At 52.5% G+C, this 136,991-nt stretch overlaps 31 protein-coding genes across 31 annotated transcripts in view; 12 read left to right on the top strand and 19 right to left on the bottom strand.

Moving 5' to 3' along the window:
- Positions 1–1,059, top strand: part of UCRPA7_4588 (putative mfs multidrug resistance protein) — a gene marked incomplete at both ends in the record, with an annotated part of 1,270 nt that extends 211 nt beyond the window's left edge. The window contains one exon of the mRNA XM_007917139.1: positions 36–1,059. Within this exon, the coding sequence (XP_007915330.1) occupies positions 36–1,059 (1,024 nt within the window). The remainder of the gene's footprint in view (positions 1–35) is intronic.
- A 429-nt stretch (positions 1,060–1,488) lies between these two features.
- Positions 1,489–3,678, bottom strand: UCRPA7_4587 (hypothetical protein; the record flags this gene model as incomplete). Its single annotated transcript, XM_007917138.1, has 1 exon — positions 1,489–3,678. One exon carries the CDS (start codon positions 3,676–3,678, stop codon positions 1,489–1,491), a length of 2,190 nt encoding a protein of 729 aa, XP_007915329.1.
- A 1,549-nt stretch (positions 3,679–5,227) lies between these two features.
- Positions 5,228–7,010, bottom strand: UCRPA7_4586 (putative cell pattern formation-associated protein stua protein; the record flags this gene model as incomplete). Its single annotated transcript, XM_007917137.1, has 4 exons — positions 5,228–5,857; positions 6,437–6,563; positions 6,622–6,754; positions 6,812–7,010. 4 exons carry the CDS (start codon positions 7,008–7,010, stop codon positions 5,228–5,230), a joined length of 1,089 nt encoding a protein of 362 aa, XP_007915328.1.
- Positions 7,011–25,402: 18,392 nt separating this feature from the next.
- On the bottom strand, positions 25,403–27,695 carry UCRPA7_4585 (putative amp-binding enzyme protein; the record flags this gene model as incomplete). The annotated part of the gene is made up of 5 exons (XM_007917136.1): positions 25,403–25,827; positions 25,878–25,916; positions 25,974–26,703; positions 26,759–27,261; positions 27,320–27,695. The coding sequence occupies 5 exons, from the start codon at positions 27,693–27,695 to the stop codon at positions 25,403–25,405; spliced, it is 2,073 nt and encodes a 690-aa protein (XP_007915327.1).
- A 4,278-nt stretch (positions 27,696–31,973) lies between these two features.
- Positions 31,974–32,641, bottom strand: UCRPA7_4584 (putative clock-controlled protein 6 protein; the record flags this gene model as incomplete). Its single annotated transcript, XM_007917135.1, has 3 exons — positions 31,974–32,166; positions 32,219–32,301; positions 32,486–32,641. The coding sequence occupies 3 exons, from the start codon at positions 32,639–32,641 to the stop codon at positions 31,974–31,976; spliced, it is 432 nt and encodes a 143-aa protein (XP_007915326.1).
- A 4,865-nt stretch (positions 32,642–37,506) lies between these two features.
- Positions 37,507–38,621, top strand: UCRPA7_4583 (putative zinc-binding alcohol dehydrogenase domain-containing protein 2 protein; the record flags this gene model as incomplete). The annotated part of the gene is made up of 2 exons (XM_007917134.1): positions 37,507–37,531; positions 37,639–38,621. The coding sequence occupies 2 exons, from the start codon at positions 37,507–37,509 to the stop codon at positions 38,619–38,621; spliced, it is 1,008 nt and encodes a 335-aa protein (XP_007915325.1).
- A 119-nt stretch (positions 38,622–38,740) lies between these two features.
- On the bottom strand, positions 38,741–39,894 carry UCRPA7_4582 (putative dienelactone hydrolase family protein; the record flags this gene model as incomplete). Its single annotated transcript, XM_007917133.1, has 4 exons — positions 38,741–38,835; positions 38,893–39,604; positions 39,663–39,712; positions 39,765–39,894. The coding sequence occupies 4 exons, from the start codon at positions 39,892–39,894 to the stop codon at positions 38,741–38,743; spliced, it is 987 nt and encodes a 328-aa protein (XP_007915324.1).
- A 484-nt stretch (positions 39,895–40,378) lies between these two features.
- Positions 40,379–42,368, top strand: UCRPA7_4581 (putative replication factor-a protein 1 protein; the record flags this gene model as incomplete). The annotated part of the gene is made up of 4 exons (XM_007917132.1): positions 40,379–40,419; positions 40,480–40,743; positions 40,794–42,221; positions 42,275–42,368. 4 exons carry the CDS (start codon positions 40,379–40,381, stop codon positions 42,366–42,368), a joined length of 1,827 nt encoding a protein of 608 aa, XP_007915323.1.
- A 568-nt stretch (positions 42,369–42,936) lies between these two features.
- UCRPA7_4580 (putative cop9 signalosome complex subunit 3 protein) lies at positions 42,937–44,509 on the bottom strand (the record flags this gene model as incomplete). Its single annotated transcript, XM_007917131.1, has 3 exons — positions 42,937–44,034; positions 44,091–44,297; positions 44,348–44,509. 3 exons carry the CDS (start codon positions 44,507–44,509, stop codon positions 42,937–42,939), a joined length of 1,467 nt encoding a protein of 488 aa, XP_007915322.1.
- An 887-nt stretch (positions 44,510–45,396) lies between these two features.
- Positions 45,397–46,863, top strand: UCRPA7_4579 (putative dihydroorotase protein; the record flags this gene model as incomplete). Its single annotated transcript, XM_007917130.1, has 6 exons — positions 45,397–45,836; positions 45,943–45,976; positions 46,035–46,061; positions 46,117–46,486; positions 46,548–46,597; positions 46,765–46,863. 6 exons carry the CDS (start codon positions 45,397–45,399, stop codon positions 46,861–46,863), a joined length of 1,020 nt encoding a protein of 339 aa, XP_007915321.1.
- A 2,517-nt stretch (positions 46,864–49,380) lies between these two features.
- UCRPA7_4578 (putative chromatin remodeling complex subunit protein) lies at positions 49,381–54,132 on the bottom strand (the record flags this gene model as incomplete). Its single annotated transcript, XM_007917129.1, has 6 exons — positions 49,381–49,409; positions 49,858–50,086; positions 50,144–51,760; positions 51,816–52,664; positions 53,130–53,852; positions 54,130–54,132. 6 exons carry the CDS (start codon positions 54,130–54,132, stop codon positions 49,381–49,383), a joined length of 3,450 nt encoding a protein of 1,149 aa, XP_007915320.1.
- Positions 54,133–59,928: 5,796 nt separating this feature from the next.
- On the bottom strand, positions 59,929–60,998 carry UCRPA7_4577 (putative beta-ig-h3 fasciclin protein; the record flags this gene model as incomplete). Its single annotated transcript, XM_007917128.1, has 3 exons — positions 59,929–60,079; positions 60,141–60,269; positions 60,409–60,998. 3 exons carry the CDS (start codon positions 60,996–60,998, stop codon positions 59,929–59,931), a joined length of 870 nt encoding a protein of 289 aa, XP_007915319.1.
- Positions 60,999–62,151: 1,153 nt separating this feature from the next.
- On the top strand, positions 62,152–62,964 carry UCRPA7_4576 (putative collagen-like protein mcl1 protein; the record flags this gene model as incomplete). Its single annotated transcript, XM_007917127.1, has 1 exon — positions 62,152–62,964. The coding sequence occupies one exon, from the start codon at positions 62,152–62,154 to the stop codon at positions 62,962–62,964; it is 813 nt and encodes a 270-aa protein (XP_007915318.1).
- Positions 62,965–63,401: 437 nt separating this feature from the next.
- UCRPA7_4575 (putative duf636 domain protein) lies at positions 63,402–64,144 on the bottom strand (the record flags this gene model as incomplete). The annotated part of the gene is made up of 3 exons (XM_007917126.1): positions 63,402–63,482; positions 63,564–63,772; positions 64,024–64,144. 3 exons carry the CDS (start codon positions 64,142–64,144, stop codon positions 63,402–63,404), a joined length of 411 nt encoding a protein of 136 aa, XP_007915317.1.
- Positions 64,145–68,613: 4,469 nt separating this feature from the next.
- Positions 68,614–69,147, top strand: UCRPA7_4574 (putative multiprotein-bridging factor 1 protein; the record flags this gene model as incomplete). Its single annotated transcript, XM_007917125.1, has 2 exons — positions 68,614–68,778; positions 68,839–69,147. The coding sequence occupies 2 exons, from the start codon at positions 68,614–68,616 to the stop codon at positions 69,145–69,147; spliced, it is 474 nt and encodes a 157-aa protein (XP_007915316.1).
- Positions 69,148–69,493: 346 nt separating this feature from the next.
- Positions 69,494–70,051, bottom strand: UCRPA7_4573 (putative dna mismatch repair protein msh-2 protein; the record flags this gene model as incomplete). The annotated part of the gene is made up of 1 exon (XM_007917124.1): positions 69,494–70,051. The coding sequence occupies one exon, from the start codon at positions 70,049–70,051 to the stop codon at positions 69,494–69,496; it is 558 nt and encodes a 185-aa protein (XP_007915315.1).
- A 1,738-nt stretch (positions 70,052–71,789) lies between these two features.
- On the bottom strand, positions 71,790–73,496 carry UCRPA7_4572 (putative nucleoside protein; the record flags this gene model as incomplete). The annotated part of the gene is made up of 3 exons (XM_007917123.1): positions 71,790–72,466; positions 72,519–73,029; positions 73,098–73,496. 3 exons carry the CDS (start codon positions 73,494–73,496, stop codon positions 71,790–71,792), a joined length of 1,587 nt encoding a protein of 528 aa, XP_007915314.1.
- Positions 73,497–77,248: 3,752 nt separating this feature from the next.
- UCRPA7_4571 (putative glutathione s-transferase protein) lies at positions 77,249–78,154 on the top strand (the record flags this gene model as incomplete). Its single annotated transcript, XM_007917122.1, has 1 exon — positions 77,249–78,154. The coding sequence occupies one exon, from the start codon at positions 77,249–77,251 to the stop codon at positions 78,152–78,154; it is 906 nt and encodes a 301-aa protein (XP_007915313.1).
- A 4,833-nt stretch (positions 78,155–82,987) lies between these two features.
- Positions 82,988–83,702, top strand: UCRPA7_4570 (putative bzip transcription factor protein; the record flags this gene model as incomplete). Its single annotated transcript, XM_007917121.1, has 2 exons — positions 82,988–83,331; positions 83,387–83,702. 2 exons carry the CDS (start codon positions 82,988–82,990, stop codon positions 83,700–83,702), a joined length of 660 nt encoding a protein of 219 aa, XP_007915312.1.
- Positions 83,703–86,924: 3,222 nt separating this feature from the next.
- Positions 86,925–87,671, bottom strand: UCRPA7_4569 (putative tpr repeat protein; the record flags this gene model as incomplete). Its single annotated transcript, XM_007917120.1, has 2 exons — positions 86,925–87,361; positions 87,434–87,671. 2 exons carry the CDS (start codon positions 87,669–87,671, stop codon positions 86,925–86,927), a joined length of 675 nt encoding a protein of 224 aa, XP_007915311.1.
- Positions 87,672–88,240: 569 nt separating this feature from the next.
- Positions 88,241–89,098, bottom strand: UCRPA7_4568 (putative endoplasmic reticulum vesicle protein 25 protein; the record flags this gene model as incomplete). The annotated part of the gene is made up of 4 exons (XM_007917119.1): positions 88,241–88,259; positions 88,326–88,629; positions 88,693–88,816; positions 88,886–89,098. 4 exons carry the CDS (start codon positions 89,096–89,098, stop codon positions 88,241–88,243), a joined length of 660 nt encoding a protein of 219 aa, XP_007915310.1.
- Positions 89,099–89,467: 369 nt separating this feature from the next.
- UCRPA7_4567 (putative u1 small nuclear ribonucleo protein) lies at positions 89,468–90,307 on the top strand (the record flags this gene model as incomplete). Its single annotated transcript, XM_007917118.1, has 4 exons — positions 89,468–89,477; positions 89,540–89,647; positions 89,708–89,932; positions 90,027–90,307. 4 exons carry the CDS (start codon positions 89,468–89,470, stop codon positions 90,305–90,307), a joined length of 624 nt encoding a protein of 207 aa, XP_007915309.1.
- Positions 90,308–104,077: 13,770 nt separating this feature from the next.
- UCRPA7_4565 (hypothetical protein) lies at positions 104,078–104,824 on the top strand (the record flags this gene model as incomplete). The annotated part of the gene is made up of 1 exon (XM_007917117.1): positions 104,078–104,824. The coding sequence occupies one exon, from the start codon at positions 104,078–104,080 to the stop codon at positions 104,822–104,824; it is 747 nt and encodes a 248-aa protein (XP_007915308.1).
- A 706-nt stretch (positions 104,825–105,530) lies between these two features.
- On the bottom strand, positions 105,531–106,194 carry UCRPA7_4564 (putative cyclin-like f-box protein; the record flags this gene model as incomplete). Its single annotated transcript, XM_007917116.1, has 2 exons — positions 105,531–105,670; positions 105,726–106,194. The coding sequence occupies 2 exons, from the start codon at positions 106,192–106,194 to the stop codon at positions 105,531–105,533; spliced, it is 609 nt and encodes a 202-aa protein (XP_007915307.1).
- A 682-nt stretch (positions 106,195–106,876) lies between these two features.
- Positions 106,877–107,536, bottom strand: UCRPA7_4563 (putative hd domain-containing protein; the record flags this gene model as incomplete). Its single annotated transcript, XM_007917115.1, has 1 exon — positions 106,877–107,536. One exon carries the CDS (start codon positions 107,534–107,536, stop codon positions 106,877–106,879), a length of 660 nt encoding a protein of 219 aa, XP_007915306.1.
- Positions 107,537–110,551: 3,015 nt separating this feature from the next.
- UCRPA7_4562 (putative gtp-binding protein) lies at positions 110,552–111,430 on the top strand (the record flags this gene model as incomplete). The annotated part of the gene is made up of 1 exon (XM_007917114.1): positions 110,552–111,430. One exon carries the CDS (start codon positions 110,552–110,554, stop codon positions 111,428–111,430), a length of 879 nt encoding a protein of 292 aa, XP_007915305.1.
- A 1,576-nt stretch (positions 111,431–113,006) lies between these two features.
- UCRPA7_4561 (putative calcium-related spray protein) lies at positions 113,007–115,325 on the bottom strand (the record flags this gene model as incomplete). The annotated part of the gene is made up of 1 exon (XM_007917113.1): positions 113,007–115,325. The coding sequence occupies one exon, from the start codon at positions 115,323–115,325 to the stop codon at positions 113,007–113,009; it is 2,319 nt and encodes a 772-aa protein (XP_007915304.1).
- Positions 115,326–118,551: 3,226 nt separating this feature from the next.
- On the bottom strand, positions 118,552–120,423 carry UCRPA7_4560 (hypothetical protein; the record flags this gene model as incomplete). Its single annotated transcript, XM_007917112.1, has 1 exon — positions 118,552–120,423. One exon carries the CDS (start codon positions 120,421–120,423, stop codon positions 118,552–118,554), a length of 1,872 nt encoding a protein of 623 aa, XP_007915303.1.
- A 4,568-nt stretch (positions 120,424–124,991) lies between these two features.
- Positions 124,992–125,930, bottom strand: UCRPA7_4559 (putative tat pathway signal sequence protein; the record flags this gene model as incomplete). Its single annotated transcript, XM_007917111.1, has 1 exon — positions 124,992–125,930. One exon carries the CDS (start codon positions 125,928–125,930, stop codon positions 124,992–124,994), a length of 939 nt encoding a protein of 312 aa, XP_007915302.1.
- A 2,467-nt stretch (positions 125,931–128,397) lies between these two features.
- Positions 128,398–129,155, top strand: UCRPA7_4558 (putative sur7 protein; the record flags this gene model as incomplete). The annotated part of the gene is made up of 3 exons (XM_007917110.1): positions 128,398–128,453; positions 128,547–128,998; positions 129,058–129,155. 3 exons carry the CDS (start codon positions 128,398–128,400, stop codon positions 129,153–129,155), a joined length of 606 nt encoding a protein of 201 aa, XP_007915301.1.
- Positions 129,156–129,623: 468 nt separating this feature from the next.
- UCRPA7_4557 (putative amidohydrolase family protein) lies at positions 129,624–130,763 on the bottom strand (the record flags this gene model as incomplete). Its single annotated transcript, XM_007917109.1, has 2 exons — positions 129,624–130,018; positions 130,118–130,763. The coding sequence occupies 2 exons, from the start codon at positions 130,761–130,763 to the stop codon at positions 129,624–129,626; spliced, it is 1,041 nt and encodes a 346-aa protein (XP_007915300.1).
- Between the last annotated feature and the right edge of the window lie 6,228 nt (positions 130,764–136,991).

Here is a 136,991-nt window from a genome sequence, read left to right as displayed (position 1 = left end):
TCTTCGAGGAACTTTAACTGACTGGTGGTCTGTAGTATGTTCTACCTTGGACCTCTGACTGGGCCCCTATTCGCCCCTATCATTGGAGGAGCCTTGTCCCAAGGCTTTGGATGGGAGAGCACAATGTGGTTCTTAACCATTTACGGTGGTGTCACTCTGGTCATGGTCTTCTTTTGTCTTCCCGAGACATTAGCCAAGCGCAAACCGCTTGTAACACACGCTGCTCTCCAGTCCTCCAGGCCGGGAAGTTCTGCCAACAACGAGATAACACCGCATCTTTCACGAATGTCGACAAGGCAATCCGTCAAGCAACACACCAAAGCTGGCGCAGAATTTCTCAAGCGGGCTTTCATCGACCCGCTCGAGTGTATAACATACCTGCGCTTTCCCCCAGTGGCCATAGTTGTCTACTTCGCAGCAATCACATTCGGATCGCTTTTCGTGCTCAATATCAGCACACAGTCATCCTTTTCAAAATCACCCTACAACTTCTCCGAGCTGATCGTCGGCCTGCTGTACCTTCCCTCCTCCCTGGGCTACATCGGCGCGTCCTTCGTCGGCGGCCGCTGGATCGACAACATCATGGCTCGCGAGGCTCGCAAGGCCGGCCGATACGATGCCCGCGGCAAGCTTATCTACCTACCTGAGGACCGCATGCGCGAGAACGCCTGGCTGGCAGCGACGATGTACCCCGCGGCGCTGGTGTGGTTTGGGTGGACGACAGACCGCGGTGTGCACTGGATTGTACCAGCCATTGCCAATTTCTTCTTCGGCTTTGGCAGTATGTTGGTGTTTGGGGCTGCCACTACAATGCTGACTGAGTTCATGCCACGAAAGTCCTCGAGCGGCGTTGCCTTGAACAACTTTGTGCGCAACATCTTCTCGTGCGTCGGTGCCATCGTTACCCAGCCGCTTATTAACGTCATGGGTGTTGGCTGGCTGTGCACAATGATTGCCATCGTCTGCTGGACGACTGGCAACCTCTCCATCTGGGCCCTGAAAAGATATGGTCCTGGATGGCGAAAGAGTATGGATGCCAAATTGAGTGTGCCTAGTTGATGGAGGATGCTAGCCAGGCGCTTGATAGACCTCATAAATCAAATGAAAATGATTCTATTTGAAGTACAAATAACTATTTGCCTTTAGCTCTACAGCGATGAACGTGCTTCTTTTTAGCCTGGGAACAGGAAATGTATTCATGTATCAAGTGCTATCAATGTCACATTCACTATCAGCAATTCGAATGCTATTCGTAGTCTTCATTGGATTGTCTGTTGCTTGCGAGGCTAGGCCTCAGAAAACTCCTACCCCTATACGCCACCCATTTAAAGTCAGCCCTAGACGGGCGCAATGCTTCTGCATATGCTTAGACATTACATATACAAGAAATAGTAAGAACCGCAAGGACCCTTTGTCGCCATGAACTCACGTCATCAATCATCACGTTCACACCTTACAAAGAGCGTCACCGCACGATGGTTGAGTCGATCAATCTCCGCGACCCCTGTAGCTCCCCATCTTCTCGATTGAGCTCATGATGCCGTTCCGCACGGCCTGTCCACTACCGGGACGTGCAATCCCGCTCATCCCGATACTCTGCTTCCGTTCGTGCGGCTGCTGCATCCTGCCGATCCGGCTCTCGCCAGTTCGTGAGATAGAGCCTGGCGTCTTTAGCATAGAAGTCCGCGGTCCGCTCGCCCGGGCGTTCTCGTTACCAGGCTGGGCCTTGGTCGAGGGGATGCCAGCGCTGGCGGGGCGCTTGTCCTCGGTAGCGACGAAGCTCTGCTGCATTGACATCATCTCCTCGGCGAGGATGACGAGCTCGCCTTTCTCTACACGCTCGAGCTCTAGCAGACGTCTCAGTTCCGAGTTGTCGTTCTGCACAGACTTGACGGTTGCTTCTAGTTTCTGCACTTCGGCACCGAGCTCCTTGATCTGAGCGGAGTCCTTCGCGGCCTGCTCCCTGCGCTCCTCTTCAGCAGCCACGGCATTGGGATCGACCTTTGTCATGGTAGCATCGCGGCCAATACGCAGGTCCTCGTTCTCCTTGGCAAGATCCTCAAGACGGACCTCCAGCTCCCGCACCTTCTTCTCCCAGCGGCCCTTGTAGCTCTCTTTCAGCGCCGCAACCTTCGTCTCGTGCTTGCCCTTGTACAGAGCGTGCAGCTCACGCGCCACGCGCTCCACGGCAATCTCGACCTCCTTCTGCGTCTTCGAGGCGGGGCTCCTCACGCCGCTCGGGGACTCGACGCGCTCGCCCTCGGCGGTGAGCTTGCCGGCGCGCATGCCCGCCATCTTGCTCTCGGCGTCCTGGGCCATCATCTCGGCCGCCTCGCGGCGCTTCTCGGCCTCGTCCAGCTTGAACTCGAGGTCCTCGCGCTCCCGCTGGCTGAGCACAATCTCCTCCTTGACCTTGCGCAGGATGCTCTCCATCTCGCGGCCCCGCTTCTCCCACGTGTCCTTGTCGACCGCCAGCTGCTCCCTGAGCGTCCGCTCCTCGCGCAGCTGCTCGCCGTACTCCCCCGCACGCTTCTCCGCGTCCCCCAGCGCCGCCTTCAGCGACGTCACCTCGGCCTCCTTGCCGCTCAGCGTGGCCTTCAGGCTGCTGATTTCAGACAGGAAATTTGACTTGAGACTTTCGAGCTCTCGGGGTGTGACTGTGGGGATGCTTCGCGGCGTGGGCAGGGGAGGGATATCAAAGTCAAGAAGGTTCGCTAGGCTCTGGCGCTGGGGCGTCTTAGCAACCGCCGGTTCTCTCGCGGAAGCTCCGTTCTTCGATGGTGATTCTGCCCGGCCGTGTGGGAAGCGCAATTGCTCCGTAAAATCTAGTAGGTTTGTGGTGTTTCCTGAATCTCGCTGAGGGGGCCCTCTGTTCGGCAAGGGGCCGGCTCGGGGCGTTGCCATTGGGGTGGCGTTGCTCATCGCGGCTGGCTGGCCACGAACGGGCGTCTGGCCGAGGCGAGCAAACATGGTCATGTTCGGGACCGCGGAGAAGCTACTCAGTGTGCTGACCATTGTGTCGTCCGCGCCAGCCATCTCGTCGTAGCCATGCTCCTCCTCTTCCTCTACTACAGGGATGGATATCGTGGCCGTGTTGTTATCGCCGTCACCATCCACTCCGTTCTCCAGCACGCTTTCGTCGTCTTCAAAGATCTCAATGGCGTGTTTTAGCCCTGTGTTCTCACTTATCGCCTCCTCTAGGCTCATCTGTCGCTCGTGTGTAAGTCTAGCACGAGGCGTCTCGGCTGGCGGCTGGACTGGTGTCTGTACAGCTGTCTCGGCGGGTGCCTGAAAGGAAGTCTGAAGCGGCGTGCCGACCTTAATGGGAAACCGCCTCTCGAGGGGTGATATCTTCCGTGGGCTCCGCGGAGGCGGCATCTGCATCGACATCGACTGCCTCTTGGACGAGGGGGGCGCCTCAGTCCCCGAGGAGCTGGAAGTCGATGCTTGGAGAATCTTGAGGGGCGATAGCTCATTACCGGACATGATGCGCGAGTGGCGGGCCTTCGCCGGCGAGAGGACGTCCTGCTCAGCCTCCCTGACATTGGTCAGGAACGGGGAGCTGTCCTCGTCCCCCTCGTTCTCGCCGCCATCGCTCGGGGATACGTGGGACGTGTAGGTCTTGACCTCGACCTTGTCGGTGCGCCGGCTCGTCGGGGGCGTGGATAGATTGAGCATCGTGCTTTTTGTAGGCGATAACGGCGAAGCCATGGGAGGAGGGCCAGACCTGAATCGCTGCTGCTTTTTCTTCAACGGACCGACCAGAAGCAGAGGAGATTCCAAAGTTACCACCGGCTGGGCTGGACTGACAGTGGGAATTATTATGAGCGGTGTGGGCTATGGGGGGAGATCGATGCCCTGGGTGCATTAACTAGTCTAATTACAGTTTATTTCCTTGGGCGCGTTTTGTTTCCCCCCAGCAACCGGGGCCATGCACGGGCCAACTGTGTAGTCCTTAAGTATGGAGTTAAGATGGCAAGGAGTTGGCTGTCCCACCAATCCATGGTTAACCCCACTTCGACTGAACCGTGCTGCTTGCTTTGACTTCAGTCAGGGGAGGCAATAGGGGAATTTGCAGTTTCAATGCTCAGCCTCTTAAACCGCCTTTCCCTGGACTGTGGCTTACCTCAAAGAAATATCTTATCAGCCTCCTTGGCTTCGAAACAAGGTAGCTTTCAAATTTGATCCAACAAAGCCTGTCAGTGGCAACGGCTGATTTGTAACATCATGCAAGGGGTCGTGGTGGCTCTCCTTACTGCAGCTCCGGGACGGATAACGGCGTTGTCTCCGACATCTTTGTAAATGATTCAGGCAGGCGAACATTTTGCATGGATGATTGGTGGTTCAGTAAAGGCACAACTTGATGGATGAATGTACAAATGTAGCACGCCAGTCATGAGAGACATTTTGTAAGGTCTAGGTCTTTGTATTGTAGACAGCTTTTAATTCCGTCGTAACTCGTTACCTAAAGTGACATTTCCAACACACCATCTCAGCGCTTTTGTGAAAAAAGAAAAGGTCGTTAAGTCGTTCGTTAAGAGTTTAATATCAACTAGCGAAGATCCTGCCATCCATCCATTGGGTCTTGAGGTATCGCCGGTCATGTTGTCCCCTAGCTGTATCGATATGGCAGCCAAGTAGAGCCGAAGAGAATTTGTTTGTTGATAAAAAAAAAGGGCGAAAAAAAAATTGGTCGCAGTTTGTGCGTCATGCCCAGTCCTGATATCATCACAGGCGGGTGGGTTAACCGGGTTGCAAATGCGGAAAACGGTAGACGGGGGCTCTTTGGAGATTAAGTCCTTCCATGCAAAAACCGTAATTCATCAGCCATTTACAGCCATCCACATCAGGGCATTTGTTTAAAAGCAGAAGAGTTCGTAATCTCGTCAGCGCGTACAATGCCGATGAGTCATGGTCGAATACAAGAACGGTGAGGTTGGTAGTAAGGAAATTCAAGGGAGTGTGATGAGCACTTATGTCCGGAAGAGCGACTATCATGATCCTGCTGCCCGCAACAGGAAGATGTTACGGGGAGGCAGGCCAGGTGATAAGTAGTATAGCTCCGGTGATTACTTCACACACGTGGGGCTCAAGTCCACGAAGTGATTGCACCATTATCGCACCCATGACTTCTTCTCCACAGTGCCGCAACGCCTCTAAAGAGCAGATGAGACAGAAAGTGAGAAGTAACAGAGTTGGCGTGGGTGACAGGGAGTTCCACAGACTATTACCTCCGTCGAGGAGCGGCGATTGCGGTGGGTTGCCTCATCGAGTTGTCGTAACCAGGTGAAGGCATAGATCCGTCGAGGCCGATAGTCTTTCGGCGCTTAAGATCGAATCCACCCATGCCTGCTCCACCGCTGGATGGCCGGTCGTCATCATCGTCACGGCCACGCTTGAGCCCTGTAGGGGCGCCATTCATGGTAGGATAGCCATTTTGCATTGAGCTTCCCATGTCGGGCTGCGGTGCGTAAACATCGCCTCCAGGACCACCATTTGTAGGGCCGCGGTCGTTGCTCATTACATTATAGAGGCTACTCGACTGTTGCGGCGCACGAGGTGGGGTATTGTAGCCTGGTTGTGCGTAGTAAGATGGCGGTGCAGCAGCACTTCGAGGAGTTGATCGACCAGACGCCCCCTGATGGTTCCCAGCGCCGGTCATGTCGCCAGATAAATGCGAATGATCATTGGGCATCGATGCAACAGGAGGGGCATTGTAGTTATACTGCGCTCGGCTGGCATCATATGCACCGCTGTCGTGTGTATACTCGGTATCATGATCATGCTCGGCCTCCTCTTCCGGGTGCGGAACAGAGTCGCCTGGCTGGCCGGGATAACCGTTGGTAGCCTTGGGGTCCTGTTGTTCGCCAGTCGGTCCACCTACGGAAGGTCGGCTTGATGGCGGGCCCATGTCATTCTTGACATAGCTAGCTTGACCGTAGAGACCTCGATCCTGAGGGCTAGTATTAGAAGGAGGGTAAGGACTTTGCTGCGGTGGTGGTGCGTTATATAATTGCCGAGAATTATCATATGGTTGCGATGCAGGAGGGTATGCCTGCATGCTCTGGAGAGTGGGACCTGGGGGCGTTGTTGCCGGAGTGGCAGGCATTGAACGAGCATTGCTCAACCCAGTGTCGATAGACATTGGGTTCGCACCCTGTGCACCGCTCATACCCTGTTGCGACCACTGAAAGTTGTCTGACGCACCCATGCCGCCCATGACGCTAGAAGCGCTGGTTGGGGGCGTCGGGAAGGTGTGCGCACGATCTAACGATGGGCGTCCCATGTTGCCGTGCGAGGGAAGAGACGGTTGCGGTCCTGGTAGCCCCATGGAATGGTGATGGTGCTGCTGTAGGGATGGCAGCCCTGCAGGAGAAGGCTGAGCATTGCGCATCTGATTCTGTTCCTGCTTGCGGCGTTCTGCAGCCGCCATTACCTGCGTAGTGCGGTTCTGATTTGTTGGGTGATAGAGCAGAGCACCAATGTTGTGCACAAACAGTGGGTACAAGAGCTCAGTAATCTTCTCCTTGTTCGCGAAGTCCAAGGCTCTTTCAAACGGAATCCTATACAAAGTTAGCTCAGGGCTCAAAACACTTAAATGTAGCCGGCGGCTAAGCTTACCAAACACCCTTGAGGTGCATTGGGCCGATCTTCACAACATGTCGAACCTTTTCGCTCTTGAGGATGCCGTCTCTGCGCCCACGGGTCATGCCAGCTACATTAAGCAGCTTGGTACCGTTGATCATGTGATTATCTGTTCACCATGATTAGCATTTTGAATCTCAAATCCCAACCTAAGCTCATCGCATACCTTCTCGACGCGCAACACAGATTCCTCTTGCCTCAACTTGGAAGCAAAGGCTACCTTCATCTTCCCACAATGTTGCTGTGACACGCGGCTTCATGCCGGGGGGGGCAACCTGCCCGGTGGTATCAAAACCCTGATATTGGTTTTGCATGCCGGGCTGATTAGTGACACCGGGCAAGGGCAACACATTTGGGCCACCCATGGTGCTGGACACCGGGGGCCCAGTAGGAGGAGAAGTCAAGCCATTGGCATATCCGTACTGCTGATATGGCGGCGCAGAATACTGAGCTGGACCGGGTTGCAGTAACGGCGGCTGCTGGTGAGAGTAGTGTGTCATTGCTCCGGAAGTAACGGTCTGAGGCGGCGGTGCCTGGCCCGCGGACATGTGCGGCGGTGGGTAATACATCTCGCCCTGATTCATTGCTGGATATTGCTCGTATCCGGCAATGGACTGGGTCGAGGGCCCGGTGAGCGAGGGGTGTACGTGAGCCGTTGGAGTTGGGGGGGTCTTCGGACCAAGTGAAGACGCGGCAGAAGTGAAGGATGACTGAGAGCCCGTATGCGAACTGGCCACGGAACTTATGGAGCTAACCCGGGGTGAACCCGTACCCGAGGAGTATGCCTGTTGCGGCGGAGGTGGAGGCAAAGAAGGCAGTCTCTCACTCACATACAGCGGACGCTGGGCGGCGTGGGCGTTGTAATATGGCACGTCGGACGGACCCCGGGTTTGCACCTGCGAAATCGACGGGAGATCCAGCTTTTCGGTATTGTCCTCAGACTTCACGAAATGGACCTAATTGGCAGACCGGATAGAGCCCCAAGTCGTTGGCTTGGACTCTGGCAGGTCTGTCACGGAAGGCAATGGTATGAGACCAATTGACTTCCAGTGCACCCAGCTCGAGTAGGCAAGACAGTTGCCTCCGATACAACACAAGACTGGAACAGGAAGAAGCACTCGACGCTTGTGAAAAACTTTTATGAGAGGTTCGTAAAGTATTTGACGGAGACACTGATCAGTGTGTCCAGGAGAAGGCGTTATACTGGCGTTATAGGCGTGAACGGGCGTACTCAAAATAGTTCCATCAAAAGACCAGCCGAACAAATCTGCGTGGTGAGGACTCGAAAGGGTGGGAGAAAGCTGGTGAACGAGAAAAGGTTCGCAGAGGAAGATCGGTCTATCCGTGTGACGGGCAAGTACCACAGATTGGGTGCAGCAACACTCGTACAGGACCGGAGGCGGAAAATGGGAGCCGTGGGAAGAGGTGGTGATATCGAAATCCCCGCCAGCAGCTGAATGCTCCGTTTGGGGCCGCTCTTTTGCTCCTCTTATCTATCTTCCTGGCCGCGAAATCACAGGACGTTTTAAACTCGTGAGCTCGGCTGCTGCAGGTACATTGGTTAGTCCTGGGACAAGGCAAGGCAAGGCAAGGCAGGGTAAGCGCAACGCAACGCAAGGCGGAGCAACAACGATCGTCTGCTTATAGGAGAGAGATGCAGTAGGAAGGTGGATGGGATGCAGGAAAAAGTTTGTGCGCAGGACGCAGGTTTGGGATTGGGATGAGAGGAGAACAACAGGACGAAGGATAATTCAGGTCAGCAGCTAGTCATACCTTCCGTCGCCTCACAGGGTTTTCCTCACTCAAAGAGAAATTGAGGAGGTCGGCCAATTCGTTCGTGATGGGGGAGGAAGAAGAGAATCGAGGAGGATGGGAGAAGGCTTGTTTTTGGTGGTCAGTGAGGAGGCCGGATGGGAAGGTCAAGGGTAGATCAGAGAAAACAGAGAGGACCAGGGCCTGGTTCTGCCGTACTGTGCTGTACCGCAAAGGTCTTAGATTAGAAGACTAAAGTCCACCACCGCCGACGAGCCAGGGTAGGTAGTTTGGATCCTCCTTCTCCTCCTCCTCTTTTTTCTCTCGCTGGTTCTCCTCTCACTCCACTACTCTACTTGTCTACTTGCCTGTGCTCGATGCTTGTCCGCTGTTGGGTGGACGGGCGGCCAGGGGAGCAGGGTTGGTTGCCCGGCCGTGTACTCTTAGGTAGTAGGGTAGTGCGTAGTGCAGCGTAGCGCGAAGGGTAGTGTGGGTGTAGGTAGGGCAGGGGGGTTAGGTAGGGCAGGGGGGTGGGAGGAAGATGGGAGGTGGTAGGGGTAGGGTAGGGGTAGTGGTGGGCCGGCTGGAGGTGGGAGGGGGGTGGGAGAGGGGAGGAGAGGAAGAGAGGAGTCTTGTCTTTTTGTCCGTGTGGATGTGGATATGGATTAGGGAGGAGGTAATTCATAAGTGGCTTCCGGGAGAGGAGCCAACAGGCGGCCAGTGCCAATTCCTATCATCCACTCTGGTCTGCTCGACCTCTTCTCTAGTACGGAATAAGACAGTGTATAAGAAAGAAGAAGAAGAAGACGACGACGAAGAATCAAGCCTGTAAAGCAAGCTGGCGCCAGTCTGCCTGTCCTGTCCACTCCCGTCCAGTCCACGAGACAAGCTTGTGCCAGTGCCAACGCACACGCGCACACACACATACACATCCACATACATAAGAGGAGGCAGGCAAGGCAGCTAACTATGTTGAGCCAGGACAGGCAGGAAAAGAACAAGCAGGGTCTTCAGAAACCAACATGTACACACACCAGGCCGGACAAGGTAACTCAGTGGATGATGGTGTTCACTTTAGCTGGTCCACTATCCGCCGTCCGCTTTTCTTGTCTCTCCCTCTCGCCCACTGATTTCGGGCCTGCTGGCTCGCTGGCTGGGCTGGGCAGACCAGGGTCAATAGAGCGCCATGCCATGCCATGCCATGCCATCCATGGAGAGCTTTCTCAGTCAATGGCGAGGAGAAAAGTGAAAGTGAGAGCCCAGTGTGCAACAGTGAGACTGACGAGGTTGGGGCACCAGGCCGATAATGAGCGGGCCATGAATCTGGCCTGGTCTGGTCTGGTGCCCTTATGCCAGTGCTGTCTTGTGTCTGTTAGTTCGATTGAGGATGAGAATCGCTACGACACCTAGTTACCCATAAGGTGAAATGAGGTAAGATGAATTGAAGTAGACATTGTGTATGTATGTGTGTAGGTAGTTCCTAGCTGACTGGCAGTTGCCAGATGCTCCAGCAAATCCAAGTAGGCCAACAGTACACAGCACAAGTCAACAGATAGAGAACTCCCTACCTGTCTACTATGCAGTAATGTTGTTGTGTGCAGTAAAACAGCGGGCAGCGAGCAGCGAGCTCGGGGGTGTCGCGACCGGGACCGGGGCTGGGCGGGAGGGGGGTGCACTTATGAGGTTGCACCACCAGACCGGGGAGGACAGCCATTATCGACCAGGGTGGGGGATGATACTGCATGCATGGGTTCTTAGGTATGGTAGGTGTAGGTGTGGCCGGTACGTACAAAAGTACTCCACTCGGTAAGGTGCGAAGGGTCGGATAGGCCGTGCGAGACGCCTGCGCACGCCAAAACGAGACACGGTGGGAATCGTCGCACCGTGCAAAGTAAAGTGCAGCCAAGTGTCAGTTCCAGTCCAGCCAAGTCAGGTCAAGCCAAGTCAGTCAGCTCTCACGCCCTCGATAAACCAGGAGCGGCAAGTCCAACAAGTCAAGTCACCATTGTTGCTGTCTGTTGTCGTCCAGGTGCAAGTCTCACAAAAGCATGCAGGTATCACAACGACGGCGATGACTAACCAAACGAAAGAGCAAATTTCCCAGCGACAGAAACAGATCTCCCCGCGCATCTTACGGCCACCGCGAGGTCGACTTACTTAAGCTTCTAAGCTGCCTGGGCGGAGTGGGCCAAAGTATGCTCCGCGCATACACCGTCCATGATGGTCCAAACCGACCGACATGGAAGCTCAAGGTGTCTGTAGGTTCTGCCTTATGCGCATGCGAATGAAAGCTTTGGATGAGAGGTTCATATAACGTTAAACCTCCAACGCTTCCGACGTTTCGTTGAAGCCAGTTCAACGTTCACTCTACTGGGCATTTCACCCGTCCTCCCATAAAACTCAATTGCAAGCAGTGCGGTCAGTAAGACGGCCCCGGCGAATAGGCCGAGGATGTCAGTCAGTCAGTCAGTCATACTTGCACAGGCCACTGGCAATTGGATCTACGGGAGAAGGGCAAGGACTAGCGAGAGACAAGAAGAAACGTCGCTGGGGTTAGCCGCTCGCAAAGGGCAAAAATGGCCGACCAGCAAGGATTTCGGTTGGTGGACAGTTTTCTTATCTCTGCTGACTGACTGGAATACTAGGCAGGTACCTCTCCCGCTGGTTGGCTCACATTTGTGTTCCGCTAGGCTCAAGAATAAAATGCAGCCTTCGGAGGTCAGGACTGCGGTGGTGATTGAACTTGGCAGATTTCTGTGCAAATACCAAAATAAATGAGAGGCTCCATCAATGGTTATCATGGGAAAGAAAAAGGCCTGACAGACAAGTATGGTACTGGTAGGAGGTAATGCACAATTCAAACTTCTGTGTACGGCGGTGCGTGCTGTGGGCGAAGTAGCACGTTTTTCCTTAGCTTCAGTTCGCCTGGAGCACTCAACAGGGTTTACCCACGACAGCGTGGAGGAGGCACGCCCATTATCTACTCTAAGTAAGGATCGCTGGTGGAAGCCGCCTCTTTGTCAGCGTATCATAAAACAAAGGCCAAAAAGGAATCGTCGGGACAGTGGGAGCTTTGCCTAGAGCCACGGTCTTACTCGGCGGCTAGCGAGAGGGTGGACAGATGGGCGTCGCACAATTGCGGCCACTTAATATACCATGTAATGAGTTGTCACGGCCATTGTGGCTTGTAGCGAGTGTGTGCTGATGACGGGAGGAAGAGCTGCCGCGATATCAGCAGCACAATTCACGGCATCGATGAGGGATATCTGGTCCAGGAACCTTTTCAGAGCCTTATAGTGACAATCATAGCTGATTGTCCATCACGAGCTCCATTGTCGTGACAGCAAGCTTGACTAGGTAAGCCACAGTCGATGCAAATGCCCTTGTAATGGCGAGTGCCGGTATAGACGACTGCGACCTCTCTTCTGATTAGTTTTCGCTGTCTTACACTTCCAATGGCTTGACTGGCTTGTTTGAGTACCGCCGGTACTTGGATGGATATCGCATAGTCAGTCAGCTAACCAAGACGACCGCCCGGTGACGAGTTCCACAATTGTCGATACTTTATACGAAAGGAGGGGCCGGGACCTCCTCACACACTCATGATAGGAAAGATGGGAAGCTTATCACGTCGGCTTGTCCTCCCTCAGAAGGCCATGCACGAAAGGCGCATCCGCGCGCCAGCCATCTCACCAGTCGCCATCGCCGAGTCCCCACCATCATCGACCTGCCTAGCGTTACTCCAGGCCCGCTCCAACCTCCCTCCTCCTCGGTCAACAGCGTGCTATCCACCGCCGTCCTGGCTTCCTAACCCTTCCATTCGGCTTCCATATCAGTTACACTAATAGCCCATCGACGATCGTTCCTAACTTCCCAGATTAATTGCCTATCAGTCAGAAATAATCACCCACACGCCGCAAGAGCCCTGTCTGGCCTGGGCCAGCAATTGAGCCGGATTATCTTCACAAGAAAGAGAACCCCTCCATCGCGCGCCGTTCTCGCTCAGCTCGGCCAGCCGGCCGGACATTTAAAAGAGAAGCGAGAATGAAACCAGGCCATCTGTAAAATCATTGCCACTGCCGGGCCATTAACAACAGCCTCTTGTTGTGTTGGATTGCTCAGACGCCCAATAGAGTGTTAATATGGAAAATACACGTTTCCGCTCGGTTGAGGCGTGGTCCCAGTAAAAGCACCTGCCGCAGAGACGGCGCACTATACCCCCGTGGATGAATGGGATTGGCACAGGCCCATGGCAACAACCTGACCTACCTACCCAGACTGTGCACCGTGCAAGCGAAGAAGGCCTTAGCCACGTAGATGCTGGTACCAATAAACCCAGTCGAACGTGTGTCAGAGGACTTCGAGACCGTTCCTGTGCGAAAACTCGCGGACCGGATGGCAGACAACATGGCCACCCCGCATCCGAGAAATGGAGGGCTATCGACTCGTAACAACACAACAGACTAGGAGTGAGAACATTGCTTGAGCAAACACCAAATCGCTCCGGAACCCTTTTGGGTCCCTTGGATGGCTCGTGCATTTTTTGGTCCTGGTGTTGTTTTCTGGTTCTTGTCTATGCTTCTCACGCTGCTCCATTTCCTATTGTGGAGAGGCGGGAAGCTCTGAGGCACCTCCGTGTCTCCTACAAGGTACCAATCGCCGCCCAGACCGTCCAAGTCGGTGCTTCTTTCGAACGAACACAGACGGGACCTCCGGTGCCGCCGTTGCGGTGTGGGTAGCTTACAGTGTCTGAGCCGTTCGTCGGCCCTGCGAGATCAGACCTGCCGTAAGTAATCAACAGCAGGGCCCGGCAGCCAATGCATGCGCTCACGCCGCTCAGTCAGGGTCGATGCTTGAAGGTGCAGTAGTCTCTGCAGGTAAAGGCATGGCGGATGGGTCGTCCCTCGCATGTCCGTGAGCTTAAAAGCAGTCTTACTCTTTGATGCTTTACTGCCCCATGTGAGTCCCGGACAACACTCGTTTGTCGAGGTCAAACCCCCTCGGACGCCTTCAAAGTCCGTATAAGGCATTGTTTTGATGTCGAATCAAAATGCACGGATCGCATTGCACACGGCCATGGAACGACGACATCGTCTGCACCTTGTTGCTATTCGGGAAGTATGCGGAAATGCATGCAGAAGCCGGAGTGTGGTCCGTGATCTTCAGCCAGGCCTCGAACCATGCACATTTGTTCCGATTGACATGACCTGCAAATGCACGATTAATGCACACGATGTACGCCCAAGTGTCACAATACAGTTGGTGCCATACCACAGCGTACTCATAATTGGCACAGGTGGCTCCGCGTTTCAACTTCCCGTGTCCAGAACAGACGGTTTCTCAGCTCAGGGGCGACACCGTTCTGGTGAACAGGAGGGAACTTGACAAAAAGCTTGGAGGAGTTCGTCTGGGGGTTATGGCTCTGGTATTCACCACATTAGTCATTCGGTGACGAGATGGCAGAGTCTCAAAGTTGTTGAATGCTTTGAAACGCCACCAGCAGATATACATGCCTCCTATCTCATTGTGACTCGGAACCAGTGGGCACTGTTTCGCCTCCCGGGTCCGACCAAGTACGTTCAACGGCACAAGAGAGAAGTGGGCACCCTTTGGGGCATCCTAAAGCTAGAATCGCGTCGTTCGTTCTTGATTCCGTATGCTCCTTCCCTTCGATTCACCCCAACTCTTTCCGGTGTCTCCTATTCGGGAAGGGAAAATCCTCGGCAGAAGAAAGTGAGGTTCCTGCCAAAGCAAGGTACCATACCATCCATAGTAGACCGCAACCGCTTACCTCGACTCGTCTCACCTCACCGTCATTGCGCGCGGACCGAGTTTCTTGTTTCACAGCGCTGATGCCACGAGAGAAACTAGACAAAATAGTTTGGCAAAAAGGCACCAGCGACGAAGTGGCTCATTCAATGTCTCAAGTTAGGGACATGCAGAGCTCGGGACAAACGGTTACAGCTCCAGCGCCTTCCGCGCGCCATGACTGTGATGCACCGCCCTCGACGCCTATTATTCTCGGACTTGGGGCTGCCTCGCTGCGTAGCGCAGTGTGCATCTATCATACCTACACTAACCAGCCTCTCTTTCCTCCCCATCGACTTAGCGATGGACTAGACCGATGAATAAGAAAATCCCACTCATCACCAAAGAGCTCCAGCCCCCGAGCGAACGGAGGCACTATCGTCATCTTGTCGCAGAACCGACCTTGTTCTCTGAGCCATGGGCTGATCCATTAGGGTGGCATACCTGGAAAGTGAAGTTACCTAGTGTTGTACTTTACACGAGGAGATCGCCGCCCTTGACACAGTACGAATACGATAGGGGCAGCGAACGAGGCGGGGTAAGCCCTGGACAGCACAGTATGCATCTACAAGCCTTCACCAAACCTCGCAGCAGTTCCTCGTGGGAAAGCTCGTGTGGGGGCCGTCTATGCACAATCCAATGCAAGATTCCGGCAGACAGCTCCCACACTTCAATGGAACTAGAACCTGCAGTCTGCTGCGGGATGCGTTGAGGCGGCAGTCAAAGCTGGCGGAGATCAGACAGAAACTTTACTGATGGAACCCTCTCTTCCAAGTCGACAGTATTCAGTTTCGCATTGATTGACAATGTGTTCGCATGAATAGTCTGTCGTGCAATGAGGGTCACGTCAATCTTATTTACTTAGACAAGTGACTCAAATAATGGGCATCCAGCAGTTGTTCTGAAAATGACTTTCTGACCAACTATTCTCGCCTCCATAGATTTTCAACCAAGGGCAACCGGCTTTTTGTTTCTCAACAAACTACAGATGCCGCCCAGATCGAGGCACATACGCGAAGAAACAGTCGTAGTCTCTTTGACTTCTCCTTCCTTAGTTGACACCCCTGTGTATCGAGACAGCTGCTTAGCACTGACGGGGATCTTCAAGATGGGCTGGCCGTGCACTTGGAGGGTTGTTCGGCAATCAGGATTTCGCCTCTCCACACAGCGACGGCAAGAACACTCGTCTGCCATCTAGAGCGCCGTGACTGACACGAAGCGGGATAGGATCCTAAGCCTCATCCCCTGACATTCCCTCTCAGCCAACGATTCGACAGGAAATCAATGGCACAAATGAGAGGCTTGACAACGTGGCCATTTCTCTCGGAGAAGTCTCCCCAAAGAGAGGTTTGTGGGCGTCGTGGCCAGCGTAGAGTGGCCCAGAGGACCAAATCACTTGACAGGCTGACAGTCCACAGGACCACGGCACACATCCTACCCAGCCAAGGGCATCTTAGCCACCCTCCTGCCATCCCGCCTCTTGTTTCATCCACAACATGTCTAGCCACGCCTTGCCAGGTTTAGCTTAGGAGGCCTTCCTCCTCCCCTCTCATCTAGATGCGCTCGCAATGCTGAGGAGCTCATGTCTCAACGATGGTGATCACAAGGGTGCTGAGTCCAATGTTTGTGGAGAAGTAGGTGCGTATTTTGCATTTGACATCTGGCATTTCACTTGCTGAACTCCTTCTTCTTTTAGCACAGGCATTTTCCTTTCTTACGATGATCAGCATATCAATGGGCCAATTAGTGTTCGATTTCCGAGTTCCTGGGTCCCATCCACTTTAGGCTACTACAGATAAGATTGAGAAGGAACCGATGCAAGGATAACGCCGCGACGCATAATCTACGAGCCATTTGGTCCTTTCAAGTTGTTCTCGACTGATCCACTGAGATTTGATGTATTCAAATCGGACTTCAAGGTGGTAGTGCGAAGCTGGTCTGCTAGCCAACAATCCCTGCTTCGACGTACATTATAGGAAGCACGTAGCCGAGCGTCCTGGATTGTCTCCTCTCCGGAGTCGATGACATCTGGCTTGGCTGAGCCTCATGCCTTCATGCATGACATCTGTGAGGCATATCATCTATTAAAAATAAAATAAGCTGGAGATGACTGTGAATGGCAGTTTTCTGGTTCTTATTTTGCTGTTCCCTCTTCTCGGGTAACTGCACAGTCGCTTTTGGACTCCTACTAGTTCGTCGAAGTAGCGATTATTTGCATCTGCTCTACCCGTCGTCGCGTAAGTGACCCCTTGAAAACCTGTCAGACTCGAAGCGACTCAGTTCCCTGCGCCACTGGTAGAATCCTTGAGGGTGTTGAGCTTCATTAGCACACCATAGAGGAGGCACCACATCCATGCCCGCGCAATAGCTTGAAAATCGGTGCTCTCTACACGAACATCCATAGAATAATTTTCACCCAGAGTAATCAAGTGCTATGCTTGAATAGCAGCGTATGTCGCAGATCCGATCCTAGGCGAGATTTTCTTCTGATTCGAAGATAATGTCCAGACACAGCCAAATCTCGATTGTTTGAATAGTCGCGGCGAAATATATCGTCTTGCGGGCATTCTCCGGCCCGAGCATGCATTTCGGCCAGATTAAACTGCAACACCAAGATCCAAGAGACCATCCCATTCCTGGACTTCGGACTAAGAAAGCTTCCCTCCCCAATTCAGTTCAGACTTGAAACATCGCCATGAAGAATTCCGTCATTCATGTTGGATTTCATTGAGGCTCGCCTGCAGGCCATAGGCCCATGCTGACCTTCCAAAGACAAGGAGCCCCTGCAGGTATCGGCAAAATCTGAATAATGGTGTAGATTGACAGGGATCTGGACTGGAGGGGCTTAACACTCGCATGAGGTCGAATGCAAAGCGGCTATGTACGTCTAAGACCTGACCAATCGCTCTCCCCTGTCAGCATGGGGTCGACGTTACCCTGTTGGGACGTTTCAGCTCTGTCTTTTTGCTAGCTCCTAGCTATCAATTGGTGACCTTCAAAGCCTGAGGCAGCATGAGGCATTTGTTCCGTCGTGTTCGACCACTTCGTTGACTTCCGACAACAGGCATACCTGAGCTTGCGGGGGCCACCTCAGAAGTCTTGACTAGCCTCCACGCACAAACATCTAGCCAAGGGTGGGGAGGCTGGTATCCCTGGTGTACATACATTAGCTTACCCGCTTCCACCAGTCTATTCGACCCTGGTCCGGTTTAGCACACGTTGGCGGGAACTGTGCTTTCTTTTCTTCTCACCCTACGCCTTATGATTCTGGAAGGCTTCTGAGGTTAAGGTATTTGCTGCGCTCGATACGCTCGATAGAACCAATTCCTTCCGCAGGAGAAGAAACTCGTTATGAGAGACCCATAAATCAGCTCAACAAAAATCCATCAGAGCCTCTATCTACGAGCCTGGCATGTCACTGTATAAACAAAGTACTGTCCTGCACAGTACGGACGTAATCGAAACCACACGCAGTAAGCACAGCACAGAGATGGCTCGAGGCTAGACCAGGGTTGCTGTTAGTGGAAGCTTCAAGGTTGCTGCTGCGAGCACGCCCCGGCCGTCCATCGGTGCGGATTTTGGCTTTATCAGACCCGCGCCAGCCTTTCAATGAGGGTGGTGGTAACGAACTTCCCTGTCCAGTCCAATCAGCGTAAACCACGTCTCGACCACACCACAATTTTGAGCAATTGGTGGGCTGGCGCCTACCGTGCTCATCCATTCGGCCTCTGATAGTCGAGAAGACAGAGATAGGGTTGCTAATAGCTGAGGGATAACTTCATTTGCACCATCGGCGGCCGGGCTACCCAATGAATCTGTTCGGTTCGACTGTTGCAAGAGGGATCACCTCGTGGGAGATGAAATGCCGTGCTGGCCTAGTCATTTTGATAGCTGTCTCGCGGGTCTTCCCAGTCCAGCCTTTCGGCGTTTCGAAAACTTTCCAATGTCTTAGTTTCTCTAATCCCGCCAGACGCCTCCCGCCGTGCACACACCGATTATGCAAATCATAGGGTTGAGGATTCCCATAGTCCTCATTCGCTGCATGCTATCTGCAGGACGGACCGTTTTCCGCCCTACATGGACGCCCAGGATGTACACGGCTCCTCGAGACCTCCAAGGTGTGGTGGAGCGCAAGTGTCCGTGGCGTCAGCGCCTTTCGGTGTCATTGGCCCTCTACTTGGGTTTCCTTCCTCTCAACAACGCTCGCGATTTCCCCCATTCTCGACAGGTCTTTTTGTGTTACCCAATCAGCGGGCATGGCGTTGCTTACGCTGTTATGTCGCGCTGCACGACATAACTGTCTGGGCCAGGTGGGCTTTACTCGATCCAGCTTCGCTACGCAGCATAGCTGTAGGTCCTAAGAGCTGACGGGTTTCCCTCGATTTTTTTTAATTATTTTTATTTTTTTATTTTTCAATATGCTAATCCTGCCACTATCTAGCACAAATTGGCACTGGGTCTTGTTCCCGGAACTTGACTTATTCTGCTGACTGGTAATCCGTCTTCTAGTCTCACCTTGCGACTAGGCTACAGAGAGTGTTCTTCTCCTCCTCCGCTGCTATCGCCTGGATACGTTTGCATGCCGCCGTTCAACTGGACGGCCGGGCTTATGGTTCGCGTCCCATTGCCATGTCTTTCGTCTCGCGAAAGATCGATCCCGCACTGTGGTCTTGAGGCGTCACTTAGTGAGGTGATATCGACAACCGAAGTGGTCTAGTGCTCTCCTCACCGCTACTCTCAACCGACCAGGGGAGGGGTTGCTCTATGTAGAACATGCTTGATAATTACACCTCCTCCCCTCGCCCAGTGAGAAAAAGACAGTCGCTTGAATTTTCGCTGGGAGCCAATGAGCGCTGCCAGAAACATCACTTATCCGTTGCTGTATACTCTCTACAACACAACGATTCCTCAAGCGGTGTCTCCTCCCACAGTGGAATATCCTTGCCCTATCCACAAGCCAGGATAGCGCCTCTGGTCATCCGCCAAGGTGTCCCCCTTCACGTGTAATCGAATGGCTGGTCGATTCGGGATCGCTCAGCCCGCGTGATTGGCGGCCAGACTTTCCCGACTTGTTGACCCGGTGTGCCCTTCGCTTCGTGGCAGCTTTTTCTTCTTTATGAATGCCTTGCTGTGCCGTAGTTCCTCCGCCGTATATCACGCTCCTCCAAAAGCCCCGGGCTTGGGGGCCAGGCCCGGGAGGCCTGCTACGATGGGAAGGTCAACAGGGACCAGGTGAGACATTTGACGAAAAGCGAACGGCTTCTGGTGCAACTCATGACAGCCCCTCGACATACTATACTGCCTTCTTCATATTACATAGCATACACCTCCAAAGCCTTCTTTTTGGGGGTTGGATTAACCGGACACTAGGACCTGTGGAGCCGGTACAGTTCTCCTTGACGGAGATGGGCTGATCAAGGGACATCTAATGCCACCGCCCGTGGTGCGGGCTCGGGATAGCTGCAGTCTGTGGCAGTAGCCTTCATGTATGGAAGATCTGTCTCTCCCGATGCAAAATCGTCGTCACACATTAGTCTGTGCATGTGGTGCGCTGCTGCTCGTCGCCGCCTGTGGCAACTTGCTTGGCTGCACTGCGCGCGCTGCCTTGCCTTGCCTTGCCTTGCCTTGCCTTGCACTTACAGTCCTGCCCTACGGTGCCCACCGCGCCAGAACGTCATGTCATTCTAGGTGCAGTGGTTTGCTTCGCAGGCTCCATCTGTCTACATACAGGCGCGCCTGCGTACCTGCACGGCGGGCATGTGGGACGCTGGACTACTGTGGTGCTAGTTTACAGACAAGGTAGGGTCACTCACTGTAAAGGTTTCCCTCCTTATGCACCTCCCGCATCTGTAGACAGCTTCCTCAACCCAAGTAGCTTCACTCATGGCCCTGCTTCATAAAAGTCTCTCTGGACTGAACAAGCAAAATTGCGCTTCGGTCGTGGAGTTCCAGGACGGGACCGACATTCTGCATAGAAGCGCGGCTGCATGCAGCACCAATTTCAGGGGGCTCTCAGTACGGTTGCATCAAGCTACCACCACGATCCTCCCCTGGCAGGCAACAGACAAAAGACATTCATCCTCTATCAAATAGGGGTAATTAACATCCACTACCAATGAATGTTTTCTCACCTGTGGTGATGCTTTGTTGAGGATCTTTAGCCAGTCATTTCCCTTGACAACTCTATAGATAGCTGGCAGTAAGTATATCAAGAAGAACTCGTAAATACCCGTTGCTAGCTAAACTTGCAAGTCAAGTTCTTTATACATAGAAAAGAGTGAAGCAGCATTAGAGCAGGGTAACTTGATGAGTGTTGTATGCAGCGGGACAGCACAGCCACCTCGGTTTCTGGGGTCTGTCCTGTAACGCATCATGCCTCTCTTCAGTCCTGCCGGTGGCCACACCTCTCACCACGCCGCGCCCGCTGGCCGGTTGCTCGCGGACGCAAGTATGATTCGCATATGTAATGCTTAAAGATGCCTGTCGTGTATGATGACATTCTGCCCGCCTTGCCTACTGATCACTTTCCTGGGGACAAGCTGTACTTATCCGCCGCCGATGCAGATCGACTTCTTCTCGATGCCGCAAGTCATCGGGTCGTATGTCACATTTATTTCAAGCCCGCCTCTACTACCATCAAAGCCCCTCGACTCGGACTCGTAAAACAAATGGCACGGACAGGCGGCACATAGCGTTCCACCGTTGCAACCCCGAGGGGGACACTCGCGAGCCACTGGGGTTCGCGTAATTGCGGGCGCAAGATTTAGCCAGAGTTGGCCGCCTGTACAGTGAGCCGGGGGTCCCAGCCTCGTAGGAGTCGGCCGGCGTCCAGAAGTCAAGCCAGGGGGGAGGGGGCTTGTAGTTTGTAGTGTGGTGTGGTGTAAGACACTGGTCGACGTTGCAACACTCGAGTGTGTTGGTTCGTTTCTCTTTCTCAACCGGGTCCGTCCCACTGGTGTTTCTATCTGGCTCCGCCTGCGTTACTTTACAGTGAAGACAAAAGGCAAAAAAAAACAGCAACAACAAAAATAAAATACCACGACATTGACTCGACATTCGATGTCCCGGTCCAAGGAGACCCTGATGTACATGTGATACAGTACAGTACAGCACAGCACAGTGGCCAAGTTGCAGAAGCTGTGCCGTCCTTGACATGTAACGGCGCACACGCAGCGCAAGGGAAGAGAGATTAGCTACGGAGATCGTCCGCATAGGAAAGAAAGGCTCTGTAACCCCACTGAAGCACGGTCAAGGCGATCATTTACAGTGCCACTAGCTACACTACATTACCGGCCCCTCCCAACCACCCCCGCCCGAGCTCAGCACGAACCAGGGCTGCCTGGAGCCACTTGTCTATGCCAGTTCAGGATGGCCTCAAGCAGACACCGTGTACGCAGCGGCAAGACCGGTCGATTGTGGGTATCGTGATGGGGGGAGGAGGTTGGGAACTGGCAGGTGGACAATTCAGTTTCAGCAAGGCCGGGACCCCGGGGCACTGCCCATCAAAGTCAAGGACAAGCAGGCGAGAGAAGTGCAATGCAAAGCAGGGCCCGGCGCCTCGAGCATGTGGTCAAGGTGCATGAACCATGAACGCACGTCTACATTAGGACAGACAGACAGACAGACAGCATGATTATAGCAGGGTCCATTATGCATTCTTGCTGCGAGATGCCCGTAGCTTTGCTTAAGCTTGTTTTCCTGCTCATCAATGGACAGAGGCAAGGCAAGGTACGGTACGGTACGGTGATGTAGAGGCAATGTAGGCCAGTGTATGTATATATGTATATTACCCTTGAAACCCTACAGGTTCATCATGGGGGGACGTAGTGTACTGTACCGGGGAAAATCGCTTTAGATGCCATGCTATGCGATGCGAATGCACGTCACTGTTTTAGTGCATGAGATGCCATGACCACCAAGGCATGCTGCACTGCACCGGGGCAGAAAAGAGTGAGTGCGTGAGTGCGAGGGAGACAACGCTGGTCGTGCATGAATGATGAACAGTCACTCCTAGATCGCGGGGGATCTGCCCTGGCTAAAGCGTCGTCGCGTCTTGCAGCAGCTTCATCTGTCCGACAGCAGACCAGGCATCGTCACCCAGTCGCAGCATACCCGATTGGATGCTGTTCTTTTCCCGGCTGTCTGTGGCCATCTCCCATCCACGTCCCGGTTGATGGCTCCGACGGCATGAATCAGCATTTGGTTGCTGATGATGCTATAGCCTGACTTTGTTTTAACTCTGAAGCAAAGCCGGTCGTCCTAGGGCTCACTTCAGTCATCCCTACGGTCGATTGTAACCGCTAAAGAGTGGATTTTAGGCAAATCACTCACAAGCTCGGCACATGACTTCGCGCCGAGTCAGTGAGACAGCCTCGGAAGGTCGCCGTAGGCGACGCGATGGGTCGTGTCGCCACTTAGCAGCTAAGCTACTCCTTTGTCCCATTTTGCGCATAGAAACCGCTCTTTTCACGGTTAATGGAAACCATCGAGAGACTTATCCCGCCATGATCGCAAGCAGCGCATAAGAAGGAAGGCGGTAGAAGAATGAGCGTCGACTCTTACGTGGTGAGATTTCGCGGATTGGACCTGTTGTAAGGAGAAATGCCTTCGGATTCGAGCCGTGGCGAGGCGCCTCTTCCCAAGGTGGCCGATGCCAGATACAGTCGGACTTTCGATCCTTGGAATTCTGTTGGAGCTGGCCATCAGCGCGCAGAGACAAAGGGGCCACAAGGATGGCGAGACAGTCGGAACTTCAAGTTGCGCAGCCAGTTCGAGGCAGGCAATAGTGGAGGCGATCGGTTATCAGATACAGTCGGCAAGAACTCAGAGGACTTTGATGAGCGTTTACAGATGCTTGTACCCAAGGAGATGCGAGCTCGAGCGGCAAACAGTGTTATGGATATGTTGAAGAACCCCGGGACTATGCGCAACAAGGGCTCTGGGGGAGCGTCATTCGGACAAGGGTCCCGCTCACCGGAGAAAGAGCAGATCGACAAAGTAATGACGGCCGAGGCGAGTTTGATTTCCCAGCGGAAGGCTGAGGACGAGGCACGAGAAGAAAGGAAGAACCAGCCCAAAAAGCTCTTCGAGGGGCTCGTCATTTACGTCAATGGCAGCACTCATCCCATTATCTCGGATCACAAGTTGAAGCACATCCTCGCAGAGAACGGGGCGAAGATGTCGATGCATCTGGGCAGACGGCAGGTTACTCATGTGATTATCGGGAAGACGGCTGGGGTAAGTGGTGGAGCAGGAGGCGGCCTTGCTGGCGGCAAACTGGAAAAGGAGATCCGCCGACTTGGTGGTTGTGCTGTGAAATATGTCAACGTTGAATGGTATGTCTATATTTCACTCTGCCCGCTACCAATCAATGTTGTGTCTTTACTAAATGTTACAAGGGTCATCGAGAGTGTCAAGGCGGGCAGGAGGCTCCACGAGGCGAGATTTGCGAGCCTCAAAGTCGCCTCCGGGGGTCAACAGAGTGTCTTCGGGGCTTTCTCCAAGGCTCCGCAATAAGGCGCTATGTCTTCGGCCATGGAAGGTAACAGTTTTTCGTATTGATCTCAAGTGAGGTCTGACGATGAGCTATGAGAGATGTTTGCTATGTCTGCATGGTATATTGGATTGCATTGGGTTGTGAACCATGGAGAAAAGGCTTGCATTTAGGCCCAAGCTTCCGGGGTCTCCGCAACAAGATTAGAGCGTGAAGAGGGATAGAGGCATTGGTCTGGCGCTAGGTAACGGCTTGCATCTGCATTGGTAGACAAACAAACTCGCCCCGTGGCGTTCTTGGCTAGATTCTTCTTCATCCGGTGAAAGCTTCTAACAATCATACAGAGTTGTCCTGTGCTCCTATTTGTCGTTGATGACTATGGAGACCTCGAATATGATGTTGGCACGATCCGTTCCGAGTTTTATGACCGATCATAATATCGGAATGAACATGAGAACTGGTTGAGTATGGCCACTTCCAAGCCAACCGGGTCCTTGGGTCACCGAAGTTCGTATTAGAAAATTAAGTGTTCATATGGGGTTGGCCATTGCCTCTTCGTCTTATGGTAACCATGAGGTCATGGTCCCAGTCGCTTGTGTTACGTTCATCTCTGATGAATAAATATTCGAGCGGAGGTTGCCTTGATGTGTGGACAAGACTAAACCCTCTTGGATGTTAGATCTAGTATCTGGTGACGATGCCTTACAAGGTCCTCCACTGCTCTACCACAAAGGATGTGCTTCGCCCGTCAGCTGGGTCGGACAATTGATTAACGGGTCCTACCGAGAAAGTTGCCCAACCCAGTGCCTCCTTCGATGCCTCAAGCACTTGTGCGAGTTGGCTTGTCTTAGATACTAAAGCCACTGATGCAGACCCTCTGATATGGGCCACGGTGAAGTGTGCGGAAACTTTACAGAGAAGAGAGAAAGTTGCCCCTTTTGACGAATTCGCTGTCTCGGTCGGGAGAGCAGCCTAGACATGTGTGGTCATGCCTTGCTCAACGGGCCGCTGTTTCGAGTACAACTAAGAGGCAGAGCGTATCACTTGACGTATACGCCAGCCACAAGGCCACTGCAGAGGCCCGACGGCGTGTAACGATGATACTTGGTGCACTGTTCATACTACCATTAAGAATGCTCCAACTCAGTTTGTACTTTAGATTAATGTAGTTCCGCCATGTGCGCATTTCCATCTGTGGACAACTCCAATCTACTAACGCTCACGGGAGTAACATGGATATCGAGATACCAATGCAAATGATATCCCAAAGAAAAGCGTCCTTGCGTTGGATGCTCCTTGGCTAACGTGGTACACTGGCTTCCGGCCGAGTCATGGGAGAGGGCGTGCGTGAAGAAAACTTCTTGATAGTATTACTCCTCTCACCCTTAGGCCCCTGTTGTGCAACGATCTTAACCCAAAATGGGCTCAGAAGAGTCTCCGTTGGTTGTTTCTGGGTCCTATATACGTATTTAGACATGTTGATTTCTGTGCTCTGAAGCTAGGCACACCGTGGTGCACGCAACAGAAGTGAAGTATTCAATATCGACCAGATCTCACGTACAGTTATGAAGAGTCTTGCAACATATGGACTCGCTTGAATTTGTATCCATCGGAAAGATAAGATACTATTCCGACCACAGAACTGGATTGGCATACCTCCATAACACATTGAATTGCTATGGAAGCTCTGCATTCTGATCGTACTCAGAGCTTTGCTCTGGTCTCAATGGACTTATGGAGTTGTCCCTTTTCTGCCCAATAATCTCGTATCTTCTCTCTAGCCAAATCCACGACCGCGGCATCCTCGACCGTCTGCGGGACATTGACCTCCTTGTCAAATTCACCATGAACAGCGTTCTCTAGGAGCTCCCTGAGAACACGCCTTAACGTCTTACCAGAGCGAGTCTTTGGAATGATGCCCTTTCCTTGAATCATGCCACCCAAACTGGCAATGGCCCCTACCTGTGTCCTCACAAGCTTCTGCACCTCTTTGAATAGCTGATCATCTGATATATCCGAACTCGTGCCGACAAATGCAAAAGGCATTTGGCCTTTCAAAGCATCGGGAATCCCTACCACACACGCTTCAGTGACGAGTGGGTGGCTTGTGATAGCTTGCTCTAGTGTTCCTAGTTTACAATGTTAGATTTGTGACCTTCGTCTGAGAATGGACGCTTACCTGTACTAAGGCGGTGTGCAGCAACGTTGATAATATCATCTACGAAGACTCATGTTAGTATTTCTGCTGACGACGCTGTTGGTAGGTCAAACAAACCCGAGCGAGCCATAATATGTATGTATCCATGTTCATCGATCCAGCCAGCGTCTCCCGTATCAACCCACTTCCCATCGAACCGTTTCAAGTAACCCTTGTAGAATCTCTCCTCGTCTTCCCAGAGAGTGCGGAAGGCAGTCGGCGCAAGAGGTGTGTTCAGGACTATGTTTCCCATGCTGCCTTTTGGCACCTCCTTGCCGTTGTCATCAACAACACGGACGTCAAAGCCTGGCATGGCCTTGCCCGCGCTGCCAGGCTTTATCTCCAAAGGAGGGTGATCTCGAACATCAGTCTTCCTATCCTTCCCGGCGTGAGGCACCAGGGCTATTCCCGAGATTGGTGAGCCTGATTCTGATGACCACCAGTTGTCGATGACATGAGCATCATTGGCACCGTATTTCTTTAGCAGGTCCTGATACATAGTGATTATAGCGGGCTCGGAGCGTTCGCCGGCCAGGAACATAGCTTTTAAGGATCTCAAGCCACCTCGCTTCCCTATCTTGGTGATATACGTGTTTTCCGGGTCATCTTTTCGAATGGCACGGAGAGCCGTTGGGGCTGTAAACATCGTGTTGACCTTATATTCCTCGATGATTCGCCAGAACGCCGAAGCGTCGGGCGTGCCTACTGGCTTGCCCTCATATAACACCGTTGCGGCTCCGGTTAGAAGCGGCCCATATAGCGTATAGCTGTGAGAGACAACCCAGCCAATGTCACTGAAACATCCCATCTAGTAAATCGCGATGTTAGCCTTCTTTCATATTGCTTGTCGGTGAAGCACCTACCACATCGCCAGGTCCGTGGATGTTGAATAGATAGCTTATAGAAAGATGAAGGCCAACAGCATGACCGGCCGCATCTCTGAGCACACCTTTCGGTAGACCTGTTGTGCCGCTTGTGTAGATGATGTATATACCATCGGTCGACTTGACCGGCACGCATTCAGCCTTTACGCCCCGTGCCTTTGCGCTCCTGACAAGCTTCTGCCAGTTACGCTCCCCTTCAGTTGATCTCATGCGGCCCCATCGAAGTTGGTCGCGTTGCCATACAATGGTCTTTGGGGTCTTCCACTCTGCGAGATCCTCTGCCTCTTCGATAAACACTTGATAGGGGATAGGGGGTTTGTTGCCGTCGATGCCACAAGATGCTGTGAGGATAGCAACCGGTCGAGATGCGTCGATCCGCTGAGCGAGAGCTTGGGCGGCAAACCCTCCGAAGACGACGGCATGGATAGCTCCTATCCTGTTGACCGCTAATATACCAATCAAAGCGGCCGGAATCATAGGCACTGTGATGTGTTAACAAGTCTAAGTCCTCTTGATAGGAAGAGGTCGAATGGTACATACTATACACAAGAACCACATCCCCTTTTTTGACGCCTTCATCTCTCAGGACCCCAGCAAAGGTCTCAACCTCCTCGAGTAGTTGCTTATATGTGATCCTCTGCTTTGTGTTCGTGACAGGACTGTCGTACAGGATAGCCGGTTGATCGCCATTGCCTTCTAAGACATGACGATCAACACAATTATAGCATGTCGATATCTCGCCATCGGGAAACCACTCCCAATGATCGTGAACCGTGCCATTATCTAGTTTCTTTGTATACTCCTTCAGTACGGCAGATGGCTTCTTGTGCCAGTACAGATGCTCTGCTTGTTGGCCCCAGAAGGTTTCCGGGTCATTGATAGAGTGATGATGGACCTCGTCTTGAGGATGAGCCATTGTGATAGCGAGCTCGATGGTGGCAGCGGATAACAAATTCCGGAAGGGATTCTGTGTTCAAATAGCCAGACCCCGAATGAGATGCTCAATTACTCGGCCTTCTATATTGGCGAAGACGAGTTAAATAGACGAAGGGTTCATGAAGTTCATATCCTCGGCTGTCAACTAGTGAGGACCAAATCATCTATGCAGGTAGACCACTCGCTCGCGGTTTGATGGGCGGCAGGAGCTGCAGCTTTCCCCGCATATTCCGTTGCCCCGGACTTGGGGTAAGACTGCCGAGCCTCCCATGTTAGGCCGAATGCGTTTGGAAGTGCTTGCAAGCCTTCTAGGCTCTCTCAAGTTGTAACAACTCCTAGCAATGCTCAATATAGTTACAAAACACCAATTGACGCGGATGGGTTTTCAAACCTGTTCATGTGTGAGATTAATGCTTGAGCGACTTCGATGCCATATTGCGGGGGTCCGGGGTGAAAGTCGGTTGACTTACTACTTCCCCGCCTGGACACTTGTCGCTGGTTCAAATGACTCTCGAAGTGATTTGACGACTGGAATGTAGAATATGAAAGTAATTGATCTCTTCACTTTATCCCAGACAATGAAAAGGCCATACTTAGGGCCACTTGAGCCGTTCCTTTCAAAATTTCTGGTTCATCATTGAAAACCTTATCCGCCATATATGTCTTTAGCAGATTCTAGGAGCTGTAACTCAGACACGCGGACCCGGTCCTACCGTCAGTTGTTTGTAGTGAAATGAGTGCCTCTTTACAATAGAGAAGTCTCAGTTGGATATTATCATACTGATTCTCTACTTGCAATTGCCTAAAGAGTTCGCCAAAGACGATCAGACTTGTTATTATTTGCAAGTATCAGCAACGACCATCGAGCAACCCGACTGGTATCTGCCAAATATTTCATTGAGTGTGAGACCAGACTAACTTGCGAGTGCCCTAGAGAAAGAATGATATGACAGTACTTTGATAAAAAGAATGTGGGGGGCCTAAAATTGCAGTGAAAGATGTCCTCTGGGAAGATGACTGTCCTTCAACCTGCTTGTTTAATATAGAAATTTGCATATGCTCATGTTTGCAGCTCAAATAAGAACATAGCCCTGCTGGTAACACAATATTACTGCAGCAGGTCGTGTAAGTGTGACTATCCCGAAACGCGATGATATGGCCAAACTTATGACTTCGACCGGGTGCAGGTGAACGGCGTCTACGGCGTAGAGGAAGTTGCCTTGCAACGGACTCAACCGCACTCCGGCAAAGAGCTGTGATCTGGCAGAAGGGACCTCAATGCTTAATGATAGACTGCTTCTTAGGCAATCCGATTAGATCCTGGTAACCTGTAATTGTTGCTTATGACCTCGAACGTGGCCACGGCCCATTTACATTAGCCGCAAACATAGGTGGTGGGTCTGGTATTGGCAAGGTGAGAAGGGCGAGACAAGATGGATACCAATGTCTTTCTATTTTCAGAGACCACTCAGACTAATTCCTGGCGTTATCACTTTTACTCTTTACAGTCGAAGTGGCTCGACGACAAGGCAGACGGTCGAGCCTACGTGAGAACTAAACAGATCCATCGAGCAGTGGGAATATGACGTCAAGCGCCATCCGCCCGACGCTCTCGAAGAGAAGCTAGGCGTGAGGATTCCAAGTCGGTAGAGCTGAGCTGCTAAACTGCCTAAGGGTGGAGAACGGCTCCTCGACGTGAGGACTAGAAGGCCTCTAAGTCGTCATTCCGATTCTTCCGACGCGAAACCGTTTCGCAGTGAAAGCAGGAATGGGAGAAAACGTGTGAACGTGGTGTATCCCCTCGTGCTCCTCGCAACGGCGGTGGCGTCCCTTGCAACGATGGCCGCCGTTTGTCTTAGACAGTCTCACTCTAACTCCACTCACCCTGTTCCGTATTCCGGATTGTGAACGGCTATGGTGTTCAGAGTCGTCGCATTCTCTCTGGGAGCCGGTTCTCCTCTTTTGTGAACGCTACCTAGCATAATGTAGAATCACACATTGACGCTCTTAGGGAAGAACTTAATGTCAGCAATCGCAAGCAGCCGCTTGTGTTGCCGACCACTCAACCATTGGAACGGCAATCCGGGCAGTGACGACACACGAACACACACCCCTCGTGCGTCCCCTGGTGTCTGGCCAATCTCTCTTATCAAGAGGTGTGTGCCACTAAGGTTCTGTGCCTGCAGTAACGTTTGGCGCCAATGTACTGTTCCTACATGAGACCCCTGCGACGTTCGCATAATTAGTCGTGCGTGGCAACGTTATCTCTCTACAGAGAATCACAGGAGAAGGGCAGCTTCAATCGGAGTGGGAGACCCTGGGTGCATGATGGGCTGTGCAAGGCGTAGGGTGTAGGGTGGTGTTTGCGCGTCCCTTACGACTGCCACCGTCTAATGTCTCTGTCTCTGCGTGTCTCGACTGCCACACTCAGCTGGGAAAGCGAGTGTCTTGGAGCTGTGTGGGAACCGTAGTCCACTTTTCTCCTTCGCACCCGGCCGTCGCAGTCTGGGACCCAAACGGCGTCCTCCCGCCCCGAGGACGGACAAGTACAGTCGAGGATTGTCACTGATCATCGATCGCTGCGCGAAACGCTGATCATCCCATCGCTCATCACTCCTGGCACCCATGCTGGCCAGGCCTCGTTGTTTTAGTGCCCCGACGCCCGGCCGCGAACGATCTGCAATGGCGATAACCGTCTCAACCGACGAAAGCAGCCAGTCCTGGGATGTAATGTGTGAGCTAGATATCCATTGTTGTAGCCGACCAGCAGGCAGGCTGTAGAGGTCGAGTACAGAGAATAAACGGCGCTCGAGGGTTGATCAGGCTAATGCAAAAACTGAACGGGCTGGCTTGTGAATTCTTCTTAGCAATTGGTAGTCTTGAGCGCTACAACCACTTGCCGCCCGCTGCTGTGGCTCAAATCTACGAAAACGAGGTGATCAGCGCTCAGCGGCGCGCCAATCCGGAATTAGCCTATTTTGACATAGTGACGACCGTCGACCTTCCTTGGATCAGATCATTGTAGCAATGAATGAACGAGAGAACTGCGAGGCCATAGGTGCGTCCACAGTGAAGAGGAATTCTGTATCGTAGAAGGGCGTCTAGACAGGCCGAGAAGAAACGAAACAAACCGGGCTTGCCGCCCCGGCGATTCAATATGTGAATCCTATTGCAGACGGGCGCCAGTGTCTTACCAGGTACGAGGTGATACGGCGGCGTGGTAATAAGGTTGGGAAACATGGGAGCGCAGATTGACAAGTTCATGCCGTGTCATGTCATGCTATTACACATCATTCTGATATTGGGAACTTCTATCGCATCCTAAAAAAGGTATCTGGTGTTTCTCCAAGCGCAGCCGCCCCTTCTCTATCAAAATCATCATGATAAGAATAGTAGACATAATCTCAAACAGAAATAAGAACGATCCTTCATTAGAGGGAAAAAAACATGTTCATCACACACACATTGACACTGAGCTCTTGAAGTAAGAGAGAGAAGTTGAAAAAGGGTGCCGGACCAAAACTGGCCTCCCAGCAAATGCTTGTTTTGCCTTGACTATCATACAAGAAGGCTCAACAAACACCTGAGATTTCCTTTGACAGGAGACCATAAACACGCCCAGCCTTTTATAGGTAGAAATAGAGAATCCTCAAAGCTCCGTCGACACTTGATCGACAACAATTATACAGGATAAGTGTATACACGATTAAGGCTCTTGATACAACAGGCGGAGCACACGAGAAAACCGAGAAAGAGTAACTTGGTTTCGAGAGAACAAGAAATTTGAAGAAGATTGTTGGTATTTGTCAAAAAAGGGTCGTTTCGATTCGTTTGAGCCTTCCTTTGGGAACAACTCCTCCAAAAAACTCCTCTCTATCCCCGAGGTATAGACCGCACACATCGGTTACTTGAGCAATCCTCCAGTCAGCGCGATGATGGTTGTTTGGTACCACACACCCGAAAAAACAAATTACAAGAATCCAAGATATGTGAACACCTGCATGGCGTGGCCGTTATGTGCAATTATAGTAGAACAAAACTCCATGGTGCGATGCAGTTGGCCGAATTCTCCATTCCCATCTATAACCGTCGTTGACGTCTCAAAACCACACGCCTCCGCGGCGTGCCTCCTCTCTATCCCTTCCACCACGCAACCAACGCTCTCCAGTCATCAAGGTAGCCATGTCCCCACGAATTACGGTATTATCGAACAAAGGAAATCGTGAGTTAGACGTGGATGCGAGCATTAATTGGTGATTTACAGGAAGAAAGCAGCAAGGCCGAGAACACCAGCCAGACCGGCGCCGGACATGACAGCGGCCTTGCCAGCGCCAGCGGTGGGCAGAGCGGTGGCAGAGGTGGTGGCAGCCGGGGGAGTGACGGTGCCGACTGTGGTGGGGACAGCAGTCGTGGGGTAGGCGGTGGTGCTGTTGACGTAGACCGGGGGAGCGCTGTGATTCTCATGTTAGCGTACTCGATCCCAGACAGGAGCATGGAGCTCACCAGGTGTGGCATGCAACTGACGAGGTGGTGGTCAACGGCTTGGTGACGGTGCAAGGGCAGTCAGTGATGGTCAGGGTGGTGGCCTGGATTGGATTGTTAGCATTGCTGTCTCTACTCTTCAGATATCTGGGGGTTTGCGCTGCTCATCCGTCCCGAGACTTGGGATATGATGCTAGGAACCACGAGCCGTGCGGCCGAGATGAGTCCCCAACAACCGCCCAAAGTCCCGGTTCGAGACCAACGCCTTCCCCGAGGAGTCCCTCATACCTCAGTGATGGTGTAGGTGGTGCCACCGTGGGTGATCTCGGTGGGGCCCGGGCAGTAGGTGGTCACGGCAGTGACGACCTCAGTGGTGTAGGTAACGTTCTCCCAAGCGGAGGCGCCAGCGGCGACGGCAAGGACAGCAGCAACGGAGGCCTTCATCTTGACTGATTTGTTCGGGTATTAGGTATATACGTTTGGAGGTTGGTTTGGCGGGTTGGTTAACGAGTGAAATTGACTGAATAGTCAGGGTGGCCTAGTGAGCGAGTGTGTGTGGGTGAAGAGGAAAGAGAGGGAAGAGCAGGACAGGCCTGAGAGGGGCGCAGTTATATACAGACCGGACGGCCCATGATGGGTCTGCATGGTGCCATGGCCCATGGGATGAGATGGGGGTGACGGTGGTCTCTCTCTGTCTGCTTGAACGGACGGACCGGGGGCAAGGCAGCGCGAGATTGGGAGGAGGTGGAGCGTCCAAGTCTCCTTGACTTGGCGAGATGGGAACGGGAGTTGGCAAGGATGGCTTGCTTGCTAGGCACTGCTAGGGCTTGATGGGCGCTACTGGGGGCCTCATCCGTGAAAAGTCCACTTTTTGTTGCTTTTAACGAACAGGTTATTTTAAAATTGGCCAAATCATAAGGGGACTTTCCGGAGATGGGTTAGGACGAGCTGCTGCAAGGTACAGTACGGGATGTGAGGTATCTTCCAGGTCGAGAAAAGGGGGGGTGTGGATGCGCTGCAGCACACCAGCAGGGGTCGCCCAGGGCTACATCCAGCACTGGCTGGAAGCCACCGAGGCATCCCCGATCAGTAACAACAACAATAACAACCGCACCAGCACCAGCACCAGCGCCGTCCTAGTAACCTTGGAAAGGAGGAGATTGAGTACCGTATGCCCTCAGTGCCCAGAGACAGCGAGCCCCAGAGAGAGTGGAGGAGTGGAGGAGTGGATGCTTGCTCCATCGCTTGGCGCTGGCTGCAGTCGCTTGGCTGACTGCGCTGCCGTCAGTTCTAGCGAAGGTAAAGTACTATGCAGTACTCCGTAGAATACGGGAGATGGTACAGAACCCAAGTGGAAGCCCAGGCAAGATGGAATGCCCAGTTACCCGCCCCAAGCACACTCAGATGGACGAGTGACTACTACTGCGTATGGTGGTGGCCGGTGCAAAGAATACGGTAGGTACCAAGGAGACCACCGAGTGTACCTACACGAGCCAGAGATCCCTAGGCTCTTCGAGCCGGTACGCCAGCGTTGAGCTGGTGGGGACCCTTGTGGCGGACAATGTTGCGGCGGGCCAGTCAGAGTGCAGGGAATTGCTAATCCCCCGATCTATCGGTTCCTGGGCTCGCTCCTGGGCCTTCAGCCTTCTTGATCTGGGCCGACGCAGGATCAGGAAAAACAGGTACTTTGTGACATGCAGTCATGCCGATGTTGATGATGATGATGATGGCTTGCTGTTACTAGAGCTAGCCTACTGAGAAGCTGTCGTCGATTCAATAGTACATTGCCTAGGTACATGTATGTAGCTGGCAAGGCACGCCATTGCAAGAGCTTATTTTCTGAGGCGTTGAGACATGGCAGACCTTCATTGTCTGCAATACCCGGTTGGTGTCTGTAGCCCTACCTCATTCGCTGCTGGCAAATTGACAAGCATACTGCGTAAAGCGTGCATGCTCTATTATCAGTCATACGGCATATTCCTCGTCGGACAACCAACAGCGACAGAGATAGAGAGGTCTTCTGAAGTGCAGCTACAGTAACATTGGAGGTTTCGCTGCACCCATGTTGGAGGAAGAACCGCCACGCAGGGGGACTTGCCTATGTTACCGCGGGTACCTGGCTGATTTGCTGATTTGCTGATTTGCTGCAGGTACCAGCGGCCAGCAGCACGCGCGAACCAGGATGCGCAGCGTTGGACAGCACCAAGCACCTCGAGCGGAAATGAGCTTTTTCGCTATCGCAGGCCCCGTTTTTCGCCCTTCCCCCTCGACCTGGCCACCATCCATCATCAGCATGATTCAGTTCTCAGCGCCCGCCGATTCGCTGGCGCTGCGAAGCTTGGAGCTTCTCATTCAGCGAAGCGTTAGGCTCCTCCAGCTTCATACACCTCCGGTTTTGGCTAATGCGCCAGCTGAGGTGACTGATCAGGTTTGCCACCGCTGCAGTCTTGTCATCAGCCACCGTTGTCATCGCCGATTTGCAGAGCAGCTTCCACTCTACTCTATCGTGCAGTGGCAGCATCTGTTGTCCTGAGTGACATGGCCCTCGTCCCTGTCCCTAATATAGGCCATTGTGTTTTACCCGTCAGATGCCCATGATTCGTCGGAATCCCGCCTTTCTCAGTCGAAATACCGAGAAGGCTTCTTTGCTGACCTAGGTATTCGCCGTATGCCATTAATTGAGACTCTGGCCAGTGGCTGCTTCTAACCTGGAAATAACGGCATACCACTAGACGGGATGATATGAAAAAAAAAAAAAAAAGCTCCGAGTTGTGATGAAAGAGCGGCGGCGGCAAACTTTTCCCAAAAGAGCGGACTGGCCAAGGCTAGTGGCCAATCAGAGCCTGTTGTTAGCTTACTCCCCTGAGAGAAATCCTCGCCGCCCTAAGAGATGGCTGCCACGTAATTTCGCGGATGAACTTGTGGGTTGCATAGTGAAGAGGACTTTTTTTCACTTTCAGTGGGTATCTTGGGCATGAATGTCCGCTATTACTCGTTATCTCCTCTCCTGGAAGACGCTGACTGAGCTTGCCTGTACTTGCTGTTTCTCGTATTTGGCATCCACCAAATTACCGGCCTCAAGTCAGGTACTTCGAGTCCTTGCCCCCCTTCCCACTCCAACCCGATAAGGTACCTCACTCGTGCGCGCGCCGATGACTCGACCGACTGCCTCGTATCTTTTCATGAGCAGCTACCGCACGCGAAATGAGCAACTCGGTCCAACCCACCCGAGTCTGGAATCTTTGATCTGCCTTTATCCTGGCACTGAGGCATCTGTTTACCATGAACAAGGTCAGGCTAATGAGCCTTCCGTTCATGCTTGATCTAGGCACCCCTGAACGGTAAATGCACTCGTACCTCCCTATCTTTGTGTTCCCCAAGAGCCCCCTTCCAAACACTTCAGACGGAGGCTATCATATGATGCCAGTAGCCGATGTGTCAGGGTTCTTCTTCATGGGTTCTGTGGCCTTGGCAACGTTAATCTTTCGGTCTCGCCCGCCTTGCCACTCAGGTCCATTATCACATTGTCATAGAGCCGCTGCACCAGCGTTTGGCAACCCAGGGTGAACCGCCGTATCCTAGCTCATCTAAGAAAGAAGTCTCCTTATCGGCTCAAAATCCGCCTCGGTGTAGATTCCCCGGTCAGTGAGAGTGGTATACGAGATGGTTTGGAATCAGTCATAAGGTGCACTGTCTCCGAAGCCTTTGGCGAATCCAACTCTCTCAAACAGACGCAGCCTCATTAGATGGTTTGTAATTGCATGACCAGAAGCAGACATGGTCCTTCCGGGCCTTGGAGGGAATGCCTCAATGCGGCAACGAGCTTCTCGAGGCGACCATGGAACCGGTCGCGTGTCGTTGCAACGCTTCACGCGTCGCCCAGCCGGATATGCTAAGCGCGCCTGTGCACCATGCAGCATCGTGTGGCTCTAATTTCCACTCCTGCGTCCTCATTGAGATCGTCATGCGGGATACCGAGCCGGCAGCATTAGATAGCTTCAAGGTACCATCTAATTTTATCTATCGATGTTCCGGTTCGTAAAACTTAAAAAGCGCGTTCATCTCCACTTGGAGAAACAAGTCGCGCGTCGTCTGCATCCGGTTGTTTTGTTGACAGCGCGTTGCTTTGAGCGGACTCTTCCTCCCTGTTTGCCCAGTCTATGACCGCCGCTATGAGTATAATAGCCTATCTCCTGATTGATAATTGGCCAGAGGGTGAAATGCCGACTGTCAGATTTTTGTGTCTTTCAGCCTCAAGAAAGCTTTGAAAGGCATTCACAGGATCAGCTTCGTGATCCTTGCCAAGTCCAACTTTGACAATCCGCAAGGCGCATATGAGAAGCGACTTCACTGTCGATGGGTCTGTTCTTGACAATGTCATTTCGGGCAGCGTCAGGATGCGACTATTCTTTGAATTGCTAAATCTGGCGTCGTCGACCGCCTGTAGGGCAGGTACATATTGTATCATCGAACATATCTGTCAGCATGGAAACGCCGCTTCCATCCGCTTCTTCCTGACTTCCTCTCTATTTCAATGCCTGCAAAATTGCCGAGCGGATTTTTTTTGCCGAGGCCGACAAAGATATCTCTGCGTTCTGGTGTCCGACCTACGCTTTCTGTACTGATGAAGATATGATGATTCCCAGGTTTGGGCCGGCACGGTGTGATTCGAGAATCCGGAGCCTCGCAAACCTTCGGACAACATCGCATTCGCTTAGATGGAGGATTCCCATTCCGACCCGGGATCCAATCCGGGAAAGACGTTGTCAAGTGGCTGTCATTGCGGATTTATAAACCAGTATGGTCGTTATACTCGCGAGAGAAGTCTCCGCAGCCTGCGCCGTTGAGGATCGTCCGAATTCCGCTTTCAGGGCTGACTGGAATGGGCGCTGGGACGACATGTCCGCACCGGCGCAGAGCTAGGAAGTCGGCTCCCCCGCAAAGTCTCATATCAAAGTCCGAGACAAGTCTCGCATGCTTAACAATCAAGAAAAAGCGTATTGCAGGGCAACTTTGGCCGCAAGCACGCGGTGCATGATTCTTACCGTCTGGCACGGAAGAAGCCTCGGCCTGTGACCTTTCACCTTACCCACTGGGCATGATTAAGCTCCGTGCGTCCACAACGGCACTTAACGTCATTGAATGCGGAGCGGAGCGCCCACTCCACGCCAATACCTACATAAGAACGGCTGGTGAGAACACATTCAGAGGTGGCTGCCGAGCTTCATCTGAGATTTGCCAAGAAGGCGTAACACTAGAACTTGACATCCGAGTTCTTGATTGACTGAACTGGCCCAACCATTGACACGATGCCCGAGTACATGAGAGCTGTCGGTATGTCAATCGTTATTATTCAGCCTGTTCCCACACAACGGCAAGAGCCGCAATATGCCGTGACTAGCACTGCTGGAGACATCCGACTATTTTCTAATTCAACACAGAGGTTAAGGGCGGCAAGGGACATGTCGATGCACTCTTTATCAATGATAAAACCGAGAAGCCTACTCCCAAGGATGGCGACGCCATTGTGAAGATCAAAGCCTTCGGCCTAAACCGCATGGATTTGATCCAGCGCGAGGGCCACTACCCGCTTCCTCCTCAGGCACCATCCACCCTCGGCGTAGAATTCAGCGGCACGATCGAGTCGTTTGGCGCGGGTGACCACGGCGCCTTCAAGGAAGGCGATGCCGTCTTCGGGCTGGCGTACGGCGGCGCATACGCCCAGTACATCGCCGTCTCGACCAAGATGCTTCTGCACAAGCCGGACGAGCTCAGCTGGGTGCAGGCGGCGGGGATCCCGGAGACGTGGATCACCGCGACGCAGGCCCTGCACTTCGTGGGGCAGTTCTCCAAGGGCCAGTCTGTGCTGTGGCACGCTGGGGCGAGCGGCGTCTCCATTGCGGGCATCCAGCTGAGCAAGAAGGCCGGCGCGAGCAAAGTTTTTGCGACCGCTGGCACCTTTGAGAAGACCGCGTTCATCACGAAGGAGCTTGGTGCCGATGCGGCGTTTAACTACAAGCGCGAGGACTGGGCACAGGAGATCCTGGAGCAAACGGAGGGCAAAGGAGTTGACATGATCATCGACTTCATTGGAGCCAACTACGTCCAGAACAACCTGAAGGCCATTGCTCGGGATGGGCACATGGTCTCATTGGGAATGATGAGCGGAAGTGTTCTCAATGGTGTAGATGTTGGGCAGATTGTCTACAAAAGAATCAGGTGGGAAGGTAGCACATTGAGGAGCCGCGACGTGATCTACCAAGGGAAGCTCAGGGACAAGCTTGAGGAGTATTTGCCACTGTTTGTGAAGGGTGACTTGAAGATTTTCGTCGACAAGGTCTTCACAATGGACCAGATTCAGGAGGCGCACAAGCTCATGGAGGCGAATACCACTACTGGAAAGATCATTTGTACAGTAGACTAGTAAGGACATGAGCAAGCGGCATATTTGAAACAAGCAATTTGGGCTATCATTCATTATCATCACAATTGTTGTTTAAAGATGTCCGATCCCTATCAAACGCCGTGTTGCTTGTGCAAAGCCTAATGCTCCTTGAGCCACTTCAACATCTGATCGAATGCTGTGCTCTGAGCCGTCTTGATGGTAGCATCTTCATAATCACCAACAACGGCAAACCCTAACTCCATTGTAAGCATCCAGGTAAGGTATCAGAAGGATAGACGGCGTGACTTACCATGAGGAACCCCTGGGTAGACCTGGACCTCATGTTCCAGATTATTCTTCGACAAGTAGTCCTCTCCAGCTGCCCGTACTTCATCTGGGAACAACGGGTCGCTCTCCACACATACCAGGCTGATAGGGGATTTCAAACCCTGAAAGTCCTCTGTCGAGACAAGAGTCGCGTGCGCCAATGCACCGGCCTTGATGAACGGGCCCTGCTTCACCAGTCCCGCTTCTTCGTCAGCCGGTTTCTGACCCCACAAAGCACCAGCAGTGACCGGAGCTCGCTCCGAAGCTAGCAGCAAGATATACCGGCCACCGAAGCAGTATCCTGCTGCATAGATGCCGCCGCCATTCGAGACCGCATCAGCGAACTCGTCCTTGCTTGCGTCTATCACTTTGTGTAGTATGGGCATGACCTTCTCCTCTGTGTGCCGTGCAAGCCACATGTCGATCAAGAAGGACTTTGCAGTCTCAGCCGCCTTGACCTTGAACTGGTCGAGGAAGGAGAGCGAAGCACCATTGCCTTCCTCCTCCTGAATCGTCGTGGAGTTGGGTGCCGCATCACCTTCAAATAGATCTGGCATAACAACCACAAAACCCTCGCTTGCAAACTTGTCTGCCTGGATCTGGTTGTTGGTCGACTTCAGGCCAGTACCGCCGGTCAGGAGCAGCAGCAGCTTTGCTGGTACGTGAGGGTATTCGCTCGGTTTTGAGACGTAGACCTACCATTCATGTCAGTATACACTTTGTTATGCTTCAATTCTGGGCGGAGGCGCTTACATCGACGTCGCCGAGCTTCCTGATTTCACCTGTCGGCCCGGTTCCACTAGCTGAAAGTAAGTCAACGGATGGCAATGTCCTCAAGACTTGGTAAATACTAACGAGTTGGCCTGTCTGTGACACAATGCTCTCCCATCGTGACGCCTTTCTGAGCTGGGGTATCACCGGGAATAGGGCTGTCTTCGAGAGCATCGCTCTCAGGAGCTTTCGTAGCAACCTCTGGCTCTGCCATGGCGGATGGGTTTCGGTGTAGTAGACTGCTAAGAGTATTGCTGAATGATGGGGGGATTGCAAATACGGCGATCCAAATGGTTAAATTCTCTTGGTGGGATGAAAGTTGGAATAGACAAAAAGGGAGACAAAGTACGAGCTTCGTGACTTGCTCAAACAGAAGATTGCTTGGCTTTGTAGGAGTTGTCTGTCCTGTAGTAGCTCGCCCCAGTACATGTAAAGGGCAACACGAAGCACAGCCCACCTTGTGACGTACCCCGCTAAAGTCACAGTGCTTCACTAAATTGCCTTCCCTTCTAGTGGCTGGGCTGACTTATGTAAGCCTACCCGTCACTGGGTGCCCCGCACCACACGCGTTTAATGGGCAACACGGTCAACGGAGGCGAGACGCGTTTTGCCTGCTCCTCCCACATCTTGTTGCCAGCCAACACTACAACACATCGTTAGCATCACAAATCAAGCATACCTCAGGATAACTTGCAACGATGGGTGACGCAGCGAAGCAGATCACACAGGGTGCCCTAGAGTAAGTCTGAAAGCTTCCTGCATATATTATAATTCAGCATCGCTAAGAATCCGATCCCAGGGCGTGCTTCACCGACGCGGAGACGGCTTCTAGATTATTTCCCGTCCCAGTGCTGCAATGCCTTCAGATCAAGCCCCTCGCCGCTCAGCCGAACGGCGCTGGTACTGGTGGTGATAGGTACCGTATCGTTCTAAGCGATATCCGCAACTACGTTCAGTGCATGCTCGCGACGCAGGCGAATCATGTTATTCACGATGGTCATTTGGTGCGAGGATGCATCGTGCGCATCAAGTCATACCAGGCAAACCTTGTCAAGGGGAAGCAGTGAGTACACTTCACAGTCTTCTTTCAGATATATCGCTTACAAGCTATAGCATCTTGATCATCCTGGACCTGGAAGTCATTGACTCCCTTGGCACTCCCGACAAGATTGGCGAACCGGTTGCTTTCGAGCCCAAGGATTCTACGAACAACAGCAACACCACAATCGGCGGCTCAGGATTCTACGGCGCAAAGCAAGAGGATGTGAAGCCTCAAATTCAGAAGCAGGCTCCAGCCAGGGCCAACGGTGCGACAAACGGCAACACTGCCATCTACCCGATCGAGGCGCTCTCCCCGTACGCGCACAAATGGACCATCAAGGCTCGTGTCTCGAGCAAGTCCGATATCAAGACGTGGCACAAGGCGAGTGGTGAGGGCAAGCTATTCAGCGTCAATTTGCTCGACGAGAGCGGTGAGATCAAGGCAACCGGATTCAATGATCAGTGCGATCAGTTCTATGATCTTCTCCAGGAGGGCTCAGTTTACTACATCTCCAATCCGGCCAGAGTATCGCTTGCCAAGAAGCAGTTCTCCAACCTTCCGAATGACTACGAAATAACTTTCGAGAATGGTACCATCATTGAGAAGGCTGAGGACCAGGGTAATGTTCCTCAGGTGCGCTTTAACTTCTGCAACATCCAGGAGCTACAGGACGTCGAGAAGGATGCTACGGTTGATGTCATTGGTGTTCTCAAAGATGTCGCAGAGGTCACACAGATTGTCTCCAAGTCTACGGGCAAGCCGTACGACAAGCGCGAGTTGACGCTCGTCGATGACAGCGGCTTCTCTGTGCGTGTGACCATTTGGGGTAAGACCGCAACGGCGTTCGATGCCAAGCCTGAATCCGTCGTCGCCTTTAAGGGTGTTCGTGTTGGAGACTTTGGGGGTCGTTCCCTGTCTCTTCTCTCCTCGGGCACGATGGCTGTCGATCCAGACATCGCGGAGGCACATAAGCTCAAGGGCTGGTATGATGCTTCCGGCCGCACCGACAACTTCTCGACACATAACAACCTGGCATCCGTAGGTGGTGCCACTGGCCGCCAAGACCAGACGAAGAATGTCGAGCAAGTTAAGAATGAAAATCTCGGCATGGAGAACGTAGACTACTTTACACTTAAAGCGACAATCGTCTACATCAAACAGGACAACTTCGCATACCCCTCGTGCCGCAGCGAGGGCTGCAGCAAGAAGGTGACGGACATCGGCAATGGCTGGCGCTGTGAGAAGTGCGACGTGGTTCATGAGCGACCGGAGTATCGCTACATCATGTCTGTGAACGTCAACGACCATACAGGCCAGCTGTGGCTTAGCTGCTTCAATGAGGTTGGCCAGATCGTGATGGGAGGCAAGTCCGCGGATGAGCTCATGGCCTTGAAGGAAGAGGATGAGACAAAATTGGCCACCGCGTTCGAAGAAGCGAATTGCAGGAAGCTAAGCTTTAGATGCAGAGCGAAGATGGATACATTCGGAGATACTCAGAGGTACGTGCTTCTTCTGGCCTAGACGAGTTGCTGAGACTAACTCAAGAACACAGAGTCCGTTACCAGGTCATGAGCGCCACACCTTTGGACTACAAGAGCGAGGCAAACAAGCTGGCAGAGCTGATCAAGCAGTACAGCCTCAACTAGAGTCTGGAAGTGTAGTGTGAAAAAGGATTACGAGACGCATCTTAAACGAGAATTCAGGTTTGCTTACTTATGTCAACGTATGGGAGTCAGTGTTATGATGAAACGGGCATGTACGACGTAGGAGGAATGGAAAGCTTTAATACAGGATTGCTCTTCGATAGTCATAGGGATGGCTGCAGACTAGGCCAAGACAGGCACGCAAAATACCATTAAAAGACGTTTCTCATTTAAGTCATCACCTTGGCTTGGCATCTAAGTAGCTAGCTACCCGTGTCTCGCATCGACGAGAGCTTGATGGCAAAAGCAAAAGCAGCCTACCCTCTCTAACGCCTGGCTGATCTAGTGATGTCCGAATAGCCACAGTGCTATTCATGCTGTTTCTCTTCACTCATTTTTCCGCCTTCGCCCCATGCTCATGGCTTGTATTCTAGGTCGATGGCATGTAAAATTCTTATTCTTCCTCCACGCCCGCTGGGTTAGAGATAGTCGAACATAGCTTGTGATCTTAGGAGTCTTCTCCTAATAGAGCCTTGATAGCCATTTTCGACCTAATGGCCTCTTGACCGTCCTACTGGCCGGGAAGCAGACCTCCCATAAGGTCCTCGTCCTCGATCTGGGCGTCGAATCCTATTGCCGCATCACGACCGGCATTCTCCTTCTCTCGCTTCTGCTCCTTGATGAGGTGGCGGACGTACTCCTTACTCGTGCTGAGGCGCTCATTGGTGGCCTTCAGGACGGGCTGGAGATCCTTGATCTTCTGCGCTGTGACGAGAAGTTCGGCCGAGAACTCGTCCTCGGTGAGCTCGTTTGAACTCTGCAAGAACTTCAGATAAGCGGGCGAGCCGCCGGGCTTCTCGATGGTGCCCTCTAACATGCCCGACGCTATCATGTTGTTGATGAGGACCTCTACCTCCTCATCGATCTCAAGAGACTCGCCCGTCTCAGCGCTCCGTGTCCTGGCCCGGATATCTGAGATGGAGATCTTGGAGTACACATCTCGCAGATTAATGATCTGCCACTGCTGATGTGCAGCCAGGACCTCACGCATCAGCCCGAAGTTGCCATCGTCCTGCCATCGTTGCAGGTTCTGCTCCGCCTCGATCTTGAGCGCTGCAGCATCGAGTGAATCGAAGTGTGATCCAATCATCGTGTAGGGTTTACCTAGAGTCTCGTAGTGTCTCCGAGCTGCCGGGGACGTATAAGCTGGAAGACTCGGTGTCCGCCCGCTCAGTAGAAGATTGACGAGAATCCACTTGTTGTGCGCTTCAACCATGATCTTGCTCACGCCCTGGTCTCTGGTAGGGTAGGAGAGGACTCGCTCAAACGCGGCGGATGCCTTTTCCCACTGTTTCGCAGAGCAGTACATCATGCCACAGAGTAGGTCATATTCAAGGACCTGTGTGACTTGCAAGTTGGTGGTGAGCCCGGTCTCCTTGGATATGTATGAAGGTGGAGGTAGAGTCATGTCGGATAGGTATTTCGGCTCTTGCTTCTTGGACATGCCCGGATAGTAGACAATGCTCTTCTCAATAACTTTGAAAGCCGGCTCGATGTTGTCTGTTTGGTAGGCTAGCTTCGTCAGGGCTATATGGTGAGAGGTCAGAATACTGCCGGTCGGATCAAGCCTCAGGAGCGCCTTCGCAAGGACATCGACGGCAATGGAGTGCTGTCAGCGACAATATTAGCACCATAATAGTCGACATCATGGGGTAGATGCCTTACCGGAAAAACCAAGCCGTTGCCTACACGATTTAGTAGAGTGGAAAACGACGATCCACAGTATCGAATTTGTCGAGGATCGAATGTGAGAAGGAATCGTAGGATATGATCGACGAGCTCATCGGAAGGAAGGCCAGCCTGGCCGGTCTGGTTTATTAGGACGTCAAGAATGACGAGATATGCGACCGAGTGTGTCGCGGGGGTCAGGAGCTGCAGAGATTAGCATCAGAGAATCACGGTGAGGACCATGATGTGTTTACCTCTAGGAGTTGCACAGCATGTGTGGCTACCACTGATGTCTTCTCCTCGAACAGCCTGTTGACTCTCTTGAGGTATTGATGAATCGTCTTGTCATACTGCTCGTTGGAAGTCGGGCCATCCTCAGGCGGGAACGCCAGGAGGGTCGCTGCAGCGTGGTCCATCTTCGACTCAGATACAGAGAGTGCTCCTAGAAGATACAACGAGTCGAGATTGAAAGGACCAGATGAAGTCTGTGGATGAGTGAGTATGGCGAGGCCGGGTGGTTTGCAGCTGCATTACGGCAAAACGAAGCTGTAGGAAGCTTATTACCAGTGGTGAACCAAGCTGCAGGCGGTTTACTCCCTGTCAGGACCTGGGTATTTCTCTCCGTCCTCCGATGCTGTCACGAAGCAGCCCCGCGGCGAGGCAACAAAGGTCCCAGCCTGGTGAGAGCTTGCGACAGGTGGGACCAGCCGAAAATCAGCCGAAGACAGCTGGCAGCCCTGAGTAGCACCTAAGTCAAGTGGGGCGAGAAATAGCTTGAAAATGGCGGGGAGCTTCTTGGAGGGGTACTTTGGTCAGTACGTGGGGTGTCTATCGGCGTTTTCGACTTTTCAAGCTTTATCTAAACCTCAGAAGAGACTTTCCATATAATTCTTGTAAGTGATTACAACTCTTGTCTATTTAGCTTTCGAAGGTTTTCTGGTTCTTGTTTTTTATTGCATGTCTGATCTGGGCTTGTGCTTTTTCTCAATAGCAAGATTTAAGCTCACCTTATTTAGATACTCGAACCTTTTCAGCGAAGACGACCCGGATAGGGGCTGATTAAGGGGTATACTCGACATTACCTATCTCATTAGAAGGACCTCAGAATTCAGCAAAATATTTGAGGATCTTCATTATCAATATGCCACTACAAGAGAGCTACGAGCTCCCGGCAGCGGCAGACTTCCATGTCCACTTGCGGGACGGAAACATGTCCGCGGCCGTGGTGCCAACCGTCCGCCAGGGAGGTTGCAATGTGGCCTACGTAATGCCAAACCTAGTACCTCCAGTCACAACGGTTGCTATGGCGCAGGAGTACAAGTCTCGATTAGTCGCATTGGACCCCAGTGTCAATTATCTCATGACGCTCTATCTGCACCCTTCAATCACCCCAGACGTTGTACGCGAGGCCAAGAAGGCAGGCATCGTTGGCATCAAGAGCTATCCTGCCGGCGTCACGACCAACAGTGCCTCGGGCGTCTTAGACTACGAGATGTTCTATCCCGTGTTCGAGGCTATGCAAGAGGAAGGCCTCGTCCTCAACCTCCACGGCGAGTGCCCTAGTGACCAAAAGGAAATTACTATCCTCAACGCCGAGTCCAAGTTTCTTCCAACCCTCAAGAGCTTGAACGAGCGATTTCCACGCCTGAAGATTGTTTTGGAGCACTGTACTACTGCGGATGCCGTGAAAACTGTCGAGGCCTGTGGTCCTACTGTAGTCGGTACTATCACGGCTCACCACCTGTAAGTAATTGACCTTTCTATGGAGGAGATGGTGGGCATTATTTCCCACCGTTTCTTATCACATGGACTTCCGGGCGGTCTGCTGATACTGGGTAACTTGCTGTAGGTTCTTGATCATCGATGATTGGGCTGGCGATGTTGTAAGTTTCCTCGCACTTGTGTCTCCGCCGCGCGGACAGCCGTCTAACATGAAGGTAGTTCTGTTATTGCAAGCCAGTTGCTAAGGTTCGTGCCTGATGAGTTCCGCATCGTTTATTATGACTCATTGACACTGGCGTAGCTACCAATTGACCGTAATGCCCTCCTCAACGCTGTTGTGCGCAGCAAGGGCAAGTTTTTCCTCGGAACAGATTCCGCGCCACACCCACTGGAAGCCAAGAAGGGCCTAAAGTCTAACACAGCTGCCGGAGTCTTCACTCAGCCGTACTGTGTTCCTTACGTTCTCACTGCTCTTGAGGACGCTGTCAAGCGGGGAGACATTGAGGAGGAGGCTATCACTCAAGAGCTGCTAGAAGGTTTCCTCGGGGGCTACGGTCGGAAATTCTACGGAATTGAGTCCACAAACGAGAAGATCCGGGTCAGTAAAGGCAACGAGGTTATTGTTGACTCGATAAAAGGCGACGGTCTAGAGGTGGTACCCTTCAGGAATGGTAAAACAACATGGAGTGTGCATTGGTTATGAGTAAAAAAGCTACGTACGTTTGCTCAAAGCAAAGATGCTGTGCTATCAGGGGCTCACCATTGCCTGCGATCCATTGCTGGTAGGATGCTCTATATTACAGGGTCCGTCCGCATGGGGAGACATTTGTGATCGAATCATGCCATTCATTGCCAGCCCAAAGCATTCTTCATGACTCCAGATCGTATCCTTCCATTGATGGCCATTACTTTCATTTCCTTCGTGAGAACATAACATTTGACATGACAGATGAGCAATAGTGAGATGCTCGTCCTAGTTGAGTTTGGCTCCCTGCTCGGGTTCCTCATCCTCCTGATCGTTATCATGGGGATCCAAGGATCCCAGTAGAGCATATGGGTTGGACTGCGGAATGGTGCTTCGGGGTGGAGAGCTCAAGGGAGGTGACTGAGGGAACAGGACGGTGTGCTTTGGCTCCTGGTCCCCTCTCGGCGGAGGAGCAATGGGGCCGAATGGAGATGTCAATTTACCTATCGATAATATGAGTAATCTGTGACAAGGAGATGCTACCAGAAATACATACCCGATCCACGTCCAGCAGGAACCGGGCCGCGTTTGCTATAGAATAAGGCAGTGATTGGGGGTGGTGTAGTCTCTCTGTCGGGGTGAACTGGCTCAATTCTACGCCAAGATCCAGCATACTGAGGCCCGCTCGGAGGTTGAGGCCTACCACCTCGTCCAGGTGGGGGAGGTAGCGCAATAGGGGCATCCGATTGCTCGTTGACGGGGCGTTGTTTATCTGCCTGCAACTTCTTCCACCAGGCAGGATAGCCATGGAAGAGACCAAGCTTCTCCTGTGTCTCCTTGTCCGTCGGCATCTCGTGCTTATATTTGCAACCCTGCTGGGTGAAAGCACAGGTTCCGTCGTGAATCCATTTGTCGCAATAGATTTTGATCTTCTTCGGGGCTGCATTGTTGGGTGGAGGCGAAGAAGCAATAATGTTATCGATGCGAGACTGACAATGATATTTCGTGTTAGCAATGGAATTTCTTAGTGAAACGAGAAAGCTCTCACCTGGATCAGATCCGGCTGAGGAGGGACGCTGGTGACCTGCTGTTCGTTTCAGTTAGCGCTCGCTCACTCAAGTCTCACCTAGGGAAATTTTTCAACGCACCGTGACCTGGACGCGCTGGCCATTATTGAGTTGACTGTTTGGTTCAGGCATTCGAGGTGTTGGAAGGACAATTAACCCCGACCGATCACCTTGAAGGGGCGGGATATTCTTGAGCGGTGGCAACATGTCAACTGGTACCAGACGGGTGTACTGTCCATCGCCTCGATCGTAGCAGTAGCCGTAGATACGATCCATATCGTGGTCTGACACCAGAGTGTCTGGCAACTTGCTCAACATATTGACTGGTTCTGGGGCCCCAAAACGGGTGAATCTGTTGAAGCCTGGGGGAGTTGTTGGAGATGGAAGCGTGCTGATCTCACCAGTCGGTGAGTCGATGGCAAGGCCAAAACTGTTTGACGAAGCAGCGTGATCTCGCCAGTTTGTGGAAAGTGATATGCCAGCGGACGCTACCGTAGAGGACGTCCGGAAGCTTCGTCCCAAAGTGGTGATCCGATCATCCCCTTCCGTATTTGCGTTGGCACGGTCGGCCTGCTCGCTACCGATATGGAACAAGCTTCGCTCCATCTCTGTAACTGATGTGACGTGGTTTGAGTGGTTCGGTCTCGAGAGGTTCAGCTTGCTTAGCAAATCGTGAGGTAAGTCAGGAGAGGTATCGCGGCTGGATGTGACGGAGTTCTCTGATGAGTAGGAGGTGTCGGAGCAGGACATGGAAGATCCAAGAGAACCTTGAGTATTTAAGAAAGAGTCCATGATAAGAAACCTGCAGGAAGTAGGGCGAACAGCGCAGAGGTGCAAACGGAGACTGCCACACACTATTTATATCACAGTCAACCCCGGGTCATCACAACAGATTACCTGAAAGCCCCAAGTCTAACCGGGAGATGTGAAGCCCTTGCGACTGGCTAAGAACTGTTGAAACATGTGAGACTAAGGCATGAAGGGAGAGTGCCTTTATGAAGGCTGAGATATTCTTTCACGGCCATTCTCGTGCATAGCCTGGCTTGTGAGGCAAACGCTGAGCTCAAATAAGGTTCTATACATCGATCGGTTACGTGCAGGCAAGCTTGTGTCTCCCACGTGACAAACACTGGTGTCCAGCCAAAACACTTTGCTCAGTGAAGCACATTACCTTTCAGGGCCATTTTGTTAATAACTTATTTCATGTTTGAGGAGGCTGGTTGCCTCGATATGTCTTAGCTACCTGTAAAGCAAATCTATGTGATTCACTAATGTTACAGAGGGAAACAAAGAAGACGAGCTTGCTCAAATGACCAACAAGAGCAATCTTGAAGGCTGCCATGGATTTGAAGTGCAAACCACATATCTAGCTAGCTAAGTCCTTCGTGTTGTCTTCTTGACTTGATGTTCCGCGATGTCTCATGTGGAGTCCTGGTTTGAACTCAGGCCTTCAGCAGCACTCTCGTAAGCTCGTTGCACAATCTGCCTTAGCTTCGAGGCAAGAAAGCGCTTCTTCGCCTCAAAGAGAGCTTTGTTGCCAGCAGAAGGTGCTCTGAGTGCATCGAGTGCTAATCGCAAGGAAATCTCAGAATTAAGGTTGATTTCTGGGCAATCGGGGGATGTATGTTGTGTGAAGCATTCTTGACATATGTTCCCAGGTTGTGCCACCCCGTCCCTTGGAATCATATTTGACGAAAGAACGGCCGAAGAAGGAATCGGAGCTATGACTCCATTGGCGTGTCCTGGTTGGCCGGCTGCTTGACCGCCGAGACGTTGTTGAGTTCCTGTTGGGGTTGAGAAGCCCCAAGGGGCATCATATGGTGCTGGGGCTGATGATAGCCACTGGTTGTGTTGATTAGTGACGGATTGGTCGGGTGGGCGGAGGGACATGTGCTGGAGGAATGGTCCTTGTGGGCTTGAGTATGGAGGAGCGTCATACGGCAGTGGTCCCCGCATGAGTGTACCGCGTTCTGAGAAGGAGTTGCCATTGTTGTAACTAGGCATGGCATGGGCTGTGGTAGGTCTTTGGACAGGTCGACTAGAGATGTATTCGACTTCGGGCCCTTGTTTTGGTCCATTACCCGGAATTCGGGGCTCAAGATTTTGCGGCCGGGCATCGCTGGGCCCTTTCGGCCCTTTGGGACGGTAGACGGGGGTGTGATTTTGGGCTTTCGGGGGTTCACTGGCGATTGCGAGTTGTGCTGAGAGTCTGCGTTAATCGTCTTGCTTCTAGACTTGCTTGTCTCCTTTTCCGACGCTGAGACCTTAAGGGGTTTCTGTGGTGTCGTACCTTTCTTAGCCGCTTTACCCTGTGACTTCCGTGAGTTGGCCAATTCAGTGGTTGCAACATCCTGCACTTCCTCAGGCAATACCTTGCCGGCGCTGCCTTCGTCTGAGTTCTCTCCATCCGAGGCCATGTCGTTATTAACGAAGTCAGCGTCGGCATCGGACCCCCCGTCTTCTCCCCGTGCAGGCATTCCATCTTCAAGACCATAGTTCGGTCCAGTGTACTGCACTGCCTGAAGTGATGTCAGTCAGTCTCGAAGCACAGGATTGTTGGCGGATGTTGCACTTACTCGGCGTCGACGGCCTCCACGGCCTAGAATCTCCTTGTTGAGCTCCGCCTCGCGACGAGCTACCTCCTCTCGCTCTTTAAGAATATTCTCCCAGAGGCTGGAGTTGATAGCCTCAGCTTCTGTGTCAGCCTCAATATCATCGGTCAATTCGCCTTTTTCATTGGCCCAAACACGAGCTAGAGAGAACTGCGTTTCAGCAGATTCATCCTCGCCTGTTGCAGTTGCCTCGATTTGTGATCTGTCGAGAAGCTTATCCACGGATGCGGAATCATATTTGATGACGTCTTTCTGGTTCTCGCTGAACAGCGCCTCGGCACCATGCTTCAGAATTGATTCCAGATCGTTGCCCGCGTCGTCCTGGTCATCCATTGTCTCAATCAAAATGTGGTCAAGAGCCATCTTCTTGCGTCCAATCTGCATGATCTTCTCCTCCACGCTGCTCTTGGTCATCAATTGGAAGCAGAGAACTTTGTTCTTCTGACCTATTCGGTGGGCACGCGACAAGGCCTGGATATCCTGATGGGGATTGAAGTCAGGGTCGAGGATGATGACAGTGTCTGCAGTCGCCAGATTTATTCCGACACCGCCAGCCCGAGTCGACAGTAGGAAGGCAAATATATCGGATCCAGGCTCGTTGTAGGCATCAATGCGCTTTTGCTTTTCCAAACTACTGATGTTTCCATCCAATCGTCGATAGCTATACTCAAGTCCTGAGAGAAAATCTTCAATGATGTCAAGTTGGTCCAAGAACTGGCTGAAGATAAGCACACGGTGGCCGCGTTCCTTGAGCTTCGGCAGCATGATCTCAAGCAACACCAGTTTAGATGATGCCTCGATGAGATTGCGAAACATGACTTCTGGACTAGTGCTCTTGTCCTCAATTGCCCCACTGTACATGAATGGATGGCAAAGACACTTCCTCAGCTGCATGAGGATGTTATTGAGACTGCCGCGTTCAGTGGCCTTCATCTTGCTATTCGCAAAGATGGCACGTATGAGATCCGGATTCTTCGCCATGATTGACTTGCACAGTTTCTCCTGCACAACTGACATCGTGACTGGTACGATGATTTGAGCCATCGGAGGCAGGAAATGCAAGACTTGAGCTTTGGTGCGTCTGAGGAAATATGGTCTGAGCATCTTATGAAGCACTGGAAGATTTTCCGCGGTGATTTCCTGATACTCCTCATCAAGTTGAGCTGCATTCTTCGAGCTGTCGATGAATTGTAAGAGGTTGAAGAGCTCTCGCTTATTATTCTGAAGCGGAGTGCCCGTGAGTAGGAGACGGAAGGGAATCTTCATCGCACGAAGAGCGAGATAGAGCAGATTTTGGTCGTTTTTCAGTCTTTGGCCCTCGTCCACGACCAGCCCTGCCCAACTGACATTCTTGAATAGAGGCTTAGTGCGTTCATCCTGGGCAGAATCATAGGACATCACGACGACATGTGCTCTCATATCCCTAACGCCATCCGGGAATAGCTCATGATCGTAAGCAAGCTGCTGAGGCTTCTTGCCGCCGTGATATGTCACCACGCGAAGGTCAGGGGCCCATTTCTTCAGCTCTCTTCGCCAGTTGGGACATGTGGAGTTCGGAACGACAATGAGGAAAGGCCAGCACTGATCTTTGTTATTGATTGTCATAAGAAAGTCTTGGGAAATGGGTTCTTCTCACCTTTGGATTCCGTTGAACCAGAAACGTAATCAGGGCGATTACTTGTACTGTCTTTCCAAGACCCATCTCATCAGCTAGGACAGCACTCACTCCTTGATGAAAGCTGTAAAGAAGCCAGTCTACACCGTCGACTTGATAATCCATGAGGTCTCCGCGCAGAAGACCCCCGAGCCGCTCGGGGTGTTTCTTCAGCGCAATGTGCTCTTCGAAGTTCTCCACCGCACGAAAGCTATCGATCCGTTCCTTAATCTTGATGGCTGACTCAGTCTTGAAGTACTTGCCGTTCAAGAACTCATAGAACGCAGCTTCGAACGACTTCCAAATAACTCCGGAGTCTCGAGGTGGTGGAGAATCCCAAACTACATCGTCGTAAGCCAGGCCTTGGAACTTGACCCGAACTTTCCGGATGTCTGAAATTTTCTGAAATTCCTCCTCCTTCGTGCGTGCACGAATCTGACCGTTGTATTTCACGTTCAGGATCACGTCTGCGAGTAGATATTCCTCGGGGATAGCATTCTTCTCATCCCATTTCGGCAGAAGGTTCTCGCCCTCGTTGCGCTTAGGAAAGGTAGTCCGCATGGCGGCTGCGGTGACACCCCAGACCCACGGACCCGGTTTCCAAACGCAGTGAAAGTAGGATTTATTCTCCCACTTGATGAGATACTCTTTAGCATCTTCCACGAGATCATTCCATGTCTTGTCGGGCGTGTACGTCGTACGGTCAACAGGTCTCCAGGCAACCAGGACCTGGACTTTCTCACGCATGTCAAGACAGTCCTTGCACTTCCACTCGATAGAGTATTCCTTAAGCCGCTCTGATCGGATGTTGTCGCTCACGATATCGCCCTCCTGATACGAGGGTGACGGGAGATGCTCGAAGTGGTATGCGCATTTGCATGATGTGCAACGAAACAATACATTCTTTGCATTGTTTATGAGATTTGGGGAAACTGGATATGCAGGGTCAACCCCATTGTTCGCTATCCTCTCCTTTTCCTCTTGTTTAGGGGTCTTCTTCGGAGCAAATGGTTTGCAGGCCGGACCTTGAGTCTTGCATGACAGACATGTGTCGAGGTTTGGAGAGTTCAAGTCTCTCTTCTTGTGGAAAAGGGTACAATGACGACATTGCAGAACGAAGTACTCTGGGCCAACCTTTGTCACAAAGTGCTCTCTCGCACTTCGGTAGCCAAGGCACACCTTGTGATACATCAGGGAGCATCCTTGGCATGGAATCAATGGTCCCTTTCCACCCGCTAAGCTGTCTCCGCCGCAAGTATCACAGGTATCGCAATGGACATCCTTGAAATCGCTGACATTGAGGGGCTCAAACACCTCTTTGATGCTGATGATTTTGGGTGCTGTTGGCACCTTGTCATCATCGGCATAGAGTTCTTCGTCCATCAGAGGATCCTTCATGTTCTTGGTGGTCTTGGTAGTTCGGCCTGAGCGACGCACTGGCTCATACTCGACTGAAGAGCCACGATGAGTCTTTGAGGCGGGCTTGTTCCTTGTTAAACGTTTCTTGCGCTTGGTACTCTTGTTGATAGGCTGCAAATCAGAGCGCACAATATCGAACGGGTCGTCATCGTCTGACTGAGCAAGCTCATCGGCATCCTCATCCTCATCATGAAGGGGCCTACTCTTCTGGAGTGAAATCGACTTCCTTGCTCTAAGTTTGCGACCATTGTGCGAAGTATTGCTTTCCATGGACGATGCATCTTGGCGCAGTGTCGATGTCATCCTAGAAGAATTGCGCAGGCTTCGCCGAGCTGGGACATCTTTGGTACCCTGTACAAGCCGACGGCGTTTTGAAGTAATCACGCCCTCATCTGCATCCTCTTCAGGCATCATCTCGTCGTCGATGTCGCTGGCTGGGCCGATTTCGTAATCTGAGTCACCCTGAGATTTGCGTTTCCTGGGCTTATTGTTGAAACCCAGTTCCAGGTCTCCGCCGCCGAAATCGAAATCCATGCCTCTTTCGTAGAGGTTGAAAGCCTTGTCACCGTTAGGTAGATCAAGGAGATCGTCGAAGGCGACCTATCCTTAGATTTAGTAACCTGGACGTCTTCCCAAGAGCAGAGAAATAGAAATCGAAAAAGGGCTTGGGTCAAAAGGAAAGTTGGGAACAGACGGCAAGCTTTGGGGGTTATATGAGAGCGATGGGCGCGACTGAAGGGGGTTGCACGTGACATGGTAAACAACAGACGAAAGTTGTCTTTGGGGAGGAAAGGAAGGTGCAGCAGGTGATCAAGGATAATCAGGTGAACCTGAGTGCAAGTTCAGGACAGAAAGACAGCACGTGCTCATATCATACCATCTTTAATCAGTGGGATCGCTTTCATAGAAGGAGCTTTGATCACAGTTGCAGGGGCTCTTAAAGGGGAAAATGATAGGGGCAGTTATTGTCACGATCTGCCAAAAGAAAGCTGTGACGGGGGGTATCGTAGAGAGAAGAGGAGTCGCTGGGCAACGGAAGATTCACAGTGCCCTTGTGTAATGGGGTTGAAGGTGGGAAAACGAGATGGAGAATGCAATATCGGGCAGAAGGGAGCACACAATTTAAAGAGATGGTCGCCCTTTTAGAGGATGCTCAGACGAAGGGCCGCTTCCATCCAAGGCAAGAGTGATATTCCAACGTGTAAATTGTGCCTTGTGAAGGAAAAAAATGGGAAGGAGGAAGGGACATGCGGTTTTTGAAGGCGGAGATTTGGATGCCGATAGTTATCCAGGGAAAGTCTCATGTCTGCTTCCCATGACCCATAGATTCACTCTTACCTGGTCAAGCGTGCCATCTTCGTACTCTATGCTCCACCACGACTCTCCTGAGAGGGACGGTATTTGGCCCAGCACTTTGTAGACTTCGAAACCCGGTCGTATGGGGATGTACTCCGAACGAACATGGGGTGGCAAGGAACGTATAACGACCTCCAAACGACCACCTGGTTTCTTGACAACCTCTCCTCCATTGGCCATGTTCTCATATTTGACATCATGGGACTTGTGATCTAATGGAAGTTGGTCCATCTCGACATTGGGTAGGCTCTCAGGGTCGACTTCAACCTCAGAGGCATGACCCATGTCTGCTTCGGGCATTGGCTGATAATCGTCATCGTCAGAGGAAGAGTCGCCAGCAAAGGTAGTTTCGAAGTCAAACGTTGCCGGGAGCATAACGATATCTTCGTCCGCCGTCTCCTGTTGCTCCGCCATGATCGCTTCCCTCGAGCGCAATACGCTCTGACATGCTTTTTGAGATGGGTCAGCTAGTATCAAATGTGTTGGCGCATCGTCATATGGCGAGAGACAGCTCCACCTTCTCGATATCTTTGTCGCACAGTTATGGAGAGCCCATAACAATCAAGAAGCCTGTGAAAGAAGTGATTGTCGGCAAGAATAGTCGCAGTCCAAGTTGTCAATGAAAACGCGGTCGCGTCAGAATGAAAGATCTCGAAGTCTAAAGGTACCTTGGAGCCCCACATCAGCCAGAGAGTAGGCTAGATACTCTAGCTTCAACGCCTCTAAAATTTAGCGCGACACCTGGGTGAACCCTGCTGCTTATCACTGATAAGATAGAACCTACTAAAAATTTGGAGAAGCAGTCAAATACCATCCTACATACAGCCTTCTTTTCACCATTTTCACTCCATCACTTAGATCCTAAGGGTGTTGTAATCCACACACACAATATGCGATGAGCCTCGCTACTCATAGGGTTCTATTGAACTCCTTTCACAATTCCTGTCTGCTCCCTTGTTCTAAATCGCTGGTCCTGAAAAGACAATCTTCCCTTTCTGCTATTCACCGTGGCATTCGACGGTCTGAGAAAGCAAGACCGCAGGGCTTCAGACCAGCACAAGATCGAAATCCTTTCGCAGCTTTAGAGGAAGCGTCTACACCATCGACATTTGCCGAAAGGCGGCGTGCAAGAGCCGCCGCTCAACCTACATTCCGCATCCGCAAGGGCAAGAAGGACATCACGGAACTACCGAAGGAATTGCGGCCACAGACGAGGAGTTCCCGATTTAATGACCCAGAAAAGGGCTTTGGAAAGAAGAGCTTTGTGTATCAATTGAAACATGGAGAACTTGGGGCAGAGCTCAAAGCTCTTCAGGAGCAAAAGAAGGTCATGGAGGTAGCGCTGAAGCCGAGGAGAACAGCTTCATCAGAACGGCCAATTCGCAGGGACATAGCCTCTTATCGGCAAGACAGACGAGATGGGCGAGAAGTGATGCGGCAGCCCAGAGCTTCAGAGCAGTCAAAAGACCGGAAACCGAGGCAATTGGACGACCCGATATCCATCCCCTACACGACAGCCGCGTCCCAGTTCCTGTATGGGACCTCAACAGTCGAAGCCGCGCTCAGAGCCGGTCGTCGGAAGTTATACAATCTCTACGTATACAGCGGGTCCAATCGCCAAAAGGTTGTCCAAGACCGCCTGATTGAGAAGCTGGCAGAGCGATCGGGCGTAAGAACTATCAGAGTAGAGGAGCAGGGCTTGCGGATGATGGACAAAATGAGCGGAGGGCGGCCTCACAATGGATACATACTCGAGACATCGCCTCTTCCGCAGTCTCCTCTGAGTGGACTCGGGCCCGTTTCGACAGATGAGGATAAGCCGGGCTATAGTCTCATTCTTGGGCACCAGTCTCATGAGGAGGCGCAAGTGAACGGCGCTGTCAACTTCATGAAGACATCTTCCAGGACACATAAACCGCTTGTGCTCGTTCTAGACCAGGTTTTGGATCCAGGGAATCTTGGTGCTATACTTCGAACAGCAAGTTTCCTGGGGGTTAGTGCTGTGGCTATATCAAAGAAAAACTCGGCCTCTCTCACGCCAGTGGCACTCAAAGCTTCCGCAGGAGCGTCAGAAACTCTGACCCTCTTTTCAATTGAGTCGCCCGCTGGATTTCTCCTTGAGTCAAGGAAAGCTGGATGGCAAGTTTATGCTGCTGTTCCTGCAAGCTCACGGTCGAAACGTCGCTCACAAGTTGACACGCTCGAGGTGGAGGAGTCCGATCCCCTTTCGAAAGATCCATGCATTCTCCTCGTTGGTAGTGAGGGAGAAGGTTTATCCAAAATCTTGAGAGACAAGGCCGATGTTGAGGTCAACATTCCCAACAACTCAGGTTCAGCCCTTGTTAACAGCCTGAACGTCAGTGTAGCGACGGGTCTACTATGCTCCTCATTTCTAAGAGGGCAGGAAAGGGCTCGATTAGTCCGTACCAAAGAGGAGAACGCACTTTTCTAGAGAAAACCAGTGATGGGGAATCTTTCAGCTGGCCCATATGTACATAATTGATATAAAACCCACAACTCCCTATGTATATACTAGACAACACGTGTATAATAATGTAATACTCAATAATGTGAGATGTCAGATATTTTGCCATCGACTTCCTTCATTACCAATACCTCAAGCGCAATTGAGTCGCAATTGACAACTTTGTCCCTGATATCTGGACTAAGCGTCTTTTATGTCTAGGCTATTCTCACCTTGGAAGCTATCCGTGTATGCTAAATTATTTCGTTTACTCTATATTACGGAGGACAATCGGTTGGTTGTAAATATATAACTTAGCAGACATTTCATCGCCTCCCTAGAAAGTTGGGAGGAGCATGGAAGGTAAACGGAAATCAGTCAAAGATCTGAAGTGTGCGCTTGTTAGAAAGGTCTTACGAGCAACTCGACAAGATCGCAAATCGACTTAATTTGAGCTTCCACCTTTCCAAAATGACTGGATTGTTCTGTAATTTGAACGCTTGATTTGCACCTTCAAAATAAAAATTTATATCCCAAACAATTCATTCTTTTCATCCGCTGTGACGGCGACTCGTACTTGGATCTGCAATGCCTGGAAACTGCTTTTCTATGATTGGCAGCTTCCTAGTGATGTGTTACCAGGATCCCCTGGCTCATCTCCCAGCCACTCGGTAATCCGGGTCTGCAGCCATCCTGCTACCATGACCTAACTTTGTCAAGTATCGTAGGCTTGTGAAACTGGGTTTCCTTCTCGGTGCTCGATCATGCCTTTGAAAGCTTTCGTTTCTTGACAGTCCTTGTCGTTGGGTTCGTCCATTGGCCTTCGCAACTACTGATTTGGGCGGAGTTAGAGCTCTATTGAGCGTCACCAAGCTACACCTCAGCTTTCAAACTAAAGGTGCCAAACAGAGCAAGCTCCTGCCTAAGCTTCCAAAATGCGACTCCTCCGCCATATCCTTGGGCTTCCGAGCCCTCTCCTGCTACTTGTAATATCCCAAGCCGAGGCCAATGAGTTCAGCGCATCTGCACAGCGGCTTCCCACTGCGATCCGGAAGATGGGCCTGGACGAGGGTGAGAAGTTCCTTCATGAATACTGCGCATTCGGAGGCGACAACAATATCGCGCAAGCTGTTTTCCAACCTCGAGCGCCGGTTCCTGCTAGTGGGCTCCTCAGTCCAGAGGAAGCGAAACTACTAGAAGCAAACTCCTCGGCTGCTATACCTTACCGACCACCATTCGCGCCGCATTTCGAGTCGAGTTTACATGGCGAACAAGGACTACTGGGGTGGGATCTGGTCCGGAGGGCAGCGAGTGCACTCGCCAGACTCGAGCGGCGGCAATTTTCTTGCCCAACAGGAACATCAGATTGCTCGGCTATCGGGTACCCGTACAGCTGTTGTCAATCTGGCTTAACATGCGTCCAGATAGAGGACACCGGCCTGGGGCCAGTAGGCTGCTGTCCATCTGGCTCATCTTGCGGCGGAACGATTGCTTGCTCTGGGTCACAAGTGGGCTGTCCATCCGACATGGGAGGCGGCTGCTGCATCGATGGTTTCGTTTGTGAGGGAGTAGGATGTGAGTTTCTCTCGCGATCGGTATCGCGCCATAGCACACTCAGTTAACTTGACTAGGCGTACGGAGTCAAACGACTCAGGTTACAGGAACATTGGTCACTCTGACGAGTACTGCGACCACCGTTATGGACTCAGGATCACCAACAACTGTCGTAGTCACAGTTACTATCACTCAGACGCCATCGCAGAGTACAGCCACACGAACCACGACCCAGGTGGTGACGCCGAGCGAGACGTCCACAAGTTCTACGACAACTGGCCCAGGTGCACCAGTTCGGCCAACTCTGACATCTTCTACGACGGAGGATTCCTCGTCAGAAAGTTCGTCAGTTTCCGGGTTCTGTCCAACCGGGTACTATGGCTGCCTCGCTACGGCAGGAGGTGGCTGTTGCCAAACAGGCAGAGACTGCTCCACAACATCATGCCCACCAGTTTCTTCAACGACCATCATATCGAGTGGCGTCACGGTGGTCGTTCCTGTTACCGATATCCCGTCGTCAACCTCCGCCACCTGTGCGAATGGGTGGTTCCTCTGTGGTTCGGAAGCTGGGCCTATAGCGGGCTGCTGTCCCAGTGGGTATAACTGTGGCACAGCGAGCTGTACGCTTGTGACGGCGAGCGCGACGGCAACAGTGCAGAAAGAGCTTCCAGGCACATCCGGGGCCAGCGTAGGGAAAAGCAGGATGATGACAACCTTGATGATACCCGCTTTAGCATTTGCATTTGGATTTACGATGATCTAACGACCTAATGCATGGCAAGAATTATTGCTTTAATCTTAGTTATGTAGATATAGAGAGCGTTGGGAGAAGAGTCCAGCTGCTTTTGTCAATACAAATCGACTTCATAGATCGAGCTCCGTTAGAAATTAGAACACCATGGCTATGGTAATTTGTTGACCTAAGAAGTATTTGGTTGCCTCCTTCTCAATCCTATAAGCTAACGTATATTCAGTAGCAAGTGACAGGTCTTGTCTTTATTGCTGAGCCAAGTCCATACTGCTCAAAAGAAGGTCCACCAACCGGCGGCAAATGTCAGTATTCCTGGCAAAGCGAGGTCACCTCCTAACATACTCGCGGCATTCGAGGTCGACGATGGTGTTGCGCTATTGGTAGCCGATGGCGTAGAGCCAGCCGTTCCACTCCCGCTTGTGGTCGAGGTCGGAGTTGGAGTTGCTGTCTCGTTCAGGGGCGACATGACCTTATCCAAGACATGAATGAGACCATTGTTCGTCCTGCGCGAAATCTGTCAATCGACATCCGTCATACTGTATTATCACAACTCACAGGACATTAGGACTGATGACTTTGGCATCATTGAAGTAAATGTCATTTCCCTTGATCGTCACCAGGACATCCAAACCGGCAGCAGATTCGAGCCTCGTGCCGTCGACAAGATAATCTGTGTACGCCACTTCGTGCAGTGTATGGAATCTAATTGAACTCATCAGTCAGAAAGCCTCTATAGCCCTTCAGGCCTAGCACTTAAACATACAAGAGCGCGTTCTTCAATTCCGTCTGGTTGAGATTCTGATCCGGACTGCCAGCATCCTGAAAGGCACCGGTGCTCGGAGCCAGGCATGTCACGTTCGGTGTGTGATCGAGCACGGGATATAACGCAGACCTGTTGAGAGCGTTGTCCAGGCCAGTCAAATCTCCTGAGATGCTACGGACCGTAGTGGAACACGTCGTTGGTGGTGTCAGAATGCTGTGAGGATTGTCAACAACGGAGCTTCACAAGCTGATTTCTTCCTGTTCCCTACGTGTCTGTGATTTGGATATATCCCAGAGACCACTGGGCATTCACGGGCTCGATACTCGCAACACTCCCAAGACCGCCCCTGAGGCTGACATTGCTCGTGTTCTGTCTGACCCGCAGCTTCGCAGGGTTGATGGGATCCTTGGAAATGTAGACGACTTGCCCCTGAGCTGGATCTTTGCCGTACTTGTCAACAAGAGCTGGGCCAGCAGTCCGGTTGTTATACTGCTCTTCTCTGAGCAGCGTAGGTACGGTGAGACCACGCGAGTCCGTGAAGTTCTGGCTCGTCAAATTCGCCATCATGATATGATATTTCAAAATGGAGACAAGTCGCTTGTTGCCAATGCCTTCGATAGACACCCCGGTCTCATTGTAGAGCTTCTCGAAAGCATCATTATTTGGGACGAGCAGTGTTATCCCATGAGTCGTATTGGCCGGGAACACAGATGTCAGGGAAGGGTTATCATTGAGCACTTTGCCGAACTGACTGAGTTCTGGGTACTTTGCGATAGTCGTTCCCAAGTCGGCACCAATCTGGCAGTGTGCAATCTGCGAAAGACACAAAGCACTCGCAAAGAGTCTATCCAACCGCATCGTGCTCTTGAATGTAGAAGCTTTATGATACAGTTGAAGCCGCTATTTCGGGTCTAGATTCTGAGGTGAGTTCCAGCTACGCGATGTTTAAGAGCCTTACGTTGTACGAAACACCTTTTTACCTAGCTTTGAGGGACTATCAGCTATTTAAAACTTGTTGACGCGAAGCAAGCTTCAGGGCTGAGGTCCAACCCATTGGAAAATCATACGCAATGGCTTCATCAGCTTCTAGACGACCAGGGAGGACGACAAATGGCATCAGGGAATCACAGCCACCACATTCTCTCAATGAAGCCACCACCTACACTCGACCAACGGGTGGTGGCGTACAATACTACGCATTCAAGGCATAACCGTGCAAAGAAACCGTTGAAGACAAGAGATGTAAGTGTGCCCTAGCTGCTGACCGGCGTTGTGCTTTTCAGCTCGTAAGTAATGGCAACACCGCCATTGGCTCAACCGATGCCAAGACGCGCAACACTGAGTATGAGGCGCTCGTGAAGGCCTAGGACTGGGGAAGTTGTCTGCTGTAGAGCTGATCAAGCTTCAACTCACTTGCAGAAAATTCTTGAACAATTTACATCTTTCGGTACTCTTCTAATTGGACACAGCATATTGAGCAAGCTGGTATTCCACGATTCGATATCAGACGCTTTTGAAGTATTAGATGCAGAGTCAATTCCACAGTCATACTTTCCAAACCAACATCGCGATCCCGCTATCTCGGCTGACATTTCCGAAAAGTCAATGCGGCTAAACCGTCTGTCTTCATTATTTCCAAACAATCATTTCCCACCATTGTTGGTCGTCGAGTAGAGTGCCGTGAGCCGTCGACCACCAATCGGATCTTGGCACGGGCAAAAGGCCGGCCAAGAGTAGGGTGTTTAAGCTTACTCGCTTTGGTAAGGGGCAGCTCCTTTCACGATGTTACATTTCGGAGGGATGGCCTCGCTCTCGGCGCCTTTTACACTTTTGGCCCAGACAATTAGCTGTGCCGCTATTGCTGCCTCCGTCGAGTCAGGCAGAACAGGCACAACCCGGGGGACCCCAATGTCGTCTGCTCATATAGTTGAGGTGCAGGGACATCCTGTTCGTCAATAAAACCAGAGCTCTCGCGTCAATTGCACCTATCTAGTCTCATACCGATCACAAAATGCGCCAATCCGTCTCGTCCCGGAGCCTCCGAGCTCTTGCGCTCCTGCTGCTAAGCTCACAATCGGCCCTTGCATCCTCGCTATCATCGCCGCGCCTGCTCCGGCGCGACGAGGATTATGCCGACGAGGTGTGCAAGCCCTCCACAAGCGCCGACGAGCCAGTCCCGCCATGCGTGTCCATCGAGAACATCGAGGCGCTGTGTACCCCCAACGGCACTGAACCGTTGTACATCGCTGCGCATGCGCAATGTATGTGCGGAGGGAGCTACTTTGCCGAATGGAATGCGTGTCAGGACTGTCTGGAGTTGCACGGACAGCGCTCCGGACGGGACGAGGCTTTCTTCCTCTCTGTCGCCAGCAGCGCCAGCCAAGAGCTCTGCGGCTTCCTGACGTCGAGCGGCGCGGCGACGCCCACGGCCCCCTTCGCCAGCCTCTTCTCCGAGATCGCCAATACGCTGACCCAGCCGACCACGGGCGCGACCGTGAGCTCCGATCGCGCGGTCAGCAAGACGGCCGTGAGCCTCTACTACACCGCCAGCGGATCGCAGGGGCCGGGCAAGATCACCGGCAGCGAAACGGCTGCCACGGCGACGGGCGGGCTTGTGACAGAGAGTCAGAGCGTTACGACGACGGCGACGGGTGGGTCAGCAACCGGAACGGCCAGCGATGTTGGCTCGACGGCGTCCTCTGCTTCAGCCAACTCGGCATCATCCACGACGACAGCTGCTGGTAATGGTGCGGCTCCGACGGGCGTAGGTAGCAACCTGCTCGCTGGAGTGGTCGGTCTTGCCATTGCTGGGGCGATGTACTGAGTCACTCTGCTTTCTGGCCGCCGTTTGTCGATCGGGTCCCAAGATGCCAGTGTCTTGTGTTATCGCCGTCTGCGAGTTGCTTGAAGGATTACCTCGAATCTAATGTCAGTTGAACAAGAGTAATGTTGAGCACTTCATTGTAAACAGAAAGGAGTTTCATATGGTGCATGTTGAGAGGCACAGGGGCCAGGTGTGGACGTTTTTATGACAAGAACATGTAAATGCTAGAGCATGGAGTAATGGATATTTAATTTTGGGGTTGAAAGCGTCAGCTTTGTCTACCTCCTTAATGAGATGGATCTACCACATAATTACGCTTTGGAATAGGGCCTTTGACCTAGCAACTTGTGTGCGGATCTCCTATTTGTCCCAACGTCTAAACGCAATCCCGCAAGTCAATTCTTTTTATTTCACCATTGTACCAATTCGAAGCACATTTACTCAGGCATGTGCTCGAAGGGCTTTGCGAGGTGCTCCTGACAGAAAGGGAGCTTGCCAACGGTCCAGATCTCGGTGTCCTGTTCCAATGGGCCACGCAGTCAGCAATTCGTTTCATGAACATTGTATTTTATTTTTGAGAGAATTGATTGCAAACTCACCGGCTTCAGGGTCTTCTTGATGTCAGAATCGAGAGTGCCACCCTTGATCGCAATGATCTCCGGGGCGGCATCGGGGTCGTGGGCGATGGGGGAACCGCACTCGGAGCAGAACAGGCGATGCACGTCTTTGCCAGAGCTGCCGGCCTTTGCGTAGCTCTTGATGGGGCCGGAGAAGTTCACCTTGTCCTTGGGGACGACGCAGACCAGCGCTATCGGTCGAGTCAGCCACGTCAGTTCACATAGGATTCTGGCTGGAGATGCAATGAAACCGGTGACTGCGCTCGCATGGAGCCAATCGGCACCCTTGTCCTCGCAGAGCCGTGACGAGATCAGTGGTGGCGGTCTGTCCAGCTAAGGCAAGGAAAGGTAGTGAGGGAGCTGAAGTGCGGGGGCGGGGCATCGCATCGACTATCCTGAAGGTGAAGAGAGGGAAGGAATCGGGTAAGCTTGCGCAACTCACAGTAGGTTGAGCCGCTCTGTCGCTGGCAGTCATCGCAATGGTCATAGCCGGTGACGAGAGGAGCATCGACGTCAATCTTGTAGGTGACAGCACCGCAGAGGCAGTGACCGGAGAGGACCATTTTGATTTTTGTGAGGAGATACGGGATACGGTGTTTCGCTGCTGAGCTCTTGTGTATGACGTAGGTATGTACGGCGTGGCACGATCGAGTATAGCTCTTGGGTTTTGAGTAAGGATTGAAAATGGGAAGTTGACCAGATTAGAAACGGGAGAAATTGTCGATCTTTAAATAAGTAAGTGCCAGGCGGGTGGCTAGAGCGGATGGGATAGGATGGGATGGGCAGATATAATTATCATTATTATTTCTAGAGGAGGCGCCCTGAGGGGGCGGGAGGGGGAGAAGAGCTCCAGCTGTCTTGCTCTTTTGCCTTTCCCCATCCTGCTGCGTCTTGCATGTGGGCAATTGTGGAACCGCGATGTAAGTGATCCGACGCTATGATGAAAATACCTAGCAATCGGCGTCCACTTTGATGACTGCGCTTGACCACACCAAGGGACGCCTCAAAAGATGGTGGTGGGTGAACTAGACTCAGGTAGACAGAACGCTCTGTCCGTTGACATGGCCGTCATGTTATCCCTCAGGTGAAGCATCGTAACCTCCCTCATCTATCTTATCTTATCTTCTCGGTCCCAAGACGCTTAGCTGTGCCCATCAAGCTTCCTTCCAATGCGTGTGTACTCGTAAATACGGCCTGGCAAGCCTTCACTGTCAATCGCCATGATACTTGAGATCTACGAAACTTTGCATCAGAACTTGGGCCCCGGACCACCGAAACTTCGCCATGGCAGTCCTCGGCGGGGCATCACTCTCGAAACCAGCGCCGTAGAAGCACGCCAAGTCTAGCTCCACAGCTTCAAGGAGCTCACAATCCTTCATTCAAAGACCACCTTCCTTCACGAAGCTGCTTACGAGAGGTTGGGCTGGGTTAATTGGAATTCCAGAGTCCAGAGCGGACCCCCCAAAAGAGGAGCCTACAGGAGAATTTGATACTAGTGACAGGTTGCGGGATCGACATGTGGAACATCAAACAATTGCGGGAAGTCTAGATAACAACCCGTACTGTAGGAGGAAGCACCTACATTGAATTGAATTGGCTGTCAACCTTACCTAGGTAGGTAGTGAAGAGGACAGAGCAGTAACCTACAACCAACCATCTTTACTCTAGCTCAGAGACCAGATACAGGAGCTACCCCTCAACGTGGGGCTCAATTATTTGTCATGAGCTTTTCCGCCGTACCCTCACCCCGCCGGCGCCGTCACTTCACCAGCACAGCTCGTGGAGCTTACCTACTGGGCCAGGGGCTGTATTTGGAATTTCGATGACGCTGGTCCTGCAAGATAACCTACCCTGCAGGCGCCATTTAGTAGTCAGCCATGCCAGGTAGCCTACCGCGGGTGCGCTAAGAAGTTCCGAATGTGGGAAGATGCAGCCTGTCTTTCTGACCCGGCAAGCAATTGGAGTTGTAAGTTGAGCGAATCAGCGCAGCTTGGGCTTCCCATTCGGGCATTTCTGCTAAGATTTGGCTGTGATGTCTCTGGGTAAAGCACAACAATTTCGACTGCTCAAACACGCTCGTCGTACCCATCAACTATTTCTCGATCACAGTATGCAGCACAAGAGGAACAAAAGTATTGTCGTGACTCATTTTGAAGGATCTAAGGTACCAAGGGGGAAAGGTCCGACATGTCTCTCGGACCTTCGGCTCCCGCTTCTCTTGCAACATCATGTAGCTGACTTTGCTATTTCAAATACCTCCGTGTAGAGAGCAGGCATTTCCATTCTCACACAGCGATTGAACTGGCTCGTACTTCCACTTTCCAGAAATATTGCCAGCCCATCAGCGGCTTCCGCACATGTTGGCGTATTGGTAAGACCTCATGTGGTCTCACGGTAGAAACTCGCTAACAACGACCAGTTAAGTCCATGTAACCTAGTCAGAAGTCCTTATCTGAGTAATCGTCTGCAGGAATGTAGTCGAAATGACCCAAGCCACTATTCCATGAACCACGAGAAATCCGAGCTCCAGTAGAGAGACACTTCCCAAGGCAATTCTATCGGCGAGGAACAGTTTCAGTACAGATCTCCTGTACGTCTTTTTCATATCGGTAGTAGCCTGTTCCAGCACAAAGGCGTCCATGGCAGAAAGCCGGAAATCTCGGATGTCAGCGGTTGTCGTACTCAGTGCACGTGTGGGTGCACTGGAAGTCAAGGGCCGCTCAATTCTCTCCGGTCTTCGTCGAAGAGTCTGAATCGCCTTGAAGTAGGCAAAGTCAACATAACTAGACGTATTCAGCGGCACTGAGGGCTTCTTAAAGAGCAACTTCGGCAACAGATCTGGTCTAGATATCCAGATCGTGCCGCTTTCTCGTAGCTCTGAGAAGAAGGCTTCCAGATCATGGGCGTAACCGACAAATCTTGAGTAGAAGACGGGCGTCAATACCTTGAATTCTACCTCCTCGGCCTCGGCGGTCCCTGCGTCGCTCTTTGCCGAGTGCGAGAGCATCAACTCCTTGAAGGATTCGGAGACACCGCTTGGGACATATTTGACTATCAATGGCGCATGACTTTGTTCGACCATGTAACGGAGGTATCGTCGGAAGACCATCTCCAACTGAGTTTCGGTCGGATCCGCATTCCGACCCATGCTTTCTTTCAGGGGTTCGGGTCTGTACCACACGTGGAGCTTCTTCTTGAAGAACAAAGCTCCAGCTTCCTTCACAATCCTAGGGAAGGTGACAAATCCAACCCACCACCATGTGCAAAGGAACGATACCTTTTGTAGCATCGTCATGGTCGCGGGATCTTGGGGCCGTCCCATAGTGAAGAGCCGTGCTACAAGTTTGCCATGTCCCTTGGATGAATTCAAATTAATCGTACAGTCTATAGACGGGCTTCCATCAACCAACGTCTTCAATGGGTCGTTGGCTTTCAGAGAGTAGGAGCCTTTTCGCGAATTAAAGGGTGACACGTGGAAGTCCTTGGGCCACGCCTGTTTGAAAGTTGGCGTTGGTTCAGGGGTTGTATTTGCAGAAGGTTGGTTCTCTCTTAAAAGCCCTCCTTCAGCACGGCTGGCATCTTTGATCTCGTTTTCTCGGCTTGGCGTATTGGGAGTTAAGAAATACATTCGCCTCTCATCGAATGTATTGTTTACTTCTAGGATCATGGCAGCAAGGCTCATGTCTGCGGCGTATAGATACCAGAACGAGACTGGATTGAAATGATAGCCCAGAAATCGTGCAGCTGTGACCAAGTATGCATGAGGGTACAACGCAGAATCCACGCCCTTAATTTGAGAAGTCAGAATTCGATCAGATATCAATATTGGCGGTACACACCTGCGATTTAAGATAGGCGTCCAGCTTTCCTCGCAGGCCGAGTTCTCTGTTGCCTCGCTCAAGATAGTCAGCTGCATCAACATCGTACCAGCCCTTTCGAAATTTTGATTTCAAGGAAAACCAAGAGAAGAGGCTTGTGCTCCTCTCCACACCTGACGAGACCATGCCACCAGCGACTCCTTCCCAGCCGACAGGAATGCCCACGACAAGGTATGAATACGAGAAAGAATGTCTTTTGGGGAACATTCTAGAATGAGTGGTCCTTGAAGGAAACAGGAGAATACGTCCAAGTCCTCGAGTTGTTGAGTGCCTTGTTCCCGGCCATGTTGCTCGAACAAGCTGAAGAAGGACGACACTAGTCGAAAGTGCTATGATGGCAGATTTGGCAAGACTATAGAAAGTGAGGCCTGAATACTCTAATGCCGCTGGCATGGCTCGGAAGGATATCAATATTAAGAGTAAAATAGCATCTGAGGTCCTGCCAAAGAAGCCATAAAAGGCGACACTAATTAGGAATGGCAGGGCAAACCATGACTCTGGTATTGAAATCATCGCAATGGTGCGAATATTTGCGGGTGATAGCAGCCCTTGGAATAATCAATATGCAAACCAGCCATTGAATGTTGTTACAAAGGCTATGTTTGCAAATTGTCTGTCGAGTAAATGGAGTTGCGGTTGCAGTATCACGGCGGATCACCGACCCTCCGATGAAACGAAGGCACATGCATCATCGACCCATTGAGTAGATCGAAGTGAATTATTTGCAGTGCGTGCGCAGTGCCTGCCAGCCGGCATTAAGAAGCCTCAATTCCGAGCTGAAGGACCCGCCTAGAACCCCGCCACCAGCCTCCCATGTGGCTGAAGCGGAGGCCTTCCAAGTTTTACAGCGTGCACAACACAGCCTTACTACCCAGGATTTGGTGCAAGCTCCCCGGTTGACTCAACAAGCGCCAAATCCACCGAACTCCATCCCTTTCCATCTGCATCGGCAACTTATTTAACTTCGCACTCACACGACACTTTTGATCACTACACCAACAATCACACTCCCACAACCTCACCAACATCCTACGGCCACCAACGACTCGTCGTTTCTCACCGTCTGCACCGTAAAGAGCCACGATCGCCTTTCGCTGACGCCGCACACTCACTTTTCACCGCCTCTCAACTACCCCACTACCAGATTCGTCAAGATGTCTTCGAACGCCGACTGGGACCAGGTCACCAAGATCGGAAGCAAGGCGCGCGGCGGCGCATCCCAGCGTGAGACTGTCGTCAGGGGCAAGAGCGCCATCAATGCCGCAGCCCGCAGCGGCTCCGTCATCGCCACAGAGAAGAAGTATGCCGCCGGCAATTCTGTATGTACTATCTGGACCCCACCTCAGCATGCTCAGTATACTGATCTATCAACTTTGTAGGCATCCAAACCCGCCGTTGAGGGTCAGCACCTGACCAAGGTCGACCGAAGCGATGACATTGTCAAGCCCAAGACGATCGGCAAGGAGGTTGGCGATGTGATCTCGCAGACACGGCAGAAGATGGAGCCCAAGATGACCCAGAAGGACCTGGCCACCAAGTGCAACACCACCCCCACAGTCGTCGCCGACTTCGAGCGGGGGACGGCTGCGCCGGACCAGAAGGTCCTATCCGCCATGGAGCGGGTGCTCAACGTCAAGCTGCGTGGCAGCGACATTGGCAAGCCAAAGTTCGAGAAGAAGGCCAAATAAGCCAGCCCACGGCGGCGGCATGGTTCTATTCCTTTACACATCATTTTGCACATCAGGGCTAGGCCGTACGAGCCTCGGGCCTGGGGAGGATGATACGAAGACGCTTTGTCCTCGTTGCATAGCGTGAACAGGCTTTCCAATGGGGCAGTCATGGCTTGACGATCATAGAGGTTCTCACAGGAAATAGAATCTGATTTATGAATTATCAATTGTGTAATGCACGCAACTCTTATGACTCCGTGACCAATGCTTATGCTTTACAAACAAGGCTCCTCCATCATGCTAATGACCAACAGTATGATCCAAGTCTCCTCTATGTCCTCATCTCCTTGTTACACGATGGGAATTATGCGGCAACAGCCTTGACACGTTCCTGAATAACAGCCTTGCTAGGCTGAAAATTCACTTGTACAACCACGTTCTCCTTACCTCCGATTGTTACAACTCTCATCCACTCCGGGGCAATTTCCTTTGCCAGAATCCTGATACAGGCAGTGCCTTCCTCTCGAGAAATCGGCAGACGCAGCGAGTCCTTCAACTTCTGCAGTAATGTCAACATGGTGAAGGAAATGCGCTGCTGTCCCATCGAGGTCGCCCTGCATAGCATTGAAATTACCGCTGCAATATCATCGACTCTCTGCAGGGCTGCGCGTCTCTCCAGCTCCTCTCTCGAGGGGCCAGAAGGCTCCTGTGATTGTTGAAGCTGCTTATATCGGATGCGGTCGAGGAGACTCATCTTTGACCCATCCGGGTTCAGTGTCGATGCAACCTGTGCCTGTGCCTTGGTTTCTTTCTCCTCTTTCTTGATAACAATGCCGTTCTTCAGCTCCTGCAGAGTTCTTTGACCCTTGGCTAGCATAGAAGAGGCCTTGATGGCAGACTCGCATGCTTTGATAGGGGCCATCGGCAGGCCGCGTAAGAACAAGACCATGTCGGAAGACTTTGATCCTTGAGTTGACCACCGAGTCTGCAGATTCTGCTCAAAAGTTTGCGAAAGGGCATTATCGTTAAGAGGTCTTCCACTGTGTTCCACATGTAACTCGATGCACAGCTTTCCTCGTCCGTAGTCAGCGACGAAGACTGGGGATGCTGCACCAAGAATCCCCACACAACGACGGATATCTTCCATTGTCACTTTCCTCTTTCCCCATGCTCTTGTGATGCCAGGAGATATGACTCGGAGATCGACTGGGGAATTGGTGCCATTGTGGGCGTAGTGAAGTGCCAACGTTTTAAAAAAGGCAATGTGGAGGTTGACAAGATCGACGAGTTCCTGAGGTAGTGTGACATCGCAATCGATGTCTCCGTCTGAGTCTACAACTGAAGTTGCTGGAGTGCTCGCTGTAATTGGCGACGAGGTGCGTGTTGACTGAGGCGATTGTAGCTTAAGCCGCTCAAGCAGGGTTCCTGAAAATTCCACGTCTGGAGTCGACTGTCTCTCGGTTCGTCTACATGCTCGTTTGGAGGCGCCTCGTGGTGCTAAGGTCTGACGAGTCTCCTTCGCGTTGATTGCGATAGTCGAAGGCTCCTCAGCTTCGGGGGCAGCAACTGCCTTGCGCTTCTTGCTGGATGGCGGCTGCTGCACTTGAATTGATGTGGTTTGCACAGCTTCCACGGCCGCAATCTTCTCGACGAGCTCCTTCTCAATAGTGCTGCGCTTCGAGACTCGGGCGAAGGTGCTGATACTTGCACTGCGCTTGGAAACGCCGGCAGGAGCGGTTTTGTTGACCTTAGTTGACCGGTGCGTAGAGCGCCGGCTGGTGGTTGCGCTCGGCATCTTTGATACTATTCGTATTGATACAGACAATTGGCAGTTGCGATTGACAAATGTTTCATCCAGAGTAAGAACGACGTCGCGATTGCTTAATGGTTTGTCTGGGAAAGTAATGGGCAAGAACGATGGAGGATTGTGAGGTGGGAGATATAGGCACATGCAAAGGGAAGGCCCGCTTTGGGTTGGTGGAGCTAACGCGCTCATCGCGTCGACGCGTTAAGTGGTTTATTCTGGTGGCAGGAAGCAACCTGGGCGTGTCCGACCAGACCCTGACCCCACTGACCGCAATACCCCAGCACATACCAATCACTCTCCTACTAACACCAAATTCGAGATCAATGCAAATAAGTGAATGCGATTCGCTACCTAGACTGATGGTATTTCTTCCTAACCAGGCGGGCCAGGTAGTCAACGCCTCTACAAATGCGACTTTACTCCGTAGTCAACGAAGGTAGTTGGCGATGCCAGCCCGTTGATTACCATTGGGAGCCGGTTATTAAGGTAGCCCACTCGTCCCAGTAATAAACTCTTCCTTTATTCAACTGCAAAGCAATTGACAACCACCACACTGGAGGCTCCGCGAGGGAACAGTTACATTTTCTCTGGCTAACGTCTACATTTATCACCTTAACACCAAGTGCAATCAAGGTCCTAGAGTAGAATTGCAATATCTGCCATTGTGTTGAGTCTGTAATCTCTCTTTAAAAACTCTCGCAAGTTAAGAAAGGATTCTCTGCAACACAACCTTTCATCGTTATCATCATTGTGCTTGATAAATTTTGCGATTACAAACTAGACTAGTTGATTGCGCAATATTGAATTCTTGATTAATTTCCATAAATGAAGATCAAACACTTGCTTGCGTTAATTACCGCCCTGTATACTTGCGCTCAGCCCATCTGGCAGGGATATAGACAACCAAAGTAAAGACGAAAGCTAGCTCGTTTCCAATATCACCGCCAAAAGCCGGGTCTCCAATCTTCTTAGCCAGGACACCGACATACCACGTCTCGCTCATTCCCAGAACACAGCCGGCAATACCAGCCGCAAAAGCCAACCCTCCAGCATAGCCCACAGGCATCAGACTTGGTGTATTCCACGCCTCAAGATCATATCCCTGGTAACCCTTATGGCCAGCTCGGAACAGGTAGTGTTCGGTGAACAGTATAACGAAGAAGGCCGTGTTCCAGTAGCCCAGCAAGCTCAAGAAGTTTTCGAGGAAGGTCAACAATTTATCCCGCCCAACCAGCGCAAGCAGAATGATGGCAACGAACATCAGGGTAGTCCAAATGAAACGAGGAATAACAGCCAGGGGTCGTGCAAATTGCTGCACAGAGAGCCCAGCACTATACAGGGCCACTGCATTCATGGCAATTCCGGAAAGAGCCAATATGACCAGGAGGAACTTCGCGAAGCCCGTAGGATGAATGGCCGTTTGGATGAAGAAGCCGATGCCTTCATCATATGCCGCTGCCCAGTCCTCCTTGTTATTGAGAGCAGATCCACAAATAGCTCCAAGGATCATGCCAAACATTGTTGGTAAGCCTATAAGATCGTTAGTTGAGGGAGGCCTGCACAGCGCATGGAAGAAACTCACCGATCCCCAGGGTTGTCAGGATGAACACCTTGACCTTAGATGTCCTGACAGGGTATTCCACATAATAATCGGCAACAATGCTGCACCACGATGCTGATGACCCGTATATCACAGCGAAGAGTGTCAGGGCGGTGCCAGACAGTGTAGCACCTGTCAATTCCGTCTTTGTCTTGACATCCGCCGACGACGCTGCCTCGCCGTACATGATGATGAAGACTACGGTAAGCACCAAGCCAGCGAATTTCTCATACTGGAAGACTGCCTTCAAGCCCACGAAAGAGATAGCAAAACCGAGAACAGCAGCAATCGTGACACCCAATTCAGATCCAACCTTGCCATCGGAGACCGCAGACAGGGCCAAGCCGCCAGTAATGGAGCCGACGGATGACCAACCGACCTGCTCGACGACATTCAGGGCAGCAATCACCTTCGACGGCCACCATCCCATGGAGTATCGCGAAATTGAGACCTGACGCAGACCAGTTCCTGGTCCCATAGTGGCACACCATCCCTATATCGCGATCATGTTCAGTGATTGTTCCCCTCCTTTCTCTCCGTTAGTCTCAGAGCAAAACTCACAGTGACAGCACTGCCCAGCAGTGTTGCAAAGACAATAATGGCGATATTTCTATTCAGATCCAGGCCGAACTCCCAGCCCAGGAAGCCGGTTGCAAAGCAGCTGAGGTTCATAGTCGCAGACATCCATAGCAAAAACATAACTGCCTGGTTGTGCCAAACAGCGAACTGTGGATCTTTGTCTTCAGGTCGCTTTCGTGCAATTCCATGCGACTCAACACCGAGGCGGCGGTCCATTGCCTCTTCAAAAGAGCGCAGGCGACCGAGGAAGCCATGCTTGCTTGCACTTCGTAGATAAGGCGGCACCTCTTGCTCAGTGCTTGAGACATCGACAGCTGGTGTAGGCTCGATGCCGATCTTCTCTTCTTCGAGATAACGCTTGTCCTCCATGTTGGCTGGCATCTTGAATCAATCGAAGCAAGTCAGAAAGACTAGAACGGGGATTGAAAGATTAGCCAGAACAAGCCAGCAAGATAGAAGCACTGGGGAAGATAGAGCCACAACCCATTATAAAGATTTTCCTACTCAGCTATCTCACTCCCTAACCCACCTCACCCTCGGGGTGATCGCCCCATTGTCGAGTCTAGCTCCAGCTCGACCGACGGCCCAGCCGTCTCGTTGGGTGGAATCTAGGGCAAAGAGCGCACAAGGCCCCGGAGTCTGTCCGGACGCCAAGACCGTTTCGGGAAGCTGTTGTTAGGTCGCATCTCTTAGGCTTATCGGGCGAGGCGTCGAACCACTCAAATTTCGTGCAGAATCTGCTTCCCGCCCCAATTGCCGACCTAAAAATGTTCTGGAAAAGGCCAAGAATGGCTCGTGTGTGGGTGTACTAATGGCCCACATCATCTTAGCAGGAAAAGGTTGCCCTGCTATCTGACTCGGTTGGCGTGTCGTTCACAAGCCACTGAGATAGCGAGGTTGTAAGCTGAAACGTGCTTCCATTGATAACACATGATCGTTATGTGGTATTCAATGACTTTACTCTAGAAAGCTCTTTGGAGGTCTTTCAAAACCAGGGCTTATCATAATGAGTTATCTGACAGCTTACGCTAGTCGACATGCTCGAAATGATTGGGTCCAATGGCGGCCCGTGGTTATACGATGCGTACACCCGACCTGGGCAATTATTCTGCTGCTTACATGTCGGGTAAAGGCTTTATTACGAGAGTGATTATCACTTTAGATAGGGAACTTGCATGTGTTGAGACGAAGTGAAAGGAAGTCATCGCGGCTCCTACTAGATGCCGCTCCCATCTCCTTGGCGCTGTACCAAGCTTCCTTGGCAAGCCCCTAGCGCTTTTCGTTACAGGCTAACCTCCAGTACACACCCTGGTGGAGTGAAGTGTTATAAGTCATCAAGTCAGGTTTGGATGTAATCTTGCCTATCAGTATCCAAATTGTGTATTTTTGCACCGTGATGACTACTGACAGGTATATGTTTCGAAAGGTGACTATCTCAACGAGTCTGGATTTGAGTGCATCTTTTCAATTAGGTCCTGTAGCTTGCAAACCATGTGTCGACATATCGTTCAAATACAGCCCCAAATATCAAGGCGAATTGCGAACAAGACAACGAGCTCAGACTAAATACGCTTACCTGCTTTAGGCGAGGATGGGTACTCCTGAAGTATTCACATATATATAAAGGACTTAACTTGACAGATCCAGCGACTACATACCCTGCAGGGTACACTTTTCACAAGGTCTTCCAAAATGCGGATCCCTTTCACTTACCAATTGATCACTATCTAAATTGAGCATTACGGCTCATCATGGCATATGAGATTCACCCATGAACATCGTATTCTATTGGGTACAGCTCTATTGTACTACCTGAGGCTGGCTGCGTCGCCGCCGGATTACGGTACAACCTTCTTGGTGGAGTGATTTTTGTCGTCCGAGCGTGCTACTCCCTCGACCGAAGACCTATGGACGAGACTTATCTCGCGAATTCCGCAGAAACTAAACACTGGCGTTTGTTCGACCATTATTCCCGCAGACTTAAGGAGCGCAGAAAAACTGATTGTTAATCTGGAACTACCACCTCGAGAACAGCATCGTTGCCCTCTGCAAATAAGTTGTCCTTGAGAAACTGCTAGGAGCAAGTCTGCAAGGGTTATGACTGGGAGGAGAGTTCGGGCCTCGCTGGGATTGAAGTTGACACATCAGATTTCACAGTATCTAGAAAAAGCTAATTTTAATAATTCGATGCTAAGAATATTCGTTACTGAAGTTGTCATCGTGACGGCGTACTTCATAGTCGTGCAACCTAACTATGTGACATCAACTGCACTTACAGGCGACAGTGCCAATTCGTTCTTCAGAAGGCGGTAACGACCTTTCTAAAATCATCCACGAAAGGTTTCGACTCATTTCAATGTCCGTCTTTCTTCTAATCTTCTTTGCAGACGTGACACGTCAGTCTGGGTTCAAAATGCTATAGATATGAGCAGATTGTTGAGCAGCTTAATCCAAGAACAATTCTCATGGGTGAGTAACTGATACTCTAGTAGAACAATTGAAGACATCTACTATAATTGTGATTTGGACTAATACTAGTCACAAGTTTGTTCCAAGTCGTTATAATTAGCTGGCTCTTCTCCGGTAAAAGGAATGTGAAGAGCAAAAAGTCGACCTGGCGAATCTACAATGGGATGCTCTGCCTCACAGTGATGCGCACATCCCTCGCATCCTTCATCACTTATTTGAGAGACTGTCAGAAGTGCGACATGGAGCTCGTATAAGGATTAGAATTAGACTTTTGGTCAAGTACTCGCCGTGGCTACTTGACTACCTGTCAATGTAAAACCGCCAAATATCTTTTCTTGTAGGTTGTCCCATTTTGACCGAAACATCGCAGCGTGTACACAGCCCGACCTCGGCCACTTGCTAAGAAGGCCTCGAAAGTCCATATTACCACGCACTCAAAGATCACCGAGGTAGTCATGAGGCTTGTGACGGAGATCCTGTCGCCTTTCAACTTACACCCAAACGAATGTAGTTCTGAACAGAATTGTACAGCAGACAAGACGTCGCACCTACTGAGGACTAGTGAGCCTGCAAATAGATACGATAGTCGAAAAGCCTTGTATGATGAACTACTTCAGTAAGTATATGCCAACGGGGTGAAGAATACTGCGGTACGGCAGAGAGATATTACATGAATATAATGGCATATAACTTAGGGATAGGCTCAGTACCGATCATTCTGGGGTGTTTGCAGATACTGCCCGTCTTTCAAAGAGCTTGATTAACTGAGCATCATTGGTTCACCAGTGATGAGAAGATGTCCTATGGAAGTAAATAGCTGTTTATTACTCCAGCTTGTCAAGGTAGACAACGGTAATAAGTTGTCCTTTGGAAACAAACAGGTGTTATTATCCCAACTTGTCAAGATGAGCAAAGGCAATAAACCTAACGATCTAGTAAATATAGATTAATTCCCCGCAGACTGCTCGTTGATGAAAAGACCAATGGCACCTGTAAGAGATCTTCAATAATTGAATATAAATGTAGGGTGTGGAAGTATTCGAGTTGTATATCATCAGCTTATCACTGTAAATGCGAAGTTGCCTGATTTTTGGTTGATCTTGCCGATTCACGGAACACAATAGTGATTATGATACGCCACGTTCAACACGGATCATATTCAAAAAGCTAATAGTAATGCTTGATATTCCAAGACGTGCATCTCCGTCTAGCCGAGTGCGCCCTACCAAAGACCGCATGCTTGGCTACCTAGGTATCGTTGCGGTGTAAGTCGGCCGTCAGTGGGGAGGTGAACCCCGCTCCACGGTCCCGGGAGGCTTAACGTGGAGCCGAGGCACGGGGTAAGTAAGATGAGCCAGAAATCCGCATCATCTAATTCATCTCTTCCAAATCATATTCTTATCGCAAGTCATTCGTTTTTAACTGAAATTATATCTTGGTGGCGTCAGAAGCTCCGACCATAAGCACCCGTATAATCATGGCCCCTGAAACGAAACCAATCATCTTGTATCATTATGCCTATTCACCTTTCGCGAGAAGGGTGGTCTGGTATCTGACCCTTCGAGGCATACCGTATCAGCAATGCGTGAGTGAAAAGCCGACGCAGGATGACCCATGTGATTTGGTACATGAGGGCTAATTGCAAACAGCTACAACCGCCCATCATGCCTCGTCCTGATCTCGCCAAGCTGGGAATCAACTACAGGCGAATCCCAGTCTTGTCAACTGGACAAGATGTTTACCTAGATACTCGACTGATCATCCAAAAATTGGAACAGCTCGAGGTATCCAATCCCAAGCTTGGCGCTGACGGGCCGGAGAGAAAAGCCATCGAGAAGCTTTTAGAGATATTTGCCGTTGATGGCGGGATCTTCAGCCGCGCGGCGCAATTACTTCCATCCGATTTACCAATGTTGAAGGATCCGGCGTTCGGCAAGGACCGAATTGACTTCAACAACGGCAGGCGCTGGTCCCGAGATGACTGGACTGTCGTGAAGCCAGAGGCGATCAACGAGATCAGGAACGCCATGGAGTTCCTCGAGACGACGCTCCTAGCTGATGGTCGTGACTGGATCTTGAAGACCGACCAGCCAAGTTTGGCTGATATCGAAGGCGTGTGGCCACTCCACTGGATTGCTGGCATACCGGGCGCACTGCCTCCTGACCAGGTCTCGGCCGAGCGGTTTCCTAAAGTCTATGCATGGATCAATAGATTCCAGAAGGCCGTGTCTGCGGCCAAGAAAAGCCAACCGAAGCCGCTTGATATATCGGGAGACAAGGCGAGAGAACTGATTTTGAACTCTGGCTATAGTGATCCAGATGGTCAAGTCGACCCAAGTGACCCGCTAACCCGGGCTCACAACCTGAAGAGAGGAGAGCCTGTGACGGTTTGGCCTACAGATACCGGGTCGTCACATAGAGACGTCGGTCTTTTGGTCTCACTCGACGGAAAGGAGGTCGTCTACGAGACACAGCCGGATACCTCACCTAAGCAGGGCGTGCGAGTCCACGCCCCAAGGCACGGATTCAGAATCAGCCATGCAGACAGGGTTTCAAGCTTGAAATTATGAGCTCTTCACATTAAACCTAACCTGCCATTGCCATCTGGGCGGGTTCAATTGAGAAAGTTTGATTGATATGTGTAGCGAGTATATTCGGGCAGGCCATAACGATATTAGGTGTTCATCTTAATGCACGTTTGTGTCGCGCTACACATTTCATGCTGTGTGTCTCAGGAAATGTTAGGCAAACTAGTCGAAAGCATGAACGGTAGTCGAGTATCTGAATAACTTCGGTCTTCGCAGTAGGAGTAAAGCCCGTTGGTGGCGATGGCAAATAGTTATAAGCGAGCAACGTCGAATATTATGAACATGGGCGAGTATCGCGTATTTGACAACAGTAGTGCTCTCTGATTTGTGCTCTTTACTTTCAATTTGAAGTGTCCATAGAAAATATAGTATATCATAGAGTCAACAGTGATGTGACGGACACGATCAACTGGTGTTATTGATCACATGATACTTGCTTGGAGGTTCCGGGCGCCACCGAGCTTCACAGCTCGGATCGAACAAGGTGCCTGACGAAAACGAAAGTCACAGCTTGCAATTGAAGTACAATGATAGTAACAAGTCTGGTAATGAACTGGTAATCAACATTGATAACCAACACTGGTAACCAAGAGAAAAGATTGCTCGTCTTGATGCACTTTTGCTAGTAGGCAAACTGTTATTTCGTACACGTTCTGTCATCTCAAGCCAGTCCACAGAGAGCATCGTAGTGACTGTGCTGGCTGATGCGGAGACGGGTTAGTGCTTCGTCTGAATAAGTTTGGGGCAGCGGAATGACGACAAGCAAATCTCGGATAGATCTGCTATCTGGAGGAGGGTGGGCTGCAGGTGGAGAGGCGCCGGTGCGTTGGGATACTTCAAGCCATAGCTTCTCGGAACATCGATGTGCATATTATGACAAGGCACGGCCTGACGTCGTGCGGCACTTCTAAAGTGGAGAGTGACAAGAAATATGGGGCTTTCAGGAACCCAAATGTGATAACTCTGATCTGTCTTAACTTCCAACAACGAAAAGTAGCCCTCAGAAGGGAAGCAGCAGTTTGGAGGTGGAATATTGGGACGATCCAGCATGCCAATAATTCATAGCGGTTTCCAGTCATCCAAAACGGGTAGCTGGATTATCCGTGAATGTAAGAGAGCTTTTTGGTTGAATACTTCTCGGCCAGTAGTAAGTACGTTTGACTACTCTAAGTAGTATGCAAGGACAAAGCATCAAGATAAACTGTCAAGCAAACGCGTAGAAATTTCGGCAACACGAACCGATACTATTGAAGTCGTGCAAAGTAGCATAACTTGGCGTGTCTGGGTGATCTATGAGGAACGGCATAGCATTGCTGGTAGGCTGGCTAGACTAGGGAAAAGGAAACAACTAGGGGCATCTGTTTTCTGTCGGCGACTGAAGTCCTGCAGGTGATGAGAGAGGACGGCATCTCAGCGCCACCTGGCGTTACGTTCCGTTACGAGTTGTTGATGCAGAGGGAAAACGCCAGACGACGGGCTGGACTGGGTGCGAAAAGAGGAAATGATGTCGTCATTCTGCGACAACAGTGGTGGTAGTCAAAGCCCCCCACAGTGCGACTTTGGTGCTTCTTCTCCGTCCCCACGATAACGTTACCATGGTGCGAATTTCTGCAAGCGCGTCGAAATTGCTCCCGATGAGATATACAGGAGCCCGTGGGAATGCATAGGAGAGAATAGAGTTGATATAGAGTCAGAAACTGCCTCAACCTCTATCACGAAGCATTGAATAACGCACACTGATTTCGCGCTTGTGGCTGATGTATCCTTTTTCCTTCTGCCGTGTTTCGTAGAGAATCTGACTTTGCATGACGTAACAGCCTGCAAGCCGTACCGCAACGAGGCGGTCGATAATTTCGGCCAGTGTGGCATGCTTTAATTATCTAAACTCAAGTCCATCCCAGGCCGACGCGACCGGACGAATAGACCGGGCCATGTTAGATCTCGCTCTCCTTGCGCAAGGAGGTTTCTTTCGATCTTCTCTCCACTATAGTATGTCTTAAGTACTTGATGTTGAAAGAGAGAGCAGCAACATTCTGATTAGAAATGCGCCTGATGCATCGATCAGGACACCCAAACGGCGATGCAGAGAGAAACGGTGCGGGAAACTGGCTCGTCACACTATCCCGGTCGGTTTAGTGTCTGACGCAATTTCTTGCAAAGGGGGTCAGGGGGGGTCGAGCTTGGAAACGCTGCAGAGCGGGGCCATTTATTGGCAAGACTCATGATCTCATTCGATAAGAGAGCCCCGATCCATTTTGCCACGAAAGTACCGTCGTTCTCGTCTGCTGCTCTCAGTGGTTCAGTCTGGGCGTGAGATCTTCCGTTGGCGTTTCCAAACCTGCATCGCTTCCTTACGACACGGTTAAAACGGATGTATCCCCTGGAGAGGAGGCCAAGGGTGTGGCATCGGCCTCTTACCGATAGGAATGACGGTGTGCATCACTTGCAAGGTACCTGTTCACAGAGGCGAGACAGCCCGGCACGCTCTTTGAAAAGCGAAAGAAAGTTGGTGGTCTGGGATGTACTTGCGACGAGGTTGATAAATTCGTTATAGTCGGTTCATCTTAGCACACCTTTGGAGCATATCTAGGGCCAGTTCTGGCGTCTATGACTATGGTACGGATGCTGAAGACAGCATGAAAAGGTTAGAGGTGAAGAGCACACAGGGCTGAACAAAGTCGGACGTGAATCGTTGCCAACGCTGTTGTTCACCGAGCCTTATCATCATGGATGGCTGGACACTTCTCGTGACTTGCAGCCCCCTTACAAGTTCACATCCCGCAAGAGGGCGCATTCCAACGCCATGTGTGCGACTGCCGTAGTAGGCACTGTAACGCTACCAACTTAAGGTAGCGTCGACGTCCGGGGGAGCTAAGAAAGTGGGCAAGTGGAGCGGGGACAGTGTGGACTGGCCTGATCGCGGCCGTTTTTTTTTCCCTTTTCCTCGTCTGCTTACGGTGTCAGTAGACGCGATTTCCGTAGTAGGTGCTTGCTGACTTGGCGAGCTTGGGGGAACGGCGAGGAAGAGCGTGGTAGATGGAGCGCATGATTTGCGTGGACCGAGGACGCGATAGCCGTGAGATCGAAGATGATTTCTCAGGCCCAGACCACTCGCTCGATATTGGATTGATGGAGGGTAGGCAAGTAGCTGATACAGCGGACAACCTGCTTTGTAATAGGGATTTCTAGTATTTTGGCATTTGGGGTGGCTGCTGGGTGGTTGAAAAACAATGAGCATGCCCAAGTCACGGACCTTCTTTCCTTCTCTAGCAGAGAGAAAACCCGCGCACTGTGCAAGGGAGGGTACGTACCAAGTACATACTCAGGAAAAGTGGGCCGAGCCGTTCTGTGCGTGCCCCCTCTGGCGTGCGTAGGTTGTCCTTTTTTGCCTAGCTGGCAGGCTGGCAAGGTGCTTTGCCATGTCTGGGCCGTCTGGTCGCACCTGCACGCACCGACCCCCCCCAGAGCGCCGCCTTTTCCCCCTTCCTTTTATTCTCCTGCCTTCTGCGTCATAACCCAAGACCGCCCGTCTCTGACGTCTTTCCCTTCAATTCATACCACACAACATCACCCCCAGCAAAACCACCTTCGAGTGTCAATCCCGACTGCGTTACCGCAGAAAGGCAATGCAATAGCGTCGCAGCGCCTCTTGTGTCTTCCTGTGACCTCATCTGGCTTTTTTAACTTTCCCATCTCTCCTTCCCGTACCTTTCCCCACAAGAACGAGGCGTCGTCGAATTGCACAAGGCAAAATATAATACATCATCATCGAGTGTGTCGTCACAATGCCGGCCGCCGAGAGCAGACGCGAGTCCAAGTCCCCCAAACAATCCAACACGACATCATCGCCCAAGAGTGGTAAGTCTAGCTCCCCCTCTCTCTTTGCTCTCTCTATCTCGCGCGCATGTACACACACACACCACACCTCTGTATGCCCTCGCCGCTGCCGCAGGACGACGTCGCCAACAACGCTGCCTAGATGCCCAAACCGACCCTAAACAGCACGACGCCGCCTTGAAGCCCGATACCTCAGCGACTGCCGGGCCCGCCAAACCTCTCGCTCCTCCCCCTCGACCTAGCCAACAGCAATCTGCCGCGAACACTCCTGACTTCTTTACAGGCCCAGGCGGCTCTTTAAACCTGGAGCCCAATCCTTTTGAGCAGTCCTTCGGGGCCCCTGCTCCAGAGACACCTGGTGGCACCAAGCTACCTTCTGTCGCGGCTCTGACATCACCGTCATCATTGCTTCCCGGAAGCGGCGTGACACCTTTCAACTGGGGAGGTGGTTCTCTTCGGACAGGACCTCTTAGCCCGGCCATGTTGTCGGGTCCAGCAAACGACTACTTCAGCGAGGCTCACCATTTGCGAAGCGGCTTTACCCCCAACGAGTCGTCGTTGAGGACAGGATTGACGCCTGGCGGGAGCGGGTCTATGTTCCCGGCGCCCAGCCCCAACTCTCAGGCACTCTTCGCGCAACTGGCAAGTGGCGGCGCGACACCAAGCACGATCGATTTCCACCGGACGGCGATGAGTGCGGCTGCTGCTAAGCGTGACCAAGTACAACCTCAAACGCAACCCGCAGTTACATCCCAGCCACAGGAGATCTCCAACGGCGTAGTGCCAGTCAAGGCAGAACCGAAGGCACCAACAGGACCATTTGATAACCACGATAACGACGCGGCTAACGGCTTATTTATGTTGGCTCAAGGGAGGAACGGTAATCAACCTCAGCCTCAATTTCCAGTTGCACCACCACAGCAGGTTCACGGCCATCCAAACACGATCCCTCAACAGGTTTCGAACACATCGCCACAAATGACTAATGGTAACGGGTCCATCAACGGACAATCTATGCGAGGTATTAGCGAAGCTGGCAGTGCGATGTCAGATGAAAGTGAACAGGCTCCACCTGCCACTCGCGGCAAGGGCAAACGAAATTCAGGCGCCGGAGCAGCTACTACAAATGGAAGACGGAAAGCTGAAGAGCCTCCTGCCAAGGGTCCTGCAAACAAGAAAGCCAAGACCAACGGTGGTGCTCCATCGGTCAATAGTAATGACGACGATGATGAAGATCATTCTGACGATGACTCAAAGATGGACGGACCCAAGTCAAAGATGACAGACGAGGAGAAGCGGAAGAATTTCCTCGAGCGCAACAGGTAAGCCTCATCTAAATTAATGTATGAGCATAGAGCAATTGCTGATCAACTCTAGGGTTGCTGCTCTCAAATGTCGTCAACGAAAGAAACAGTGGCTTGCCAACTTGCAGTCTAAGGTGGAAATGTTTAGCTCCGAGAATGATGCTTTGACAGCTCAGATTTCTCAACTTCGTGAGGAGGTTGTCAACCTTAAGACATTGCTTTTGGCCCACAAAGACTGCCCCGTAACACAACAGCAAGGACTTCATGGTGCTTTTATGCAGCAGGCAGCCATGGAGCCCTTCAACCCACAGATGAATCCTTATGGCATGGCTGCTCCTATGCCTGCTCAACAGATCATGGCTGGACAGGGCCAAAGACGGTTCTCATGAAGTCCACCTAATTTTCTATGAGATCACGACCATCAATGAAGCATCGGGCTGGCAAAAGCATGCTTGCTCTTTTGCAGGACTTGATATAATATAGGTGACTGAAACGGTGGGAAGGGCGCGAAAACTGATTTGCTCGCATTTACTTGGGCAACGCTTCGATGTTTGCAAGAGCATCGTCAAGAGCCAGGAGCTAGTTGCTGTCATATCTTGTGATTGATAGCTGACTTTCCATCTCTCTGGCATGTAACAACATCCTCTTCGACAAGAAGCTGCCTTACGGTGTTTGGTCACGGCTGTACAAGTAACATCAACAGTCCAAAGGGGAACGCGAGAGCAATAGGTAAGGACTTGTCTCTGTCCTACCTTGTGCGACCTCGTGGTCCTCCTGTAAGTATTGTGAATTTGGTCAAGGGGGCATACACATCAAAATAGGTGTTAGGTTGGGGAGTCAGGTTGCTTTGCTGTTGGAGGCGTTCCGGCTGAGCGTCTTTGAGAGGATATTGTCCTCGATACGCATCCTCGTCTCCCGTCTGGCTTCGCACATATTCGAGTAGCACCAGGTAACAAGCTACGGTTTGTAGCACGTAAACAGAGAATACGAAAGCTGATAAGATTCAAATAATGCCATTACCTTCTCAATTGTGATCTTTTGTTTGCTGGTATGGTACTCGCTAATGCACAGCTCAAGGACTGCTTTTTCGTCTATCGAAGATGCAAGGTTGAGTAACAATGAAATATGTCTAAAGATGAAATGAACGGGAATAATATCAGCTTCGATCCTGAAGACACGGTGAATAATTGAGGGTAGACTGAGGGATACTAGTACAAGCACTTGGGGGTAGGCTGAGTCCTGGAGAGCCGCGTGTCCTGAAAGGGGTTAGCGTCAAGTGCTGGCAAATGAGATTGATGTAAACAACCTAGGGAAGGAGCAGCCCGCCTGTTTTCGCGATCACCACCATTTCTTACGTCCACCGGCGCTACACACCCCTCTTCGGCCACCGAAGAGCATCAATTAAACAACCAAGTTCATGCCATCTCCGCTTCGACCACTGCAGCTTAATTTGATTTGCGATTGTTCAATTGCGCGATTATCGACGCGTCCGTCGTAAGCCGGAGTCACGGAGGGGCCCAATCGCATCCGGGGCTGGACACGCGCCAACTTGGGAATTCGACGAACACGTTCACCCAAGCAACTGTACTAGATGCCTACGCAGCCAGGCCGCCATCCATGACGACCGTTATACGGACTCGGGAGCCGCTACAAGTCTTGAGCATGGGCAATCAGCCAGAGCGCCGGAAAAGCAAACGTCTTGCGGGTGAGCTACCCCACAATGAGCATCGCGACTGGGCGTCGAAACCTAACGTCAAGACTATAGCGTCCTCAGTATACGATGAGCAGGATGACGATTTTCTCTTTACGCGCGTGTCGAAGCGACAGAAAACTGCACAGCAAGAAAACGAGCCAGAGCCGGCGGCTGCGCCCGCGAAGAAGGCGGCAGGGAGAGGCAAGCAGAGCAACGCTAGGAGGCGCGCATCACCATCCCCAGCCCCTCAAGAGGGCCAGGAACCTGTAGCGACATCCAAAAGGCCGACGAGACGAAAAGCTAGCCAGACAGCGCCGGCCGTCCCAGATGAAGTCCCAGTTGCCAAGACGCGCAAGACAGGGAGGCGGACGCGTTCTTCGATCGAAAAGACAGGACGAGGTGGTGAAACGACAAGGGTAAACACGACGGAAGATGACGATCGCGTAACAGCTGTGGCAGGGACGCCTATGGACGTGGAAAAGGGCCAAGGCGATATAGGTTCAGATTCACGACAGATTGCGCTCCCCTTCAGCGATACGCCCATCAACAATCGGAATAAAGAGTTCAGAAAGAAGGCCGGAGGCGCGCGGAGGAGCAGTCTTGGTATGCGTGGCCGGCGGGCAAGCTCATTGATCGAAAATGGGCACAGCGCAATACCGCATCGAGAGGTCGACCCAGCTGAATTCTATAAGCATATTGAAGCCGAAGGTCTTAGCGAACCAAGGAGAATGAAGCAGCTCTTGACGTGGTGTGGTGAAAGAGCACTATCAGAGAAACCACCACTGGGGTCGTCCAACTCAAATGCGATTTTAGGGGGTATGTGATTTCCAGACCTATGGCAAGGGGTAGAATGCTAACTAGTCATAGCACGCGCGATACAAGACCAACTTCTCAAGGATTTCTCCTCAAGATCGGAATTTTCAGACTGGTTCAGCAGGGAAGACGAGCCAAAACCTACAGCAAAGAAGAAGCAAATTGTCATGAAACCCAATCCTCGGAACATCGAGCATGAACAGAAGATTGCAGAACTTGAAGCAAGAATTAAAAGGTATGTTAATTTGCTATCCAGTCTCTCATCTATACGCAAAGTGCTGACATCATTCAAGATTAAAAGAAGAAAAGAAGACTTGGCTTGCTCTAACCAAGCCAATACCTGACATACCAGCCCTCTATCCGGGCGGAGACCCGAAACAGGCTGCCCTACCAGATGAGAGTCTGCTTGACCCAGATGAGGCGAGAATCCTCCATTTCATTACAAGTCAGGATTCTTCTTTCGCACACCTGAAGTCGAAGATGAGATCCAGGCTACAAACGATGCAATCGTCTTTAGAGTTCAGGGTGGACCATCTCGCGGATAGTGTTCATAAGCTGGACCAAAGGGTGAGAACAGGAAGTCGACAGGCAGATAGGATTCTCGCTCTAGGCTCGACTAGGCTTAAGGAACGAGACGAGAAGGAGAAAGGAGTGGCTGGGACCAAGGAGATGCCCGTTATGGAGGTGCTGCGAAGTCTGGGGAGGATATTACCGGAAGGTAGCGGGTGAAAAACACCACGCCTACAGTCCTTGCGATACAATGTTCTCGAGGGGTACAGCATGGCGTTACTTTGTGTGGAAAATGATATAATGATTGGCATGAGATTGGGAGGCTTCAATTGGCGTCTAGGACGTGATCATCCCATCGGAATGGAGATCAAAGGGCATGAGGGTTCGGTTCATTGCATAAAGAGTCTGAGAGGGTGGCCGCATCGAAACTGACGTTTTCTATACCATCTGTATGTTTGAGCAGCCGGCCGCCGGCGTGTCTTTCCAGATTTGCCAACCCAATGGATCTCATAATTCCATACAAGGCCGATTTGACCTATGCAGACATGGTGGCAAATACACTGTTATACAAAAACACATCGCCCGCTGAATCTTGCTATTTGTGATTTAGCGGCGGCATGAACGCCATCCCCTCTCCCCTGCCCTTTGCATTGCCCCCGTCCAGCACTCCCGATGCACTGCGCTCACGGACATGCCGCCTGAGCAGGGCCAGGATCTCGCTGTCCTTCCACCGCGCCGGCACCGGCCGGTAGGCCGGCTTGAACGTGCCTATGGTCTGCGCCCACTCTCCTGGCCGTGGGCTCGGCGTCGTCCACGGCTCGGAGTTCTGCTTTGCGCCCGTGGCTGCTGGACTGCTGGAGGCGCCATCTGCGGACTCCTCCTGCGTCACCCAGTAGTAGATATCCCAATCGTTCTCATCCAAGAAGAGATCGTACTGCTTCATCTGCTCAGGGCTCATTGTGGGTAGGTGCTCGGAGGCGAAGGTCGAGAGCAGGAGATCGGACTCGAGGGTGCCGCGCTTACGGGACTGGTCTGCATAGGATCCAAGGTGGTTAGTAGACGCTTATGGCGATGCTCGCAAGGCTCCAGGAGAGGCTGGCTTACAGATCAATCGCGCGCGCATCGTAGCGGCATCCTCGCCCACCCGCCGGAGCGGCTCAATCTTGAACTTTGCGCCCTGCAGCTCGCCTACTTCAAGTTCCTTGTTCGGGTCGGCCGCCGGGTCGATTGGCCCTCGCGACGAGCTGCTTTGCCAACGGGCGTTGGACATGCAAGCAGCCGGACGGGCGCCCGCGATGATGCGCCGGGTTGCCGGGCGGAGGAATCTCTGGAGTGATGCCATTGCATGTGTTGCTCTCGTGAATCTCTGCGATGCACTGAGCAGTTGATTTTGGTGTTTTTTGCCTTGCGTAGAAGGTAAAAGACCGGCAATCAGATGTATGATTCAACACATTTGGTAGAGGCTTGAGGTCTGGCACATTAGTGATGTAAAGCTAGGCGGGCCGAGGCCGAAAAATTAGTGCCGTTCGGTTCCGCCTCTTTTTACAGTAGTGCTGTAATGTTCTAGCTTGGCAACGCAGATCTAGGCAATTGTACGGGCAAGGGGTCAAAGTGGTCAGATTGCCAGTTATCAATGCAGTGTTCACAGAATACACTTTTGTCTGCTACGACTATGTTATAAGTGTAAAGTTCTTTCACTGCATTGGTATCGTGATCTGAATATGAGGCGTATAGGCCCATACGGAAAGAGTCGTCCACTAACAATCATGCTTTTTTGTCAACCAGTCGTAGTATACACACATCGAGCGATTTCCCAAGTATCCCATAGCATCATCTGCGTTGCCCAAATACTACCATACAGCTCTTGAACTCCTGGGCACCCAAAAGCAGCCGTCTAAGAGAGAGAGCCTATTAAATGAGATGCTTGGATCTATTGGTCCTAAAGTCAGCAAATATCTCCAGATTACAAAGATGTGAGCGATGGGGAGAAACGCACCGGAAGTATGCCCTGAGGTACATGATCTGCCATCCCCAAAGAGCAATCAGGAGAAATGTAGTGCCAAAGCCGAACCACTTGACACGAGTGTTTGTGCTCTCGTTGGTGTCTCGAAGCTTCTGCTCGCGTGCCCTCAGGTAATCCATCTCGCTAACGACCTCAGCGGTGAGCTCCTCTAAACGCCGGAGATCCGTCTCAACGGGCTTGAGCTTCTCGGTCGCCTGGATGGCGGACCAGTCCTTGGCATCGGCACCAATGTCGATGTCAAGCTCGACGTGTCGGCTAGGGTTGTCGACATATTTGTCTGCAGTCCTTGTCAGCCCCTGCACGCTTGTCCGCCCCCGAATCATCGCCCGGAATCACATACTTCCGCTTAGAATATTCTCAAAGCAGACATCAAACGCGGAATCGGCGTGGGAGGTGAAGACTGTCCGCGACTCGCCTGCGACGTCTCTCGGTCGGCCGTACTCGTTTCCTACAGCGTCCTTGATCTAGTGGCAATGATATTCATCAGCCATGTTTCTGACAGCTAAACACCCTGTGATGTAGGTTGTACTAACGTGCATGTTCACGACCATTCCATCGCCTCTGTGGCCGTCGACGGTGGCCGTCACGACGACCAAGGTGTCCTTAGCCACAAAGTTCCGTATGCATCGCTCCGGCTTCCGATCGTGCTGGGAATACGCTTGCAGATCGAACTTGAGGGCCTGGGCGCAGGCAACCAGGAGGACGAGACTGCAGACGTACTGCAGCAAAGAGCGTGGAAGGGCCATTGTCGCCGGGAAGAAGCTGCGTGAGTTGTGCGAAGGGAGCTTCTTGGACTGCCAGAAGGAAACAGGAGAATAGGTGCGATAAAGTGGTAAATCTGTCGCGTTCCAATTGGGGCTAGCTCACCTGTGGTGGAGCGTGGCCAATAACGTTGACACCCAAGGAAAAGCGCGGTAGCTTAAGTCACCCCCTGGAACCGAAGCCTTCTGGTCTGCGTTGCACGTGCGCCCGCGGCAGCCTTGCGGATCTCGAACTTCTTTGTATGTTTCCTCCCCATTCGCCGCCGCCTGTGCAGACCAACCTCGACCGAGATCCGTCCTCGAGAGCTTCGACCCGCACCTGTTCTCTCGCGAGTGCTTGACAATCAAGACAAGATGCCCAAGTGTAAGTCTTATTCTATCACCAAGCCTCGACTTTTCAGATGACCATCACTGACTTTGCGACAGTCTTCTGCGACTATTGCGATGTCTACTTGACGCACGACTCGATGAGTGTGCGCAAGGCACACAACAGCGGACGTAACCACCTTCGTAATGTCGTGGACTACTACCAACGTATGTTCTGGTCCTCCTCTGCTCTTATGGCCGGGCCCGACAGCTAACATCAAGCCGCAGAAATCGGTCACGAGAAGGCGCAATCAGTCATCGACTCCATCACATCCTCCTACGCCGCCGAGGGCCAGGCGCACAACAACCCCATGCTACCGCAGAACCAGCCCGGCGGCGGCGCGTTCCCACCCCCAGGCATGCCCTTCTCCTTCCCCGGCGGTGTGCCTCCGCCGCCCTTTCCAGGCATGCCAGGTGCTCCGCCCGGCCAGTTCCCGCAGGGCATGATTCCTCGTAAGTCCTCATCCTCACCCCAAGTCGGTCGCTCTCCTCCCTGGCGATCTACCTAGGTATACGGCCCCGTACTCACAAGTCTTCTCCGATGCAGCCCGCCCCGGATCCGGCCTACCAATGCCGTCCTTCCCACCACCAGGCGGCGCGACCAACACGCCTCCCCTGCCGATTCCCCCTCCCGGGGCCGGTGGCCTCCCCTTCCCTCCTCCTGGGGGCCTACCGTTCCCGCCCCCGGGAGCCGCGGGCCTGCCGCCGAACTTCCCCTTCCCTCCTGGCGGACTTCCGCCTCCTGGAGCAGGCTTCCCACCGATGCCGCCTTTCAACGCCAATGGACCGCCGCCGCCGGGACAGGGCCCTCCTGGCGCGGACAGATGAGCTCTATTCTCGGTATATGGGGAGACCGGCTTCGCTTTATCAGTTGGGCAAGCAACATATCACGGCGCATGGCGTTTAGGTTAGGTTGGGGACTGAAATATCGGTTGCATTATGCAAGTGAAGGTGTACCAATAAAAAAAAGTACTCAACACATCCATCAGATAGGTGGCTTCCATATGTGCTCGAGCCGTTGTAGTTGGTGCTCTAGGGGGCAGCCAAACCAAATAACCTCGCAAAAGGACAGATAAAAACCTGTTCGAAAAGGTCCATGGACACATTGACCTCGAGGGTTTGGGATTGATCAATATCATTAGATTGATGTCTATAATTTACAACCTCGTCCTCAAAATGACACTTTGTTACAGGGACAACCTCATTCCCGACATCTGCAAGATACACAAGACTCTTAGGAACAATAACAACATGCTCTTGATTCTTTCCAAAATTAAACTTGTTTTCGCTCCTATAGACGCCGGTACCCGCTCGCCTCCTCAACACCCATATGACCGTACCATGATGTCGTAAAATGTTGTCATTCAAATATTTCATCATCAGTCATAGGAGTTTCTGCTTCATTTCAAAAATGTGAACCCATAGCCTAGAAAACAAATGCATATCCCAGGACCGCCGCGAACCAGTCATATCGGTCGTTATCACCATAAATCCTCCTGAAAATCCAACCTGTCTCTCATGTCTAGGGTATAAAATGGTATCATTTTTCGTCGTATTTGTTGGTGTTTTCATTGTGTGTGCGGCCATCACTTACCGGGTAGCCTGAGCCTGAGCAAAGGCGTCCCGATAACTATTCCTGCGAATTACATCGCCAACGCCGTCTCTCACCTCTCGAGGCCCACTAATCTTCTGACGAAGCTCTTTGCTTCTCTTCTCGCGGCGACGTTCACTAAATCGCCGTGGCAAGTTTTGCAGGCTGTATTCCTCGAGCTTACTTCCGAGCCCGGGAAACAAGCGGGCTTTTTTGGGTTGGCTGGGGTTGCCCGAGCTCTCCTTGCTGAAACTGTAGGACTGCCAGAAGTGTCGACGACGGTTTGAGAAGTCCTGGTCAGGGGCAGTATATGGCCGTTGATCATCCGGTCTTGCATGCCGTAAGGAACCTACGCTTCCACGGTGCTTGACAACACGTAGGTTGCCACTAGGAGTTCGCTTTATGGTGCGGCGCTCGGGACCAGTATGCCTGCTTGCAATGTAGTCCTCGAACTCGTCCTGAATTGGCATTATGGCGAAGGTCCGCTTCATCCGATCACTAAAACTTCTTCGCGGAGGGTGTGGCCGATTATCGATAGGCGGGTACCGGTGCACTTCTTCTTCCATATCGTACATATCATCCTCCTCATCTCCAGACTGGTCGGAATATGCTGGACGCCAGAATGGGTGCAGTCTTCCCTCGTCGGCAGGTTTGTCTTCAGCAGTGGGGTACGCTAGCACAAGAGCTGCATGCTTTCCCCTGTCCAAGTCTGGATTCTCGGCACTCTCCCTTCGAATATTTTTTGACAGAGAAAACGTCCGAGTGAGAAAGCCAAGATTGGGGTTGCGTGCTGGCGGTGGGCCATACTCAGAATGACGGCGTTTACCTAAGGCTCGGCGTACTAGTGATACATTGCGGGCCGGTTTTGGACCAGCTTCAACTTCGTAGAAGTTGCCGAGTTGCTTGTCCTTCTCCTGAGCTGGCGTGAGACCCGATGGAGTTGCGGGTATGAAGTTGATAGCTGGGGGCTCTGGTGGACTGCGAGGGTTTCTTAGAGGTGAATCCACATCATCCATTGAAAAAGCGAACTGTGGAGGAGTAACAGGGCCGTTACCATCCTGGTCTGAAGTCACTATCGTGGGGTTGCCTGCCTCGCGCGAATCGACCTTGTCCGATGTTTTGGACTTTTGCGAGCCATCCGAGCCATCAGACGGTTTGTGATCCACCATTAACACAGACTTATTCTGATGAGGGACAATGCTGACTGCCATTGCTTCCGAGATCTCTGCCGCGGAGGTGCCTGTGGTTTCGACGGACGCTTGAGAGAAAGGCGTCACTTGAGCAGAAAGCCGCTTGCCGAAGAACGGATCACCATTTTTGTCAACGCTAAGCTTATGAACCGGCTGTTCTTGCGTGTCCTCGACACCGTGACTCTCAGGTTCTACTGGCGGTGCGGGCTGCAGCTTGACCGCTGGCAGAAGCACCTCCTTCCTGGTGTTATGGACATCTTGCAGAGCATTGTGCGCCTTCAAGCTCTCTGATGTCAAGGAACCTGCCCGTGAAGTATTACGGCTTGTTGGAGCTGAAAGCGAAGATGTACGCCTAGGAACGATAGGCGGGTAGTCCATGGTTCGCTGGTCTCCTGGGGTTGATCCATCTGACTCAGAGGTTGCTCGTCCACGTCGTGATGGTCGCTCAAAATAAGGGGTCAGATCCTTGCTCCTCGATACTTGAGACAGTGGTGCAGAACTCAAACTCTGGCTTCGCCTGGAGTGTCTGCTGCTTGTCGACCGCAGGGAGCGTTCCTTACTGTCTGACCGCACAGATGAAAGACGATCAGGGACAACGACGACAGGTATTCCGCCATTCTTCCAAATCTCTCGGCGCGCTTTGCGGCTTGTGAGAGAGTTCATGGTTCCTGAAGAAGCTACACTATCAACTCGGGCATCTCGTAGATGCTCCACTGGCCGCCTCCTTCGCTCAGTCTCATCCAAGCCGACTGATGTGGGTGCTGTACTAGGCGGAGATATATCCGAGCTGGAGTCACGCAATGCATTTAGTTTTTTGACGTGCCGCAAGGTCTTCTGCCGTCGTGGTGGAGTGTCGACCAGTATTGCTTCCACAACGGTCGACACGGTCGACTTTGACGACATACCGGACGATCTCCTCACATCTGCACTGAATGATGAATCCGAGGTTGACGGTGCAGGTGCGGTAAACCGCCTGATGGGCTCAAAAGTGATTTGCGGCGAAGGATACGCGAGGGGTTTCCCGTGTAGAGGCATGGCGCGTACAGCTTTGGTAGCATTTGTTGGAGTGATCGTAACGTCTTCGATAACTTCGTCGTCGCGGGTGTCTGAGTTTACTCGTGGTCGGCGTTTCTTCACGGTTACATTCCTCATCAAATTGTCATCCCATTCCTGTTCGACCTCACTGGCGGAGCCCCACTCTCCATCAAAGGCCATAAATTCGCCCTTTGATCTTGGTGTCAGATTAGGTTCAGGGCTCGATTCCAATCCTAATCCTAACCCTACTGCCTGAGGTTTCGATTTCTCATCTGCTCTATTCGGCCTAACCGTGTTTTGCGACGTCCTTGCAGAGGGCATTCCTGGGCGTAGAGTCGACTTGCCATCATCTTCATCCGACGACTCCGGGTTCTCCCTCGCAGTCTTGAATGATTCTGTCCGGGAGCCAGTTGTGCTTTTCGAGGGTAGTCTCTCGTGCACAACGGGCCGTAAAGCTTTAGGACGCCGCTCGGGCTGGGGGGGTGTGACATCTGGAGTTGGAGGGCTTCGCTGGTTTGTAGGTGTAGTGGGAGCCTGTTCTTGGATATCTTCCGTGCTCTGCTCGGGTGTTTCGACGTAAGTCGGGCTCGAGGGTATCGCAGAGTGGCTACTCGAGGAGGTCCGCGAATGCGCCGGTGGTGTGGGAGGAAGATCAGGCCAAGTCCCTTTTCTTCTTGCTTGTTGTTTAAGTGCTTGAGGGCTTGTGGGCTGTGAGCCCGAGGTCGAAGATAGAGCAGTGTCGATTGTCAAGTCATAACTCTTGAGAGCAGACGCGTTGAGGTCATATGTGGCAGGGTATCTGCTCTTGCGCGGGTGTGGAAGGGTCTTATGCTTCCTGAACAGCCGCTGACTCGCTGCGAAGCTGCCGTCTGGCGGTGCCATGTATTCAATATTCGTAGTAGGCATGGTGTAATGTGCCGACATCGAGCTCGGGCTTATCGTCATTCTTCCTTGATACGCCTAATCTCGCAACCAGGGGGCCTCGCCCTTCAATATACGCGGCTTTGGACGACGGATTGTCTTTCGAGTGTTTGCATTGTAAATGTAACGATGGCAACCGGGCAGTGATAGATATAGAGGGAGCTAGCAAGCAGACGGAAGCAGTTCGATGCGTGGGGGTGTTAAGACGTGGCCTTGGAGTCTGGGGAAAAAGACGTGTCTCTCCACTGCCTCTTGCCTAGATCTAGGCCTCCAGACCAGCGTGAAGATATCAAGCAACGAGTACCTGAATGGCGCAGGAGTCAGACCAGTGCTTCCGGCAGGTAGACTCGTACGGCGAAGGGGGAAGTGCTGTCCTTGATCCCCAGCTGGCAATTATTGTGTGGGCTTCGGCTGTGGGAGTGCACCGAGTTCTCTGAGCTCGCTGTGGTTCAGGACTGTCCACCTATGCTACTGTGTCGCAGTCGATTTTGTCGGTCGCCAATCAAGTACGGGACAGGGCTTCCATGGCTTGAAACTCGGGACTCGACGGGGGTGCGATGACAAGAGGCTCGCTGTAAGGCAGTATATCTGACACAAACTGGCAATGCGGAAAAGGCAAAAAGTCTTTGCTACTGGATGGGGGGAGGGGATGATGTCGTCCGCTTTCTCACTTGTTGCGCTCGCGCAGAGGAGTCCAGAAGAGAGGAGTACAGGCCGTCAGCAGCATAGGACAGAGCAGTTGAAAGTACCGATTGGCTGAGTGGAGACTCGAGGAAGGACCCAGGCAGTGCCAGTGCCAGTGCCCAGTGCTCAGTGCCAGCGTCTGATGGTCGGCAGGGAACAGAAACTGGGAAAGCAAGGAGAGGGGAGGCTGGGCGACGAGGTTGGAGGGGAACTCCCTACCTCTTCTTCACCTTCTACCTCACAGCAGTTAGTCTTGTTGGTTACGCACCAACGCCCAGATGGGTCACCCCCCAAAATGTCCATTGTCCATTCCCAAGATGCGCCGGCTGGGGTGGCAGGGTGGGGACCAAATGGGAGAGGGCCGGACCGGGGCCTGGCAAGAACAGGGAAAGCGCCAGTGCGCTAACGGTCCACTCTGCAGGTATTCCCTCCTCTTGGGGGACTTGGGACACTGTGTGTCTAACTAACCTTAGACCTGCAGCATCAGCATCAGCGGCCAGTCGGCCAGTAGACGTCTCTTCGGCGTCTTTTTCGTTCTACCCCCCATCGCCGCTGCCGCTGGGTGCTACTGTCGACGATACTTAGTGCAGGCGAAGTAGGGAGGTGAGGAGGCAGATTGATACGGCAGGGTGGTGGTAGGAAGGCCTTGGGATCGAGGCACATGAGATATCATCTATCGGTATCAGCATCCCGCATCCATGCCCATGCTTCCAGAAGCAAAGGTCTCCACCGTACATGCTACAACCTCGAAATGGGCAGGAGCCAGGAGCCACGCCATCGCCGTATCACAGTCAATCCAACCATTTCAAGGTTTTGGTAAGTAAGGTACATAGTAGGTATGCAACGGATGGAAGGTACCTATAGGATAGATTGTGTAGGCTGGTCGAAGAGATCGTGCCTTCCTCACCCATTTCGTTCTTCCCTCCGCCATGTTAAAGGAGGAGGGCGAGCACGACCTGATGGAAGCGATCGATGCTGCTGCCAGGTATCGTTCTACCCTCTACCCTCACCTTACTGCTACTGTGTCAACCACTTGCAGATGCCCATCCATGCCATACCTACATCATGACCTCAGGTGAGATGCACATCAGGAGAGACAGAAAACCATCTCCGCCTCTCTCATCGCGTCTCTAGCGAGAAAAGAGTCATCGAGTGGTTGCTTCTGCATCCCGTCCGTCTGCACGCTTGGCTAGAATCAAGGCATCTTCTAGCTCCTTGCAGCAGCAGCAGCAGCAGCAGCAACGCGCAATGCAGTCTCGTTCCCCCTTTTCACCTAAGAATAGAGGACTTGCTATTCCGCCTGGCCACTCAGACCTCGCGCGACCGGAGGACCGCAGCAATGCCTCAATTCATCCACATATTGATTGATCTCCTGCGCTGCTGCTGTCACCAAGCCGCGGTCTTTCGCATCGCACTGCTTTTGTGCTACTTTTGCTACTGCGAGATGGCCCTGACACATATACATGCCATATACCCTCTTCTGACGACACACATACGACTACCTGCCGACCAAGCGGCGAAGTGTCCTGAGTGAGAGGTGAATGTTGGTACGTTACTCTCATCCAACAGCAACCCATCACAAACTGCACGCAGGTCTCAAGCAGAGAGACCCGCCCCCCAATTTTGCATCGCTCACATTGGTCGAACCTGCAGCAGCACCAGGTCACCAGACAAATCATCTCGTGAGATCGTGCACAAGGCTGCCCGTCCTTGTCCAAGACCCGCATGGTCTGCAGATTCTGCAGACGAATAGGACACCGCATGTGGCTCTTCGCGGAGGACCGGATACCGTCGACGGGCTAAAATCTACAAAAAGAAAAAGAACAATGTGTGGTAACAAGATGGCAGAAATTGTTAGTGACACCTACTTTACTTACACCAGGTTGGGGGCGCTCGCCATGAATGCCAGGTGTGCCATCAGGGTCCACAGGCGTACAACCTCCCTTACGTTAGATGCGGTCGATCCACAAACATGCTGCAAAAATGGGCATAGCCCTAGATACCCTGATGGCCATCTCTAGATGCTATATGAATCCGACCGACTTGTACCTCGTCCGCAATGTAGCGGACGTCGTCCGGTCTTCGTGGTGTCTCAGATCATGACTTCGATCCCAGCGAGTGGCACGCTATTCGACGGTGCGGCCCTTCCCTTGCTTCCAAGGCGTTCTCGTCCAGCGCGCCCCAATTTCTAGTCTAACCTAAATCAATCTCCACGCCGAATGTCATGATAGATCGGAGTGATAAAAGTTCCCAGAGCGACATGTGTGAGACAGCATGACAACCAATCAGCATAGCTTCTAGGCTTTTCCTCTATCACAATTGCGGACTGCCCAACTCCTTCCCTCCGCCGCACATACAGGTACCCCTGGTTTTCTTAGGCACTTACTTGATCCAATCATTAGTCTATGTTCATATAACTGATGGCGTACCTTATAGTTCGCTATGGATTTCAAGCTGCACCTGGTGAACATGAAATATCCGACTTGCGAACAGTGGCAGGAGTCTGGATTGTTCATGCAAGCTTTGAGGCAGTACGGATCTTGAGACCTGCACGAAGTGTTGCAATTCACCGCAGATCCAGAGCTTGAAACATTGATCTATGGCGAAAAGATAAGCCTATTTGTGAACAGTATCCTTTTACTTTGCAACTACTGTAGAGTAATGTCTCAGGCCGGTCGGTGTCCGGGTTTATGAATCTTCACTGCCAACACCGTACATCTGTCCGTCCCGGATAGATGGCCCGTGCCGGAGCCCCCGTTCACCGGGCCCCGCCAGCCGACCAACACCCGGAACAGATACCGATCTCTGACGATAAGTCACGCTGTTCTCAGACTTGAAGCATACAATGTATCCAGCATTTTCCTTTTCGCGTGATATCATATCCTTCTTGTTTGGCATCATTCAGCGTCACTACATCATTCTGTTCGAGATTCTAATCGACATACTGCTCGATTAAAGATGCCGTAATAGTTACTCTTCAAGCTCACATAGCAGTAGAGAGCTAAAGATATTGGACGAGTGCCACATTATCTGCAGTGCTGGCAGTCAAGAGGAAGAAGTCTTCTCAAAACGCTTCCCTAGCTACATCAAGTGAAACCGAGTTGGTTGGCATTGGATTTGTCATTTGATGAATTTTGCATTTCATTATAACAAGGGAAAGAGGTTTCCAAATTATACATGTTTTGTGTGGTCTGTATACAACAGACTTTATATATCAATCTTACAACGCTCTCTCACAAATGTCAAGTGTTAGGTGGTCGGCGAAAGACTATTGGTATAGAGCTCTCTACGAATGACTAGTCCTAATAGCCACACAATGCTAGATCTGTTAGGAAATCTCTTGCTATGATACTCCTACCTGCTGTGTGAGAAGCTTCTAAAAGCAAGGCGGTGAGTAATTCTCGAGATCAAGCACGTCGGAAAGAGGCACGGGACTCTTCAGGATACCTACACCATGGTCCGATACTCTGAAAGCCGCAACCTCAGACGAGTATTCAATCACCCTTTCTCCTTATTGTTGGCGACTTGGCTGCTTTACTGTTAACTACACAAGTCCTATCCAAAAGCATTTAGGATATGCTATTGTCGGCCGGTCCGAAAGTTGCCCGGAAGATATTCTTCGGAGACTCCCGACTACTAGGATAGGAAGAGGGTATGGCTCTTACACTGATCATCACCAAAGCCGTTTCTGATGCAGGGCCATAATGTTTGTATGGGGCCATCCAGGGCCGATGACGGAAATTCCACACTTTGTCCACCGATCTGCCCTTGGTTCACAAACCTGCAGACGAGCCCTTCGGGAATCATTCAGTCTTCTCTCTTATCGGAGCCGACCAGGAAGACTGTCTGCTTATCTCGAGGTCGAACCCCACCAGAGCCGTTCGAGCACACAACTGCCCCGCCTCAACTTCATTGGCGTCATATCTGGGCCAATTGCCCCAATGCGGTCGACGGTTGCTCAAGAGAAATCCATTATCATCGCCAATTAGCTCATTGTCCAACGTGGGATAATCCTCGAGTGAGCTGACGGACGGTCCCAAGACTACCGATGGCATTCGATTGGACAATTGGACCGTCTCTCCTCCCCCCGCCGCCGCAACAGTTGGCAAAGCCAGCCAGGCATTTTCCTTTATCTTGCGCCCCGCATCAGCGAGCTATGTCATCCAAGCTATGAGGACTGCCGTTTACCTAAGAGGAATCGCTTGAATGACACGTCCTCCTGCACAGAATGGTGAGATCGAGGCCATCTAGTGGGCGGCATTCGAGATCGCAGTGGGCACTCCAGTGGTGATAAGCTCAAGGAGATGCACTTGCCGTGACCCGCTACTGCAAACAGCATGGAGCTCTCGCCAATCCAGTAGCTCGACGGCGTCCTGCAGAAGCCAATGGGCCTTGATAAAGCTCGCCCGGATGCCCAGGTTCTTTCGTGCTCTTCCTTCTTCTCCTTGAACCTTCTGCCCTCTTGATCTGTTCACGATGTTGAGCAAGACCTACTTCACGCTGCTTGGCGCAGCCATTGTGTCAGCCCACGGCGACCATGACTTGCAGAAGTCCATGTCTGGTCCACACCAGTCTCTGTGGTACAGCACTCTTCCGGGAGACGGTGGGACCCAGGTGCGACCAATTCGTAGCTGCGACCGAGGCTCGAGCTAACAATACCAGGCCGACTCGGTCTTCTCCGGTATCTCGACCTTTGGTCGGCTCCCATATGCGCAGTGCCTCGCACAGAGCGACGTGAAATATGACATTGCCTTCATTGGTTCGTCAATTGTCCAATTCTGAATTGTCCACGCCGAACTAATACGAGCCCAGGCGCGCCGTTCGACACCGGCACTTCGTACCGCCCTGGTGCTCGCTTTGGCCCATCTGGCATCCGACAGGGGTCGCGTCGCCTCAACCTCTAGTGTGTAGCAGTCTTCATGTTAAGCTTCGTATGCGTCCTCGCTGACAAAAATATCGTTCGCAGTGGAGGATACAATGTGCCACTTGACACGAACCCTTTCAATAGCTGGGCTACGGTTCTTGACTGTGGCGATATCCCGGTCACCTCGTACGGAAAGCCTATCAACCTTTCAGAAGTTGGTGTGTTGACTCCCATTCTAGATACGACAACACCTTTGCGCTTCACCAGATCGAGGAGGGCCACTATAGCATCCTCTCACGGGCGCCAAAGACCGATGCAGACAAGCTTGGTCCCGCAAAGAAGGGCAAGACTCTGCCCCGAGTGATCACTCTTGGCGGTGATCACACGATTACCCTCCCGCTGCTGAGGTCCATCAACCGCGCATACGGGCCGGTGTCCGTGATCCACTTTGACAGCCATCTTGACACTTGTAAGTGGAGTACGGGGACATGACAGAGTCAGACTCTGCGCTGACACTCGTCTAGGGCGGCCCAAGGTCTTCGGTGGTTCGCCGTCGCAGGTCGCGAGCATCAACCACGGCACATACTTCTACCATGCGTCCCAGGAGGGACTGCTGAAGAACGACACCAATATCCATGCTGGTATCCGCACGACCCTCAGCGGGCCCAGCGATTATGAGAATGACGGATACTGCGGCTTCGAGATCGTCGAAGCTCGTGAGATTGACACCATTGGCACCGACGGTATCATCAAGAAGATCAGGGAGCGTGTTGGCACCACGAATCCAGTGTATTTGTCACTTGACATCGACACGTTGGACCCTGCCTGTAAGTTCTGAGGGACTGGGGAAGTAGTGAGAAAGAGCGGAAATAACAGACCCAATAGTCGCGCCCGCTACCGGCACCCCTGAGACGGGAGGCTGGTCAACCAGAGAGTTGCGGACTATCCTGCGGGGTCTGGATGGAATCAACCTGATTGCCGCCGACATCGTAGAGGTTGCTGTGAGTTCCCCTAAGATTTGGAATTCTGCCAAACGAAAGAAGCTGACCGACTTTTTTTTTTGCCACATAGCCCGCGTATGACACCAACGCCGAGCACACAACCATGGCGGCTGCCGACGCCCTTTACGAGATCATGAGTATCATGGTCAAGAAGGGCCCGCTCAGCATCTCTAGCGAGCCTGAGGAGGACCTGTGAGCCTTGCGGCCGGCATCGACCTATCTTAGGGACCGCGATGGAAACCGCGACTATACTGGGAGCCGGGGTGCGCCGTCTGGGACGGGGTTGACGTTTAACATTCATGACACTGTCTATGAAGAGTCGCGAGGCTCGAGGCAAAAGTTCCAAAAAAGTGCAAGCATAGCTCCTGCCATTTTGTCTCTCTTTCGTATCTGTGATGCGCCAAGGGTCTCACGAGTGACAAGGGCGTTTAGAGTAAGGGCGTGAAAGTGGGAGGACGGTGTGACATAATCAACGATTTGAGTATATTGAATCCATCACATGCCGGGTCGATACGATGTTTCGTTCCCTCATCGGTGTTAAGATGATGCGCCATGGCGGCGACATGCCCCGTGGTGATTTGACAGGCTTGGCACCTCGGGTCAGTATCCGGCGAGTGACTCGTTCGTATTCCATGGGGGGGATCTCAATATTGAGATTGGTCTCCCAGGCAACTTGGTGGAGGTGATTTCTCAACCAGACAAAACAGGAAATGGTCAGTCAAGAGGGTATGACGAGACTTTCCAGAAGTGGTAGCAGGTCAGTCAACGGTGGGTAAGTGAAAGGCAGCGCATGACGTCGAGGTGCAGCACTTCAAGAGCTGGCACGAGGTGGTGATTCCAAACACTCGGGTCCAGATCCCGCGCTGTGCTCGGCAAAATGGAAAATAACTGACTCTGGATGGTGGCAGTCAGATGCTTGCCAGGTGGTGGTGAACGTCGATCTCGTGTTGTGCCCCGTGTGCGCCTGTTCGTGCCTGAGTCTGCCGGCAGGAAAAATTCGCTCGGCGAAATAGCACTAGACTACTAGTACAACCGGGTGCTAAACTAACCTTAAAACCTTGCCCAAAGCGCAGAAGGGCACCTACAAACATAGCGTATGACGTCGATCCGAGGCCGCCTAGAAGGGGGAAAAAAAAGAGTTGGGTTCCAGAATCTGGGGACTTTTTCGCTGGAGCCGACAAGACAAGCATCACGCCTCCAAACCCACCCATGGATACAACGAACTCTCACGAGTCGCTATTCAGCCCACAAGAGGCGACGCCGGCGTTCTCACGTTCTGCTGAAGAGACTGACGGACCGCCGGACACTGCGGAGAAGAAAAGACGGGTCTGTAGTCAGTTTCCAGGCTGATTGAGGCGTGGCTGGGGTGTACACGCACGGCGTCTCTTCGATTCAGCGCTGTGTTTGGCCGCCTCGACAGTCCGGCTGAAGAGAAAAGTTTATTCTTAGCAGCAGTGCCCAACCACATCGTCTCACTCCACTAAGCTGGGGTAGCAGACTACTGTCTGTAGCGGTTGCCACAGGTGTGGCTCACGCCCTCGCCGACGCGCAACGACTGCCCTACTACGGCAGTGTGGCAATGCACATCTCTCAATGCACCTCGATCAATCAGAGCGCCATGACAGCATTTTGCGGCTTCTGGGAGAGCCCTACGGACAGACACTGTCTTGCAGTGAGACCCGCTAGCACCGAGGTGTGCAGCTACCAGCCTCCCTCAAACGCTCTTGCTTTCATCATCACGATGCATAGACATCGAACTGGGAAGCCTCCTGAGACTGGGCAAATCACGCTGGAGACAGCTGTCGATGCATGCATTGCAGTTCAACCTTTTCATTTTCTCAGGGACAGTGGGATCGTCCAGTCAGCGGCCAAGAGGACTATAGGACATGCGGGAGGAACCCGGGCGGCGATCTAGGTAAAACGAAGCTTGACAGCGATCAACCGTCAACCCCCCCGGCCATCTCCAGGGTTCCCCTCCAGAGACTCAAAACAAGAAAAGTTGGCTCCGGCACCTGGTTGGGTGACCGCTCCTGGCCGTGGAAACGCCGTGAAACTTTCCTAATAGAACTACTGAGTAACATGGTGCACTCTGTGCACGATCGTCTATGCTGTGAGATGAAAGGGACAGACAGAGTCGTACCTACCAGGCACAGGGAGACAGGGCACAAGACACAAGATTGCGGGACGGCGGCGTTGACCGAGGCGAAACTTTCCAGATGCGCGGGATTGAGATAGAATGCAAATCTCGTGCAACAGAAGCCATTATTAGACATCGGGCCTGGTAGCGTGTACGGGGAGCGGCCAGACGATGAGTCGTACCTAACCTAGTCGTGGATACGAGTAAATGGACTGAGAACTTCAGTGCACTGGACTGGACTGGACGGCTGGACGGGTTCCAGCGTTGGGAGGTTAGGGGTCCTGTGACGTTACCTCCCGCCAAGAACGACGACCTCGAACCTCACGGCAAGCCGATGCCGCCCTACGCCGTGGGCGTCAGTCTTGTCTCTCTTTGCTCTCTTTGTCTCTGTCTCTTCTCATGTCCCGTCGGCGGTGGGCTGAAAGAACTGCGGGTAAGCAGGAGCGGGTAAGTGGAGAGACAGATCCCAGCCTCAAGGGTTTTTGTCCTACTGCATAGTATTCCTGCGATGCGCTGCGCTGCGAAGCGAAGTCTCGAATTGTGGTGGTGAATTGTGCAGGTTGCCGTCAGTTGCGGTTTCCCAGTGAGCGTCTCGCATACAGTGGCGTCGGGTGATCTGCCAGGGACGCCTGCTCGCTGTGGCCTCCAACCCGAGGAGCGACGGTGATAGGCGACGCTAAAAACTCACCAGCCTCGTGTTGCCCCCTCCGCCCACTTGCTTGTTCTGGCTGACGATTGACCACAGCCCCCTGTCTGTCTGCCAGCTGCCGTGAGTACGAGTCAACCCAACCCCTCCACTCGAGCCACTCTCGTCTCTCTCTCCAGATTGTTCTATTCGAGGCTCATGAGTAAGGCGGTATACCGGTAGGTAAGTACTTGTTTGCCTTCGTCACTGCTTAGAGAGTACTACTCCAAGGTAGGTCATGTCCCGTCTCTCCTTACTCTATATATTCAACCCATCGCCCTCCGGTCTGGCCAACCTTTTTCGTTCACTCTCATCATCATCACCATCAAGCATCCTTACAACAGCCTCAACTGTCTCTCGCTGTATACCAAGACAGTATCAGAGTAGTCACTCGCTTCTCTCTGGTATATCACTACACCACCTCGCCAACCCGCCCCGACTCATACATACAAACCCAGTTTAGATTCATCCTAAACTACCGGTACACACAATGAAGACTGTTGCTGCTCTCATCTTCACTGCCGCTCTGGCAAGTGCCCAGGTCCAGTACAACGAGACCACCGGCCAATACACCTGCGCCAAGCCCGGCCAGGCCTACTGCGCTGGCGACTCTCTGGCGACGAACATCATCATCCGCTGCGATGAGAATGCTATCGGCCATGGAGGCAACTGCAACGACAACCTGGCCGGCGAGCCGCCGCTGGGTGTGAACTTTGCTCCCTGCTGGCAGACCTCCGAGACCAGCGGCGATGCCGCCTGCTCCAAGAACTGCATCGTCTATGGCGGCTCTGGCAACTACAACGGCACCTTCACTCTGCCCGCCGATGTCTGCACGCCGTCTTACACTGCCACCAGCTCGGTCGCCAGCAGCACTGCGGCGCCCACCTCCTCCGTGACCACTCTCACCACCATCTACACCCAGACCACAACCCCGGAGGGAGAGTCCACCACCATCACCGACGTCTACACTGAGACCACAACCTACTGCCCAGAGTCGACTGTCACTCCCATCTCCAGCTACACCACAGTCATCCCGCCGCCCCTGAGCACCGGCCCCAGCTCCAGCATCCTGCCGCCTCCAAGCAACGGAACTGCCACTGGCACCGGCAGTGCCACCCACACTCCCGTTGGCCCGACCACCACCGGCGCGACCACCATCCCCACGGCTGGCGCGGCCGCGAACCGTGTCGGCGCTGGCCTGGCTGCCGTTGGTCTGGCCGCTGCTTACTTCCTATGAGTCTGATGAACAGACTGTAGGTTAAGAGAGCGGAGTTTCTTGTGCATTCTTACAGACATCGCCCGCGTCATTTGGTCTTCCGGCATAAATCATTCACTTCTTCGGACATAAACAGTTTCCCCTTTTGCATTGGCCCAATTTGTTTCTCCCTCAAACTGCTGTTTTGGGGGTTGATAGGAGCCGCAAAACTACCTGCATCATATTTTTTAATGGATCGGACACACACGAAGACGCGCCAGGGTGGGCATACACTTGCATAGTACAGGAGTTTTGGGTGGCATCGGAACACACCTCATCATCTTTGGGTGATACTGAGATACTTATCACGGGCGTTCCATGAGATTCTTATCGGGAATGATTTGATATATATATGAGTATGCATTAGTTGATGAGACACTCGGAGAACCCGACGATATATAGACTTAATATCTACATTGAACATTTCAATACTTTGGTTTCTTTATGCTGTGACGTGTTTCATCCTTGATTAGAATTGTCTCAACATCTAAGCCATGAATGCATGTGATGTGTTCAGAAAGTGACTCAAATAGCTTCTGTGCCATGATAATCGATATCATTGTGGCATAGAACGATCAAGGCTGCGACTATCGAGAAAGGTAATATATCTTACAGATTTATAGTCAAACAAGCAGACATGAACCTTTGAAACTTCTACCTCGCCATATTCAAATGAGAACACTTGACACTATTTATCCATGAAGTCCTCCGTGCCCGCGATGATCCCTTCACGTATGACCTCGCCTATCACATTCCGTTCATCGTTGTCGTCGTCATCATCCGGGAAAGCAGCTGTCACGCCCTCTTCGGGGAGCCTGGTCGGATAAGCTGTGCACGCACAATCAGCCCAGCAATCATGGTCCAGTACAAGCCATCAACTTACTGATCATCATCTCCAACGTCGTCGCCGTCCGCGAGTCCAGCATGAAGACATCGCTGTCCACGTACTCGAGGTACATCTCGTACATGAATTGCACCCGGCGCAACTTGCCTCCCGTGAGGCCGCCCAAGCCCACCAGGGCCCCAAAAGTCTCCCCGTCCAGCTCCCTCCCGCATGGCTGGTGTGTCAGGGCGCTGTACAGGGCGGACAGGAAGTACGTGCTCAGCACCATGTCTGGCGGCGGCCAGCTCTCCGGCGACCAGATGGTCACGGGGCGGAGCAGCGGGTTGTTGGTGCCGCGGGCGAGCCGGTCCTCGGCGGCGCGGAGGTCGAGAAACCCCCGGAGGTGCGAAAACAGCGGCGGGGCGAGCACCGCGTTGAAGGCGTGGCATGTGCGCCGGGCCACAGGATAACAGTCGCGTGGGAGGCACAGCAGGATATGGGAGAGGAGTTCCGGCGGGAGGGAATCCATCGGAATGAGCCTTGGTATTACGCTCCGGCTGAATAAGGGGGCTCGATCTCTGTGTTCGAATTGGTATACGGATGGATGATCGGTGTAAGTGCTTGGGCAGGCGCATATACTGTAGTGCCCCGAGACCACCAGGAAACAAATACAGACCTGAGCAGGTTACGGCTCGCTCCTTATTACATCTACTCGTTCGCACTGAGCATCATCTCACTCGTTTGCGAAGCATGCACGAAGCTCCCGCGAGCGCGGCGGCCCTGGGCAGCGGCCGCCGTCGCTACTGGCCAAGACTCACGCGCGTAAGCCGGCAATAGCGACGGTCCCCAGCCCGACTGACTGTTCGTGTCCATTTCCTGATGCAGCCGTCTCTCCTCAGGATCATGGGCAATTGGAAGGATTCTCGAAGGCCGCATGGTCTGCATTAGGGTCTGTGGTGGCTTGGGGAGCGTTGCAAGGTACGTTATAGGTTTGAATAGGCTCGGAAACTTAGCTGCTGATGGGATTATCTAAGACGGTTCTCCTCCTATCAACTCCAACCAGAGTCCGACGCATGCCCTCAATAGGCAGGCTGGTTTTCTTTTGGGATCCAGAGCGAGAACGCCACGTCAACGCCCTCTCTTCAGCTTGGGGGATGGCCATGTGTGGTCAACCCAGCCCTACGCCAGTCCCAGCCCTACGGTCCATCCACTCAATTTAGAACGGGCGTCTCCAAGAAAGAAGACTCGTCCCTCCACCACTCGCGAAACAGCCGCAGCCGGTCGCTCCTCTCCTTTGCGAGCTTCCTCCCAGTGTCCGTCTTCATCATGTCCTCGATGAGCAGGAGCTTCTCCTCGAAGTGCTCGATGGAATCATCCATCGATCTGCCGGTCTTTGCCCCGCCGTACGTGAAGCACCGTCCCACCCCGATGGCGCCTATTGCGTCGAGGCGGTCGGCGTCCTGAACGACTGCGAGCTCCGGGTGCGCCTTGATGAGGTCCTGGACCTTGGCCAGGTCTTTAATCTCGCTTGAGTAGCTGACGCCCAGGCAGATGGTCTGGACGTTCTGCGCGAGCTCCTCAGAGGCGCCCTTGTCGAGCAAGATCTGACGGACCATCGTGCTCGCGTCCTCGCCGGGCTTGAGATACTTGCGATCTCCTACATCATGTAGCAGACCAGCTAGGACCACCGTTTGGAGATCCAGGGCTGGGTTGGTGGTGACTTCCTTAGTATAAATATAATGAGCCTGTCCCACGACACGCTGGATGTGGCCGAAGTCATGTGAGGCATCGTAGTTGCTCATGTAGTCCCTCACGAAGTCGGTGACGGTCTTGATAAGGGGATCGGTACCCAGCGAGTCAACGATAGCCATAGTTTCGTTTCTTCTCTTTTACTCTGGCCATCGTGACTCGTTAGTAGCCGTCCTCGTAAGGTGGAGATAGTTGCAAAAATTTCTTAAGAACCAACAAAGAAGTGAAGAGCCCGTTAGAATATAATATGAGAGCAGAAGTCTGGGGACCTAGTAATACTGTATCTAAGTCAAGTCCAGATTGACTTGGTATCAAAGCCAGTATACCAATGGTAAGAATGGGTGGGTGTCTTGTTCGACCATGGTGGGTTCACAAGGGGCATGAAAGTCGGGCATAGTCTCACCGTAGATCGAAGATAGGTCTACACGGAGAGACTCTGACCAGCGAAGATGGATCTCCTCTCGTTGAGACAAGAATAGTCAAGGAAGACGGAGCGGCCCGGCTGGCACTTCGGAACTGGCGCCTTGAAGCGAGCGACACAGGCGGAAGAGGAGATGGACGAGCGGTGACGCGAATGCAACGCTTAACCGCCGATGCTGCAGTCAGATATTCAGGCGAGTTGCTCTCTAAAATCGGGCGCAATTAGCAATCAATATCAGAGCGAGCTGCGTGGATCACTGTGCTGCTTGACAATGCTTGATGTCTGCTACATCCAATGGTGTACGAAGGCTACCCCGTCGTATCGATCGAGACTATCTCAAGCATATCCGTTCAGGCACGACACGAGGCAAACACCCCTTCTAGACTCGTGGAGATGAAGGTGGAGGTGGATTGCGTGTGACGAGAAAGAGGTTCCTCACATACCCGCCGAAGCTACTGAATTGCATGCATTAGGCCGAGAGATGGACAGACGGGGTCTCACTTGATGGTGTACAGAACGGAGGAGATGAGGGTGTGCTATGTTTCTGACCAAGAGGATTGAATGACTTGCCTGATAGATAGATTGTGGAGTGTGTGGGAGGATTGCTAGGCTCCTAGGCAGGATGAAGGGCGGGAAGGGTGGAGAGGTGGAGACGGTGTACAACGGCGGGCCGCGCGAATCTGACCGCGGGAATCGGCATTGGAGACACCTGGAATCGTGCAAATTGGCTATGTCGTCCAATGGATAGACGGGCAGCTACAGATGACGGCAACAGCAGAAGCAGTCACGACATGGCAGAAGCAACAAGAATAAGTGGCGTGCAAAGTAGACACCAACAAGCACATTGCAGAGATGTCACGAGTTCCCGCTCAACTCATCTCCTAGAGAGAGCCAGGGAGCGTTCTCGGACTGGTTGCAACTTCAAGCGCCGTGAGCAGCTACAGAAAGTCAAAGACAGGAACTTTTGCCATCGTTTTCACCGAGCTGACAAGGTCGTATTCATGATGGTTGGCTGATCTGGTAGCGGGAGGCCCGTTCCGCATCTTGGGGTATCGTGGTATTGTTACCATGAGAAGACCACTTGGTAGACTCCATGCGTCGTCAAACACAACGCGATTGCCGTGTCTCGGTCGCTTAGATGGCATGTTGAGCCGTTTGCTGAACAACATCGTGATCTCCGGTTCTTGGATTCCGGGAGATTGGCCGCAACCGCCTACGTTTGCCAATGGGAACAGTGAGAAGCTCTGAAGCCCTCGACGAGCATGGAAGGTGTTTCCTGCATTGCATCAAAGACTGCATGGAGCTACAGGCCAGCTCCTCGTTTATATCCCTGAAGAGGGGCTCACGGGAACATCCAGAGGGGAGGATGACCCATCTATGGGCATATGTCCAGGCTGGGGCAAGTTGTAGCGAACTGGCCGTGCATACAGCCAGGCTGACATGTCGACTTGTTCTCTGAGTCTGTCTTCTCCGGACGGCAGAATCCAGGCTGCTCGTGAGTGGTAGCAGGGTGCAAGTGCCTCGCGACCGGCAGTGATGGAGATGGGGGCAGAATGAAAGGCTGTCCAGTAAGCGGGCGAGCTCGCTCAAGATGATCTTCGGCCTGTGCGCAAGAGCACAATTCGTCTGTTCGTCCGCATCATGCAGCCACCGTCGACGCGGGTGGCAGGGTGATTGGCCGTTTATTTTTGACGCCCTCGATGGAGCCGGGCTGTCGTGATATCTCTTCGAGGCAAGTCGATATAGGTGCTGACCCCCGCTATTGGCCAACGAGGGCAGGGATTTAGACGCCCATTGGTCCCGGAGAGGACTAGCGCCATCAGCACGCCCGTTCACACATATCGGCTTCTCACTCCTACTCGCTCTTCACCACGCCAGCCAACCCCAAGGCCGCTCTCTCTCTCCTCCTGCCCATCTTCTCCGTCTGCCAGCATATTTCCCTCTTTCTAGCCGTTCACGTTGCTTAACCGCCCGTCATGCAGTAGTGCCCCGTACTACGCGTGGTAGGTAGTAGTTGTGGTGGTAGCACTTCCAAGGTTCCCTCTGCTATCGCCCTGCCTGTCACGCCTCTCCTTTACGTCCTACGGAGTGACAAGCAGAATGCAGGCGGAGACTACTGACAGTCGTCTCCCCTCTTTTCTGTGATATTGCTTCCTGCACTCCACCACACAGAAGCCGCCGTCGGTGGCATGGCCCCCTCATTGGCTTGCTCCCCTATTGGCGATATGTAATGTCTAGTGTGAAACTAGTGCATGCCGGCCGGCATGGGCCTTGATTGCGCTGCTGCTGCAGGGAAGCAAGGCCTTCCACGAACGGTGTTGCTGCGTTCTGGCTGCTGGCCTGGGTAACCACCAGCGGAGGCCGTGATATCTGGCCGCGCTCATATAACAGTTGGCTTCCTCTCCCTCCCTTTCCGTCCTTTCCTCTCTTCTCTTCTTTGGCAAGCATTCAACTCTCAAAATCCAGTTTCTGTTTTTCCTCTTTCCCCCTTTGTTTTTGTGTGTTTTCTCATCGTAGAGCTGTGCTCTGTCGATTAATTCAAAAAAATCTAATACCAAAATCCCCAAAGTTATCACAATCTCTCTCTAGTTGCCGGTCAACTATCCCCCCTAATAAGCAAAAACTGGTTTTTACTTGCTCATCAAAGTCGATATACTCAAAACAAATCTTTGTGTCTCGAGATTTCTGCAGCATCGACATTAGTAATAATATAAAAATGGCGGCTACTCAACTATCATTCTCTCTCCGCGTCTCTTCAGGCGTCAAGACCGTTCATTTGCTCGGCTCCTGGGACAACTACGTCGGCCAGCTCCCGCTCTCCAAGGACAAGAACTCCTCCAAGGGAACCTGGAAGGGCACCTTCAGATTCCAGGGCACCACCCTTGAGGCCGGCCAGCGATACTGGTACTACTACATCATCGATGGTTACCACGTCTCCCACAACCCCAGCGAGGCCTCAACCACAGAGCCGACCACCGGCCGGGAACTCAACATCCTAGATGTCCCATCCGAGAAGAAGTCCAAGTCCTCATCGCACTCTTCTTCCAAGGACAAGTCATCCAGCAAGCACTCCTCCTCGTCCAAGCACCACTCATCATCCAAGGAGAAGTCTTCCCGCCACCGATCCTCTGACATCCCCAAGGGTCGTCCCCTGTCCGTCTCCCAGATCAAGGCCCCCAAGCCCGTCGCTCCCCACGCCACCAAGAACATCCTGAACGCCGACTTCGACGAGGTCGACGACTTGGCTCAGCGCTTCGGCTCCGCCGGCATTGACGACGACTACTACGGCGAGATCATCACCGACTTCGACAGCGACACCGGCTCGCCCGTCTCCAGCAACGGCTCCTCCCTGTCCTACCGCTCCGACAGCTCCAGCCCCATCTCGAGCATGTCCGGCTACAGCACGCCCGGCTCAGACTGCAGCTCCTGCACCTGCGAGCGCTACGGCATCACCCGCAAGGGCGACCGCGTCCGCCTCGACTGCGGCGGCTCCCGCTGCGGCTACGGCGAGGACAGCTCCGAGTGCTCCTCGTCCGAGGACGAGTACGTCAGCCCCGCCAGCTCGCGCCGCAACGGCATGGTCGTCCGCGCATAAGCCGTCTGATGTCCGCCTCGGGGGAGGACCAACACGAACATCGCCCTCTTCACACCAGAGAAACGCCAGGCTGATAGAAGAAACCAAATCAAAAGCCGTTCATTCATTTCCGAGCAAAAGCGAGATGGCGTCGCCATGCCATCGCCTCGCGGCTCGCGTCTTGTTGCTAATGCACCACCTGTCCGTTGCACACGGGCGAGGCACGGCGAGGAAGGGGGGCTGTGGCCGCCGGGGCTGGGCTTTCACTGGCATCAGCAGGCTGGTCGCTCTTCCGAGAGCCCCTGACCCGCGTCCCCTCCTCTATCCTCTGTGTCTCCGCGTCAACACTTGTGCCCCTGTGCAACAAACCCCACCAGCTGGGTCCAATGCTGTGGCCTACTTTAAGTTATTTCGTTTGTCTTGAGATACTGTTTTTCGGACAACATTCCGGAGCACCGGGGCGGGCCTTTTTTCGAAGGTCTCCTCCCCGGACCAGCTCCAGGGCAAGACTGGGGAGGTTTTTTTTCCCATGCCTCACACGGGGACGTTGGTGAGGCTGTCAAATCATGTGGTCTACGGAGCTGGATGTTTTGGAAGGTTTCCTGTAGCCAGCCATATGAATCAAAGACACCAAAAAAAAGAAAGCAAGGCAGACATTCAGTCTTAACACCTGCCTCTAGGACAGTGGGTAGATGACGATTGAATCTATTCATTGGACATGTGCCTCGCTCTCCCGTGACTTTCATGTGATGTGCCTTGCCGTGAAGACCGATTTGTGACAATTTCCAACTCGACTCTTATACAATAATAGCCTATCATGTCTGCTTACCCCTGAATCCCTCTAGAGCCTCTGAATCCGGAGGAATCCTAAGGATGATATGCAAGATGACATGCAGCCACGTGGTGGGCAGAAAACTTCGAGTTCACAATTATTGGTCACAATTTCGAGTACTAAGGAATGCTTATAAAGGAAATCAATTAGCAATAACTATCCTGGTCCGTCCACACCGAACGGTGGTCGGCCTATCTAGTGTTCTCTTTGGTGTTGACCTTTCCATATTCCCAGACCAGCTGACTTGTTCCAGGAACCCCTCCCCTCCTCAGCCTATGTACACCAGGGAATCGCGTGTTGTGTGTCGATGGTACAGCGAGAATGATCAATTGGACCTCTTCCTCCTGACGCCTTTGTCATGCTCTGTATAATTGAACAGAAAAGAAAAATAAAATAACCGATGTGGTTTGCCTTCAACAGGGGATGATACCCCTCATATCCTAAACAGGGTTCTCGTCTTTCGGGTGTCGCGGGTTGAGGAAGAATCCCCCCTCCAACTATTGTGTCGTTCGACTAACCCTCAAAAGATGATACCAACTGAAAATCCATTGGGTCGATGCCATATGACCTTTATATGTAAATGCGATATCGCAAAGAAAAGAAAACCAATACCCATTTTGGTCATGAATGGTAATCCAAGGAGACGGAGGCCGTTATGGCCCGGTCATGTCTGACGTTCATTAATGTTCATAACCGGCTCCACGTTGCCAAGGGCTGAAGTAGTTGTTAGTTGCTATGACCTTGAAGGATATGGAGTTTGTAGACTTACCTGGCGTTGTTTTGTGATCGGAACCCGGCGGGGCTAGCGTTGTGCTGTGAACGATAGCCGGAAGACAGGTTTGATGTTGAGCCGTTGAATGGACTCGGGGCTCTGTTCATGGACTGGCCACTGTGTTGCTGGCGGAGGTACTGTTGTCCTCCGTACGGGCTCTCATACCCTTGCTGAGGCGGCCGTCCGTTCGCGGGGAACAAAGGAACGGAAGGATCCACGGGTGAGCGAGGAGGCTCGTTGTAGTTGGGCCGGTATGAGTTAGCTGTGCCTGGACGAATCGGCATGTTCGAGGGGTCGGTTCGGCGCTTAAGCGAATCCGATGAGATCGAATCGGCGTCGTCATCAAGATCCAGACCAGGCTTGTAGCCACCCTTGTCACCTCGGGCAGTTGCTGCCAGGGCATCCAGTTCGGTGGTCGTGGTCAGCTGAGTCTGCGACTTCATGAAAGACGCACGATCGTCAGCCATGAACTGGTATCTGCCGTCGGGGTTCTTGCGGAAGAAGACAATGACAGTGGTGACGATAAGCATGATCAGGAGGACCAGTGCAAAGACAGCGTTGGCAATCCAGAGAACCACACCGACGACACCAGTGACCAGAGGAGGCTGGTTGAAGACATCCGTGAAGATCAACAAGAAGACGGCGTTCAGGAAGTTGATGGCGCAGATGGCAATGTTGAACGAGTTTGTGCTCTTGTCCATCCAAGGTCGGAGGACAGAAGCCCCAATGAGAGCACCGGCCTCGATCAAGATGAAGGCAATGGCCTGAACAGTGCCGCTCGACTGGGCGAAGGCAATGAACATGCCCTTGATGAGAATGTAAATGAGGTAGGGAACAATGAAGTAGTAGGCGGAAGCGCGGAATTGCACGTAGAGGAAACCCCACTTGTTCAAGGCCTGAGGGTCGGAGAACAGGATGTAGGCAGGGTTTCTGTGCATGGCGACGGAGCGTCGTGCAATACGGATCACCTTCGATGCAGCCCATCCAAGGGTAGCAGCCATGCCGAAGAAGAAGAAGACGGCGAGAACGACCTCAGCAGCAGAGTCCTTCTGTGTGAACTCCCACATGCACAGGATGGTCATCTGAGGGAATCCGATGAGAGTCATGCGGAAGAGAATACCCTTGAGGACAGTGAACCAGCCATTGCGGAATTCGAGGAACTTGTCACTGGCCATCCACTTTTGCTTAACGGCCAATTCGCAGAAACCCTTGAATGCGGCAACACCGAGGATGGTGAAGACGACGAAAATACAGAAGAAGGCCAAGCCAGTCATGAACAGGTTGGTCGACTCAATCGCTGCTCGGAAAGCAACACGCTGAATGCCATAGACAAGGTAAGCTCCAGATCCAGTGGTGATGTTTCCTCGCTTGGCGAGCTTGATTGCAGGCTCAACAATGCTTCGGGGCATCATGGCAATGGAACGCTTGAACAGGTTTAGGGCAGGCTCAGCAACCTCCAGAGAGCGCTTCTGAACCTGAACAGATACGGTGGTCAAAGAGTCGAAGAGCGTGGATGGCGTGCCTCCTGTTGCTCTCTGATACCATGTGAAGATACTCTGCATAAAGCCAACTCTAATAATGCCCATACTCCACTGGAAATCCTGTGTCCAAGACATCACAACGGGCGGTAACGGAACGCCGGTAAGACCAAGCATAGCCTGAGCCTGGAAGTAGCCGAACAGAGAGAGCGCGTTAGCGGCGACGTGAGATGCAGCGTTGGAGTGACCCAGTCCAGAGACAACGGCGGATGAAGCCAGGGCGAGACCAGCGACGATAGCGGTGGCCCACTTCACGCCAATCAAATCGACAGTCTTTCCGTTTGAGACGTTGGCCTCGACGCAAGCGACACTGTCACCAGTCTTGCTGCCATCCTCAGTCATGTTGATGAAGACCTTGACCTTGGCATCAAGATCAGGGAAACTGTAGGCGATTCCAGGAATCTGGCTGACGGCATCCTCGCTGACGGGCAAGACGAAGGTCAGAGGAATCTTTCCAGCAGTCATGGGGCAAAGACCGGCGAGGCCGACGTCGCAAGGATCGACGGTTGTCCTGATAATCTGGTATCCATAGGCGGAGATGGCTACATCGAAAACAACGCTACCCTGAATAGAGGAGACAGCAACAATGTCGACCAGTGCAGAGCCGTTGTTTGGCGTGAAAACGACGCTGAACAGACTAGCAGTGAAACCAGAGTTCTCCTGGCATGTGTTCAGAGAATTTGATTTCAGTAGCGGCTCTCCCGCAACGGTCGGGGCGATGAACGCTGCGAGAGAGGAGAGAAGGAGAAGCGGTGTCCGTAATGAGAACCGCATGGTGAGAGATGAATTCTGAAGACGCTCTCGATGTGACTTGTGGTGCCCGGCGGGCTATTAGTCGAGAGGGATGTCTCGTGTCGTCGAACCCGTAGATTTCTTTCTTTGTTGTCCTTCACGAAAGACCGGCTCTAGATGGCGAAGGGAAGAATCGAGATCTACCACAGCATCCAAGGTAGATCGAGCGAGGGAGATTGCGGTGTTTGCGGATGAAAATGTGGCGGGTTGCAAAAGAAGTCGTAGGAGAACGGAAATGGATTCAGGAGGCGCGATTCGGTAGGGGGTGTCCGCTTGTTGTCGGATGGTCGAGGCAGGGAATCGAGTAGCGAGAGAAGTCTGCCTGTGGACAAAAGTGAAGTCAATTCAACTTCCAACCCCGAATCGAATGCTAGCGATGGTGGTGATAACGCGGAGAAGAAAGGAAAACGGCGAGCCGGTCCTTCCTTGCGGGCGGAATCGAGATGTTGGATTGTGGGATGTTGTTTGGCGTTGCGCTGCGTTGCGTAGAAGAGAAAGACGACGAGCGAGTGATGGATGGATGGGTGGATGGGATTGGGGGGGTGGGAAGGGGGTAGGTGGGTAAGGTAGCGCAGAGCAGCGGAGCGTAGCGTAAAAGCAGGAATGGACGGAAGTCGGTGCAGTGCGTAATGAAAGGGGAGAAACTGGGTTTACGGGGGTTGGCAGCACCACCCACAGCCATACACAGACAGACACAGGCAGGAACGGGAATCTGGGCACTGGGCACTGGGCACTGGAGACTGGAGGGGGCAGGTGCCAATTACGCGGACTGTCGGGCAGATCAAAGTCACTCGCTCTAGTCACCCCGGCAGAGATGAGTGCTCTTGGCGCGCATTGGTACAAAAGTGTATTCTGCCGGCCCACCCGATTTACTAGCGCATGCCAGATTCTGACAAGTCTCCCACTCCCAAGGTGGGCTATGCCGTCAGTGATCTCCCTTAACACGAGTACTTCGTGTTCACTTTTCCCTCGCTCTCTGCAAGGTACCTGCCGTACCCGCTGGCGAAAGAAAAACGCCGGCACAAACCATAATAATAACGTGTGCCGTCAGCACCTCACACGACACGCCTAGGAATGCGACGTTAGGAACGCTTGCCCACGTCCCCCAGAAAAGGCTGCTCGACTCGACTGCAGGAAGAAAAAGATCGTATTCGACCTGACCGGCCGCGTGCTCAGAAATCTACGCGCATCCACAAACGAGGCGCGGTCTTCTAGAAGGAAGCAAAATAACATTACCACCTGCGGGGAATGTGGCCATCGACACGGGGTCGACGGGCTACGTTACCTACCGTAGATTATGATAGACCAACCAGACGGACAGCGAAGCCCGTGAGTGCAAGCAAACACGCTGCCAGCCGTCTCTTTCAGAGTCTTCTCGTAGTGAGCGGCGGTGGCCAAGAGGCGCGCATCCGTCCACTACAAAGGGAAAGCCGGAGGTGCTGCAGGCATGGATTCTGGCACCAAAAGCGTCATTGTCCCTCCTTTTGGACGCTGTGGCCAAGGTTCGAGCGGCCAGCAGGTCAAACCTCATCATCATCGTCCTCAATAATCATGCTTGCTTGGTCGGCGTCCGTTCTGCACCATCAGCTTTGGATTCACGGACCTGCCAGACCCGAGCGTCTGGCGATAGATAACTCGTCCAAAATCCCCGATTATAACCAGGATGGCGCTGGCGCTCAGCGAGGGCCCGTGAGGCGACACTCTGACAGGGCAAGCGAGCAACTGGAGGAACTCAGGACGACACACAGAGGCGCTCTCAAATGGCAGAGTGGGCCAATGGGGACGTCTCGTCACGGAGCACCTGGGGATTCTGCCGCAGCTCGAGACACAAAGCGTGTCTGGACATATTACGGGCTAGCACAGCCACGCTCGGCCCAATGTCCAACCCCTGCTTCCCCGTCTATCCCTTTTTTAGGGGTCCCATCTGCGTATCCCATTTGGGTGTCCTCATCACCGTGTAGTGTGAGTAGTGTAGACACAGTTCTTGCCCTGGTCTGCCATCCAGTAGCCGTGTGATGTGTCTGGTGATGCACCTTCAACCTTAATGCATGTTCAGGTGTGCTGTGGTTGCTTAATCACCATGCATCATAGCCACCTTGAAGCTGGCTGTCACGAACAAAAGAGCTCGTATGACTGACACCCATCTTGTGGTTACAGGGCGGTGGAGCGTTGCATCTCCAGTACTGCCACCAAAATGTCTTACCACGATACAGCCCAGTCTACCACAGTATGGTACAGTACAGTCCACTACGTTTCTGGCTGGGCGAAGAAAGCTCAGTGGACATTCGCGTGAATGAGAAGTGTTACACCAAGCAACGAGGCGTCCAATGCTGCAACGCAGAGAAACATCCACATGCCTGTCGCGCCTGGGCGATCGCAGCAAAACTCGGCCAGGGGAATGGGTTTTATTTTGAGAAGCACTGGAGCCCTCTTCTTCCTGAGTTTGCTCTCAAAACCCTCGATTGACATCACTCTATCCATGCGTTCCCCATAACATGCCGATCCTGATCGAGGGCATTCGAGATTATCAAACACAAGGGCACGACGGCACGTCCCCTCGCTTGGATATAATTGGCCTGTCACCCTTTTGAGTTGTGAAACGGGTGTGCACCCCTAGGCGGGGATGGCATGTTTTGCAACTCCTCCAGAAAACTGGGCTTCTGATGTCTGTGATCGGCCAAACCCTATGAATCTAGATGCTTCTCCGTCCGTCGATGTCCTGTCGACAGCGGTTCAGTGAATTCTAGGTTTCGGGAAGGCAAGATAAGCTCTTGAGTGCATGCGAATCACCGGGCCGGATATCCTTCGAAGTTGTGACCCGTAAATCCCCTTGCTCGTACGGACGGCTATCGTCAATGCAGAAATAGGCATCATGTCAAGTGATTCACATGTCATGAACAGCTATAATCCCAGCATCCCCAGGACAGGATCAAGCTTTAAGGGTGGTTTATATGTACTATCATTGATCATGCTATCATGCAAAGTCCCATCCAGTCCAAGACCAAGCCGTGTCGCTCTATCCAGGCACCGTCTTGTAGCCAGCGGTGAACCATGCTGTCCCAAACGCCAGAAGAAAACCCAAATAGTCGTAAATGCTTCCCTTAAATACCGGGTGCCGATCATGTCATCTTTATACAGCCTGAGAATCGTGGTGGGCAATCAGCCTGCCTACCAATTGGGTGCTTGTGTCTCCAATTTCACACTTTCTTCATAGCCAGAGCGGCGTCTCTTGCCAGGGCTTGTTGCTGAGGGAGTAATCAACGCCATGCTTATAGCTAGCCAGAAGCTCCTCCTGGTCAACACCACAATGTGACTGGCCATCGCGGCCCTCGAACCAGCCAAGCCCGTAGGTTTTACCCAGGCGGTCGAGTGTGCGAGCCATGTCAGAGTGGTTCAGCTTCTCAGTGCCCACAAAGTCGTAGAGCATCTTGCTTTGATGGATGAAGGCGAGGATCGACGCGATTGTATTCGGCTGTCGAGGCAAGAACGGATGTCTCCTCCGCAAAAATGCAATGGTCGCGATGACTGTCATGTAGAAAAGGATGAATAGCGCCATCCCTAGCGAGATCCAGAAAGACAGCGCAGTCTCCTGGCCCGCATTGATCTGCTTTTCCGTCTCGTTGTCAGGCTTGGGATGCCCAGGCTGAAGATGCTCAATGAAGTCTTTCCCCTCAACTGTAGCCAAACTCGTGACGAGAATCGTCAGAATCTCCGCAATGACTGTGCCAAAACCAACGAAAAAGACCAGGAAATGGCCGTTGAAGAATGCCTTCAGAGCCACCCAGGCGAAGGGCATAGCAGTGTAATCAAGCGTGAGCGTCTTCGGTGGTGCGTGCCGGCGCCAAAGGAGATAAAAAGGCTCCATCATGCGCACGTCTGTATCCAGACTGCCCCAACCGAGTTTGATGCAGACTGCAAGCGCGGTTACAACCCACGGAGCCTTGTCAGTAAGATATCCTGCCGGCGAGAACAAGAAGACCGGTATAAACACCATGAATGCCCCAATGCCCAGGATGAATGGAATTGCGCCAGTTGGTCGCAGCATCAATGGATGCGGATTCTCCGATAGATGATTTCGTTCATACTCAGTCTCCGCGTGCTTCAACAATGGTGTGTCGTCATCCGGCGCCAGTGAGGAGTTTCGCAGAACATACCGATGGCTTTTCAGTTTATGATGTATATCATTATGTGTCGCAACGTCCATGTCCTTGAAGTCCATTAGGATGTGGCTGACATTGGCCATCGCGGCTAACCCGGCGATGCCCTTAACATCGGCGAGCAGGCCCGACCTTCTCCTCTGCAACTGGTAGAACAGCACACACCCCAGAACGGCAATGATGACAAGGGTTGCAGTCAAGAACCGGGACCAAACTGGGTGGATCAGGATCTGCTTCTCACCATCCGGATCCTTCAACCGTGCCGCTCGGTCGGGGGATAAGACTATGGACGCCGCACCGAGAGTGGGCACTAATGAGACAGCCAATATCGACGCGACTGACGAGACAGCTACAGCGTAGTGCTGAAGGAATATGGCTCTGATGGGGCGTAAGAAGTTAAAGTGAGTTATATAGTCCACATTGATCGACCTATTCGCGGACGCACCGCCTTCTTTCGAGAGTTGATAAAAGGCTTCTAACCGCTTCACTTCGAAATCTGTGATCTGCCACAAAACGCCAAAACTAACAGCAATTATTGTCGGCGCGAATTTGAAGGCGAAGTACACAATCGGCTCAATGTCTCCTGGGGCGTGGAACTTCACCAAGGGCTTCCTGGCAGACTTTTGGTAGAGGACTTCTTGTCCAATTCCAAGACCCGCGGACAGGATGACCAATAGTAGCAAGTACGGCCATCTCATAGAGAATGGCCTCCAATTCGGCTGGGGATAGAAGATCTCCGTCCTTTTGTTCTTGACAGGGAATGTTGAACCGCGTATATTCGACATACCTAGGCCCGTGTTCGGGCCCGTCACAACGCTGAGGTCCACTTCGGATGCATTCATATCGGGTTCTTCCACAATCACTTCAATCACTTCTCCTCGCTTGTTTGCCTCACTCTGAGCAAGGTCTTTGCGGGTCGCCATGCGACTTATAGTCGGCGCCCTTCTCGAGAATGACCGAGACAGAGCTCGAGTTACCGGTGGGCCAGTTGCCAACAGGTCAGACTCCCGTATTGTCGTGCCAGCCTTGAACCCTGCTCCTAGACCACCAGTCAACCTGCCTTTAGCCTCCTGCTCTTGCATACTCTTAATAAACGGATCGTTGCTACTCATTGGCCCAAGTGTAGACGACCAATCTACCGGAGTGCTTTCTGGCTCGTCCCTCGCGATCGGAGAGTATGGCCCAGAAGTGCCCATCGGCGCGGCAGACGACAGCAGAGCCAAGTCTATGCTCTCACGCCCTTCGTCAATGGTCTCCGGCGTGTCTCGCAAGGTGCCTCCGCTGTATGTACTGCGTATTCTGCCGTTTGCTGAAGAACCTCCCGTGACTGGTACCGGCTCGTATCCTCCACCACTGCCATATGCCGAAAACGGCATTGACCATCCTGACGAGCCTGAGTATGCCCGTTGCGCTGGCGAAGGTCGACTGCCGTCGTTCGAAGACTGGAGGGAAACGATCGACTCTCGGCCGCGAAGTGGGGGGTTGGCTGGGTAGTCATCGTTGTAATTCTCGAGGTCTGTGATATCAGAGATATTCGAGATGCGATGGCTCAGAGAGTGATTATCTGTCGAGCCTGACCGAGGCGGCCCTCCTGGCCTTCCGTCATAGTACGCCATCTTTCAACACAGCATGTTCCGGCGCAGGGGGTGGTGTTTCGACGATCTGCAGGATTCGTGGAAGCTATAGGCGCCTTATGGGGGTATTCGATAACAGTAAACGAGTGACACCACTGCAGAACAGTGAGAAGAGGGAGTGATCACAGAGTGTATTTCGCGATCAGCAGTGACTCTATTCCATGAAGGTCACGGTGCATGAAAGGCCTCTTGTATCTTGGAACGAGGGTAGAGAAGAGCGCAAGTTGTACGTCAGTCGCAGGCACTCGGCAGTGTAGATGTAGGATGAAGACACAGGATGCCCTGCGACAGTGCTGGCGGGCAGTCCTTCCAGTTGGATTCCTCAGGGTCCTATGCGGCTGAAATCTGTTTGATCTGCCTCTCCCTCACTCTCAGTAGCGCTGAGCGGAGGCCTGGGGCTCGCTGGGGCAGGCAGGCGAGGCTCCGTGCTAGTTTCGAAACGAAGTCCACTTTGGGCAAGAATATGGCGCAAAATTGGAGCTCTGGAATCACTAGGGCGTCTCGCGTCAAGCCGTGGCGGAGCTGTCAACCTATTGCGAAGAAACGCGAGAGACAGAAAGAAGAGCGTCTCAGGAACGTGACAGTCAAGGAGAAACGAAGCATGTCAAGAGTCAAGAGTAGTTGTCAGATCCCCAACCCAACAGTAGTTGCTTCTGTAGGGAGTCAGAAGAGGACGGAGAAGCTGTACGGTACGGATCTCTCAGCTTGGCTCTGACTCTCTATATCGGTGACGGTTGGTGCCGTAAAGACCAATCAAGAGTTGCGAATAGCGAGGGCCGAGCAGTTGACCTGCTGGACTACGCAACTTGAGACTTCCGATCCATTTTGTTGGCACTGATCGCATGCCTGGGCTGGTGACCTCGTGTAGAGAGACCGGACGCGATCCTGGGGAGACCCCCGCGAGGCCTCACTTCAGCGTGGTTGCCGCTGGGTGCTAATCCAATCATGGATGCACTCCGCGTTAGTGGGCACTGGGAACTAACTGTGGTGACGGAGCCGTTAGGCGTACCCGCCAATAGCATCCCCTTCCCTAACGCTATTAATAGGGTGCATCCGACCGCATAGCGGAGGTTGGGGGCTGAATTCGTCCAAATTGGATGTCCAGCTCCTCGGGACAGAAGCCTGCAAGACCGCATCATGGCCTGCTTTGGTCTGGGCTCCTCCTACCAACATCCATCAAGTCGTCAGGATGAGTAGTATCGTGATTTTGAACAACCCGTTGATGATTTCCTTCACAAATGAAGGCACTCATGCTATGCAGGCGATACTGCGTCGCTGTTTATCCTCAAAAGCCCAGTCTAGGTGAGTCAAAGCTTCTTCATATCAGTGCCTCACAACATCCAGGTCGACACTCTGAATTTCACATCTGAACGCAAATACTGCTCGTGTGTTGACCCTGTCGAATCAAAAGGGAATAAATGCATTGCATCACTAGACGCAAACACTCTCGGGCCTCTACCGTTGTGGTGGCTGAGAAGGTTCACTGCAATTTTAGACTTTCCCAAGAGCTCTATCTAGAAATGACAGTATATCGAGGATTGTAGGCGAGTCAAGGTCCAGCCATCCCTTGGGTGAGGCTAAAATTGCAGTGAAAGCGCACTTGGCGGCAATTATGTGATTGGAAAGAATGTGTCGGAGAGGCAACCTTCCAAAACGCAAGCTTACAGGGCATCGAAAAATAAGATATGATTCATCCGATCTTGCTGGACATCAATCTGAAATGCATTCAATTTGATGAACGGAACCCGAGTCTAGCAACTCATTACCGTGGGACAGACTTGCCGCCTTTTCCTTACTTGCAAGATGCAGAGCAGCCGAACCACCGCCGGCTAATTAACCCGTTGCACGGTGGCTGCAAGATCCTGATCTCAACGGCTGCTGAGCCTTGTCTGCTTCCACGGCCAAAATCATCTCTACAAGTGTCGTACTGAGAATGGTGATTCGTCACGCCTGGAATTGATATGCTGTGCTTGTGTGTTAATTGCGTGTTGAATTGTCCGACTGTCGTGCATCCTATGAAAACGGTGATGGACACGGCTCAAAGGGGCAGATCACGATCCCCTTTCGTCGACTGGTCGTCGTTCCTGTAACACACTTCGGTATTTGGCAGAATTCAATCTGTCTGCTCCGCACCGGTAGGAGACGTTTCACTTCCCCCTTGAGCTGATCGCTCGTCATGAGTTCATGCTTCTGCGCCGAGTGAGAGAGCCCCCCTGTCTGGTGACAGGTCACGCCGCGCCGGTTGAAGATTCCCTCATAATGCGTGCGCTCTTATACCACGGCGTCTGCCGCTCCTGTCTGCCTGAAGGGGAGGTGGGCTTCTTCAGTCCTCATCTAGGACCGAGGGCTCTCGCAAACCGTCTTCGCTGTCGGTATTTGCGTTCGTTGGCAATAAGGGAAGAAAACAGAGGGAAAACATGGGCTCAACCGTCTGGACAGATGAGGAGTCGCAGTACATCAAGGCGATGCTGAACTGGAAGGAGAAGCCAGAGCATCTGGACAGCGCCAGGTCGAGCAGAGTCCTCCTCGGCTCTGCTCCCGAGACAGCCTTGAGGCAACCCGTCGGAGAATTCAGGATCCTCGTCATCGGCGCAAAGGGCGTTGGCAAGACATCCATCATCACAAAGGTAACGCAGGCTCGCTTCTCTTGTCTCCTCGCCCTGTGTTATGTGTGGCCAGTGTTGTCTGACGAAAAGAGGAGCAGTTCTGCACAGGCTCGCTACCTCGCAAGCCGGACCCTTTTTACGAGGGCGGCTGCCGCCATCCTGTCGAGCTCGACGAACAAGTTTATACGGCCGATGTGCTCGAACTTCCCACCAAGCACTTGCCCTCTAACCCGTTGCTCGAGCAGGCAATTGCAATCACGGAGGCCGCTGTTCTGGTCTATGCTGTCGACGACCCGGCCTCCTTTCGCCTGTGCATTAGTCTCGCCGAATTCATACGCAACAGCGTCGGCGCATCAGCCCGTGGGTACGGTCTCCTACTACTGGGTAATAAATGCGACATTGACGATGAAGACCGCCGCGTCCGGTGGGTGGAAGGTAGCAAAGCGGCCGCAACCGTGACCTCAGGGGTAGGCGGGCCGCGTGGGAGCATCGGCGGCGCCGGTCTGAGATGTTCTTTCATGGAAGCCAGTGCTGAATCTGGCGAGAACATTCGTGCGATATTTCCCTTGCTAGGCCGAGAGGTTCTCAAGTTGCGGTGGATCAACCAGCAGCGCCGCGAACAGGCTGAGCGGCGGCTGAGGTTGGCAAGTGGCATGGTTCAGACGGCGCCGGCCACCCCTACGGCGAAGAGACGCCTTGGGATTTGGAAGACTCTGACGACACCGTTCTTCAGACGGTGATATGCCCTCTGGTCTTGTTCACATCTATTAGTCTTGTTCATCTTAGCGTCTTTGTTGGGCAACTATCATCACGGTCTTATCACGCTTATTGTATACTGCTTTATCCCAGATCACCTCAGATACCTCACCATAGCGATGGAAATTAATGGAAGAAACCCCGAGTCATATTGGAACCCTGAATTGTCTTGTTCGGCCCGATCTGAAGAGCCAAGTGATGCAATATGTATGGCGAACCGCAAAAACAAGGCCAATCTTCCCAAGAAATCTCAAAGTCTCCTCAGGTCAAATCTAGTTGGTATTGGTAGTCCAGTCATAAGACCCAAGAATACTATAAGTACCAGTCTCAAATTTGTATTATGGTAATATTAATCTATTCATGACTCCGAATCACACAGCATTAGTGATAACGAGAGCGTAACAAAAGTCTATCATGTCCGTCCAACGCCGTGACGCTCGCACCAGTACAGTGAACCCCGTCTATACCCATAAAACCTTGATAGTCAACCCGCAATTACAACACGAACCAGAACGCGAGAGCGAGCACGCCAAAGCTCCACGACGACATGGCGACCAAAGCCCTGCGCGCTGCGTTCTCCACCTTTCCACAGCATTTGCTCCTGTCATACGTGACGTTGTTCTGGATAGCCGCGACCTCGAATACAGAGCCGGGGAACCCGCCGTACTCATAGTAATCAACTGTCAAGAAATTGGGCGCCCTTCCCCAGTCCGAGCGGCAGTTGTTCGCCGCCATGCCGAGACTTCCGTCCCCCGACACGTTGTTGGTCGTGTTGAGCGACGTGACCGCCGGGACGAGAAGAGAGGCGCCGAGGAGGCTCACCTCCACATTCAGGTTGTGGTTCATGATGTACATGGAGTTTCTAGCAGCCTCCACGTTCTCGTCTCCCATCAGTCTCGGTGGTCGCTGGACGGTGCAGGGGAAGCTGGTGTCCTCCGGATCGAAGGGCGTTTCCCAAAAGTATCCAAACTCGTCCAGGAGCCACGGAGCTGCGGTTGCGTTGTAGTTGTAGTCAATGAACATGACCGTCCTGACGCCCTGGAGAATGAGTTCCGAGAATGTCGGCCATTGATCGACCGTCCACGGCGCTGCCACGTCGGGTACATATGCATACTTCTGTATGCCGGTAGACTCAATGAAGGGCGCATACATAGAGGCATCAGAGTAGTTGCCGTTGCCCAGCAGAATAGTGACAACGTCGTATGGGTGAGCTGCCACCCAGGTCTTGACTTTGCCTAGCCAGTCGGTGATGGGACCGGCATCGAGAATGTCACAGCTCGTGTGGCAGAAGTGCGGCTCCGTGCCATTAGCGGGCCACTGGATTTGGCCCTGAAGGAAACGAATGCCGTCGTTGAGCTGAGTCGTTACGTCCAGGTCCTGGTTTGCAGCGGTGCTTCCGGATCTTATGAATGGTGAATTGTGACAGCCCACCATGGTGACATTGCTGTACTTTCTGGTGCAAAACTCAGGCCAGCCATTGCAGGGCTGTGTGTTTGTTGCGACAGGCGCTGTGGATGTTGAAGATGATGTGATGGAGAAGTTTCCTGAGAGTGTAGTTGAAGACGATGTCTTGACCGATCCGGTCAGAAATGTGACCGTCTCGGAGCTTGTGGATGAAGTGACTGTCGCGTTACTTGCGATTGAACTTAGAGAACCAGACGAAGATGTTGATCCGTATGATTCGTAGGTTCCTGTGGGCGTTGGATCCTCAGAAGTCGACTTTGTGCCAGTCAGCATGACAACGCCATCATCACTAGAAGTTGTTGTCGAATCTGCGGCTTGCGCCCGGATAGCCAGGAGCGCGATGACGACAAGATTGAGGAGCGCCATATTTCAGGCAATCCGGCAGGATACAGCCCGATGACAAGATTAAAGAAAGAGCATAAGATCAAACTACAGTGTAAGACATGCAAAAGAAGGAGATGCCGGTGGTGGAGAATGGAAGATGATTTCTCGATCTCAGACCCCGATTCCGAAAAGCCGTGTTTGTTCGATGAGCGCTACAAGGTGAGGTAGGTAAGCGGACAGCAATCGGCCCCCGGGACGCATCAAAATTTAAGGTGCCCTAGGTGCCCTAGGTGCAGTTTACCCCTGCTCTTGGAGGGTCTTCCAGCCTGTTCGGCGGGTCTGCTGCGGCAACGTCTCAAGCACTTCCAGATTTCGGGGCGGTGGATATCCAATATCATGTCCTACCTTGTCCCTACCGGTACTGATGCTAAATCACCTTGTATAAGACGATCAAGACATTTGGGATAACCTTAAACATTTGTGGAATCATCAACGTTTTGTAAGCGATTCTCTCAGATTCACATTCCCATTTACTAGGACATAGCCTACCTGCCTGCGTAGGTAGCACCGTGAAGACTGAGTCCGTATTCGGTCAGCGCTGAAGCGCTGAAGCCCTTGCTGCTCCTGGCGCTTGGCTGTGCCTTCATGACCATAACCACACCATACCGCACCCGGACAGCACTTCGATTCGCCGTGTCTTGCCCTGGGCGGCCAGATCATACACGTGTACCACCCGTGCGGTACTGTGCAATAGGCTGGCGGTCAGGCGATGCCCACTTGAGGCGGGTTGGCGATGCAGGATTAACTGGGGCAGATATTGCGATGTGAAGACAAAACTTGATAGCGTCTCTCCAGGTGATGTCACACACATGCCCCAACTTGCTCAAGCTGAAGAGACGTCGCCCGGCATTACTGCATAGTAGAAGGCTTCTGCAGCGTGGTGGAGCCGCCCGCCAGTTCCGCCCTACCAGCCCGCAGGGTCCCTCCCAGTCGCCGTCCGGATGAGGACTGCCACGAGGTACCACCAGAGCCATAGGTGAAGCCTCACTTGGGGGTGATACTCTGGAACCTCTCGAGAGAGTTGGCCACAAACAAAGGAGATGGTGCTATAGCTGTCTCAGAATGCACCCATTCTCTGTGTCTGTTACGGGTACAATTTCGCTATCACGAGCAGAAACAGACTGACAGGCGACAAGTGCCCGTAGAGATTAAAGGTACCAGTAAACGAAAGTCACTCAGCCACTGCCCCACCGACCTTCAGGGACTTGCGGAGCCCAATGGAGCGGCCCCAGCAGGCTCTCCCTACGACGGCTTGGCCACTTTGGGTACGCGTAACCTGGAGGTCGTTGCCGTCACTGGCTCGTTGATGCTCCAACAAACCTTAGGAGCTTAGGTACTCATGGGCTTTTTTTTGGGGGGAAAGGCGTCACGCTGTGTGATCCTACCCTACCTTACCTTACCTTGACCTTAGCTTTTCGTCTTGGACTGCCCATCGAGAGCGTCTCCTATGCTCCGGCTTCAGCTGAGATACAGCCTTGTCCAAGACTAGGTCCAAGGCTCGGCGCCTCCATCTCAATTTCTCGGAGAAAATAAACATCTTGGCTGCTGCCGGTAGGCGTCCGGTCGCTCGTTCGTTGCTATCACGATCACAGCCCGGAGCTACCCTTGTTCTTTCACCAGCGTTGAGCGCTTCTTACACATTCCAAAAACCTCGCGACGCGTTGCTCAACACCAAAGAGGATCCTCACTAAATCACAGGATTCAGTCATGGCTTTACCCTCGATACTCAAGGTCCGGAGGCGCCATGTGGACAGAGCTTCAGCAACCGGCTCAGAGCGGCCATCTAAAGAGACTACCCGGAACGAGATCAGACCAGCAGACCTGAAGAGGTCGACCAGAACGCGACGCATATTCGCATTCGCAGCCTCCTTTTCATACTTTGTCGCATTCATCTTTCTCCTTCTTGTAAGCCCATTTCCTCACTATCCGGTCTCGAAGTAAGTAAACTGACCTCTTCAGGTGTGCATTGGCAACACCCATAATCGGGCTGTCCTCAATGATGTTTATTTCTTCAAGCTTGACTTGACAGACATCATCCCTCAGTCCGTGCCCAATGCACAGCTCATCAATTCCATTGCCCGGACTATCGGCCTACATGATTTCTATCAAGTGGGCTTGTGGAACTTCTGTGAGGGCTACAAGGATAGGTAAGATTAATACGCTCACGACTTTCTCGTCAGACTTATGCTTACATTCAATCAGTGGCGTTACTTACTGCTCTAAGCCAAAAAATCTCTATTGGTTCAACCCAGTCGAGATTCTCATGAGCGAGCTTTTGGCGGGAGCGACGATTGCTCTTCCTGCAGAGGTCATCCAGATTCTTGACATTCTACGCATCACGTCGAATATCATGTATGGCTTTTTCATCACGGGTACCGTCCTCAGCTTCGTCATGATCTTCATCACGCCCGTGGCTATTCTGTCACGCTGGTGGAGTCTGCCCATGGCCCTGACCGCGGCTCTCAACGGCTTCATCATCCTGGCCGCAACTGTCATAGCAACTGTCATTAGTATTGTCTTCAAGTATGCTGCGACCGCTCAGTCGGATCTCAACATCCATGCCGATGTGGGAGTCAAGATGTTCGTCTTCATGTGGATGGCCACGGGATTTGCAGGATTGTCATTTGTCATTCACTCCGCCTTGGGATGCTGCTGTACTTCCAGGCGGGACGTACGGATCGGGCGAAAGCCAGTCAAGCCGGCTACTGAAAAGCCAGCGAAGACGGCCCCGCAGGAATCACCATCATCAAGTTAGAAGCCAAGTGTGTCACTTGGAAGTATACACAGCACTTCCCCAGCATCCGCGTCTGACACAGAAGAGGCAGGTTGGGAGGGAATCGCGCCCGAGATACCCAATTGTGCAGCAGGCGAGACTCCCAGAGAAAACTCAAGACGCCATATAGGTCGTAGGCGTGCGCATGTGGCCAGAGGCATGGCTACTCCAGTATGGGTGCCTGATTCGGTTGGGATCTTTCAGTCCTGGCAATACCCACCCCTTCGTGGATGGACGAAGCCATAATACACTGCAACGGTTCGTGTTGATTGAAATTTTGGGAGTTCAGGCATAGACATAGACTGGACGTGAAGTCCCAAGTGAGAAGAACGGGAAACTCACGTAGCAAGAAACCATTAAGTAGTAATTCTATAATGGGTATATTTTCCTACCGCAAAAGAAAACCGATCAATTTGTAGCCCATGTCCCATGCCTTAGTCCTATTTCCGGGGTTCTTCCCACTAGTCATATCCCATCTCCCCCCCAGGCACAAACCAGGGCCTCCTTTAGAGGTTGTAAGCCTTTGCCGCCGTCCCGCTCCAGATCATCTCCTGCTCCTCCTTGCTCAACGAGGCCATGTCGCACAGTCGCTCCACGATCAACCGCCACTTCTCCCACGCGCTGCCCTTCTCCATGCCGACGGTGCACACAGGCCAGTCGCTGCCGAACATGAGACGCGAGGGGCCGAAGGCGGCCAGGATGACGGCGAGCCACGGCATGATGCTCTCGAAGATCTCCTCTGCTGACTGCTGCTTGAGCGTGTCTGACATCTCGGGGAACCCGCCGCTGACCTTCATGTACACCTGGCTACACTTGCTCAGTGTGTACATAGCTGTACGCCAGGCGATGAAGGCTGGGTCTGCTGGGTTGATTACAGTCAAGTCTGGCTTGCACATATGGTCTATTTAAAGGTGTCTTAGTTAGCAATCGATCCTTTCTTTGTAACGCATGCCTGTGTCGGGGCTAATCATTCTCGAAAGCAAAGGAGCAGGCAACTCACTGATGATGAACTTGACCTTGTGCTCCTCTGGAACGTCCTCATGCGCACGGTCAATCATCTCCACGCACTCCTCCAGCTGTATGCGGCCCCGGCGATGCTGATCAACACCAGTATCGAACACCAGCCCCTGACGGCCCAGCAACTTCAGGCTCTCAATGAACGGGTCCTTGAGCATGACCCCGTTCGGCTTGTCCTGCACCAGGTAGCGGAACCCCTTGACCTTGTCCCACGCCGGCCCCGCCGTCTCGCGCACCGCCGCGATGTACTTCTCCAGCGTCTCCGCGCCGGCCGGCATGGGCGCCCACGGCACGATGCCGAGGCACAGCGCGGCGTCCTCGGCGGCGTGGCCCTCGCCGTCGCGGGGCTGGCCCGTCGCGATGCGCCGCAGCCACTCGACCTCCATCAGCGGGTACTTCCACCCGGTCGCCGGGTCCGGCGCCGCCTCGTCGTTCTTGCGGTCCGTCTCGAGGAACACGAACCCCCGGAGCGTGGCGGGCGAGCCGGCCGCGGCCGCGCGGTACTCCTCTACCGACCGCTGCCCGGCCAGCGGGCTGTCGGGCGAGCACCATGCCAGCGTCGGGAGCTCGGACGCCGGATACAGGTGGATGTGGGAGTCGATGATGGGGACGTCGGAGAGGGGCGCCATCTTTGTGAATAGATCTGGATATTGATCAATTGGGCTCTGGAAAGTCCGCAGAGATTTGCGGTGAAGCTTGAAGGGCGAGCGGTGACGAGATGCAGGTCGGCTGGATTGGGCCGTTCGAAACGAAGAACGATGGATGGGACACAGCTGAGTCTGAAGATGTCGGTGTGCAACAACCTAACCTAGTCCTCCAACAGCAGATCTGCAGTTCAGCCTGGATTCTGACGTTTCATAAAGAGGAGCTTGGGCCTAGCAACAGCAGCCTTCCCCTTGTTCCCAGCTGCAGCAGCTGTGGCACATTTGAACTCCATCTCGACACTGCTGGCCTCTTTTTGGCGGGGTAAGGTCGCCCGCTGGGCACACGATAGTTGAACCCAACCCCACTATAGACGTTGGATCTTCACCCCGAGAGCCGATGTCATAGGGCCGCCGAGACGGTGCTGTGGGCTCGGGACCTGCAAGACAAATACCCGTCGGCTGGGGTCCTCAGCGACCTGCACCGAGAAGCTCCACTTTGCGATTCCACCAACCCGGCATTGGCATTCCGGGTATTATACAGAGTCGATTCTTTAGAAACACCTATATCATGATTTAACGTCCTTGTAGTCAGAAATGAAGAGGCGCCAGTATACGTAGCAATACCCTGTGAAGGTCCTTTTGGAATGACTCATCTATTCGGCTTCATTCTCGTTTGACGTTCATAATTAGAACTTCAAGTCCCGCGTGAGAGTGTGGTCTGGAGTGGCCGATCAAGCAACATTTCCTAGACGTCATAATATCACAAGGCTCAGGTCTGTATTTGAAAAGGGTAATTGATTAAATTTCATTGGTGAACTCGAGTCAAAGTCGGGAAAAGGGCATTATTGGATATTCACCAGCCTAGGACAGAGAGCCCATGATGATCTAAATAGTCTCGTTTTGACATGAACATCACCAAAAGTTGAAGAATTTCTTTTAGAAGAGACAATGAGTATGATAACTATTTGAGAAAATTACTACAGTAATCTAGGGAGCTTGGAGGCTGGGCCTATCCACATTTCAGCCAATCTGAGTGAGAAGCAAAGCGTAATCGAAACGTGACAAGGCAAAGCCCCTTCCGAACAACAAAGAACAATGTGGCCCGTGAGAAACGAGGTAAATACTTTCATGCCTTTGGACTACCCATCGCTTCGTCTTGCCAGGTTGTGCTGTCAATATCTCAATTGGAGGCGGCTGCAAGCCAAGCTGGGTCGTCCTCTCCCGTGAGACAAATCTAGACATGGACGAGCCTAGACCCTAGGAGTCATTCGTTCTTACGTGGCATGGCGGCGTGGACCGTAGACTCGCTTTGCCAATTCTACAATTGTGCAGCAGAAAGGTTCAGCCAGGATTGGTTCATGCCGTGTGTCAAAATAGACCAGAACAAGCTGAACCGGCCACGATCCACTCCTCGAAAGTAAAAGGCTGCCATCCTAGAGCGTAGAGAATACACGCTCTAGACTTGATAGCCATCTGTGAGCCAAAATAGCGTCCTAAGGCTGACCGGATCGGTCTCGGATGATGGTTTACATCGCCAGATATATGCAACAGGCGGTGATCACTTGATTGCTTATCATTGTCAATGGTATTCTCGACGATTCTAGCATCGAAAACCAACACAGCTCAACGAGACATAAGCACCAGGATGACATGACCTTGGTCCTCTGAAGGGAGACCAGATTCCAGGAGACCAAGGTCTCGATGCAGCCCTTAGGATAAATATCATCTTCTCTTCCAAAAGCCCTAATCTAACGCATCCCGTAGCTCAAGTCCGCGGATCGACCCGGAGCCGAGGTATTGTGGTCCACTTGAAGAGCATCTAGAGCAAGCCAATGGGAGATTTCCCCGGATCATTGAGCCTAGTGCATCATGAATTTTGGGTACATGAGTTTAGATAATAGGCATGTCGGGAGTCCATGGCGAAGCAGAGAGCCGGAGTCCAACTAGTTACATTGAACTATACAGAGCCAACGCAAGGAGAGAGTCAGGTGGCAATGAAAGGGCCTCAGGAGAGTGAGGACTATCACCGGCTTGGTTAACCTCGTGCTGTCGTGCCAATGACAAAGCGGCCCAGGCTGCTGGTACCGAGCAAATAGTCAATGATAGAAGGGTTCAAAGAGAGCTGGACGGCGCTGCCCGCGGAGTTGCGTTGCGTAAACACTGACTCGCTCCGATTCCCGGACCAGTGCCATGAAGTATCTAGAGATGTTACGTAGTAGCCATTGGTGAGCTCTTTTCTCGGAGTCTGCAAGGTGACGCTGAGGGTTTTCAAGACAAGATCTCAGCGCTTAGAATGGAGGCGAGACACTATAAAAAGCCATGGGTAGTAGCCGCGGGCTCGACCGCTCCACAGCTACCAAAAATACGGAAGCGAAGCTTGGGCGCGCCTCGGCCCTCGACCAAGCCACTGGTGTCTCTCACGGCTGCAGAAATCGGCTGATGACACGCCAGAGCAGCGCGACGAGCCTGCAGCATATCGACCAGTGGCATTATTTCGAGATCGTTAGTTATGTTTGAATTTTTATTGGGGGCTAAGGTGACGAGATATGCGAGATCTGGTTCGCCCTTGTCGCCCTGTGCGGCAGCAGAGGACGGGCCGTAGGAGATCTCGTGCACTAGCTAATGGGATCGGAGATCCGGGAGGCAGCGGCCGTATGCACTGGCGGAGTCTTAATGAAGAGGTTGCGGCTAGCTCTTCACAAGTCGATATTGAGCATCGATACTGATAGACAGCTAGTGCTCTGTATCCTCGCCTCCTCGACAATCTGCTCACTACGTAATGCTAGACAGACGCCCCGTTGAAAGACATGCTGCACCTGGATATACCTCATGCATGCCGCGACACGTTTTTCTGGCTCACGAAGGATTGCTTGGGATTAAGGCGCTCTAAGACATGGAGCGTGGCAAGCATGGAAATAAATTGATCCAGGGGTGCGGATGCACAGCGAAAAGCTGCCGAGATCTGCACAAAAGAAAAAAGGAATCAATGAAGCAATTGCATAGAGGTGCCACACTGTCTCTGCCCCCTCCACGTGTACTGTGCGATCGAGTGAGCAGCCTGCAGATGACGGCTTGATGGCAAGACCCTTGCACGGAACTCCCGTGAGCCTTCTCAGGCTGAATCTACCAGCCCAGCAGCCCTTCAAGGAGGAGACCATTCGATGGCATTCGGGACCTTCCAGAACTTCGACCACAAGTGTGGATATGTAGGCGCGGGAGCTTAGGCTGCCCCATGGCGGACTTTGGGGTGGGAGCGGGCTGACCATTGGGCTCTCCAAATGGCAGGAGAGGTTCTCCGACGAGATGGCGATTTACAAGTCGCCGACATCGCGCCTCCAATCACGTCCCCAGACATCACTCGACCCTACCAACTGCTCCCGCCGCCACGGCTTGGCCCCACGCGGGTCATCAAAGGCGGAGGAGGCGAGTTCCCAGGTGATTGGAAGGCATGAAATCCAGCGATATGGCCATGCATGTCACTATCCGCATTGGAGGGCGACGTGACTGGCGCAGAGTCGTTGGGCACTCAGACATCATTTGCAACAGTCAGGACAGGTCACGGCAAGAAACACTCCGATTGCTCGGGACGCGAGCAGACGAATCCAGCATCTTACCGGCACTCGAGCGAAGGGAGAGAGGAACGACAGGCAGGCATGCCTTACGTGGTCATCGTGTCCAGGAGAATCAAATATCATTGTTGGGAAACGGCAGGGGGGACAAACAGGCAACCTCTATTGATCATCGATGCATCATCAAACACGATCATGCTGTCCACGACTCTCCGTAGCACTACGAGACGCGTTACGGTTATATGATTGACGAGTAAGACGCAGGACGATGCGTGTCGCTCAATGCTCCCCATTTGGCCCCTTTCCTGTTGAGGTTATGCTTCCCAAGGTTTTTAAGATCTGACAGTTGTGCAACAGTGGGCTCTCGTATCCCGTCCGCCAGCCGCCAGCCTGCAGCGTTTCTTGTGTCGGGTCCCGACAGGAGGGCTCCGAACACCACGCCCTCAATCAGTATTATTAGCGGCAATGGCGAGACAAAACTCCTGACCATCGCATATTGACAAGAGAGCAGGTAAAGGGCAAATCGAGATCACGATGTCACCCACGTAGCCGCCATGAATCAGGCGAGCGGCCAGGCGGTTCTCGCCTGGACTGTACCATCATCTGGGGAAGGAGACTGAGCTGCCCCATACAGTATGGAATTGAATTGCTCCATGGCACAGAGCGAGCGCGGAATAGCATGCTGCAGTCAGGGACTTGTCATTCCGCACCCGGCTCTGACGAAATGGGCAACCCGACAAATCGGTGCCGTCCCGCACTCGCTCGGCTCTGCATAATGTACCTACAGTGTAGATAGGGGATCTTATGCCCCTCATCGCAGCACACGTGTAAATGCTTGAACGTCGTCGAGTCATCGAGACAGCACTACAGCGCTTCATTCATTCGAGCAGCGAATGAGGCTGCATTCTAAGCCACCTTCTTGACTCGGACGAAGAACACTGTTTATGGATTCAGCTGAAGGAGGTTCACCGCAAGATGGGCTTCTAATCTTGCAACATACGCCGTGGCTTTGCAAACAATGCCCAGTGACCTGGAAAGGCCTGGCGCAAGACAGTGCAAAGAGTCCGACGGCCTGCCTCAGACCACTCAACCGCCTGGACTCCTGACACTGGCAGACTGGGCAGCTACCGGTTCTGGATGCCACTCGGATGGTTGCCCCAAAGACTTCTAGCTCGGACAGGGTGGCTGCTCCACCGACCAGGGCGTGAGATGGTCTGAGCATTTGCACTGTAGACACCCAGCCAGTAGCAGGGCGTCGGGCAAATAGAGATACCCAGTTTCTTGTTGCCCATCCCAGTCAGTCGGTGTCAGTGTCTCGTCTGTACCTCCCTGCTGGTGCCGCTAAGGTACCTCGGCGCCCTGGGAACACTGCGCTGGGACCAATGCTCGGGTACAGGCCTGGCGTCGGGTGCGTACCCCAGTGTACTGGCTCTCCTCTTTCCCTGACACAGTAACACGGTCTTGGGTGCCGCTTGGGGCGATAGCGCTCGTTCCCTGGTTGCAATCTAACGGTATGCACTCCCGCCTCGGTACTTTTACTCCTAAGACACTGTAGGGGATGGCTGTCAAGTGACGGAAGTGAGTAAGAGAAACAGAATATTATGTGAGAGAAGTCGAGGAAATTCGCCGAGTGATTCCCCATGCCATAACGAAGGCGTTGCATCAAATACATGTACCATTCTCAACCAGAAGATGCTTTGCTAATGTAAGAGGCGTGAAAGGCGTGTTGCTCAGACGTGGTGGATGTCTCGTCGTTCGTCGCTACCTAACTCTGCTCCTCGTTCTTATTCTTGTTCCTAGATACATCACTTACACTAACACCGACCTGGAGAATGTGTAAAAGTACTCGGACACGCCGCACTGTACACGACTGCCCAGCAAGCGTCTTTGCGCTGCTCTAATCTGCAACCTGCGCGACTAAAAACCGCCCGGTCGATGTACGAGTACACAAGCGGCAACGCCTGGCTTGCCTCAAACCTGCTCCCGCCCAGTGTGAACCCGCCGTTCGGGTCGCCCTTCGCCACCAGCCCATCTATCTTAACAGATTGAGCTGCAGTCCCTTTTTGCTGGGTCACTTGTCCTGCATCTTGCTGCTCATCCCGTCATCAGCTGTCTCGTCTGTCTGTCTCTGTCTGTTCCACCCTTCAGCAAACAAAAACACCTCCGGCTGTCCCCCATTCCATGTCCAGGACAGCAGCGCGAGGCTTTCAACATATGACACACGCAGACACGAAAGCGCCGTCACTCGTTTCCAGCCGCCTTTCGCTTCAGCACATGGCCCGAAACAACACGCTGCGCAACTTACACCGAGAGCCCAATTGATCCTCTCGTCCTCCCATCAATTCTACCATTTACAACCGGTTTCGGTTTCACACCCGCGAGCGACGTCCTTCCTTCGTCGTAACAACGGCGTCGCTGGTCTACAGATTATCGCTCCCCATAGATGTTCACATAACCGCCGTCTTAGAGAACACATCAATTGGTTATCTTCCTCACGGTTGGATAGCCCTACAAGAGGAAAACAGATTAGGGGATAGCTCGCGGTTTTGCTGGCGTATTACGACGATTGAGGGTGGGACACGGGGAGATGTTTGAGCACTATGCCTTCGGCACCCAGGTGCAGAAGGCATAGTGCTCAAACATC

This window comes from Phaeoacremonium minimum (genome assembly GCF_000392275.1).
Source record: "Phaeoacremonium minimum UCRPA7 unplaced genomic scaffold PA7_03_scaffold_351, whole genome shotgun sequence".
NCBI lineage: Eukaryota > Fungi > Ascomycota > Sordariomycetes > Togniniales > Togniniaceae > Phaeoacremonium > Phaeoacremonium minimum.
Note: the sequence above shows the minus strand (reverse complement) of the source record. Positions and strands in the feature narration are given on the sequence as shown.